Genomic DNA, 144179 nt, shown 5'->3' with positions numbered 1-144179 from the left:
AGATTTATGTCTCAAAATATAATGTATGCTAGAGAATGTTCCGTGCATACTAGAGAAGAATGTGTAGTCGTTAGCTGTTTGAGGATGAAAGGTTTTGTGTAAATCCATTAGTCCCAACTCTTCTAGTTTCTCATTTAGGGCTCTTTTGTCCTTACCTATGTTTTATCAATTGGATCTGTTCAGTGGTGAGAGTAGTTTGTTGAAATCTCCATCTACTATCATTTTCCATCCATGTGTTTCTCTAGGTTTGTGAGAAAAAGCCTTACACATTTTGCTGAACCAACATTTGGTTAAGTATATGTTGATTTGAACTAGTACTTCTTGGTCTATTATTTCCCTGATAAATACATAGTGTCCATCCTTGTCTCTAATTACCTTATTGAGATTGAATGCAATTTGGTCTAAGTATGGCTGTACGTGCTTTTTTTGTTTGTTTGTTTTTGGTATCTTGTGTAATTGTCTTCCTTCTTTTTACTCTGAGCCTGTGTTTATCCTGAGATTTTAGAAGTATTTCCTACTAGCAGCAAATAGATTTTCTCCCTAATATAATCCTACACTTTGTGCCTTTTGATGAAAGAATATGTCCATTGGCATTTAAGAAAACTATTGACAGACAGTGTAGTCAGGTAATTATACCATTGATAATATAAGGTTAATATAAGTTTGTTAATTCTGAAATTGGTTATTGGGTATGTATAAGAGACCTTTAATTCATTTGGACTTGGTTTGGTTTTGGCAAATGCTGCCAGGTTTTTTTGTGCCTGAGAATAATTTTATCTCTCCCTCCCACATAAATGAGAGGTTCGTTAGGTAGTGGACTCTAGGTTGAACTTCTTTCATTTAGTTATTTGAATATGTCTTGTCACTTTTCTCCTTTCCATTTTACAAAAGTCAACCAATATCAGCATCTGTATGTCCTCTTCAGATAAGTGTCTATTCAGACACTACATTTTAAAATATTTAGGTTGTTTGAGCTTTTGTTGTTGAGTGTCATGTACAGATATTAAAACCTACATGTGTGATGTGAAAAGACCTTGTCTGAAGCCAGGTAGGTTTGCTTAAATTAAGAACTGCTGATCATGATTGTGATAGTACAGTGAGTAGGCTGCTTGCCTTGCATGTGGCTGACCTATATGACACTGGTGCCCTATATTGTTTCCTGAGCACAGCCAGGAATAATTCCTGAGTGCAGACCCAGGAGTAACCTCTGAGTATCACCAGGTGTGGCTAAAAAAGAGGAAAAAAGAGCTGCTGGTCTGGATGGTATGGCTTCTGAAAATTATCTTGACCACATTTTAAGATCTGGATCTTCTCTCCTTTAAAAATGTTATTTTGGGGAACCAGAGAAATAATACAGTGGACAGAGTACTTAATTTGCAAGTATCTGATTCAAGTTCAATCCTGTGCTTGATCCCCAAAACCCTATTTACCCTCTCAGCACTACCAGGAGAGGCCCCTGAACACAGAACCAGAGCCAGGAGTAAGCCCTGAACACTACAATATGTACCCCCAAAACAATAACAAGTACAAGTTAGTTCTCTAGTCCTGACCCTGTTAATTTTTAAGAAAAATTCTGCTTATAAGGGGTTAAAGGATGAAGAGGAGATAGAGCTGCTAAAAGCTAAAAGCCTTCCTCAAACTTTCTATAACACTAGGTGACACAGAGATACCTGAAGATACCTCTAAATTTACATAATTAATCAAGCATAATGGGCATTTGCTATACATTATATTTATATGGACCAAATGATTATGTATTACTCTTAATAGCACTAGCAAACAGACCTCTTTTGGCTCTTGATGCCTGAACATTTTCTTCCTCCCCCTCTCCACTGGGAGTCCCAAACCTCCCATGTGTCAAAGGCCCATTAAAGAAATAATTTCCCACCCTTCCCCCTTCCCCCCAGCACCACACCTGATCATAAATAATATGATCATTGCCTAACAGGCACAGAAGAACCCTGTGATAAATAAAGAGACTTCTCATCTCTCCACAGGCTGCAGGGAGGACTGCAGAGGAGAGTTGCTATTAAGGAACTCACATAGCCATAGGCAAATTATCCTCCCATATCTCCTTGTGGAGACCTTTTCTTAAAAGCTGAGATTGCTCTGATGGTTCAAGGTGCTATTGAGCTCTAACCAGGAACAATTACAAGACTCCAATCACAGCATCTGAAGCAATGCTTGTGTCTGATTCTGTTGCTGGAGAATAATGCAGAGAAGAGAGGCCCAATAATAACTCGCTGAATGGCTGGGACAAACATCTTTATGCAGAGACTGAAGAACGAAGCTGCTTCTTTGCTGGACGGCCTCCCTCATCCAACCTCCAAATTCTTTTAATTTTTATTACACTTAAAAACTACTCTCTAAACAGGCACTTCAGAAATTATTTTTTTCCCTAGATCCCAGCTAATAATACTCTCCACCAACTGATTTTATATCTTTTATATAACTGATGTCAAGAGAGGTTTTGAAAATAATTCTGCTTTTCTCATTCAGATTCTTTCCTCCCCCCACACCCCAATGTTTGTACATAAAAGGTACAATTGTATTTTGTTCCTTCCCTTTCTGTTTCATTTCATAAGAGTTCTACCCTACTTTATTCTTTTATATTTAAGTTTGTTTTAGAAAAACAAAATAGTACCACAACCATTCTTGTATGGAATTTGCATACAATGCTCTATATTTACCTGCCAATAGTCAACTGTTTTTGGTCTCTCTCTATTTTGCTCTCTCTTCTGTCTCCCTCCTTAATTGTCTTTCTCAGCTAGAATATAATTAAAGTAAATATCCAAGAGTAAATAAAGTTTGAAAATCAAGTCAATTGAGCAAACACAATTTCAAAGAGAAAAGATGAGTTTAGTCCAAAGGTAGATCAACTTTCTTTTTGTGGAGGGATGTCAAAGTCAGGGAGATTCTGTAGCTATTATAAAAGCATTGCTTATTACTTTCTAATATTCTAAAATCCTGGCTTAATTTCTCAATGCTGCTACACTAATCCCTTTATGAGTGTGTCAATATCCTTCCACCATTGCCAAGTCCCTTCCCCATCCTCCACCCTACCTTAGCCTCCTTAGTTTCATGTTCCAATGATCATGTCTCAAGATGTAGTTCCACTGGAGATTGTCTAACTCCTTTCTTTGTTTGGCTCCACATATAAGCAAGCCCTGCCTATGTTTTTTTCTATTTTCTCTAAACTACTTTAATGTCAAGATCTTTAATACATAATTATAGGGGCTTAATATCACTTTCTTTGTATATGGATATCCAGTTTTTTTAGTATAAATTGTTAAAGAGGATCTCCTCACTTAATTTTATACACTTAGCCCCTTTGTCATAAATTCACTGTCCATACATTTAAGGACTAATCTGGACTATCAATTCTGTTCAATTGATGTTCTGTCCTTGTTTCAGTGCCATGCTATCTTAATTATTATAGCTTTATAAGCTACTTTAAAGTTTGAGAGTTCAATGCTTTACATATACTATTTTCTCAGGATTTCTTTGACTCTTCTAAGAGTTTTATGATTCCATGAAAATTTTAGAAGTATTTATTCTATGTTCTTGAATGCTATAGGAATTTTAATGGTGATTATATTACATCTGTAAATTAGAGAGGTAATATGGTCATTTTAATAATGTTTATTCTTCCAATACATGAACAACAAATACATTTTCATTTCTTTGCGTCTAATCTTTCTCAAAGTGATTTATAATTTTATTAAATAAATCTTTAACCTCCATTGCTAAATTTATTCCTTGATTCTTGTGCAGGATATGGAAACTATTTTGTGAGTTTACCTTCCTCATAATGGAGAGAAGCCTAAATTCCCACCTGGTCTGGGAAGAAACTGGGGGACAGGTATAGTGAAACATTTTGAGGATCTGCTACAACACAGGTATGATTATATTCTCTTTTCTCTCTCACATTTTTGACTCCAAGATAATTATATAATATAGGTAGACTATATTAACAGAGCAGATGGTATATTAAACACCTTGTTCATACTCCCATGTGCTTGTGTGTTTGAGTGGAGACAACATCAATCACACAAGGTTGTTTGGAGAACACATGAACCATTATTTGAAGCCCTCCCATGGGTGAATCAAATTCATAGGGATACTTTGTTAGATCTAGGAGATAAACTGACTCAAAAGAGTTGGGACAAACTAACATAGGTTGGTAATAATGAATTTAAAACATAGTAATGGGATCGGGCAAGTCTAGCCCATGTGTTACAGATACAAAGGTCTGATTTAGTATACCTTACCAGGAATATGGAAAGGACTTGGGTAGTTAGGGCCAGTAGGGGGACAAAATGTGATTATGCATTAAAGAATAAAAGAGATTTCTTCTTGATCACGAGCTTCCAGAGAGAAGTGTGACTCAGTCCTATCCCAGGGGCTAAGTCTGGTGATCTTACTGAGGAGAAAGAGGAACACAAATAGTTCTATAATCTAGGTTCCCAGTCAAATTTTTCATCTTCCTGAGTACTTGTTCAAAAGAGAGGCTTTGGGGGTTGGAGATGGTATAGTAGGTAGGGCTTTTGCCTTGCATTTAGCCAACTGGTGTTCTGTCCCTGGAATTTCACATGGTCTTTTGAGCCTGCCAGGAGTGATTTCTGAGTGAGAGCACTGCCAGTGTGGCTCCCAAAAACAAAGAAACAAAAAACCAAGAGACAGAGGCTCAAACATATCTTTCTTGCTGATTAGTCCAGCCCTGTCCCAGTGAATAGTGAAGCATGTCATACCAATAGATACAATTGCTTATTCAAGCAAGATGATTCCCAGGGAACTGGAAGAAAACTAGCAGCCAGGAAGTCCAATTCTAGTTTTCACTGTTTAAGAATCACAAAAATCAACCATGACCAAGTCCTTTTTAATCACTAAATTTATCTTTCTCATTTCTTCTGCAGATTTGATGAGATGGGACCAAGTTTTATTTGGGCTACTATACCCAGAATGCTGATGTCACATCCTAGATGTCAGTCTTAATGACTTTTTATCCTGAAACATCTTATGGAATGAAGTGGAGAACAATTGAATAACACTTTTTTTGGCCAGAGTGATAGCACAGCAGTAGGATATTTGCCTTGTATGCTGCTGATAATGGGTGGACCCTGGTTTGATTCCTAGCCTCCCATATGGTCCCCCAATCCTGCCAAGAGCAATTTCTGAGTGCACCTGGTTTGATTCCTAGCCTCCCATATGGTTCTTCCAATCCTGCCAAGAGCAATTTTTGAGTGCAGAGCCAAGAGTAAACCCCCAGTGCCTCCAGGTGTGGCTCCAAAAAAATAAACAAAACAACAACAAAATACCCACCACCTTTCTAAATTACACAAGGATCTAAAGACTTCTGGTGTGACCAGCATATAATGAACAAGCAGGCATATAAAATGAGCTATTTACATTTATGGAAAAAAAAACAAAATTTAGACAAAAAGGTTATAATGAGTTCTATGTGTCATGCACCATCTCTTTTGAAGGGAAAAGATGAGAATAGAGCAGGAAAATAAATCCTATTGTTTAAACTCAGTTGTCTGTGGTAATAGGGAAGAAATCCCATATGGATTAGGCCAAAAGAGAAATCAATTTACTTTAGAGCAATTAGTTTCTTAAGTATTGCATGATTAAGAGAGTCCAGTGCAAAAAGAAATTCTAGAGTCTCTTATAAAAATCATTGAGAATCCCAGTTGACAGTAGCAGAGCATTCACCAAACATGAGGCCCCAATAAATATGAGGTCTTTTCCTGATGATCAGGTCACAAGTCAGCCCTACCAGGCATATTCAGAGAGATGATTGTTCCCCATTGGCTTCAAGGGGCAGGAAAAAATGTAGGAAAAGCATTTTTTCAGCATAGTCTTTATTTGGCTGGATATGAACACATGGTCAAAGCAGGAGTGTTAAAAACTCTAAGAGGGGGGCCGGCGGAGGTGGCGCTAGAGGTAAGGTGTCTTCCTTGCAAGCTCTAGTCAATGAAGGACCATGGTTCGATCCCCCGGTGTCCCATATTGTCCCCCCAAGTCAGGGGCAATTTCTGAGACTTAACCAGGAGTAACCCCTGAGCATCAAACGGGTGTGGCTAAAAAAACAAAACAAAACAAAAAGTTCTAAGAGGTTCTGATTAAAAGCTATCTCTAGAGTATCGGATGCATGCTGGGAATAGGGGGGGAGGGAGTCAACTTCGGTGGTGGGAATTCCCATGATTCAATGTTAATATGTACCTGAAATATTACTATGAAAGATATGTAATCCACTTTGATCAAAAATAAAAAATAGATATTAAAAATATCTTTTATAAATTAATGAGAAAAAAAAACCTTAAAACCAAACCAAAACAAAAAAGCTATCTCTGGGGTTCGTAGCAATAGCACAGTTGTAGGGCATTTTCTTTGCATACGGCTGACTCCAGAGGACCCAGGTTCAATCCCAGGCATTCCATATGGTCCTCCGAGCCTGCCAGGAGCAATTTCTGAGTGTAGAGTCAGGAGTAAACCTCTAAACATGCCAGGGTGTGACCCAAAAACCAAATAAAAAAAGCTATCTCTGGAGCTATTGTCCACTAAAAACTATGTTTTACTATTGGTGGTGTTGTGTTTGTTGCTAAGAATACAAATACGTTATACATGTAATATGTACATATTTTCTCCTAATTTTAATATAAAAAGCATGTACTAGATGCTATTCAATGTTGTACAGGGGTGTGAGTATTGCTGATACTTGGCCTTTCATCAAAGCAAGTCCAAGGAAAATCTGTCAGTCATCAGAAGATGTGGGTTTCTATCTTTGGACTTACAAAAGAATGGACTTCCTGAATAAGAATGTATGGATCAAACCTGTGCCATTTGAGGGCTTGGTCTTCAGGAATCGGTCATTTAATGGTGATTCAAAAAATATGTAGTGCTTTAGTTAAACATTTACTGAAACACAAATATGAGTCAGGTATTACAAGTGGAGAAACCAGACACTTTCGGTATTTTCTGACATCTGCCTTTCACTGTGACTTTTTTTTTTTTTTTTTTTTTTTTTTTGGTTTTTGGGCCACACCCGGTAACGCTCAGGGGTTACTCCTAGCTATGCACTCAGAAATCGCTCCTGGCTCGGGGGACCATATGGGACGCCGGGGGATCGAACCGCGGTCCATCCAAGGCTAGCGCAGGCAAGGCAGGCACCTTACCTTTAGCGCCACCGCTGGGCCCCTTCACTGTGACTTTTAACTTTTTGTTTCCTACCAATTATGGAATAGGCTGAATCAGGATTTATGGGATATGGAATTCATGACAGACTTAGAAATAACTCCTCTATCTTATGCTAATGTGACTCAATTTGTTAATTGTTCAACTTGTCACATATAATTAGTCAGAAATTATGATTCTCTATTTTTATGCCCTTAGTGTTCTCAAGGGTCAGTTTATATTTTCTTTCTAATTCCAACATATCTAAGGAAACTGAATTACAGGGTCTGTGTTCTTTTCCTCTTTGATGACAACAACTCTGGTCTTTATATTCCTCAAAGAAAAACACAAATCAGCATGTTTAAAATAATAGGGCTTATGAATGTAGTATTTTAGATGAAAGGATTAAAAAATACTTAGCAATATATAAATATATAAATAAATAAAGAGGAACAGAAAAATAATTCAATACTCTGAGTGCATGCTTTGCATGCTAGCGGTCTGGGTTCAATACCTGATATTTCATGAACTCTCCAAGCACCACTGAAAGTAACACCACTCTCAACAGAGAATGGGAATAGTGGTCAAGCATCCTTAGTATACCAGAAAAAAACAAACAAACAATTTTTGAGAGACTTTTTTTTTACTTATAAATCATTTAAACATTTGGGTCTCTGTTAATATTAACATGTACAGATAAGTTATAAATCTAATAAAATTTAGGTTTTCAAAAATGATAGGAATTACTTTTTATCAGAGAACTTAAGAGCTGAATTTCCAAGTGCTAGAAAGCCCTTGGAATTCCATAAAGATGACATTAGAAAATCCCTCTTCATATCTTAAATAGATTGTGAGTTCCCTGTTTTGTTCCTCAAGGATCTTAAGATCTAGCCTTTAGCACAAAAGACAGGTCTACACTGGCCTGTGTCGAGGCATGTGTTATTCAAGGAGGAAGCAGTTTTTTCTTTGAGATGCTTGTGTCTACTCCTGATTTTTCAGTTTCAATATAACCTGCTCTCCATGCAACCTTTGAGTGAAAAGGGATTCTTGGAGTTCCACTGAGATCATCCAAAGAATCATAGTTCTTTTCAAAATATTCAGGTGTCCAAAGCTCACTTTCTTCATGAATTTAATGTTGAGTTCTCTCTCCTGTATTTAAGAAAAAAAGAAAGCAGGAAAAATATTAAATTTCTAAAGTTCTAAAACTTATTTTTCAAATTAAAAATTTGAAGCTGAGGATTTACAAGTCCGTGATTAACTTTTAAGAATTTCATTACAGTTTAAAAAAACCATAATGACTTGAGGTAGGGGAGAGGGGAAGGCTACTTTATTCCTAATGGAAATTATACATATAGATGAAGTGTCTATATAAAAAATGGGAGCCATGATTATATTAATACTGTCTAACTGATATTCAATAATTCACCCAGCTATTTCTTATTGTCCATATTTAAATACTTCAAAAAGAATTCTAATCAAATGAAAATTAATAGGGGAGGAAAGACAGGGGTTGGCAGGAGAAGGTTCTAATCCCACTATCTCTTAATATTTCAAAGTCTCTTTTATTTTCTTAATAAAAGGGCAAGAAAAAGAGAGGGAGAGAGAGAAAAGAGAATTAATCCAGTGCTCTGAACTGTTCTCTCATCTTAATGCTTTCAATAAATTCTAAAAGAATATTACACAGAAGAAGGCTATTTCTGGCCAATAATCAGGCTTAACTTTTGATACTCAGCTTTCCCCTGATTTTTCTTTTCCCTTCCCTTTATTCTACCTGTCTTCTCTCCCCTTCTTTTCGCCATTCCCCAAAATTTTAGAATCCAGAGAGACAGTTATTAAGGCCAAGTTCTCCTGACATACCTTCCCCTTTTGTCCCCTGCCTATTTTCTTTCTTATCTATAGGCACTACCCCTTCAACACAACCCATGTACCCTGTCTCAGTGTTTCTGGACTAGTCTATTCATTCTTCCCCTATCTCTATGGTCCCTGCTTCCTGAAAATACTACTTATTGTTTTCATTCTAAACTTACTCTTAAAAGTTTCTTTCATTGTATGTAGCTATATTATGTAGCATAATACAACTACTAATAAAACATTAACATTGTGAATATTTATTGCACTATTTCAGGTGTTATTTTATATTTTGTATTGTTTAGTTCTCTCAGTAATCTAGAGGTTACCCCAATATCATAGGTGATAACTGGGACAAGGAAAAGGATAAATCAACTAGCAAATATTGGATGATGCTTAAGTGTGAGAGAAGAAGGTCAAGGTGTTTCACTCATATCTGCTTTTCTTAATTACTAATGTACTTGAAGTAAAAATCCATATCATTTAGTAATTAAAAACCCCTGAATTAATTACCATAATGACATCAGTTTTCTGGATAAAATTGAAAAGCTTTGCAAAGAAAAGGACCATATTATATATTTTTGTAATATATTTCTGTAACACCCTAGTATCTATATTTTTTAATTTTATTACTTTATTTAAAACCATGGATTACATAGTTACCCATAATACATTTGATTTCTGTCATTTCACATTCAATACTAGTCTCTCCACCAGTGTAATAACACTATCCGAGATTCCCATCCACCTCAAGCCTAACTATAGATGATAAGCTGTACCTTTTAAATATGTATGTTTAGATGTATACATGTTTATGGAAACATGTGTAAGAATTGGATATCAAGCTACATGGTCAGACAGAGCCCAAAAGTTAGTACATAGATTTTAATGGAAGCATAGTAAATAGGTGTAAATATAGAAACATAAAAAGTAAGTTAAAATATGAAAAAAATGTTAGGGTTGAGATAGAGTGTAAGGTTAAAACATTCATCTTGCATGAAACCAAGCCAGGTTTGATCTCTGCACCTCACTAAGTATCATCAGTGAAGCCTAGAGAACCCTAAATAGCATCTGGCTACAAGATCCAAGCTGCACTGCATACTCAAGCTTTCACATTGAACTGCAAGAAATGCCGAGAAGGACCTCCAGCATTGCTTGGAAAGCCCTCACTTCAAAATCAATTGGTTATACAGCATTTAAGCCTTGGTTGCCTAGTTAATAAAATCAGAAACAAGGATTTATCTGGGATATAAAATACCAGGACAAGAACAAAACATAAGAGAGCACAAACCAAGCAACAAAAATAGCCCAAAGGGCCCATTGAACATAAAGTGAAAAACTTGACTTATATAGAAATATGTAGTGATAAAAATAAATCTATAGAATTTTATAGCAAAATCCAGAATATTGCTGTAGACTTACCAAGCAAGCTTAACAAGAAAGCTCATGTTCTCTCTTAAACAAACACAGATCTCACTTACCAAGTAAGAGTTAATAAGCAAGCTCATGTTTTCTCTTGAACACAAATCTCACTTGCTAGTCTCTTTGTCTTTTTGCCCTTTTCACTTTGTAGATGCCTGTTATTGTCTCTTGATCACATATTCCTCTCTTTCTCTTTGTTCACATCTTTCTAAATTGCATTCAATAAAACTGTTTCACTTCAGGGGCCAGAGAGATGTACTAGCATGCTTTGCACATAGCCAACTCTAGTTCAATCACCAGCATTCCATATAGTACTCCACGCCACCAGGAGTTGTTTCTGAGTACAGAAGTAATCCTTGAGCCTCACTGGGTGTGGCACCCAAAACAGGCAAAACAAAACAAAACAATCTTCCTTTAAAAAAAAATTGAGGGGCCAGAGAGGTGGCGCTAGAGGTAAGGTGTCTGCCTTGCAAGTGCTAGCCAAGGAAGGACCGCAGTTCGATCCCCCAGCGTCCCATATGGTACCCCCAAGCCAGGGGCAATTTCTGAGAGCTTAGCCAGGGGTAAACCCTGAGCATCAAATGGGTGTGGGCCCCCCAACAAAACAAAACAAAACAAAACAAAAAATTGAGCCTGTTCTCCTCCACATGCTTTTCATTGAGGCTGCTGCCACAAAACAGCACTGCCGGTTTTGGGACCAACTTTGCCAGAAGCACCTACAGAAGCCACATCAAGAGTGGTGAGCTGGCCCTGCCAAAAAGAATGAAGCCAGAGAAGCCCGGCCACTCTGCTTCACTCTGTGGTTCAGCACATCTTTTTTCAGTGAACCTTAAAACACAGAAAATACTACACTACAAGAATGATAATGGTAAAACAATTCAGGTCGAAAACAAGCATAGAAAATGAAGATGGCAGTACTGATGACCTGAAAAGTGCCAACTATCTATGTAGCCTCTTAGATAGGGACTTAGAAAGAAATATGGAGAATGCTCATAGAATTCGAAGAAAGCATGGGTTGCTCTAAAAGAACCACAAATAAGAATCAAGAGGATATAAAATAGAAATAAAAAAAACTCCAGGAGCCAGATTAGTGACATAGTGATAGGATGATTGCCTTGCACGCAGCTGACCCAGGATGGAACATGGTATGATTTTTCAGTGTCCCATATGGTCCCCAGGCCAGGAGTAATTTCTGAGGGTATAGCCAGGAGGAACCCCTGAGCATCACCAGGTGTGGCCCAAAACAAACAAACAAACAAACAAACAAAAACAAAAAAGAAAGAAAGACAGGAAGAAAAAAAGAAAGAACTCCAAACTGAAATAACAGGAGTGAAAAATTTGGAAGGTAAAATGAGAACTTCAATGGAAAGTTTTAACAGAGTAACATCTGTTAGCTGAGGACCTAATCCGTGAGCTGAAAGATGAGATTCATAACTCCATACAACAGAATAAATTGGAAAATAGCCTTAAAGCAAATGATTAGACAATGAAAAAATACTCAAAGAATGTGAACAAACAAAAATAGAAGTCTATGATAAATGCAACATATTCAACATGAAAATAATTGAAGTCCCAGAGACCCAGGAAGAAAATCACCAGAAGAAAAAGTCAAGAACATCATTGCAGAGAAATTCACAGAGCTAAATAGTGTATGCAACCAAATACTGCATGCCCCAAGTTTACCAGCTAAAAGAGGTCCAAAGATATGCAATTCAAGACATATTCTAGTCACAACGATGAATACTATAGATAGGGATAAAACACTAAAGCAACAAGATCAAAAAGGAAACTTACATCAATGAGTCATCCTTACTATAAGTCAGAGGGAGCGAGATAGGCACAGAGTAGTATCATTCATCTTTGTGATTTAAGATAAATAAAAGTATGTTAATAAAATAAAATACAGTATGTTAATAATCCCAAAGGCAATGGAGATAAGGGCTGGAAGGAATGGTGCACTATATGAAGCTTACCACAAAGAATGGTTAGTGCAGCTAGAGAAATAACTACACTAACAACCAGCATGACAATGTGAATGAGAGAAATCAAATGCTGTCTTGAATACAGGCAGGGGTGGGGAAGGAGGGAATGTGAGCATTGGTGGTGGGAATGTTGCACTGGTAAAGGGGTGTGTTCTTTTTATGACTGAAACCCAACTACAAACATATTTGTAATTGTGATGCTTATAAATAAAGTATTATTTTTAAAATGATAGATATATAAAAATATCTGAATCTAAAAAACAAACAAAAATTAATATTGTCATAAATTTGGATGTGGAATTTGGAGCTTCACAATATTTTCAGTTTATAATATAATAAAAATATTGTAATGGAAAATATGATAAAAGAAATTGAATAGACAGAAATAACATAATAGAAAATAAATACATAGCAACTGGGAGAGACAGATGGGACCTATCACCTTTGCGTGTTTCTCTTCTCTTTTGTCTCCTGAAACTCTCCTCAGAAGGCCAAGAAAGGCCCAGCAATAACTGTCTCCTAGAGGTGCCTAAGCAGAAAGGCCAAGAAAGACTGAATGAAAACTGGCTACCAGAGGCACCCCAGCAGAAAGGTAGCTCCTTTGTCTGTGTAGGCAGGAGGGGTCTGCCTCTGCTGTAAGCTTAGCAACTGGGAGAGACTGAGAGAACCTGTCGACTTTGTGTGCTTCTCTTCACTTCTGTCTCCTGAAGATCTCCTGAGAAGGCCAAGAAAGGCTCAACAAACTGTTTTCTAGAGGCACCCAAGTAGAAAGGCCAAGAAAGACTGAATGAAAACCGGCTATTAGAGACAACCTAGTAGAAAAGTATCACCTTTGTCTGTGAAGGTGGAAGAGGTCTGCCCCTGCTGCGAACTTAGCAACTGGGAGAGACTGAGGGGACCTCTTGCCTTTGGTTGTTTCTGTTATCTTCTATCTCCTGAAAATCTCCTGAGAAGGCCAAGAAAGGCCCAGCAAAAATTGTCTCCTAGAGGCTCCAGAAGAGTATGGCCATGAAGCAAAGTGGAGCTCTTTCTAAATAATGAACCACACCATAACACACAGGAAAAAAATCACACTACAAGCATGACAATGGGGAAACCTCACAGGCAAACACCATGCACAGATAATAAAGATGATAGCTCTGATGACCCAAAATATACCAACCATTTTATTAATCTTTCAGATAAGAATTTTAGAATATAAATATGGAGGATCCTAATGTAAATCAAAGAAAACAGCTCTACTGAACAGAACACAAAGGTAAAAATTAGAAAACTCCAAACTGAAATAACAGATCTAAAAAAAACCAGTAGCCGAATTAAAACTCAATGGAAAGCCTCTCCAACAGGGTAACAACAACCAAGGACAGAATCAGTAAATTGGAAGATGAAATGAAGAACAACTCCATATAGCAGAAAAGATTGAAAAAGAACCTTAAGGCAAATTATCAGACAATGGAAAAAGTACTACAGGAATATGAACAGATGGAAATAGAAGTCTTTGGTAAACACAACAGAAACAACATAAGAATTGTTGGAGTCCCAGAGGCCCAAGAAGATCCCCAGGAAGAATCAACAGTCAAAAATATAATCACAGAGAAATTCCTAGACCTAAGACTGCAGGAAATCATATCCTGCATGCCCAAAGAGTACCAGGTAAAAGAGAAGCAAAGAAAAACACCTGAAGACACATCTTAGTCACAATGATGAATCCCACAGATAGATATAGAATACTAAAAGCAGCAAGATCAAAAAGGAAAATTACATTCAAACGAACATCCTTAAGATTTACAGCAGTCATGTTGCAAAAAATCTCAAGGCCAGAAGACAGTGGTGGGATATTGTGACAAGACTGAATGAAATGGATGCTTCACCCAGAGTACTGAACCCAGCCTGACTCACATTCAGGTTTGAAGGAAGAATACATAGCTTCAAGCATAAGCAACAGCTCAGAAACTACAGATGCAAACCCAGCCTTAAAACAAAAACTGAAAGGTCTACTTTAAGACAAGATAGACCAACAAACACACCAAACTTATACACAAAGATGTCATTAAATCCCATGACAATCATCTCCCTCAATGTCAATGGATTAAATGCACCAATGAAGAGACAGGGTGGCTAAATGAATAAATAAAAAAAAAAAGATAAATCCAACCTTCTGGTGCCTACATGAAATACACTTGAATAGTCAGAACAAATATAGACTCAAATTCAAACGCTGGAGGAAAATCACCCAAGCAAACAACACACTTAAAAAAAGCTGTGGTGACCACACTAATATCAGGCAACACAAACTTTAGACTCAGAAAAGTTGTAAGGGACAAAGATGGACACTTCATACTAATCAAGGGATATGTGCATCAGGAAGAAATCACACTACTAAACATATATGCACCCAATGAGAGTCCAGCATAATATCTAATATAATTATTGACAAATTTGGAAAAGGATAGAGATAATAACAAAATAATTGTGGGAGACCTCAACATGGCCTTCTCAACACTTGATAGGTCAACCAGACTGAAACACACAAAAAATATATTAGTCCTGAAAAGAGAAATGGAAGAAAGAGGCCTAGTAGATATATATAGGAGACTCCATTCCCAGAAACCTGAATAGACATTCTTCTCCAATGTATGTGGACCATTCTTCAGGGTAGACCACATGCTGGCACATAAAACATACTTGCATAAAATCAAGAGGATAGAAATATTGCAGACTACCTTAGATGACCACAAGGCTCTGAAATAAGATGTGCAAGACAAAGGGACAAAGAAGAAAAGCTTTAACATCTGGAAATTAAACAGCATACTCCTGAACAACCAGTGAGTCCGAGAAGAAATCAAAGAGGAAATCAAAACTTTCCTGGACAATGAAATAAATGACAATAAAGACTCAAACTATCAGAACCTATAGGACACAGCAAAAGCGGTACTGAGAAGAAAATTTATAGCTTTACAAGCACACATCAGGAAGGAAGAAGGGGCATGCCCAAATAGCTTAATGACGCAGCTTATAAAATTAAAAAATGATCAAGAAGGAACCAAAAGTAGGGAGACAAAGGAAATAACAAAGCTTAGAGCAGAAATCAATGAAATGAAAACCCCCTCAAAAAAACAATCGGAAGATCAATGAATGTAGAAGTTGGTTTTTTTGAAAAAATAAACAAGATTTATAGACCATTAGCAAAACTCACAAAGAAAGAGAAGAAATTTGATAACCCATATTAAAAATGAAAAGGGGAGAAAACTACAGATATTGCAGAGATTCAAAGGGTAATCAGAGACTCTCTGATATGAGAAACTCTATGCCACTAAACGAGAAGCTGGAAGAAATGGATACATTCTTGGACTCTTTTAACCTTCCACGTTTGAGTAAGGAGGATGTAGCATATCTAAACACCCCATCACTATTGAGGAAATTAAAACGGTAACCAAATTTCTGCCCAAAAAGAAAAGCATAGGCCCAGATGAATTTACTAGTAAATTATTTCAAACCTTTCTTTCTTTTTTTTTTCTTTTTGGTTTTTCGGCCACACCCGTTTGATGCTCAGGGGTTACTCCTGGATAAGTGCTCAGAAATTGCCCCTGGCTTGGGGGGACCATATAGGACACCAGGGGATCGAACCTTCCTTGGTTAGCACTTGCAAGGCAGACACCTTACCTCCGGTGCCACCTCACCGGCCCCTCTTTTAAATCTTTTAAGAGGAACTACTACAATCCTAAACAGGCTCTTTCATAAAATTGAAAAAAAAAAAAAAACCCAACAACAACAGGAACACTTCCAAGTGGCTTTTATGAAGCCAACATCACCTTGATACCAAAACCAGATAGAGATGCTGCCAAAAAAGAAAGTAACAACACAATATTCCTGATGAACAAAGATCCTCAACAAAATCCTGGCAAATAGAATCCAATGCCTCATTAAGAAGATCATTCACTACGATCAAGTAGGTTTCATCCCAGGAATGCAAGGATGGTTTAACATTCGTAAATCTATCAACATAATACAAAACATCAACAAGAAAAATAAAAATAACATAATCATATCAATAGTGGCAGAGAAAGCATTTGATAAGGTCCAACATCCATTCTTGATAAAAACTCTCAGCAAGATGGGAATGAAAGGAACCTTTCTCAAAATAGTTAAGGCCATCTACAACAAACCAATGGCTAATATTATCCTCAATGGAGAAAAACAAAAAGCCTTCCCTCTAAATTCTGGTACAATATAAGGCTGTCTGCTCTCACCACTCCTCTTCAACATAGTACTGGAAGTACTTGCTATAGAGATTAGACAAGAAAAAAGATATCAAGGGCATCCAGATATGAAAGAAAGAAGTCAGGCTCTCAATGTTTGCAGATGACATGATACTCTACTTAGAAAATTCTAAAGACTCTACTAAAAAGCTTCTAGAAACAATATATTCATATAGCAATGTGGCAGGCTACAAAATTAACAGAAATCAATGGCCTTTTTGTATACCAATAATTATATGGAAAAAATGGACATTAAGAAAACAACCCTATTCACATTAGTGCCACACAAACTCAAATATCTTGGAGTCAACTTGACCAAAGACATGAAGGACCTATTCAAAGAAAACTATAAAACCCTGCTCCAAGGGAAAAAAAAAAGAGGACACATGGAAATAGAAACACATACCTTGCTCATGGATTGGCCAAACTAACATCATTAAAATAACAATACTCCCCCAAAGCATTATACAGATTTAATGCGATCCCTCTAAAAATACCCATGACATTCTTCAAAGAAATGGATCAAACATTTTTGAAATTCATTTGGAACAATAAACTCCCTCGAATACCTAACACAGTCCTAGGGAAAAGGAATATGTGAGGCATTACTTTTTCTAATTTTAAACTGTATTACAAAGCAATAGTTATCAAAACAAGGTATTGGAATAAAGACAGACCCTCAGATCAGTGGAATAGGTTTGAGTACTCAGATAATGTTCCCCAGACATACAATCATCTAATTTTTGATAAAGGAGAAATTAATCTTAAGTGGAGCAGGGAAAGCCTCTTCAACAAGTAGTGTTGGCACAATGGTTAGCCACTTGCAGAAAAGTGAATTTAGACCCCCAGCTAACATCATGTACAAAAGTAAAATCCAAATGGATTAAAGACCTTGATATCAGACCTGATATAAGGTATATAGAACAACAAGTTAGTAAAACACTCCATGACGTTGAGACTAAAGACATCTTCAAGAAGGAAACTGCACTTTCCAAATAAGTGGAAACAAAGATAAACAGATGGGAATATATTAAGCTGAGAAGCTTCTGCACCCTAAAGGAAACAATGCCCAGGATACAAGAGCCTCCCACTGAGTGGGAGAAACTATTCACCCAATACCCATCAGATATGGGGCTAATATCCAAAATATACAAGGCTTACAGTACTTTACAAAGAAAACCCATCTAATCTCATAAAAAATGGGGAGAAGAAATGGACAATTTGACAAAAAAGAAATACAAATGGCCAAAAGACACATAAAAAAATGCTCCACATCACTAATCATCAGGGAGATGTAAATCAAAACAACTATGAGATACCATCTCACTCCACAGAGTTTGGTGCACATCACAAAGAATAAGAACAAACAGTGCTGGCAGGGATGTGGAGAGAAAGGAACTCTTATCCACTGTTGGTGGGAATGCTGTCTAGTCCAACCTTTATGAAAAGCGATATGGAGATTTGCGACCCCCGGAGGGGGACCCCCGACCTGCGGGAGTGGTTGGTTAAGGGTCGCTAGTTATTCGCAGGTTTCCCGAGCAGATCCGGTCTTATGCTGTAATAGAACTTTGAGAGGTTAATAGAAACAGGCTTAAGACAACTGATGCTGTTCAAAAGCGAAATTTATTGGGATACACACTGTTTATATAGAAAATGCATAAAGGGAGGCGTGCTCAGCCTGTCAATCAGGCCTGAGGCAAAGGTAATGTCCAAATAAGGCATAGGGCTAGCAATACCTGTTACAAATTTCTATTGCTTTATCTTAACTACATATTTTCTATGTATCATAATAGCATAAAATGGGGAGGGGGGAAAACTAGCAGTAACTAGGTCAAGCTTTTCACCACAAAATGTTCCAACCTGCATGTAAACTGAGGGCCCACCAAGGTGTTAAAGAGGGCATACCAAGGTGTTAAAATTCAATAGGACGTGTCTTTAAAGCTAATTGGTTCTGGCTATAGTTGCCAGGGTCTTAGATGTTATCTCACTTCTCCAAGCTATCTGGTTGAAAACTTCTAAGTTTTTTCAAGTTTTTGTGGTGAGCTATTTCCTTTGAGCTCTGGCTTATGCTAAACCGCATAAAGACAGGAGAGAAAAATGTCTCAGAAACTTCAATTTGCTCTAGATCCATGCAGCTTCCCACAGTTTCCCCCTTCTCTGTATAGGAAAAGCAAAAGAAAGTTAGTGGGTGGAATGCCTGTCTTAGGTTACTTGATGTGCTTCCAATTCTGGGCATGGCATAGACAGTATCTAATTATTCTGGCCAGAGAAGTTTTGCAAGTGAGTAGCCATGCTGCCTCCAGAGATTGGCATCAGGCTATCCCCGTCTTAAGCATTTCCACAGCCGGGAGCATAGAGAGCGTGGGCGTTTAGCCATTGCTTCAAACTCCAAAAAACTCAAAGGTTGGAGCGGTGGTTGCTCCTGATGATCTTCAGGGTCATACTGGGAAAGAAACTGATATTGGATACTTACAGAGCGTTTTGAAGCTTCCTCAACTGAGCTTTTAACAAAGTTAATTATGCGCCTAAATGCCCAGGGGCCAAAGGAAATCACCAAAATAAAGCCAATAAAAGGCCCTAAAAGTGAGGGCAATAAGGTAGATAGCCAAGGAGAAGTGGAGAACCAGTTTTGATACCAAGACTCATCTTTTTCTCTTTTCTTTTGTCTATCTTCTAAACTTTCTTCTACTCTTCTAATGCTATCTTCTACAAGTCCTAACTTGTCTTTAAAAAAGCAACATTCTTCCTTTAAGGCGGCACAAACCCCTCCCTCTCTTAAAAGAGCAAGATCTAAACCACGACGGTTTTGAAGAACAACTTCTGCTAGGGAACTGACTGTCTCTTTAAGATGTTTAAGTCCTTGTTTGAGCTCCCGGATGTCAGCATCTACAGCACGAGACAGTTGGTTAAAATTATGCTGGGAGCTAACAAGAGAATATATGCCTGTTCCTGCACTTGCAGCACCTAGGCCAAGCAACACTGCAATAGTGACAGCTGTAATGGGTTCCCTTTTGTGCCTAAGAAGAGAACTGGTAGAAGAAAAGAGCAAATCTTCTTTGGGCCTTATGGAAAGGCGGGGCATAAGGAGGATCAAGACACAATAATCTTTGTGAGATAAAAACAGGTTAGTGGCAATAATGGGAGTTAAACCTGTAGCACAAGCAAAATATGTGGTATTTGGGGAAATAACATATTGGGTACGATTTGAGACAACATAGGTTTGATTACAAGTATCAAGTAGCTGAACTGGAGGGAGCATATTAGGGCTTAAAAGGCAGAGTCCAATGCCAACAATTTGGCCAAGAGTTATACTTTGGTTAGGGTCCAGATCCCAAAAGGCATAGCGTTCAGAGTTAGTGGGGATAGGGTTACCAAAAACTGCAACACCTTCATAAAAGGGAGGTTGGGGAGAATAGCAAATCCAGCATTGTTCATAAGCAGGATCAGATAAGGCGGCAGCAGTTGCATTTACCATATTGAAGATGAGCTGTGAAGAAGGGATGGGGCCAGACGGAATGGTTGGCTGAAACATGGGAGAGTCACGCTGGTTGGAGGGCTGATTAGAAGATTTTGAGGCTTGTTTTGACTTGTATGCTTTTGCTTTCTTTGGGCGGTTGGCTTTTGAAGCATCTGCAGCTGGAGCAGGGTTGTTGTGTGAAAGCAAAAGAGAATTAGGTCCTATAGCAAGAGGTACAAGGTGGGGAGGTTCCTTTAAAAGTTTGATGGAGAAAAAGAGTCCAGGGTAACCATACGTGTATAAGCGAAGTCCCCAAGTAACTGGGTTGGTCCAGGAGGATTGTCGTCCAGCAGAGGTAAAGGAAATGATGAGTGGGTTACACCAGCGATAGCAGTCGGGAGGTGATGGACGGGGACCACGCTTGATTGTAATGTAGTCCCAGGAGGAGGTTGGTTTCCAGTAGACATCTCCAGCAGTTTCACAGCCCCAAGAGGGACAGAAAAACTCTGACTTAGAATCACACCGGCGGCTGAGGACTCGATTTGGGTGCGAGCTTGGGCAAATGTAGATGGGATGGTCGCCTAACTCTGTGCGGCCAGAAGGGTTGTGGCAGCCTGCATAGCGGCCTCTACGTCGGCTCATGGTTCTGGTGTTAACTGGTTTTGGCTGTGGTGCAAAATGATTGGGTGTGCCCCAGCCTGGTATTCCCAAGGCAAGAACGCAGAAATCAACATGCAAATCAGGCCAGGGGATGGTGGGAGCAAGTTTGGAGGTGGCGTTGGCAATATCACCAGCTTGATTAATAATGAGCCATGTGTAATTAAAAATTTGATAAGGGGAGCCATGAAGAAATGCAGGCAGGGCACAAAAATTAAAAATCAAAAGGGGAAGGAAAAATGGTGTTCGCCAGGACATCATCGTCTTGCAAGGCAGAGGTTGTCAATTCAGGATTGGGCAATGTGGATGGGTTAGCAGCTTCTGTGGAAAAAGCAGAAAGATCCTCAGGGGCGCTTTCCCTGGGTGGGTTATATAGCTTAACCAGTCTTTCTGGAAGCCAGCGCGTTTCATTGTTGTCTGTATTGTGCACGCAGGCATGTCCTTTACCCCATATAAGAACAGGGTGAGGACCTAGCCATCGGCCAGTATAAACATCTTTCCAAAGAACTTGTTGAAAGTTTGTTTGTGTGGAGGGGTGCCATAACCGATCAGCTGCGGATCGGCCTGCAGCATCTAAGGAAAGAAAATTGAGCACAAAAAGTGCATGGTTTAAAAGGAGGCGATGTTTGCCTCTGCGAGCATACAAGGTTTCACTTTCAGATGACAATTTAAAGAGCATATTTTTAAGGGTTAAATGAGCACGCTCAATTATACCTTGGCCCTGGGGATTTAGAGGAATCCCAGTGATGTGAGTGATGCCAAGTTTTGCACAAAAATCTTTAAATTTGGTACTGCTATAGCCTGGACCATTATCTGTTTTGATAGATGATGGTGTAGGCAGGATGGTGAGACAGTGTAAAATGTGAGCGATAACATCACGGGTGGCTTCGCCAGTATGGAGGGAGGCACAAAGAAAGCCACTGTAAGTATCAATGGTGACATGAATGTATTTCAGATTGCTAAAAGGGGCAAAGTGAGTAACATCCATTTGCCAGAGCTCACCGGGCACTAGACCACGGGGGTTGACGCCTGTACAAGGCTCAGGCAAAAGTGAAAGGCAGGCTTTGCAAGACTTTACAATTTCTCTAGCCTGCTCTCTGGTGATGGAGAATTTTAGCCTGAGTGTTTGAGCATTTAAGTGATGGAGAGTGTGGGCTTGCTGGGCAAGTTGAAGTGCAGTGGGTTGATTGAACACAGGCAAAAGCCGTGTAGCTAGGTCTACTGCTGAATTGCCTTCAGATAGGGGCCCAGGAAGGTTGGAGTGGGCTCTAATGTGAGAAACAAAAAACGGCTGGGTGCGATGCAAAATAAGTTGTTGAATTTCTGAAAAAAGAGCAGCTGCAGGGGTGGAGGGTTTAATAAAGGGAACTGTTTCTAAAACAGGAAGAGAGGCAGCAATGTAACAACTATCAGTGTACAAGTTAAAAGCTTGTGAGATTTGCTGGAAAATATGAACAACAGCCGAAAGCTCTACGAGTTGGGCAGACTGATAGTCTGTAGGGAACTGATGCACAGTGCCATCGACAGTAAAGGCAGCCAAGCCAGTGGAGCTGCCGTCTGAAAACACGAGAGAGGCATTAGGGATGGGCTGAAGTTTGGTAATTTTTGGAAAAACTACTGGATGAATTTTTAAAAACTGTAACAATTTATCAGGTGGATAGTGGTTATCAAGCTCTCCTTGAAATGTGGAGGCAAAAATGGTCCATTCTTGCTGATGTTGTAGGAGCCACTGAAGTTCAGGTTTAGTATAAGGTATGATGGCTTTTGTTGGTTGGCAGCCAAAGAGTTTAACAGAAATTTCACAGCCTTGCTGTAATAATTGTACCACTAAGTGGGGATAAGTGGCTAAAACTTTAGAGGGTGTGGAGGATAAATGGATCCAATACAAGGGGGCAGATTGCCATAAAACACCAGTGGGTGTTAGAATGGTGGAACAAATAATGAGAAGAAGAGGTTGTTGGGGATTATAAGTGGTTATAAGTTGGGCTTGAATAGCAGTATTGACTAAGGACAGTGAATTTAAGGCTTGTGGAGTGAGCTGTCTTGCACTGTTAGGATCAGAGTCACCTTTTAAAATATCAAAAAGAGGTTTAAGGTCTCCTGTGGAGAGTTTGAGATAAGGTCTTAGCCAATTGATGTCACCTAGCAGGCGTTGAAAGTCATTTAGGGTTTTAAGATGTTGGGTACGAATTTGGACTTTTTGTGTTTTAACCTGATTAGGGAGCAACTCAAATCCTAAGAACAAGTGTGGGGGATGAATTTGAATTTTTTCTTGGGAAATAGAAAACCCTTTTTGTTGCAAGGTAGAAATAATGTGCTGTGCAGCATTTTGGAGAGGCATTTTCTCGGGACTTGCCAATAAAATATCGTCCATATAATGAATAATATAAAGGGAAGGGTATAACTTTCTAAAGGGGTCAATAATAGAGGCAACATACTTTTGACACAAGGTTGGGCTATTAGCCATGCCTTGGGGCAAGACTTTCCAATGGTAGCGAGGGTTAGGACCTACGCAGTTTGTAAGAGGGACAGAAAAAGCAAAACGTTTGCAATCATCTGGGTGCAAAGGGATGGAAAAGAAGCAATCTTTGAGATCTAAAACAATTTTAAAGGTGTCCTTAGGAATAGCAGAAGGGCAAGGGAGGCCAGGTTGGGTGGCTCCCATAGGAACCATAGTTTTGTTAATTTCTCTTAAATCATGCAAAAGTCTCCATTTTCCAGATTTCTTTTTAATAACAAAAATTGGCGTGTTCCAGGGAGAAGTGGAAGGTTCTATATGTCCAGCAGTGAGCTGCTCCTGCACAAGCTGCTGTGCTGCAGTTAATTTTTCTGTAGTTAAAGGCCACTGGCTTACCCAGACTGGGGTGTCATTGAGCCAAGTAATTTTGTCTGCTGGGTGTGCAGGGGAGGCAGTGACCTCTACTGAAAATTTTGGAGGGCATTGTTAAACCCAAGGCCTGCTTTATCAAATTTGGGAACAGGTTGGATAGGTTGAGAGATGCCTTGCAGGTTCTTTCCAAGGCCTTTAGTTGGAGTATAACCTTGATTAAGCATTTGTTGAATGACAGCAGGATTTTTACATTTCATAACATATATGCCCATTTGTTCCATGATATCACGGCCCCACAAATTGATTGGGAGATCTGGAATAATATAGGGACGAACAAGACCTGTGTCTCCATCCTCATCTTGCCACAAAAGTTTATTGGCACTGATAAGGACTTTTTTTAACTGATCCTGCAATGCCTGAAACATTGTCAAAAGAAGAAGTAGTAGGCCAATCAGGGGGCCAGTCAAGGGGAGAGAAGCAGGTGGTATCTGCCCCTGTATCCAACAATCCAACAAATGGTTTGCCTTGGATGGTTAGGGTTAAAGGGGGCCTGGCACGACACATGGCTTGAATCCAAAAAACTTCAGAGGAGCCAGGAGATGAAGCTCCACGGCTTTCTGCTAGTGCAGGAAATTGGGTGTCTAAAGGAAGGGGCAATGCTTGGGCAATTCTTTGACCGGGGACAATTTGCACAGGATAAAAAGGGGCTACAGCAAGGAGAATAATTTCCCCAGTGTAGTCATTGTCCACAAGGGAGGGTTGTACAATTAGGCCTTTAATGGTGGCTGAGGCTCTGCCAATTATCATAAAGAATGTATTTGGAGGAGGAGGGCCAAAAACACCGGTGGGAATTGGCTGGACACCATCCTCTGGAGTTAATATCCTTGGGGAGGAGGCGCCGAGGTCCAGTCCTGCGCTGCCTGGGGTGGCCCTGACAAGGGAGGTTGCTGAGGGGGCAACATACTGCGAGGGACCAGAGGTTGAGTGCATGGCACCTGTTGGGGCAGGGTTTGAGAGAGGGCTGCAAACTGGTTTGGCTGAGATTGCTGGGCAACTGACTGGTTGTTGGGCCGGCTGTTCCCCGAGGCCGGCTGGAAGTTGGTATAAGCTGGGGTCCGGGGCTGACCCCGCTGCCCGTTTCCCTGAACCGGAGGCAGGGGGTTGCCATCAATGTCAGTGTTGGAACGGCAAACAGCTGCCCAATGTCTGCCTCGACGGCATCGAGGGCAGAGGGATGGGCGAGGGTTAGTAGTGCCTGTTTGCATGGCTGGAGCTTGCTTTTGAGGGCAGTGGGAGGCAAAATGGCCAGGTTTCCCACATTGGAAGCAAGTTTTTCCTTTATTTTGGCCTTGAAAGGCTACTAGAGCCTTGGTGACTTTATGGACAAAAGGATCAGCATCTCGACATAATGAAATCATATCATGCAGGGACTTCCCCCTAAGGTTGCCACGAAGGATGCTTTTGCAAGCAGGGTTTGCATTTTCAAAGGCAAGTTGTTTTACTAGGGCATTATCAGTGTCTGTGGCAGATACTCCCAAAATTCTTTCTACTGCTTCTAGGAGCCGAGAAATAAAACTATGATAGGGCTCATCTGATTCTTGAGTAATTTTTGCCAGTGGAGCCGTGGAGGCACCGGCACGGGGCAGGGACTTCCATGCCTGAAGGGCAGCTAAGGCTGTGCTAGTTAAAGTAGAACGGGGAAGATCTCGTTGTTGAGCTAAAAGGTTATAGGGAGCAGAGCCAGATATTCTTGCATAAAAATCTTGATCACTGCCTGCAATTTCTTTGCAGCGATTAGTAAATTCTACTTCCCAAAGGAGGTATAATTCTTGTTTAAGGGCAGTTTTAACAATTTCTTTCCATTCAAATGGCAGGACAAGACCTCCACCACCCATAGCCTCTAAGCAAGAAAGGGTATAGGGGGCAGACGTGCCGTAGGTGTTTACAGCTTTAAATAGTTCATGCAAATCCTTTTTATTAAGGGCTTTATATTGTCTAAGCTGGTTTAAGAGATGAGTTTCATTTTCTTCAATTGAGGAACTGTTAGGGGCAGGTGCAGCTGCAGCTTCAGCAGCAGCAGGCTCTTCCTCAATAGCATCGGGGTCAGGGTTTTGTCTAGCTTGTTGCCTGGTTCGGGGGCGGGGGAGCTTACTAGGTTGAGGAGTGGGAGCTGGACGAGGGGGCTCCTCTTCTTCCCCTCTCCCATCCAGAACGGGAAATTGCAGAGCAAGGTTATTTTTAGTTAGAAGCTTAGAGAGGCGCTGTTCAAGGGTTACAATTTCTTTTAAATCTTGCAGGGGGTTATCTTTATGGAAAAGTTTTGAGTTTGGAAAGGGTGGATGAAGAGATTGAGGGGGGTCTGGCATAGAGGAATTGTAGGGAGATGGCTCAGAGAGAGGAGGGTAAGTAGCATGCTGATAAGTAGCAGCTGCATTTTCTAGATTTTGTGCATCAGCAGGGTCTAGGGGCTCTTCAGGAGGGGCAGTAGCCACTGCACGAGAGGATGGGTAAATACTTGAAGTAAGGGACCGGACTTCTGACCGGATTTTGTTCATTTTATCAGACAAAGATGGGGTTGACTCGGAGGATTTGTCAGGGTTGCTAACAGACAGATTGACAAAAGAACTGGACCTCGAGCAAGCCTGAGAACACTCGTGGGAGGCAATTTGCAGATGACTCTGTGCCTTTTGAAGGATGTCTCTGCTTTTGGAATCAACATCTGCCCTTACTATTATACTTTTTAAGAGATTCCAATATTGACTAATGGTTTTTTGGTCAGCTTTGCTTCCATGAGTAAGAAAGTGTTCATCTAATTCTTCACCAATTTGTTCCCAAGTGCTTAGGGCAATTTTAGGACAGGTAACTACAAACCACGGGCACACTTCATGAACAAAGAGCAAAAATTTTACAAGATCTCTTTTCTTAACTTTTATGTTTCTATTTAATAACTCCTCTTGAATATCTTTTATAAATCTAGCTTCTTTACTCACATTGGCTCCCATACTGGGAGATTAATGGGACGGCGGTTGCAGTTATAACTATTGAACTAACTTGACCCTGCGCCACCCAAGGGGCTTACCTGGCGTCTTAGGGGACAAGCTCCGGACTCGTTTCCTCTGCCGTCCGACCGGTGGTCTGTAACTCGAGCCCCACGTCTGGGCGCCACTTGCGACCCCCGGAGGGGGACCCCCGACCTGCGGGAGTGGTTGGTTAAGGGTCGCTAGTTATTCGCAGGTTTCCCGAGCAGATCCGGTCTTATGCTGTAATAGAACTTTGAGAGGTTAATAGAAACAGGCTTAAGACAACTGATGCTGTTCAAAAGCGAAATTTATTGGGATACACACTGTTTATATAGAAAATGCATAAAGGGAGGCGTGCTCAGCCTGTCAATCAGGCCTGAGGCAAAGGTAATGTCCAAATAAGGCATAGGGCTAGCAATACCTGTTACAAATTTCTATTGCTTTATCTTAACTACATATTTTCTATGTATCATAATAGCATAAAATGGGGAGGGGGGAAAACTAGCAGTAACTAGGTCAAGCTTTTCACCACAAAATGTTCCAACCTGCATGTAAACTGAGGGCCCACCAAGGTGTTAAAGAGGGCATACCAAGGTGTTAAAATTCAATAGGACGTGTCTTTAAAGCTAATTGGTTCTGGCTATAGTTGCCAGGGTCTTAGATGTTATCTCACTTCTCCAAGCTATCTGGTTGAAAACTTCTAAGTTTTTTCAAGTTTTTGTGGTGAGCTATTTCCTTTGAGCTTTGGCTTATGCTAAACCGCATAAAGACAGGAGAGAAAAATGTCTCAGAAACTTCAATTTGCTCTAGATCCATGCAGCTTCCCACAGTTTACTCCAAGAAAAACCTGAAAATTGAGCTTTCATATGATCCAGCTATACCACTTCTAAGAATATGCCCTAGGAACACAAAAATACAAAAAAAAATCTCTTTCTTACACCTATATTCATTGCAGCAATATTTATATTAGGCATACTCTGGAAACAACCAAGATGCCCTTCAACGGATAAATGGCTAAAGAAACTTGGGTATATATACACAATGCAATATTATGGAGCCATCAGAAGAGATGAAGTCATGAAATTTTCCTATACATGGATGTACATGGAATCTATTATGCTGAGTGAAATAATTCAGAGGGAGAGTGATAGATGCAGAATAGTCTCCTTCATCTATGGGTTTTAAGAAAAATAAAGATATTTTTGCAATAATTCACAGAAACTAAATAGAGGAGGCTCACCACAAAGAGTGATGGGGGCAGTTAGAGAAATCGCTGCATTGAGAACTATCCTAACAGTGTGAATGAATGAGGGAAGTAGAAAGCCTGTCTAGAGTACAGGCAGGGGTGGGCTGGGGAGGAGGGAGATTTGGGACATTGATCATGGGAATGTTGCACTGGTGATGGCAGGGGTTCTTTATATGATTGAAACTTAACTACAATCATATTTGTAATCAAGGTGTTTAAATAAAGATATTAATAAAAAGAATTGTAACTCACAGTACTTCAAACAAAATTTTTCAAGTAGAAAAGAAGTAAAAAAAAAAGAACTCTCTAGGGATTAAGATGAGAGGAAGGAGAGAGACAGACAATGAGATGGAGAGACAGATAGAGAGAGCTTCTATTGTATATTAGAAAGAGAATCAAGGAAAACGGGGAGTCACAATATGTAACTCACCACAAAGAGTGCTGATTGCAGTTAGAGAATAAACTACACTAACAACTACAGTGACAATGTTAATGAGTGGCAGAAGTAGAATGCCTGTCTCAAATACAGGCAGGAGTTGGGGAAAGAGGGTGATGGGAGTCATTGTTGGTGGGAATGTTGCACTGGTGAAGGGGGTGTCCTATTTATTACTGAAACACACAACTACAATCATGTTTGTAATCATGGTGCTTAAATAAAGATATTATAAAATAAATAAATATGAAACTTGATCTTTGTTCACTACTTTCTAGGGCTCCTGGAAAAGACAAGTAGATAACCTCTACAGAGCCATTTAGGGCAGTTTAAAAATATGTAGTTGTCTTGTTGTCCATCAGAGGAAGAATAAGGGATAGACATTTGTTGTGACTCACTGCCATCCCCAGTTTCATGTTCGTCAAATTTTATCCTATCTGTGGATAGCAACCACTTCCTACCACCCACTCCCCATCTGGGTTTTCCATGTTGCAAAGCCAGATACCCTGTTCCAATAACTATACCTTGGTGCTTAACAGTGACATAAGGAGGCAGAACTGAACTGTAGCTTGGCCACAGAGCAGGTGTCAAGAAGCAGATCCTTGCTTTTTTGGGAAAGCAATTGATTAGCTCCCAGGTTGTGAACAATGTAGGATCTGAGTAGAGTTGGTAGGCATTGACAGTGGCTGAGCAGAGCAAGTACCTTGTCTGGAGGAAGCAATGCCTTAGAAAATCTGATGAAACCTGTGTGATGTGAAACCAGTGAATTGCATTGTATATCAAGAACAAAAGTAAATGAAACAAACTGTTTCCATACAGTTTCCATTGTATATAAAATAGTATACATTGTGTGGGGGATTAAGATGTACAATTTTGTTATTATAAAATATAGATTGGGAGGATAAAAACCCAATCTTTATCTAAGAAAATACAATAGAAAATAAGGATGATCTGCTACTGTTTGGGAATACCAATTAGCTGCATTAAGTTACTCCTAACCAGGTTAATTTCTACTACAGAGTGTCCCATCGGGAAAATGGAAAAGTATGAAAACCTAGGTCAGGAGATTGAAAAAAGAAACAAGTCAATTGACTTGAAATGACTGAATATTCTATTTAAAAAAATTGGGCAAATGGGAAAAATTGATAGATTTAATCATGGTTAAAAATAACTATGAATATTATAGGTATCATACTAGATAACCTATTCTGCTATATACATTTTTTTTCCATTTTCAAATCATTTAGTTACTGGAGAGACATAGTCATAAAAGAAACTCCAAAAATTTAATTTAGTGAAATATAATATTATTTATAAAGCAAAACAAATCTAGAAGGAACAGAAACATATAAATATACAACCAGGTGTATCACTAAGGCAGAACTGCATGTAACACATTTTAGGTATATCATGTGAAGCCTCTTTATAAAGGTTTGAATTTAGAATGGCCATACTTTATTTCTCTGCACCAATGCCTGCACTCTGGCTCCAGTTCCTTGGCCTTGTCAAGTTTGTTTTTTTTCTATTAAAATAGTGTTATGAAAATGGAGTCAATGAATCTGGACTGCTGAACTTTAATTTGGCAGCATATTAAGATCATGGTTGTTTTTTTGAGCCAACTAGCTCATTCACTATGTTATGCATGGAAATAGCAGCCAAATGGGGCCTGGAGCAATTCATCTGACACCTAATAAGGCTAAGTCCAAGGAGTAAAGGGTCTCAACCAGTGCTTTGAATGAGAAGGAAAAATGCTTTCTGACTTCATTGACGATGCTTTAAGAAAGATCTGCTTTCTTGGATACTTGGGTTGTTTCTAGATTTTGGCTATTTGTGAACAGTTCTGCAATGAACATAAGAGTAAGTGTCTTTTATAAATAAAATTTTTGGGCCCTGGAATTAGATACCAAAAAGTAGAATTGCTAAGTCATATGGAAACTCAATTCCTATTTTTTAAAAAGTGTTCATATTGTTTTCCAAAAAAATTTAGACCACTCAGTATTCCCACCAGCAGCAAAAAAAAAAAGGGGGGGGTTCCCTTTTCCCCCCTCACACACCAAAATTGGTTGTTTTGGCTTTTTTTGTAATGTTTGCTAGCCCCAAAACAGATAAGTAGGAAAAGAAACTATAGTAATATACACAATGGAATATTACTCTGCTGTAAGAGAAGACAAAATCATGCCATTTTCTGTTACATGGCTGGATCTGGAGAGTATCAAGCTGAATGGAATTAGTCGGAAGGAGATGGGCAGAGAATAATCTTTTTCATATGGGAGATATAAAGAAAAATATAAGGGAAATAACACATATGTAAAGGCAATATAAACTGAGAACTGGTTTTCAAAAGGAAGTTTACCATGATAGGAAAGGGTAGGATAGAACTAGGGGAAATATTGGGGACACTTGTGGTGGAAGAAAGAGGACACTCTAGTGGAGGTTAGGGTGATGAAATGTTTTATTCATGAAACTTTACATTAACAGTGTTGTAAATCATAATGTCTAAAATAATTTTAATCTGTTTTTATTTCTCATTCAAACAGGGAACATGAATATATACATGAAGTATCTTTTATTGGGGCTGGCGAGGTGGTGCTAGAGGTAAGGTGTCTGCCTTGCAAGCATTAGCCAAGGATCAGGACCACGGTTCGATCCCCCGGCATCCCATAAGGTTCCCCCAAGCCAGGGGCAATTTCTGAGCGCTTAGCCAGGAGTAACCCCTGAGCATCAAACGGGTGTGGCCCGAAAAACCAAAAAAAAAAAAAAAAAGAAGAAGAAGTATCTTTTATTTGGTATCTTTTATTTGTTTATTGCAGTGTAAGGGTTACCCTAAAACTCAGAAGCTGAAAACAATAAATCTATTTTCATCTTCAATTTTTGTTGGCCAGAAATTCAAAAGAATCTTAGGTGGAAGATCCTGACACAGGGTATTTCATTTACATTTATATTTCATTTATAATGAACCCCACAGATAAGGATGGAGTACTAGAAGTAGCAAGATCAAAAAGGAGTACCCTAAGATTTATCGCAGGCTTGTCACAAGAAACTCTCAAGGCCCAAAGGCAGTGGTGGCAGAGCGACAAAACGCAATCAAATAAACGCATTGCCAAGAGTACTACACCCAGCTGCACCTATATTCAGGTTTGAAGGAAGGATACACAGTTTCATGGATAAACAACAGCTAGACTTAAAACCAGCCTTTAAAAAATTAAAGAAAAGGTCTACTTTAAGATAAGACAGACCAACAGATATATCAAACTCCTACTAAAAGATGAAATTAGATCCCATGACAATGATCTCACTCAACATAATGGACTAAATAGACCAGTTAAGAGACATAGAGTGTCAAAATGGATCAAAAAGCTGATTTAAACATTTTGCAGCTGAAACACATCTAAATAGTCCTTTATATATTTTTGGGGGGGTTTCTTTTTTGGGGGGCATACCCAGTGGTGCTCAGGGGTTACTCCTGGCTCTGTGCTCAGAAATCACTCCTGGCTTGGGAGACCATGGGATACTGGGAATATAACCCATGTTTATCCTGGGTCAGCCACATACATGCAAGGCAAATGCCCTACCACTATGCTACCACTCTAGCCCCAACATCTATATCTTTAAGTTACTTTTAATGGGGTGGGGTGGGGCACCTGCAACCCACAACCCACAGAGTTGTGCTTATGTTCTGTGCTCAGGAACTACTCAGGAATCACTCCTGGCAGTGCTTGGTCCATAGGGATTGAACTCAGGTTGGTTGTATACTAGGCAAATGACTTAACTGCTATATTATCTTTCCTGTCCCTTTTAGCTTTTATATCTCTGTGCATGTGATCCACTAATGTATTCTCAGGGAGAGTCAGGTCTCTCAGATTATATCCTGTAAAGAAGTTTGATTCATTTCTTTCCTTGTTTATATTCTGCTTTTAACTAACCACACTAAAATTTACTAAATAAAATTAATACAAACAGAACAATGTTTCCTATCAAAATATTAATACTTACAAAACATTTGATATTGTAGATAAATATTTCTACTGAAAACCATTTTCATTCCAGTTATTCCAGGCAAAATATGGCAAAAATAAATTAAACATCTGATAAATAAGAATAGCCAAAGATAGATCCTAAATACATATGAAATAATCATCTGATTTCTGCATATGACATAGATACTCAGTAGATAGTTGCTGAGCACCAACCAGGTATTACCAATACTATTAAGCATCAGGGATATTAGAGAAGCTGAGGGAGATGCATACTGAAATGCCATCAAATGAGTGTGTAGAGGGAAATATTAATATGGGCATAAACCAAATCGAGCATGTCAGGCACTCTTCTGACACCTGTATATCATGTTTGGCTCCAAATGATCCCTCAATATCCTTTTCCTTGAGTAAAATTAAGTCTCAATATAAAAACATTAGGAAGGAGTCTAAATAAATAGTCTCTAAGTAGCCAACAAAATTCCATACCTCCCCCCAGTTTTTTCCTTTTGATGAGATTGCTTTATTTCTGAAGAAAGAGAAATTTTTAACTTATGATCATTTAAAAAGGCCTGATTGACATATTTGTGTTTTTGAAAAATTCTGTTTAATGTAATGCACCAACCAATCTAATAGAAGTGAAATGTTATTAGGGATATGCCTTATTCTTAGATAAATCACTGATTTATGGCTCGCAGGGAATATATTTGATATTGTCCTAAAATGAAAAGACACCCCAAACTATCTTCAGTACCACAGCTACTTACTCTGAAAAGGATCTAAGTAAGGCAGCCAAGACCCCTGGGTGTTAAATGTAATCTGTGCCTGGGATAAAAGCATGGAGAGTCACTGATCTTTATAGAATGATCTGTCTTTTTTCACCACCCTTCTTTCTCTGTCTTATACTGTGTGCTGTTCATTGTGAGAAGGCTCAAAATGGAAAACTAAAGGGAAAGTTGGTTGTGTTTGTGTCAGTTAAAAATATATGCACTCAGACAGGAATCTTTTTAAATGTTTGCTAGAGGAAAGTTGATCACCAAAACAAATACAGCTTCTTGATGGTAATGGATAAATGGAATAATGGAAAACCAATAGCAAAACAGGAAATATGTTCCCCCAATCTTTCAGTTATCCTCAATTGAATAAAATGTTGTATTGGCTGCCAAAAATAACTACATAAAATACTCAGCTAGCACCAATTTCTGATTCTTAGAGTCAGGACTAATGTCTTTATTTGCTTTCTGAGAGTTCATTGATTGTTACTTGGATGGCTTTCATGCTTATGCCTTTTAGAGCAGCAGCTTCCATCTTGTCCCTCACCTTCTTACAGTAACCCCTTAAGGTCTTTTCAATCAAGGCTTGATTGCCATACTGAATGCAGTGGGTAAAACAACTGTATGCTCTCTCCAAGTGAATTCTCTTTCCCCTATGTCTTCTCATTCAAAAAATAATTTCACTGAAACTCTGTGGTTTCTCACTTGAGAAAGTTTGACTACCATGTTAGTCATGTTAGGGTCTAGAATCAGTACGTCACAAAGGTTCACCACCCCTGTTCTGAAATGCTTCTCAGGTTTACCCTATGTTCTCCTTCTCCTTTGCCAAGCCCCTACCGTCTAAGTTCCTTTTCAAAGGCCTCTGTACAGCCCCTGGCTCCAGTCTCTCCATTTATTCAGCCTACCTTTTCTTTGTCTTGTAGAAACACACTACAAGAACCACACTAGCAGGTTCTGCCTGCTTATTATGACATTACACCCCACTTCCTCTATCAACACACTAGTTCCAACCCTGCTTTCTTGCCCTTTTTTTTTCCTCCACTCCAGTATATGTTATCCAATATCTGCTATCTGTTACATCTCAAAAGTCATACCAAAATTTAATTTAAAAGAATAAGCTTCAAGTAGAGAAAAACTTCTGAAGTCAAAGCCCTAAACAGTGAAGTTTTAGTTATCATTGTCTTTTTTAAACGCAACAATTGACAGGATAAGCCAATCCAGTTTCTTTCATTTTCTCTACTCCACTAAGAAATTGTGAGGAACTACACATTTTGGTACTTATTTGTTTTTCTGTATCTTATTTTTATTTATTTTTATTTTATAATATATTTTATGTTTTATATATGTATAGGATTCTACTGTATCACCACCATATATTATTATATTATATTATATTTAGGTTTTTAATTCAGTTTGATTTGATTTATGTGCATGGCATTAGAAAATGATCTGAATTCAAATTTTTTTGCATGTGACCAACTAATTATCCCACACTATTTGTTAAAGAGTTTTGCTTGCTTTAGTTTATACTTTTTGCTCATTTGTCAAAGATTAAATGTCCTGTCTCTGGATTCACAAGTCTGTTCCATTGGTCTAAGATTTTGTTGTTATTCTGAGACTACACTATTTTGATTACTACATATGTATATATATATAAAACAATGGGAATTTACTTTGTTTATTGCAGTGAACTAAAATGAAGAGGATAATACCTGGAACACAGAGGGATCTCAAAACATGGCCTGTTTGATTAATGGAACAGATAATCTATTTCATTATATGATTACATTTTCACTTTCTTCGCTCTCTATCTCTGTCTCTTTCTCTTTCTTTCTCTCTGAGCCCTACTATAAGACTTGGTATTTATAAATTTAAACATATATATTTGTGGCTACAATTAAGTAAAACATAATATAAAGTAAAAGTCAAGTTTACTACTAAAAATCTAAACATTAGGAGCCCGAGTGGTAGCAAAGAGGTAGGGAGTTTGCCTTGCAAGTGGCTGACCCAGGAAAGATCCAGGTTCGATACCCACATCCCATATAGTCCTCTAAGCCAGGAGTTATTTCTGAGTGCAGAGCCAGGAGTGACCCTGAGCACCACCAAGAGTAACCCCCTGAGCACTGCTGGATGTGGTCTCCCCAAAACAGAACTGAACATTAAAATTTTATCTTTTAGCTGGAGATGTAGTATATTATAAGGTATTTATTTGCCTTGCATGTAGCTGACCCTGATTAGATCAGTTATAGAATATGGTCCTTTGAACACTACCATGAGTGATCCCTAAGCACAGAAACAGGAGAAAGCTCTGAACCTGGTGAGGTGTGTTCTCCCAAATAAATAAGTAAAAGTTCCCTTTCACTTCAAAAATCCAGAAGAGAATCACCCAGCTTCATCTTCAAAACTGGTTGTTTTGACACTACAAAATATACAATTTTATCAAAGAAATCAAAAGTAAAATCAACATCCAACCTCATGTACTAACTAGTTAGTTATCTTTAAAAAAATGTGTGATACTCTAATTAAGTGAATGTCCAGAGTATCACTAACAAAAAAATTAAGTGCCTGACTGAATTCCTTATTACTTGCAAAGCAATTGTATAAGAATGCTTAAATTGGGGACATCAGCCTAAAAACTTGGTGAGCTTGAACTTAAAAACCTTTCCTTACTTTGTCACATCTATGGTTCCCAGTGCCCCACCTGGCGTGATCCCTAGAGTGCAAAGCCATCAGTAAGTGCTGAACAAAACTGGGTGTAATCCTAAAGCAAACCCAAAAATAATCTATAAAAACAAAAATACAAAAAACACAAAACCTTGGTTACTTATATATATCTTTTTACCTTCATTTATTATTGTTATTATTATTTTTATTTACCTATCTATTTTGGTCGATTTCTCTGTTTGGGTGTGATTATTGAAATTGTTGTCCCCAATTATACTTATTTTTTCTCTTCCTTTCTTTTCTTTCATTATGTGCTATGCCATGTTTCTTATTTCAAGACCATGGTGTGTTTTTTGTTTGTTTGTTTTTGTTTGTTTTGTTTTTCGTCTGTTTTTTGTGGTGCTTATCGATATAGCTGGAGTCCTCACTGGATATTTGACACTTTTTTTGGTACTGGTGGAGTGTTTCACCTTCTTTTTCTCCTTCATCTCCCAAATCGATGATGAGAGCCTCTAGAAAGATTCCACCCATTTTTGGGGTATTAGACTCTTACCCCAGTCTATTTATCTTCTTTTTTTCAGGCAAAACCACGCAACTTGAACTAGCTAGTCCTGCCTACAGTTAGAGGGGGGAGATAAGGGAGGCATCAAGACCAAACTGGTGCAAGACTACTAAGTAGTGGGTTGGATACAGAGGGGACCACATATTCTAGCCGCCCTGGGAGTGAGGGAAGAGGAAATGGGAGGTAGGACAAAAACGGAGGTGTAGGGAGCACAATCTGGTGATGGGAATCCCCCCTGTTTTTATGTAAAAATGTACCTAAAATGTTATTGTCAACAATATGTAAGCCACTATGATCAAAATAAAAATTATATTAAAAAATTTAAAGAGAATTGAGCTTCAGTTACAATAAAAAATATTGCTTTGAATAACTCTAAAGTGTCTAACAAGCATTTACTGGAGTTTTCTATAAATGCTGTGACTTGTTTTCTGAACTTTTAGAACTGACACTCTCAGTAAGAGAGGTGTGCCTAAGTAGGCACATAAGTCAAACGTAAATCCTCAGGCTCCACTTCTGTTTCCAGGATTTCTGGCTTCAAGCTAAAGTTTCTGGTTTGTCAAGGATTAAATGCAAACAGCATTTCCCAGCCTCTCTTCATCTTTTTCGGGACAATGTAAGAGAATGTCTCATTTGTGCAGAAGGCTTAATTTAAATGACTCTTCATAAAGATTGACTTGAGCCAAAAGCAAGACTTCATTTTTCTCGCATCACATGACTAGGGACAGTCCTCATCACAGTGTCTCCAAGGCATGATATGTGCTCACCAATCAGGTAAATTTACACAAAATTGATTAACGCTGTGCATGTTATTCAACTTGATGTATGAGTTTTAAATCATACAATACATGGCATTTAGTCAACAAAACACTAAAATGCTTCCTTTTTTATTATTTGAATGATGTTGCTGAGGTTTCCTAAATTATTGAGACTATAAACCAATTCACTAAATTTAGTAAAAACTTTTCCATATTAAGTTTTTCTACGCAAAATCTTATTAAAGGTTAAATAACTTTCTCATCATTCTTTCAATACCTAAGACAAATTGTCTGGGCTATCATGCAAAATATATTTTACATGAATTTAATTACTGAATTTAAAAGCAACCTATAAGAAGAAGGCTACAGAGGTAGAGGAAGTATGGGAAACTGGGCAAAACAAATGGTACATTTAGATCTGTGTGCAAGTGTTTAGATTCATAGTGTGATTGTAAGCAATCCCAAAATTATTGTAAATTTTCATACTATCCAACTCGTCTAATGTATCATGGCTATGAAAGATGAATAAATATTGCCCAGCCTGAAGCAGGAGTGTTGACCTTTGGAAAAGTCACAAAGAGACAATGGTCTTCATTAGTCACAGTTTTCATCTACTTTCTTCATTATAGCCTTTCAAAATTCTAATATCTCCTTATCCTTGCAAACGTTAATGTTTATAAAAGTCTAGCTTTTAAAGATGGTCATAAAAACTAATCATATACAGGTATTGTGTAAGACATTAGAATTCCATGAAGAATATGTAAGAAGTATATTGCTAGAAGAAGGGTACTATATAAGATGCATCTTATGTAGAATATATGTACATATTATAAAAAGACATGAAAAAACAGGAACAGAAGTGATGTATTGCTATGATACTGACTGTCTCACTGTATAAAAATTAAAACTTACCTAAGATTAATGGTAATTAAACCAATATTTGGGACCTGATTATAAAAACAATGACAACAACAGTAAATACCAACAGTAATTAGATTATTCCATAAAGAATAATGGGAGAATGGTCAAGGTTTTGGTAACAAATGAAAACTGAGAGCTTCCAGAAATTCCATTTAGGAAGTTACTGTTACAAGGTAAATAACATAATTTACCATATTAATATGAAGATAGGAAAAATAAAAAATGTATTGCACAAATAGTTTTAATCTTAAAAGAAAAATGTGAATAAATTAGACTTTGTTCTCAGAGCTCTGTGCTCAGGGATTACTCTAACAGAGATCAAGATGGCCATATGGGGTTAAAACCCACATTGGCCACTTGCCTTGCTCTACCCACTGTACTATAGCTCCAACTCTCTTTTCAAAAATTCTTTTAAGCTCCTTCCACAAATCTTTGGGGGGCCATACCTGGAAAATTTCAAAGTCTATGGGTTTGGTGCTCAGATATCTATCAGTCACAATGGAGAACCCTGTGGTGCCAGGGATAGAACCTTGGTGTCCCTGATGCAAAGCATGTGATCCAGCTCATTGACCTGCTCATCACAATTCTTATTATTCTTTGGTCTTTGTGTAATATCAGATTTTGAATACATTTTGATTTGTTTACTAACCAAAAAAAATTAGACTTTGTTAAAGATTTATATCTTTGAGATAGATACAGAATTATCTCATTTATTTGTGGGACTGAATCAGAAAATTAGCAACAAAGGTCGAAAGACAGCATAATGGAAAAAAACCAACCCACACAACTGAATTCTGGGGTAGATTTGAAAAGTAGAGTTGGGTAAACTTGTGATAGATGTGGTGTTGGAATTCTGTGTGTGAGAAACCTTTATCAACAGAATTATAAACCACATCAACACAATTTATACAAATTGCTAGGAATTCAAAATGAAATACTTGGCAAAAATGCTTATGATAACTTTATTTATGACAGCAAAAAAACAGGAAACAATTCAAATGATCATTATAATAGAAAACAAATTGTGGTATAAACATTTTTTATTATTTTTATCTTTATTTAAACACCGTGATTACAAACATGATTATAGTTGTATGATTACAGTCATGCAAAGAACACCCCCCTTCACCAGTGCAACATGCCCACCACCAATATCCCAGATCTCCCTCCTCCCCACCCCCTTACACCTGTACTCGAGACAGGCTTTCTACTTCCCTCATTCATTCATTCACTAAACATTTAATGTAATATTCCTCAACAATAAAATAAAATGACTTGTAAATTTACAAAATTTACAAATATTATTATTGAGTAAAATATACACAAATAAACACATAGAATGAGTCCATTTATGTAACTTTTTAGAACTAATTATCATTCTAACCATTACAGATATAGTTATCTTTGGGAAGCAAAATTGACTTCAAAGAATAGAAGGGAAATTGTGGTGTCCTATATAGTAATAGAGAGTATATTAAAATTTACCAAATAATATACTTCAAACATGCATTTAAACATGCATTTAATTGTCTGTAAGTTTTACTTCAACTGGGACTGGAGAGATATACAGTGGTCAGAGCACTTGCTTTACATGTGGCCCTCTCTGAGTTCAATCCCCACACCTCGTGTGGCACTCTGTTTTCTCTGTAAGCTCTGAGCACAGTTTAATATGACCCCCTAAAGAGACTCCTATCTCCTCTTCTCTTCCTACCCCTAATAAATACTCTACTGAACAAAGCTTGTTCATCTCACAAGTATGTATTACTAGTTTTGGAATACTCTCTATTCTAGGCTTAAGAAAATTAGCAAATGTATCAATAGTAAAACTATACAATTACTTATTGAAGTTTTGTTGGAATTAAAGGTTTTAATTAATATATTTGATATATAGTTATAAAAATAGATATGTACATATAAAAATTAAAATTTACATAAATGGGTAATGGATGTACATATACTTGCCAGTATTCATCTTTGAGGGGTTCTGAAAAGTTTACATTTCAGAAGCAGTGGAGATCTTGGTTTCTAAATACCATTCTGCACCATAATTAAATTATTTTGCAAAAAGTATTCTAACACTATGGAATTGATGTGGAACAGTTTTATTGAATCAAAGAATGAAATTAAAAAAAATGATGATACAAATGTCCAGTCCAACCTCTATGAAAAGCAAGATGGGGATTCCTCAAATAAAATTAAGATTATAGTTTCCATACAAACCTGTGATAGCACTTTTTTGGCATCTACTTTCATAATGTATAGATATCATTTCAAAAGGATATATGAACACCTATTTTCATTGTAGCACTTAGCATAATAGACAAACTATGGGTACAAATGCCCAACTCAAATGCCTAAGTATAGATGAATGGTTCAAGAAGTTGTGGTACATTTATACAATGGAATATTATGTAACTATAATAAAACTTAAAATTATGCAATTTGTCACTACCTAGATTCAATTAGAGGCATCAATGCTGAGTAGTACAAATTTTAACAAGACTATATACAAAATAATGTCTCATATGTGTGATTTAAGGATATATAAAAAGGGAGAAATAAGTTGCCAAAGGCAACAGAACTGAGAAGTTTTCTTACAGAACTGAAATTGTGGGGTGAAGGTTTGAATTGGAGGAAACTTTGGACATTGGTAGAAGTAAGTAGGCACTCATTAACATGTATGGTATTGGAATTATAAATGATGAAGCCAAGATTAACAGTATTATATGTCAAGTATCTCATTACAGATCTTTTTTGCTAATATGCATATTTAATCATTTCCCATCCTCCCTTTGTTGTTGTCATTGTTGTCATGAGATGGCGCGGTGTCCTACACACACCTGACCCTGAAACTCACACATTTAGTTGTGGTGCTAGTCTGGGGTGGCATATCAGGTTGTGGAGTGCATACACAGTAAGGTTGTTGTGCTCACCCTGGATCATGCTATCAGAGCTTCCATATCTCTTTAGATGTGGTACTCACACCTAGAAGTGCTGCAGCCAAAAGGTCCTGGTGCTTTGGGCCCTGAGAATTTCAGACAATATTTCTGCCAGGATTATGTTACACAGAAGTCATTACTGGGACCAGAGTTCATACTTGCAAGGCACTTAAGACACTGGGGCCAAATTTGGATTTAAATATTATATTAAGATTGTGTTTAAATTCAAATATATCAATAAGTGCTTGAAGTACATGCCAATTAAATATTCCAGTTAAATGATAAAAATCAAACAAGACTAAGGAAGGTCTGTCACATACATTGAATGAATATAGCTTATCTCTTTGGTAAAATTTCTTTATTTTTATTTTTTATTATTTTTTTTATTTTTTATTTCTTATTTAAATCTCTTCCTCACACCTATATTCATCTTAGTATTTTTTACAATAGCCAGATTCTGGAAACAACCAAGATGCCTTTCAATAGATGAGTGGCTAAAGAAACTATAGTACATATACACAATGGAATATTATGCAACCCTCAGGAGAGATGAAGTCATGAAATTCTCCTATGCATGGATGTACATGGAATTTATTATGCTGAGTGAAATTAGTCTGAGGGAGAGAGAGACACAAAATAGTCTTGCTCATCCTTGTGTTCTCTCTTATTTCTTGAAGCAGACTTTTGTAGTTTTCTTTGCATAGGTCCTTTATCTCTTTATTTAAATTGACCCCAAGATATTTGAGTTTGTGTGGCATTAATGTGAATGGGATGTTTTTAATGTCCATTTCTTCTCTATAATTATTAGTGTATAAGAAGGCCATTGACTTTTGCATGTTTATTTTGTAGTCTGCCACATTGCTATCTGAATCTACTGTTTCTAGAAGCTTTTTGGCAGAGTCTTTAGTGTTCTCTAAATATAGTGTCATGTCATCTGCATACAGTGCGAGCTTGACTTCTTCCTTTCCTATCTGGATGCCCTTGATATCTTTTTCTTGCTTAATCGCTAGGGCAAGTACTTTCAGTACTATGCTGAATAGGTTTGGCGCCTCTCTTTTTTCTTAATTTTCTTTTTCCTATTTATATTTTTCTCGTTTTTTGGCATATGGCCATCCTGTTTTACCAGAACTATATATTGAAGAGATCCTTCTTGCTGTTTCTTGTTCCTAGCCCCTTTGTCATAAACTAGTTGCCCATACATTTGTTGGTTTTTCTCTGAGCTCTTCATTCCATTCTACCAACTGAGGGTCTGTCTCTGAAAACATGAAGGTTATTTTGGTTGGTTTTTTTTTTTTTGTTTATTTTTTTCATTGTTTGAGTTTGACTAATTTATTTAAGCAAAATGGGTACAAAAATGTTCATAATTAGGTTTCAGCCATTAAATGCACATGCTCAATAACCAGTGTAATTCCCAGTCACCATTGTCCCCATCTCATACCCCTCCCCACTGCCTATCTTCAAGACAGGCATTGTATTTCTATTTCTTTCATTGTCATGGTAGCTATTAGTGTAGTGATTTCTCTATCCACAATTACCACTCTTTGTGATAAGCTTGTTACCATGACTGGTCCTTCAAGTTGTCATCTCTATTGTCTCCAGGTGTTATTATTGTACTTTCTTTTATTTTTCTTAAATCTCACAGGTGAATGAGATTATTCTGTGTTTAAATCTCTCCCTCTGACTTATTTTACTCACTATAATAGTCTCTAAATCCATCCATGTATAAGCAAATCTTGTGACTTTATTTCTTCTAAAAGCTGCATAGTAATCCATTGTATAGATGTACAGTTTCTTTAGCCAATTATCTATTATTGAGCACTGGGTTGTTTCCAGATTGTGACTATTGTAAATAGTGCTGCTATCAATATTAGAGAGCAGAAGACATTATTGTATTGTATATCCTAGGGTATATTCTAGAAGGTATAGCTGAATCATATGAGAGCTAAATTTCCAGGTTTTTAAGGAATTTCTATATTGTTTTCCATAAAGGCTGGACTAAACAGCATTCTTGCCAGCAGTGAATCAGAGTACCTCTCTCCCCACATCCACACCAGCAGTGATTGTTCTTGTTCTTTGTAATGTGTGCCAGTCTTTGTGGCTTGAGATGGTACATTATTGTTGGTTTGATTTGCATCTTCCCGATGATTAGTGATGTAGAGCATTTTTTTCATGTGCCTTTTAGCCATCTGTATTTCTTCTTTGAGGATATGTCTGTTCATTTTTTCTCCCCGTTTTTTGATAGGGTTATATGTTTTTTTTTAATTAAGTTCTCTCAGTACCTTGTATATCTTAGATATTAGCCCTTTATGTGATGGGTGCTGTGTGAATAATTTTTCCCATTCCATTGATGACCTTTTTACCTTATTCACTGTTTCCTTTAAATTGCAAAATATTGAGACTGGAGCGGTGGCACAGCAGTCTGTCATTTGCCTTGTGTGCAGCTGACCTAGGACGGACTGTGGTTAAATCCCCCAGCATCCCATATGGTCTCTCAAGCCAGGAGTGATTTCTGAGTGGATAGACAGGAGTAACTCTTGAGCATCACCAGGTGTAGCCCCAAAACAAAAACAAATAAATAAAAAATAAATTGCAGGCGCTTTTTAGTTTAATGTAATACCATTAGTTTATCTCTGCTTTTACTTGTCTGGACAGTGACGGATCCTACTTGAAATGCCTTTAGTCTCAATGTCATGAAGTGTTTTGCCTACATTTTCTTCTATATACCTTATAGTTTTGGTCTGATATCAAGGTCTTTAATCCATTTTGATTTGACCTTTGTGGATTTTGTTAGATGAAAGTCCAAGTTAACCTTTTTACATGTGAGTGACTAATTGTCCTGACACGACTTATTGAAGAGACTTTCCTTGCTCCATTTTGAGTACCTTGACCCTCTATCAAAGATTAATGATTGTATCTCTGGGAGTACACTCTGTATACTCAAGTCTATTCCATTGGTCTGAGGGTCTTCTTTATTCCAGCAGCATGCTGTTTTAATGATTATTACTTTGTAGTAATATTTATATTTGGGACAGTGATGCCTCTCTTTTTTTTCTTCAAGATAGCTTTAGTTATTCAAGGAAGTTTATTTCTCCAATTGAATTTTAGGAGTTTTTGATTCACTTCTTTAAGGATGTTATTAAAATAACATTTTAATGTTATTAAAATGTACAGATTTTAATAAATCTGTACAATGCTTTGTGAGAGTATTACCATTTTAATGATGTTAATCCTCCCTAATTCATGAGCAGTGTATATATCTTTATTTCCTTGTGTCCTCTTTTATTTCTTGAAGCAATGTTTTGTAGTTTTGTTGTATAGGTTCTTCATTTCTTTAGTTAAATTGACTCAGGGGTATTTGAATTTCTATGACACTATTGTGAATGGGATTTTTTTTTTAAATCTCTGGCTTCCCCTATAGTTCCCCAAGTTCATTAGGAGTAACTTTTTGTTTAATTTTTAATTTTCATTTTTTAAAATAATTTATTTAAACACCATGATTACAAACATAATTGTAGTAGGGTTTCAGTCATCACAAGAACACCCCCCTTCACCGTGCAACCTTCCCATCACCAATGCCCCCATTTCTTCCATCTAACCCCTGCCTGTATTTGAGACAGGCTTTCTACATCCCTCACTCACAGATATTGTTATGATAGTTCTCAGCATAGTTATCTCTCTAACTGCACTCACCATTCTTTGTGTTGAGTTGTATATCTTGAGCCAGTCAGTCTGGCCCTCATCTCTGGGAATTATTTTAATGTCTTTAATTTTTCTTAAAACCCATAGATGAGTGAGACTATTCTGTGTGTCTCTCTCTCCCTCTGACTATTTTCACTCAGCATAATAGATTCCATGTACATCCATGTATAGGAAAATTTTATGACTTCATCTCTCCTGACGGTTGCATAATATTCCATTGTGCATATGTACCATAGTTTCTTTAGCCATTCATTTATTGAAAGACATCTTGGTTGTTTTCAGAATCTGGCTATTGTAAAAAATACTAAGATGAATATAGGTGTGAGGAAGGGATTTTTGTATTAGATTTTTGTGTTTCTAGGATATATCCCTAGAATTGGTATAGCTGGGTCAAATGAGGGCTGAATTTCCAGCTTTTTGAGGAATCTCCATGTTGTTTTCCATAAGAGCTGGACTAGAAGACATTCTCACCAGCAGTGAATGAAAGTTTCTTTCTCCCCACATTCCCACCAGCACTGATTTTTCTTGTACTTTGAGATTTGTGTCAGTCTCTGTGGTGTGAGATGGTACTTCATTGTTGTTTTAATTTGCATCTCCCTGATAATTAGTGATGTGCAGCATTTTTTCATGCGCCTTTTGGCCATTTGTATTTCTTCTTTGATAAAGTGTTTATTTCTTCTCCCCAATTTTTGATGGGATTATAAGTTATTTTCTTGTTAAGTCTGTCAGTGCCTTGTGTATCTTAGATATTAGCCCCTTATCTGATGGTATTGGGTGGTGAATAGCTTCTCCTATTCTATGATTGGCTTTTGTATTCTAGACATTATTTTCTTTGAGTTGCAGAAGCCTCTCAGCTTAATAGACTTCCATTTGTGTATCTCTGCTTCAACTTGTTTAGAGATTGCTGTTTCGTCCTTAAAGATACCTTTAGTTCCAATTTTCTGGAGTGTTTTACCTACTTCATGTTTTCTATATTCCTTATAGTTTTAGGTCTGATATCAAGGTCTTTAATCCATTTGCATTTGACCTTGGTGCACGGTGTTAGCTGGAACTCTGAGTTCTTTTTTTGCAACTTATAAAATTAATTAATTTCATATAGTTATGTCAACTATGTGATGTAGTCTTTAAAATAATTTAATAAAACAAAGAAAATAAAGCGAAAATAAAAATTTTACTTTTCTCAATAGAATTCCAACTGATGATTATGTAAAAGTAATGAGTTAGCTATTATCAATAGTAATAGTTTGATGATATGAGATACTTAAGTTTTGTTCCAACTGTCTTCATATAAGTTATATATTATTCATAAATAAAAACAGAGAAAAAGTACTGAAACTATAATTAAGGCTACTAACTAATATTGGCACCAATGAAAGCACATGTTTCTTCTATACATTGAACTGAGAGACAACTTTACTTTTGGTATTTTTATCTAAAATGAACAAGCTAAATCTGGCACAATAAAGCATTACATATATCCAAGTTGATAGACATAAAAATAATTTACTCTACTCTTAAAAAACAGTTAAGGCCAGGAAAACAAAGTGATTTTGAGAAACTTTCATTTGTAAAAAATGTAAAAAGATAATATATGCTTAGACAAGAAAAATATTTAGGAATATTTAAAAATCATTTTTGTTTGGTTCATTGATTTACAATATTGTTAAGAACAGTGTTTCAGATAAACAAATGTTCCCAACTTCATACTCACTACCAGTATTAAAATCCCTCCAGCAAGGTCCTTTTTTGTCCTTCCACTTTCTTTAAGAACTTAAAATTGTTATAGTTTGGGTCAGGTGTTTATAATAGTGTCAATGCTTATGATTTTGATATATACCTCACTTTATCCCAGCAAAGCATCTAAGACCCTCCACAAATGTTCCTTTGTTACCTTAGTCTATTTCATCATTTTACATCACTTATGCATTCTTTAGTTGGCATTTTTATTCTATAATCTATGTCTAAGAGTTTGCCATCATTTGAAACTTTGGAACATTTTTTTTACCCCAAGCCCCCAAATTTTTAGAATTAATTAAATTTGAATATTGACTTTGTAATATGTGTAGATTTTCAGATTTATTATCTTTAATATCTAAACTGTACTTTTCTATAAAATAAATTTCTTACATAGTGATTTGTTTAGATGTAAATGAAAAAAACTCTACCCTAATATTAAAGAACCATTATGTTGATGTTGTTATCAACAGCCATGATATGTTAAGTACAAGTATGTTAAATGCTCCCCAGTGATTCCAGGACACAGATTATGCTATTAATACCTTTAGAGAACAGTGGTACATAGACTTTAGGTTAATATAGGTGAAGCATAAAATTTGCAGATAATTTTTATACATGCTTAGGATAATAATAATCATGTAACAGATAAACAGAATTTATAGTCTAATTTTTCTGAACATTGATCTTGGCCAAATTTAAGATATCCTAAACTGCGAGAATTAGTTTAAATGAGCCATCAGAGGTTAGTTAGTATACAGATGAAAGAAAAGCTTTTTACAATTAAAGCAGCCCCAAATGTACTCCCATTTGGAATCAGGAAACAGAAGAGAAATGAATGGCACATTCCCTGTGTGCATTCTATGCACTCTCCATCAGCAGCACCAACTTCTAGTCCCATCCTGCTCAACTGACAAGTTTACCTTTATTCCTATATTCCTCCCATTATAAATTGGACAACAGTCATATTTTTATGTGTTTTTGTTTTTAAGCTGAACAGTGATTGAATATCATTATATGATTTTTTCAGCACTCAAACCTGGCAAGAGTTAACAAGAATTCTAGATACTATCAAATATATTTAAACATAATGCTTGAGTGGTCTTTGCAGCTGGTAAGTTATACATAAAATATGTTCAGCCAATGATAGTGTTCTTATCTAAAGACAGAAGCTAGCAAAATTTCATCCTGTGTGTTGTGTCAGATTGTTCCCTTGAACAGATGGCAGAAGACTCCCAATGACAAATGCAAGATGCTATCTGAGTGTCATGGCAGTGGTTTTTTCATTGCTCTAAACAGAGTTCCCTGGTTACTCTCTTCATTTGGAGAGTGCAAATGAGTTTGTGTGGGTAGCAGAATGAGTTGATCAACACTCGTATGTAATTACAATCTGCTGCAAGTATGTATCTGTATGAAAGAACTTCCATTAAGACTGATCTCCCTGTCTAGATGGGATCCTATACTGTCTCAGCTTCTAACATATTTTCTCAAGTGACAAAAATACAAATGACACAGATTACCACCTACAAGCGATGCCCACCTTATCAAGAATTAGCAATTTAATTTTCTGACTAATGGAGCCAGTTGTAAGCTCTCGAAAGTGTCCAGCTCGCTTCCTTCTTTAGTATACCAACTGCTTCCATAATAACTCATTTACTTGCTGCTAAAAGGTACAGTACTGCTATTCATTGCACATGAATTCATATACCCACCATAGAGAGGTCCCTCCATTACACTAGTCACACTATTCAAAAGCTTGTGTGCAAAAGTTCTCTCTTTAAACCACAGGTCAAAATTGTATACCTCTTTCAAAGTCATTCCTGTATAAATGTCCCATCCACCCTGACTAAACATTAAAAATATTTATTAATACAAGTTGGAAGACACATTAAAATTATAATGCTTATTTAAACAGATACACGCAGAGAAAAACATACATGGAATAAAATGTTTATTGTCCTAGCCACTTTACTTTTTATATAAATCTTTATTTAAGCACTATGATTAAAAGCATGTTTGTAGTTGGGTTTTAGTCATAAACAGAATACCCCCCTTCACCAGTGCAATATTCCCACCATCAATACCCCCTCCCCCACCCTTGCCTGTATTCACGACAGGCATTCTACTTCTCTCATTCTTTAACATTGTCATGCTAGTTGTTAGTGTATTTATTTCCCTAATAGCATTTACCACTCTTTGTGGTAAGCTTCAAATTGTGAGCAGGTCCTTCTGGTCCTTCCAGCTCTTCCTGTTGTACATATTCCTTGATTAGTACAAAATGTCCATCTTTGTCCCTGACAACTTTTCAGAGTCTAAAGTCTGTGTCATCTGATAGTAGTATGGCCACTCCAGCTTTTTTAAGGGTGTTGTTTGCTTGAGTGATTTTCCTCCAGCCTTTGATTTTGAATCTATGTTTCTTCTGACTATTCAGGTGTGTTTCTTATAGGCAGCAGAAGGTTGGATTCACTTTTTTGATTCATTTAGCCACTCTGTGTCTCTCAACTGATGCATTTAGTCCATTGTCATTGAGAGAGATAATTGACATGGGATTTAGTGCCATCTTCGTGTAGAAATTTGGTGTGTCTACTGGTCAGTCTTGTTTTAAAGTAGACCTTTCAGTTTTTCTTTTAAGTTTGGGTTTGAGTCTGCAAAGTTTCTGTGAGTGTTGTTTATTTATAAACCTACGTATACTTCCTTCAAACATGAAAGTGAGTCTTGCTGGGTGCAGTATGCTAGGTGACACATTTATTTCATTGACTTTTGTCACTATGTCCCACCACTGCCTTCTGGCCTTGAGGGTCTGCTGTAAATCCTAAGAATGCTCTTTTGAATTTAATTTCTCTTTATTATCTTGCTGCTTTCAGTATTCTATACCTAACTGTAGGATTCGTCATTGTGACTAGGATGTGTCTTGGGGTGCTTTCCTTGGGTCTCTTTTAGCTGGTACTCTTTGGGCATGCAGGATTTGGTTGCATGTAGTCTTTAGCTCTTGTAGTTTATCTGTAATGATGTCCTTGACTGTTGATTCTTCCTGGAGATTTTCTTCTTGATTTTTGGGACTCCAATGATTCTTAAGTTATTTCTGTTGAGCTTATAAAGACTTCTATTTTCATCTGTTCATATTCAAACACTTCCATTTTTATCTGTTCATATTCTTTGAGTAATTTTTCCATTGTCTGATCATTTGCTTTAAGGCTTTTTTCCAATCTCGTCTGCTGTATGAATTTATTATGCATCTCATCTTCCAGCTCACTGATTCTATCCTCAGCTGCTGTTACCCTGTTGGTGAGACTTTCTATTGAGATTTTCAATTTGTCTACAGAGTTTTTCAGACCTGTTATTTCAGTTTGGAGTTTTTAAATTTCTATCTCCATATCCTCTTGATTCTTATTAGTGTTCTGTTCAACTCGATCAATGCTTTCTTTGAATTCTGTGAACATCCTCTATATTTCTTTTCTAAACTCCATATCTGAGAGACTAACTAGGTGGTTGCCATTTTTGTGACATCAGAGTTGCCATCTTTATTCTCTATGCCTGTTGTTGACCTGTGTTGTTTTCTCATTGTCATGATTCAATTGTGGATTTTTCTATGTGTCAAGGTGGTATTCATCAGCTGGATGATGCACAAGGTCACGAAGTGGAGCAGCCACGCTCTTTTGGTTCCAACCTTTGTGGGCAGGACAACTCACCTGCAGAGAAGATGAACACTTAGGGAAGGATGCAGAAGAGGAACCAGATCCCATGCCAAAGAAGAGCAGATGTGTGCCCAAGATGTGTGCCCTGCTTCTGACACAAAGCAAAAATTTCTAAATCTTTAAAGTAAAAATTCAGTAGTGTTAAGGACATTTACATTTTTTGGCAAAACATCTGGCAAAACTGAAACTCTGTACCTTTAAATAACAACCCTACATTTTCTACCTCTGTCTCAGTAAATTTGATTGAAATTTTTCCTGGAAGTCAGGCAATTGAATAGTACTTGCTTTTTTGTGATTACTTTACTTCATTTAGTTTAACATCTTCAAGGCCATTTATGCTTTGTTTATCTTGATTTTTCTTTCCTTATAAATTATTAATAATTTATTATGTATAATCTAGTAATAGTATTCCATTTTTATTTTCAATTCCCTAAGAATTAGTAGTTTCGGATACTACTGAGCTCTAATACCATTAAAATTCATACTTTTATAAACACGTCTATGGCCTTAAAGACATCAATAGTGCCTTTGATATCTTTCCCCATCTGTCAAAAAGAAAAAATAGTTTAAAAATTGTATTTGCTCCATAAAAAGGGAAAAATATGAGATTATTCACAAAATTATTTCTAAGCAGCAACATGCTTGGCTAAATGAAATGTTGAAGAGCTATATGAAAGAAAATCCACCTCTAATACGGGACCTTGCCATTCCTCTGAAAGCATTGTAAAATTGTTTATATCAAAATTTTTAAATCTTTTTTAGAAGACTGAAAATTATCTAATGGCTTGCAGAGATAAAGATATGTTCAGTCAATAAAAATAGTAAATCTCTGCAAGAATAGTAATTCACTTGATGTTTTAATTTACTTCATGTCCTCTTATTAACTCTGTAATAGCTCTGAAATACAGCAGCCTCATAAATAGGGTAGGTATAAAAACCAGCATCATATCAGTCTCTGGAGAAGGGAAAACAATTGAGTTAAAGCTATTTAAAGCCCCATCCCTGTAGAACAGGGGTCCTCAAACTTTTTAAACAGGGGGCCAGTTCACTGTCCCTCAGACCATTGGAGGGTCTGACTATAGTAAAAACAAAACTTATGAATGAATTCTTATGCAAACTGCATATAACTTATTTTGCAATGGAGAAACAAAACAGATACAAATATAATATGTGGCCCACGGGCCATAGTTTGAGGACCAATGCATAGAACTATTACTATTTTAATATTATTATTATATTATATTATATATTATTATTTAATGTTATTACTATTATAATAGTTCTATTATATAGAACTATTACTAACAGTTGTTAAAAATTATCAGGACATGTCTTTACTTTTCTTGAGTCAACTCACAATGTGTGAACAACTTTACCTATAGAACATTTGTCCAATAGAAATAGCTTTATCTTGTTAGCATTCCAGCTACCTGAGGTTGTGAGGTATATGAACAGGGTTGTGTAAAAGTCTGAGGCCCTAAATACTCACCATCAAAGGATGTTGAGGCTATGTATAAATTCTAGCTCACAAAATCAGTCAAAGCACTTTCCAGTACATATACAGATCTCCTTAACAAAGTCTAAGAGATTAGCAAGTCCAGATATTGATGATAGCTCTATACAATCATCTGAAAGTGGGCACATTTATGGCCATAAACAAAAAATACAGACTATCTGTGTTTTCAGAATCCAGAAAACTCATAAAACAAATAAACACAATAAACAGTAAAAATAACTGTTAACCAGTTTACCACAAAAGATGTAGAAGATGTGTAATAAAATAACATGATGATGACTATACTGAGATAGAGTATTGGAGTGAGGAAGTAGTCAAAATAAGAAATTTCTAAGAAACATTCAAAGTTGGATATCTTAAATAAAGATTTTAACTTACCTATTATAAATGCATGCAAAGGCAACCATGTCTATTGAATTATGTTTAAGTAATTAAAGTAATTATTGTTTATAAATAATAACCCCTTGTCAAAGAGAAAATCAACAGATAGCAATTATAAATACATTGAATTTTAAACATTTCCATCTATTTTCCCTTTGTAGTTATTGTGAAAACCAGGGGCCATATGTGCTTGATTATAATGCTTGTTGGATCATATTTTGTTGTAGTAATTGTGACATGTTTATTGAGGGTTGCATGCATTTAGTTGTGACTCTAGGGGCCCCAATCAGAAGAGCCAATGAGACTACACTGAGCATATGTGGGTGATTGGAGATTGTATATATGGCCATACTACTTATGATAAGTTCTACAACTTACAAGATTAATTGCTTATTCAAGTGAATCATAAGTAGAACCATTCTTACCAAATTCACTGTCATTTCTGCATGGCCATCATACATTGTGAAACACACAAGGAAGCTAAGTGTTGACTAACACATGTTACATTATTAAAAAATATTATGTAGGCTGTTCTCAGAACTAAGAAGAAACAGTTACTGGAATCAATGGAGAATTTTTAGTACCTTTCCAAACAACTGGCTTTATTCTGTTTCAAGATACTCCACACAATTGATTCTAATTCCTTTTTCATCTTGGACAGAAAGAAACTACAAAGTAGTACTACTTTAGCATACTCTATTACCCTGAATATATCACCTGAGTTCATTCTTCCAACATCTTATTTGTCTACCCTTATTTTACCTTGTCACCATTTTCTTACTGACTAGTGTTTGGAGTTTTGAATAATACTTATGTTTACATACATTTTTAAGCTGCTTCAAATACATCTTGCAAGAAGACAGATATAAACACATTTTTGTAACAGTGTTATGTAAAGGATGGTTCTACAAAGCAAAAGGATAAAAACTTACCAGAAATAATATTATAGAATCTCTGTGGGTAGAAATTCTATTCTCACATAATTAGAAAGTCATAATAGGGATGTGTTACAGCCCACCTGACCAGAACTGAGATAGAAATGTTAATTGAGATTGCAAAAGCTGTGAAATTAAAGAGGTAGTAGTAACAGAAGATTTTAATTACTTAATCATAGATTGGCAAAATACATCGCTGAGACAGAATTGAAAGATTTTTAGATTAAAAAAAGACTACTTTCCAGCACAGGTAGTTAAATAAAAGGTTGAACAACAAAGAATATACCCAGAATGGGCTCTGGGATTGAATAGAAGCTGGTCTGCAGGGTGGTGTAAAATCACTTACCAGTAGTCATAAACAACTAATAGCCTTGTCAGCAAATTAAAGTTCACCACATTTCATTTAGTATCAGAAAATGTCTTATGAACAAAAGTTAAAAATTTGAAATTCAATGGTGAGTAAGAAAGTAAGCAAGAGAACATTTTCAAAGCAATTTATCAGCAATAAAGAAAACCATCCAAGAGGTTATAATAATCTTCAGTGGCTAGTTGACAGAATCAAAATTGTGACTGGTAAAAGCAGGAGTGGGTGAATGTTTACATAAAGCAAAATAAAGAGGAAAAAAATACAAATAATACAAAATAGCAATAACTCCAAATTAGATAAATCCTCAAATCAAAACCTGTGTAATGCACCTTACAGAGGTTTCTAGAAGGATTAGAAAGAAATTCTTTAATCTATCAAAGAAGGGAAGAAAACAAGCTACAAGGAATCTCTAAAATGATGACACCAAAGCTAAATTTATTTTAAAAAAATTAAAGAGAGAAGGATTGCAAGCACTTAAAATTTTTATTTTTATTTTTCCTCCGGAAATTTTTCTCTTCTAAAATATTGCCTGTAATACAGGCAATAATTAAAACAGGTTTGTAGACAGGTTTGTGAAGTAGACCAAAATCTTTGTCATCAAAATAAATAAAGGAATTGGGTAGGTGGAGCGAATATTCAAAGTAATGGAGCAAATTTTAATTAGATAATGTGATGCTGTTATTTTCTGTTCGATATGTTGGTATCCATTTGTTGGTGACATGGCAGGGGAACTATAATTAGAGTTTAAATAGATGTCAATTGTATGGCATTTTAAAAGAAAATATGACCTTGCTGTATGATGGTAAAATAAACTGTACACTGTCATTTTTGTTTCAGATATCAAGCTTAAAAAGTAATTCATTTAAATGGCTAACCAACAAAATGTTTTTTAATTAAAATTACAAACCAGGGAAGAAACTACAAGATAATTTTAGGCAGAGGAAGTATAAATACATTGTATCAGTGTGATTGTTTCTCTGCCAAATGGGGAGGGAAGGAAGAGAGGGAAGGAAACAGAGGGAGGGAAAAGGAGGGAGGGGAGGGAAGGGAAGGAGGGGAAGGGAGGGTGGGAAGGAAGAGAAGGGAGGGAAGGGAAGGAAGGGAGGGAAAGGGGAAGGAGGGAAGAAAGGGAAGAGAGGGAAGGGAGAGAAGAGAAGGGAGGGAAGGAAGGGAAGGGAGGGAAGAGAGCCATCAAAGTAACTCATTTCAATAAAGTATATTAAATAAAGACATCACAACTTTTTACTAACCTGGAGGAGAACCTGAAAACCAATTCATAGTCTATAGCTCTAATTGCATCTCTATAAGAGACTCTTTGCAGATGCATAGGCCAAGTATAGAAGCCTATTATAAAGACAGACTATAAAGTATCGACACTACTTTATTTCTTCAGATATTAAAGTATATATAGCATACACAAAACTTTTGTTCTGTTTTTTTTTTTTTCACCCACTTGTAATAAAGACACTGATTGTGGGATAGCAAGGTGGGGTATTAAGAGGCAGTAAAGAAGGCATTTTTGTATTGTGCTTTTGTGTTCCTAGAGTTAATTCCTAGGAGTGGTATAGTTGGGTCATATGGAATTTCAATTTCCAGTTTTTTGAGGCACACCTATAATTATTGCAGCGCTATTTACAATATCCATAATCTGGAAACAATTCATATGTCCAACAAAGGATGAGTGGCTAAAGAAACTATGGAATATATACATAATGGAATACTATGCAGCCATCAGAAAAGTGAAGTCATAAAATTTTCCTATACATGGTTGAACATGGAAACTATTATGCTGAGTGAAATAAGTTAGAGAGATAAAGATAGGTACAGAATAGTCTCACTTACCTATATGGTATTTAAGAAAAATAAAAGACACTTTTGTAATAACACCCAGAGGCAATAGAGATGAAGCCTGGAAGGACTGGCCCTTATGAAGCTTACCACAAAGAGATGTGAGTAAAGTTAGATAAATAACTACACTAACAACTATCATGACAATGGTAGTGAGTGAGAAAAATAGAAAGCCTGTCATGAATACAGGTAGGGGATTAGGAGGAGGAAGATGAGGGCATTGATTCTGGAAAGGTTGCACTGGTATAGGGGGCTGTTCTTTTTTATAACTGAAACCTACCTTCAAACATGTTTGCAATCATGGTGGTTAAATAAAAATATTATTTAAAAAATTAAAAATTAAAAATGTTATATTACAACAACTCTCATGAAAAATAAAATAAAGTTTATGTTTGCAATGCTAAAAAAAGAAGAGGCAGTAAAAAGTAAATGAATACTTCTACTGCATATTATGAGGAAACGGGAAGAGCACTTTAATTTACAAGGGCTAGAGAGTTGTAAAGTATTTAAGCACAAGCCTTGCCTGCTGCTGTCCCCTGTGCAATCCCTGACTCTGCCTTTTGTGTCCTGAGTAGTGTTGTAAGTCAGCCCCTGAAAAGGTTGACTGATGGAGGGATGGAGGATGAGTCTTTCCCCTCCAGCTCGGAGCACGCAACTGCCACCCTGTCTAGCCGAGGGTTCTGAGGTGAAATGGCGAGTAAACAGCTCGCAAACAGTCAGGCTTGTGGAAATATTAGCTTTATTCGGTGGACAAGACTGAAGTCCAAAGACTCAGCATAAATTCCATCCAAAAGCCTCTCGCCTTCCACAGACCCTTATTTTTATCCCCCAGAATCAGGTACTACCCAGTGGTGGGATCAGATACAACCCAATGTGGAAGCAGAATCAGGTACTACCTTACGGTGGGGGCAGAATGCCAGGTCACACCCTAGGGAAGGGCACAATCACTGATCGAGGTAGGGTCAGTAACATAATAATCCCCTAAAATATTTACATACACAACAAGTAGCACCAAAAGTGATCTCTGAGGATTGACGCACATCACAAAGAATGAGAACAAGCAGTGCTGGCGGGGATATGGAATAAAAGAAACTCTTATTCACTGCTGGTGGGAATGCCATCCAGTTCAACCATTATCGAAAGGGATATGGAGATTCCTCTAAAAGCTGAAAATTGAGCTCCCATATGATCCAGCTATACCACTCCTAGGGATATACTCTAAGAACACAAAAATACAATACAAAAATCCCTTCCTCACACCTATATTCATTGCAGCGCTATTTACAATAGCCAGACTCTGGAAACAACCAAGATGCCCTTCAACATATGAATGGCTAAAGAAACTGTAGTATATATACACAATGGAATATTATGCAGCCGTCAGGGGAGATGAAGGCATGAAATTTTTCTATACATGGATGTACATGGAATCTATTATGTTGAGTGAAATAAGTCAGAGGGAATGAAGCTCACCACAGAGTGATGAGTGCAGTTAGAGAAATAACTACATTGAGGACCATCGTAACAAAGTGAATGAATGAGGGAAGTAGGAAGCCGGTCTAGAGTACAGGCGGGGGTGGGATGGGGAGGAGGGAGATTCGGGACATTGGTGATGGGAATGTTGCACTGGTGAAGGGGGGTGTTCTTTACATGACTGAGATCATATTTGTAATCAAGGTGTTTAAATAAAGATATTAATAAAAAAGTGATTTTTGAGGACAAAGCCAAGATATGACCCTGAACACCAGAAGATGTGTCCAACCTTGTCCCCTAAAAAAGGTATATATGAGACCCTAAATTTATAGTACACAAAGTTGTGTACTTAACTTCATCTACAAAGATCTGCAAATTGAAACCTTTTTTTTTGTCTTGTTTTGGGGACCACACACAGTGTCTCTTGGGGTTACTCCTGGCTATGTGCTCAGAAATTGCTCCTGGCTTGGGGGTTCATATGGATGCCAGGGATTAAACTAAGGTCGGTCATGGGTCAGTAACATGCAAGGCAAATGCCCTACCACTGTGCTATAGCTCCAGCTCTGAAACATTACTTTATTAGGAGGGCCCATGCCTGAAAGTTTTCAGATATACATGATTAATTGTCACCAATTATTTTTTCATATGTTCTTAGTTTCCCCCAATAAACCTTTATCTTTTTTATAAATTCCATCTAAGATACCACATTAGCAGCATGGCTCCCTAGTAAGAAAGCAATTTCTTAAATATAAAACATAGTAGGTTTGATTGAATGGGTTGTGTGCCTAATACTTGAGTAACAGGGAACCTAACTTTAAGAGTGTTGTGAAGAGACCACAATGTTAGGGCCTGCTTCTATCTTCCCAGGACAGTATATCGTATAGATAAGGACAGGAACTCTTAGCCAAGTGGTCTGAGTTCAAGGTTACATCTGACAGTGTCCTCCTTTGGCAAGAGTCTCCAATTCGGTTTCTCATCTACTTAAAGGAGACAACAATCCCAAACTTTCACAGTTAAATGAGTAATACTGAAAGTATTCATAAACTAAATAAAAAGCAAAAAATTACTAGCTAGTAAGACAACTCGATTCCCTTCTCTGCCCTACATTCACTTTCTTTATTGGCCAAGATTGACAATATCAATATTCACTTTCCCACATAACCAACATTTAAATATTAAAAAGACAATATATTTCTCAAAATATCATCCACACTGACTGACATGCTTCTTCAAAAGTATCATATGTAGGAATACTCTGATAGTTTCAATTGTATATAAATATAGACAGTGTCAGGTTCTGGCCAAAGAGATGTAAAAAATTCACTTGGGAATGTTTGTTAACTTGATAAAAGAGATGACCCCATCTACAGAGTATATTCTTTTGATTTTACTACTCATTTAACTCACATGTGATGCCTGAAGCTATGGAGTTATCTTACAATTATAACCATTCAAATGCAAATACAAAACTTTGAAAAGTGGACATATGCAAAGTGAATGGGTCATACGCTGCAGGATTTTATTGCTGCATGTGTGCTGGTAGCTATCCTCAATGAACTTCCTGTGAGGTAAAAAAGAGTAGTCTCCTTTATGTTTAGGCAAAAGTTAGTTTAAAAGCATCCTTTTATTTTGTTTGCCAAGGTTCCTCTTTTCTACTTCATATGTAGATTATTTTGACATAATCATTTATTTTATTTTATTTTTTTAGGAAGCCACACCCAGGTGTGTTCTTGGGCTACTTCCAGCTCAAATCTTGGACATCATTCCCAGAGTTCATTATGCTAGAGATCAAACTCAATTTTAGTTATTTAAGCCATATTCTGATAGATAACATTTAAGGTAAGATTATAATCTTTTGTTTGACTTTTAAAAATTTTTTTATTTAAACAAATTTATTACATACATGATTGTGTTTGGGTTTCAGTCATGTAAGAACACCACCCATCATCAGTGCAACATTCTCATCACCAATGTCCCAAATCTCCCTCCCCCCCTCCCAACCCCCGCCTGTACTCTAGACAGGCTTTCTATTTCCCTCATACATTCTCATTATTAGAATAGTTAGAAACTTAGTTATTTCTCTAACAAAACTCATCCCTGTTTGTGGTGAGCTTCATGAGGTGAGCTATAACTTCCAGCTCTTTTCTCTTTTGTGTCTAAAAGTTATTATTGCAAGAATGTCTTTCATTTTTCTTAAAACCCATTCTGCGTCTCTCTCTCTCTCTCTCTCTCTCTCTCTCTCTCTCTCTCTCTCTGACTTATTTCACTCAGCATAATAGATTCCATGTACATCCATGTATAGGAAAATTTCATGACTTCATCTCTCCTGATGACTGCATAATATTCCATTGTGTATATGTACCACGTTTCTTTAGACATTCATTTTTTGAAGAGTATCTTGGCTGTTTCCAGAGTCTTGCTATGGTAAATAGTGCTGCAATGAATATAGGTGTAAGGAAGGGATTTTTGTATTGTACTTTTGTGTTCCTAGGGTATTTTCCCAGGAGTGGTATAGCTGGGTCATATGGGAGCTCGAATTCCAGTTTTTAGAGGAATCTCCATATTGCTTTCCATAAAGGTTGAACTAGATGGCATTCCCACCAGCAGTAGATAAGAGTTCCTATCTCTCCACATCCCCACCAACACTGCTTGTTCTCATTCTTTGTGATGTGTGCCAATCTCTGGGGTGTGAGGTGGTACCTCATAGTTGTTTTGATTTGCATCTCCCTGATGATTAGTGCTGTGGAGCATTTTTTTGTCATGTGTCTTTTGGCCATTTGTATTTCTTCTTTGTCAAAGTGTCTGTCCATTTCTTCTCCCCATTTTTTTTTATGGGATTAGATGTTTTTGTTTTTTTTTCTGTAAAGTTCTGTCAGTGCCTTGAATATTTTGGAGATTAGCCTGTTGTCTGATGGGTATTGGGTGAATAGTTTCTCCCACTCAGTGGGAGGCTCTTGTATCCTGGGCGCTATTTCTTTTGAGGTGCAGAAACTTCTCAGTTTAATATATTCCCATCTGTTAATCTCTGCTTTCACTTGCGTGGAGAGTGCAGTTTCCTCCTTGAAGATACCTGTAGTCTCAATGTCTTGGAGTGTTTTACCTGCTTGTTGTTCTATATATCTTATGGTTTCGGGTCTGATATTGAGGTCTTTCATCCATTTGGATTTTACCTTCATACATGATGTTAGCTGGGGGTCAGTTCAATTTTTTACAAGTGGCTAGCCAGTTGTGCCAACACCACTTGTTGAAGAGGCTTTCTTTGCTCCATTTAGGATTTCTTGCTTCTTTATCAACAATTAGGTGATTGTATGTCCGGGAAACATTCTCTGAGTATTCAAGCCTATTCTACTGATCTGAGGGCCTGTCTTTATTCCAATACCATGCTGTTTTGATAACTATTGCTTTTTAGTACAGTTTATAGTTGGGGAAAGTAATTCCTCCCATATTCTTTTTCCCAATGATTGCTTAAACTCTTCTAGGGTGTTTATTGTTCCAAATAAATTTCAAAAGTGCCCGATCGACTTCTTTGAAGTTTGTCATGGGTATCTTTAGAGCAGTGGTCCTCAAACTATGGCCCATGGGCCACATATTATATTTGTATCTGTTTTGTTTCTTCATTGCAAAATAAGATATATGCAGTGTGCATAAGAATTCATTCATAAGTTTTGTTTTTACTATAGTCAGACCCTCCAATGGTCTGAGGGACAGTGAACTGGCCCCCTGTTTAAAAAGTTTGAGGACCCCTGCTTTAAAGGGATCGCATTAAAACTGTACAATGCTTTGGGGAGTATTGCCATTTTAATGATGTTAATCCTGCCAATCCATGAGCAGGGTATGTGCTTCCATTTCCGCGTGTCCTCTCTTATTTATTAGAGCAGAGTTTTATAGTTTTCTTTGTATAGGTCTTTCACATTTTTAGTCAAGTTGATTCCAAGATATTTGAGTTTGTGTGGCACTATTGTGAATGGGGTTGTTTTCTTAATGTCCATTTCTTCCTTATTACTATAGGTGTATAGAAAGGCCATTAATTTTTGTGTGTTAATTTTGTAGCCTGCTACCTAGCTATATGAGTCTATTGTATCTAGAAGCTTTTTTGTAGAGACTTTAGGGTTTTCTATGTAGAGTATCATGTTGTCTGCAAAAAGCAAGAGCTTGACTTCTTCCTTTCCTATCTGGATTTCCTTGATACATTTTTCTTGTCTAATCACTGTAGCGAGTACTTCCAGAGTGGTGAGATAGGAGAGCCTTGTCTTGTGCCAGAATTTAGAGGAAAGGCTTTCAGTTTTTCTTCATTGAAAACAATATTTGCCTCTGGCTTGTGGTAGATGGCCTTAACTATATTGATAAAGGTTCCTTCCATTCCCATCTTGCTGAGAGTTTTGATCAAGAATGGGTGTTGGACCTTATCAAATGCTTTCTCTGCATCTATTGATATGATCACGTTATTTCTATTTTTCTTGTTGTTGATGTTGTATATTATGTTGATAGATTTACGGATGTTAAACCACCCTTGCATTCCTGGGATGAAACCTACTTGATCGTAGTATATGATTTTCTTAATGAGGCATTGAATCCTATTTGCCAGAATTTTGTTGAGGATCTTTGCATCTGTATTCATCAGCGATATTGGTCTGTAATTTACTTTTTTTGTAGCATCTCTGTCTGCTTTAGGTATCAAGGTGATGTTGGCTTCATAAAAGCTATTTGGAAATGTTCCTGTTTTTTCGATTTCATGAAAGAGTCTTGCCAGGATTTGTAGAATTTTCTCTTGAAAGGTTTGAAATAATTCATTAGTAAATTCATCTGCACTTGGACTTTTGTTTCTGGGCAGACATTTGATTACTGTCTTAATTTCCTTGATAGTGATGGGTGTGTTTAGATATGCTACATCCTCTTCATTCAACCGTGGAAGATTATAAGAGTCCAAAAATTTATCCATTTCTTTCTGGTTTTCATTTTTAGTGGCATAGAGTTTCTCAAAGTAGTTTCTGACTACCCTTTGGATCTCTACCATATCAGTAGTGATCTCTCCTTTTTCATTCCTAATACGAGTTATCAATTTTCTCTCTCTCTCTCTCTCTTTCATTGTTAATTTTGCCAGTGGTCTATCAATCTTGTTTATTTTTTCAAAGAACCAACTTCTGCTTTCGTTGATCTTTGGATTGTTTTTCGGATTTCTACTTCATTGATTTCTGCTCTCAGCTTTGTTATTTTCTTTTGTCTCCCAATTTTTGCGTCCTTTTGTTGAGTACTTTCTAATTCTATGAGCTGCGTCATTAAGCTATTCAGTTATGCCCCTTCTTTCCTGATGTGTGCTTGCAAAGCTATAAATTTTCCTTCAGTACCACTTTTGCTGTGTCCCGTAAGTTCTGATAGTTTGTGTCTCCATTGTCATTTGTTTCTAGGAAGGTTTTGATTTCCTCTTTGATTTTATCTCGGACCCATTGGTTATTCAGTATTAGGCTGTTTAATTTTCAGGTATTAAAGTTTTTCTCCTGTGTCCCTTTGTGCTTCATATATAATTTCAGGGCCTTGTGGTCAGCGAAGGTAGCCTGCCAAATTTCTATCCTCTTGATATTATGGAGGTATGTTTTATGTGCTAGCTTGTAGTCTATCCTGGAGGATGTCCCATGTACATTAGAGAAGAATGTGTATTCGGGCTTCTGGGGGTGGAGAGTCCTGTATATATCTACTAGGCCTCTTTCTTCCATTTCTCTTTTCAGGTCTAGTATATTCTTGTTGGGTTTCAGTCTGGTTGACCTGTCAAGTGTTGACTATGTCATGTTGAGGTCTCCCACAATTATTTTGTTGTTATTGATATTATTTTTCAGATTTGTCAACAATTTTATTAAATATTTTGCTGGCCCCTCATTTGGTGCATATATGTTTAGGAGAGTGATTTTTTCCTGCTGTACGCATCCCTTGATTAATACAAAATATCCATGTTTGTCCCTTACAACTTTCCTGAGTATAAAGTTTGCATCATCTAATATTAGTATAGCTACTCCAGCTTTTTTCTGGGTGTTGTTTTCTTGGATGATTTTCCTCCAGCCTTTTGTTTTGAGTCTATGTTTGTTCTGACTATTCAGGTGCGTTTCTTGTAGGCAGCAGAAGGTTGGATTGAGTTTTTTGATCCATTTAGCCACTCTGTGTCTCTTAACTGGTGCATTTAGTCCATTGACATTGAGAGAAAGAATTGTCCTGGGAGTTAGTGCCATCTTTATATCGAAGTATGGTGTGTCTGTTGGTCAGTCTTGTCTTAAACTAGGCAGTTCAGTTTTTCTTTTAAGAATGGTTTTGAGTCTGTAAAGTTTCTGAGCTGTTGTTTGTCTGTGAAACCATGTATTCTTCCATCAAACCTGAAAGTAAGTTTTGCTGGGTGCAGTATTCTAGGCAAAGCATTTATTTCATTGAGTTTTGTCACTATGTCCCACCACTGCCTTCTGGCCTTGAGTGTTTCCGGTTACAGGTCTGCAGTAAATCTCAAGGATGTTCCCTTGAATGTAATTTCTCTTTTCGATCTTGCTGCTTTCAGAATTCTTCTCTATATGTGGGATTCGTCATTGTGACTAGGATATGTCTTGGGGTGTATTTTCTGGGGTCTCTTTTAGTTGGTACTCTTCGGGCATGCAGGATTTGATCACATGTATTCATTAGCTCTAGTAATTTCTCTTTAATGATGTTCTTGACTTTTCATTCTTCCTGGATATTTTTTTCTTGGGTCTCTTGGGCTCCAATGATTCTTAATTTGTTTCTGTTGAGCTTATCCTAGACTTCTATTTTCATCTGTTTTCATTCTTTGAGTAATTTTTTCATTGTTTGATTGTTTGCTTTAAGGCTTTTTTTCCAATTTCTTCTGCTGTATGGAATTGTTATTCATCTCATCTTCCAGTGTACTAAATCTATTCTCAGCTGGTGTTAACCCATGGGAAAACTCAACCGTGTTTTACCTCAATTCATCTACTTAGTTTTTGAGACCTGTTATTTGACCTGAAATTTCAGTTTGGAGTTTTCTGATTTCTATCTTTATATTCTCTTGATTTTTATTAGTATTCTGTTCTATACTTTCTTTGAGTTCTTTGAACATCTTCCATATTGAGACTCTAAACTCCTTATCTGAGAGACTGACTAGTTGGTTGGTCATGTTCAAGTCATCAGAGTTGCCATCATCATTCTCTATGTCTGGCGCTGGCCTGTGTTGTTTCCCCATTGTCACACTTGTATTGTGGGTTTTTCTACATGTTGTGGTTGTATTCATTGGGTAAATGATGTGCATGATCGGGAAGTGAAGCAGAACGGCTGTGCTCCTCTGGCTCCACCCTTTCTGGGCTTGTAAACTCACCTCCTGGGAAGGCTCCAGGGAAGGTGAGCGGTCTGCAGATGGGCCACACACAGGATGAAATCAGGCCGAAGATGGAGCACAGCACAGAAGACAGGCAGATAGGGGTGCTGGCATCTGAGTTCCAGCAGAGTTCAGCTGCTTCTCCTTTCTGGGCTTGTAAAGTCAGCCATTTCTTACTCACTCACTTACTCACTCACTTGCTCACTGGGTAGCTTCAGAATGCAATTTTTTGGAGGTTCACTTCCCAGGGCTCTGAGGAGAGCTTCAAGGATTCAGAAAAGACAGAGAAGCATAGGACAGGGTTCTCTTTAGGTCCTCAGTTTCCTCAGAAGAAGCACAGCAGGGTGGAGACTCCGCAGATGAAGCAATCAGCACTTTACCTGGTAGTCCCCACAGTCAGCCATTTCTTACTCACTTGCTTGCTGGGTTGCTTTAGAGTGCAGTTTTTTGGGGTGTTCACTTCCTTAGGGCTCTGAGGAGAGCTTGAAGAATTCAGAAAAGACAGAGGAGCACGGGACAGGGTTCTCTTTAGGTTCTCAGTTTCCTCAGAAGAAGCACAGCAGGGCAGAGACTCCGCAGGTGAAGCAATCAGCACTTTACCTGGCAGTCCCCACAGTCATCGGGCCAAAAATTTTGTACAGCGGGTCGCAAATGGCCTACAGGCCACGAGTTTGAGACCCCTGCTTTAAATATTATATACAAAGGAACCAGTGGTAGGCTTATAATATAATTTTGTTTCTTGGGCCACATCTGGTGATGCTCAGGGTTATTGCTTGTTATGTGCTCAGAAATCACTCCTGGCTTGGGGGACCATATGGGCTGCTGGGGGATCCATCTGGAGTCTGATTCCTAGGTTAGCGAGTGCAAATGCCCTACCGCTTGCACCACCACTCTGGCCCCTAATAATATAATTTTAAGTAATAAAAGATCAATGAAAAAATATAGAGACATTTGACTCCTAGTATATAAAATGCTTGCTTATCAAGAGCACTTCAGAGGCCTAAAGGAAAAATAAAAATATTTGACCATTTAAAAATGAAGCTTCTATATGTAAAATGGTAAAATATAAGAGAATAGCAGAGATAACTGACCAAAGCTTAATGTTTATTGAACATTAAAAATTCCTAAAAGTAGGGGCCAGAGAGATAGCATAGAGGTAGTGTTTGCCTTGCATGTAGAAGGTCAGTGGTTCGAATCCTGGCATCCCATATGTCCCGAGCCTGCCAGGAGCCAGGAGTAACCCCTAAGCACAGACAGATGTGGCCCCAAAAATATTTCTAAAAGTAAATAATAAGAATATAGCCAATCTAATAAAATGATTATACAACTCACACAAAAGAAACATAATCTCTATAGACTATGAATTTGAATAGACATTTAACCTAAGAAGATTCAGGGATGATTAAAAAGGATGTACATGAAAGGTACTCATTAGTCATTAGGGAAATAAAGATTGCAACTAAAATGAGCCAATGTTTCATGTTAATCAAGATGTCTAAAATTAGAAAGACAAATCGTATGAAGTATTGACAATGACAAAGAGCTTCTGGAATTTTACTGCTGGTAGAGATATAAAATAAACAATCATTCCTAAGAAGTTAAACATGTAGCTATCACAAAAGTGTATCATAGAAATAGGATTTTTACATTTGCTTTTTGATCTTAAAATTTGTTCTGGTTTTTGGGTTTTGGGCCACACCTGGCAATGTTCAAGGTTATTGCTGGTTCTGTGCTCAGGATTATACCTGGCAAGCTCAGGGAACATAAAAGGTGCAGCAGATCAATCCTGAGATGGCATGTACAAAGCAAACACCCAACCCACTGTACTATATTACTCTAGCCACTGATACTCAAAATTTAAATTGAATGTAAATATTTTATATAGGAAAATATACAATTGACTGCTTTGCCAGATTTATCGAATCTCCTTCTCTTCTCATAATTACTAAATATGGAAATTACTAAATCAAAAAGTTCACTTTTGGATTATAAAAATAAAATTAAGGGGCAGAGTGATAGTACTGAGAATAGAGTGCTTGCTTTTCTTGCATATGATCCTGGTTTGATCGCCAATACCACATTTGGTTCACCTAGACAGGGGTCCTCAAACTTTTTAAACAGGGGGCCAGTTCACTGTCCCTCAGACCATTGAAGGATCTGACTATAGTAAAAACAAAACTTATGAACGAATTCTTATGCACACTGCATATATCTTATTTTGAAATGAAGAAACAAAACAGATACAAATACAATATGTGGCCCGTGGGCCATAGTTTGAGGACCACTGATAGCACTTCTAGGAGTGTTAAAGCCAGGAGTAAGCCCTGAGCACTGCCAAGTATGTCCCCCTAACTCCCATCCAAATTAATTAATGATATAGTATTATTTATGAATTAGTATTTTATCATGTAAAATACATGTAAAGGACAATTATTGTAGCTTTGTAAGGCTAGACCAAATATCCTTAGAAAATGCACAATAAAAATTTTGGAAAGCTTGGGACCGAAACATAGCATGGAGGTAGGGTTTTTGCCTTGCATGCAGGACAGTGGTTCTAATCCCTGTATTCTATAGGGTTCCCCCGAGCCTGCCAGGGGCGATTTTTGAGCGTAGAGCCAGGAGGAACCTGAGACCTGAGACCTGCCAGGTGTGGCCCCCCCAAAATTTTGGAAAGCAAATAGTATTATCCTCAAATGGCTCCTAAAAACAATAGCATAATAATAACAAGCAAGCATAATATGTATGGGAAGAAGTGTACTAAATTGTTCATGTTTTATAAAATAGAAGGATCTCTTTTTTATCATTTGTACACTTTCATATATGTTGAAAATTATTTCAAAATAAAAATGTAAAAATTTCTCTGAATGGGTAAAATCTGCTATATCTATTTGCCAGCACAAATACTTATTAAATAATATTGTCATATTTGATGAGTAGAATTTCACAGTAACTAAAAGGACAGTATGAATAATATATAATTTATTTAAAATATCTTTAAGGAGGGGCTGGAGAGATAGCATGGAGGTAGAGCGTTTGTCTTTCATGCAGAAGGCCATTGGTTTGAATCTCAGCATCCCATATGGTCTCCTGAGCCTTCCAGGAGTGATTTCTGAGCCTGGAGCCAAGAGTAGCCCCTGAGTGCTAGCAGGTGTGACCCAAAAACCCAAAAACAAAAACAAAAACAAAATATCTTTAAGGAATATTGTACCTAATTTATTTTATTTTTTAAATTATTGTACATAATTTATATATACTGACATTAAGGCTCACAGCCTTTGAGAATAGTATGTCTATCTTATTCTTTTCTGACATAAAAAATCAAGGTCTATTATAAAAAAACACATTATATTTATATTCCAAGTGTGACCCAAATATGTGAGAATAGAAAAAGTATCCTATCTGAGTGCATATAATAAATTTCTAGAAAATCATTTTAAAGGCATATGTAGATGGCTTAACTGTTTTTATCCAGGAAAAGATGTTATACTGGGAGTAAAAGTGAGAGATTTAGTGAAATCAAAGGTTTATACAGCGGTAGGATATCTGCCTTGCAAGTAAGTGGCCAACCCAGGACCAATAGTGATTTGAATCCCGGCATCCCATATGATCCCCCATGCCTACCAGGAATGATTTCTGAGCACAGCGCCAGGAATAACCCCTGAGCGCCACAGGGTGTGGCCCAAAAACCAAAAACAAAACAAAACAAAACAAAAACAGAAAAACAAAACAAAAAATTGCTTATGCTATTATACTTACTTTGAATTACTTTAAGTAGTATTCATATATATAATTAGAAAATAAATTTTCTTCTCTTTTATATGTGAACATAGCACTAGAAATTTTAAGAGATAACGTATTGTTAAAAATGTATTAGGAAATAAAGGGTAGAGCTCTGTCTCTAATTCATCCTTATTGAAACGTTTTAATAGTTATATGTGTGTATGTATATATATATATATATATATATATATATATATATATATATATATTAGGATATGAGACCATCAAAGATCTTTAGGTATATCCGGCACAATTTTTCTCTATTTTCCCCTGGAATTATATGGAATATCAGAAAGTGATATTCAGGTCCTATAGATTCCAGTCCAAGTTATAAGACTACCGTATTTATTCGAGTATAACACGCACAATTTTCTATCAAAAAGAAATCAAAGTTTGGGTGTGCGTTCTAAAAGAGGGCTGGGGTGGGGTGGCAGTGGCTACCGGTCCAATGAGGGCGCAGGTGAATTGTGAGTTCGCACTGCACCTTTTCCAGGCTGCAGCTGTGCACTTTACGTGAGAGAGAAGAAAAAAAACCCTCAAGAAACCTGGCCTATCTCTCGTGACATCCTGGGTTAAAGCATCATGGGAAGACATACCAAAAGAAATGATCATCAAGAGTTTTTGGAAGACAGGCATCAGCAATAAGATGGACTGCACAGAAGATGACCTGCTGTGGAATTCAGACTGAGAAGAGAGCGAAGAAACCGGAGAAACAGATGTTGCTGCCAACTGGGACACTGATGAAAAATTAACTCGAGACGAATTGGAACAACTCTTTAGTGTATCTGATGATGAATCTGACTTGGCAGCATTTTAAATAAATATTGTTACCGGTAATTTTATTTCGGTATTGTGTTTATACCAATTTACGTTGTCAATAAATGATTTTTATCATGGCCGCACATGTTCAACAAATTTTTTTTTTGGTCAATTACAATGGTTGGTGTAAAACAAAATTTTATACCGATTTTTAATCGAAAATTAGGGGTGCGGGTTACACACGAATAAATACGGTATATTCTGATGTAGAGATGTAGATATCACACTCAAATTCAAATGAAAATATCTTTCATAAAAATAGTTGAACACAGCTGCACACAATTCACATTTTACCACCAAAGACTACATTTTTGCTTTAATTGTTTATGCTTTCACAAGGGCACACCAATTTTTTTCTCTTATTCTTCATATTTTTATGTTTTCTGATACAAATGAAAAAAATCTCACACCATAATAATGTTGGCTAAAAACAGATGTAGAGCATTTGATTGAATCTCTATTATTCTTCTATGAACCCCTGAAATGGGGAGGTGGGCATTCATGACAATGTTGAGAACTGTGGAATTTCTTTTCTCGTAAGCGATGTGAGATTTGATTATTAATTTTGTTTTTAAAACTGCCCGTTGCCTTATCTATATTTGTGAACATTTTTCCCTGAGCAACTACATTGCTTATTTCATTTTCTGTTTTGAAGAACACAGATATCGTTACCATCACCTTGCCTAATTGGGTAGAAGTCAAATTAGTTATTCCTAGAAATAATTCCCAATTTTTGGAATATCTATAACATTCAACTGCCACCAGTGAAAGAAGCAAGAGGAATAAAGAAGGAATTAAACTTTTTCCATTTTTTACTCCTTGAAGTTAATGAAAGACTGGGTTGCAAGAACTATAGAAATAAATATATGCAATCAAGTGCACAAAGGATACACAATTAATTCTTCCTCTTTTTTCTCTCCCCTCCTATTTTCCCCTTCTATCTCCCTCCCTCAATCCTCCTTGCTGTCCCCTACCTTAGAAAGTAATCTCTTCCTTTCGTCACATATTATTGAAATCCTAGTTCTTTAAAAAACTCTCATTTTTGCCCAGACTGAGAGCATGTCATTTGGAAGTGATGTGCAAGGCAAGAGATAACCAGGTAGAACTCAGCGATTCGCCACAGAAAATGGTTCCATGTTTGGCCGTAATACTATCAGAGTCTGTCCCTCAATAGCTCTTTAGCACTTGGAGCTCAAAATCTGCTGATTCAAGTCTTTGCCTGCATGAGGAGGTGTGAGGATGGGAGAGAAAGGAAAGCCTAGCAGTGCCAGAAGAGTTAAGAAGAAATATTAATAGTCCTTCCAGAACACATAAGAAGTCACAGGATTTTTAATAGAAGCGGTGCCCCCCTCCCCTTCTCTTACTCATTCTTTCTACCTCATTCCCTGTCTTCATTTCATGCTATGGTTGTGTTGATTGGGAGCAAAGAATCTTCTCAGCTAGCTGCTTAGTACCAAGTAGATGCACTTCAGTTGAAAATGGTTAGCGGTTAGGGGTTAGGCAAACACAGGCAGCAGACATGATAAAGGTAAGCACGGATGTTTGGATGGAGCGGTAATGGGAATTCAAAAAAAATGAAATACTTCAAATCACCCAAAAGCACACTGGGGCACACAGACATTTCCATTTGTATAGGTTCCAGAGAGAATCAACACACACCTCAAATGGGCTGACAGAACAGAAACATCAAGGAAGGAGTGAGATATGCTTCCATCACTTAATAACTTTTATTTCAGTTCCAGTAATTTCACAATTCAGGACATAGTCTTTGAGCCTAAAGGATTTTTAATAGATATACTTTCATATATAAAAGCTTTGTTTTCCTAGTGACTCTTCAACTTCCCTTTAATTTGAATTCAAAAGTATTTTGACACATAGAATAAATAAGTTGCCATTTTTCATAAATGCTTTGTTCCAATCATGGCTTTCTATTTTTCTTATACTTGAATCATAGACTTTAGAGCCAACGACACATTTAAGTTCTCACTTATCAGTACTGTCCTTGAGAGTATACTTCTAGCTCCATCATAATGAAGTAATAAATTCAAAAGTATATTTATGTTTCCACATATTTTACATATCTCATTTCATATTGCAAAGTTAGATTCTTCAGACACTTTTCTGTGATGATGTCTTCAATCAAATGAAGTGATCAATTAAGGAAACCAATATGGAGCTTTGTGGACCAAAGTGAAAATGCAGCATAATCCATTGTGTTTATAGTTTTATTCATTTCTATAGGCATGATTTTATCTTAGATATTTTGTTATTCAAATAATTTCTCTAATACATTGGAAAGTGAGAAAAGAAAGGAAGTAGAATATTCCTATCTAACAAATAAGACCCATCTAATTTTGAGCAACTTTTCCATCAAATTTGTATCTTCATTTCCTAATTGGTCATCCGTCCAGCTATATACAATACACCTATATCCAATACACCTATATCCAGCCATTTAGATAGGGGCAATGTTTATGAATGAGGAAAACTAGACAATTTTATTTAACATCTTTATACTTTAACTTTTGAAAATGCTCAAGTATTTTGAGATGTAATCTCCTTTAGTTATTATGACCAGATAGTAATGTTTATTAGAATTAAGGTGCATGAGCATGTATTTATTTGATGAATGATTCATAATTTATATTTATCACTTACTTGAGTTGCTACTGCAGGTAGTTTTTATGAAATATGATAAATATGGATGATTTTACTCAAGCTAATAAATTAAGGAGTAATACTAGAATCAGAGTCTAATTTATGAACACACCAGCACAACACTTTTATCTATAATTATTAAGTGATTTTCAAAATTATTGAATTCCAATGTTATAACCAAATAAATTATTTTATTACAACTGTCAGACTAAAAACTGTCTCTACTACCCCTTATTTTTCTAACAATGTAAAGTAAAAATAAAAACTTTAAAAGTTACGATTCTTATTGTCATTAATAATTAGTAATTCCTATAACTAAATATTAATTATTTTTCACTTAAAATATAAATAGAATTATTTTCAAAAATTTTCAAGAATTATGACCAAATAAAAAACAGTAATTTACAAACAAAATCAGAGAGAGAAAATCAGATGAGATCAATTTTATAGATATATCGATACAGAAACTGAATATTCAAGTTAAGTTTAGTTTAAGTTTAGTTAAGTTAAGTTAAGTTTAGTTGACTAGAAAGCAATGAGAAATAGGATAGAGAATAACTAGAGCATGGAAAGAGTTCAAACTATAATTTTCTCAGGACAGGGGCAGCTCCTAACCTACTCCATTTCTGGAATTAATCATTCTTGTCTATCCTCAGATCAACATTTTCTTAAGTGATTAGGGAATAAACTCATAATACCTACAATGTAAAAACTCTAAAAGACTAACTTGTCATCAAAAGATTTGCATCATCATCATTATTGTTTACATTTTCTTACATTATCATCTTCACAACTGCAAGAGCAAATTGGTAGTATCGCTTTGTAGATGAAGACACTAAGGTTTGTAATAACCAACAGGTTATATATGAGATATTATAGAAGAAAGAAAGCTCATAATATGGGTTAATAGTGATATTTATTTATTTTTTATTTTTAATATATCTTTATGTAAATGCCATGGACACAAGGTTACTTATAATACAATTCTTTTTTCACAGATAAAGTTGTTCATGATTGAATTACATTATAACAACCTTCACCAGAGTGCATTTTCCCCCAACTATGCCAAAAGTTTCCCTTTCACTGTCCCTGTTGCCTTCTCGTTCCACCCACCCTCTCCCCCCTGCATTTTATATTTCTCTTTTTTTAATTTTTTTATTTAAACAAATTTATTACATACATGATTGTGTTTGGGTTTCAGTCATGTAAAGAACACCACCCATCACCAGTGCAACATTCCCATCATCAATGTCCCAAATCTTTCTCCTCCCCACCAAACCCCCGCCTGTACTCTAGACAGGCTTTCCATTTCCCTCGTACATTCTCATTATTAGGATAGTTCGAAACTTAGTTATTTCTCTAACTAAACTCATCCCTGTTTGTGGTGAGCTACATGAGGTGAGCTGTAACTTCCAGCTCTTTTCTCTTTTGTGTCTGAAACTTATTATTGCAAGAATGTCTTTCATTTTTCTTAAAACCCATAGGTGAGTGAGACCATTCTGCATCTTTCTATTTCTCTCTGACTTATTTCACTCAGCATAATAGATTCCATGTGCATCCATGTATAGGAAAATTTCATGACTTCATCTCTCCTGACAGCTGCATAATATTCCATTGTGCATATGTACCACAGTTTCTTTAGCCATTCATCTGTTGAAGGGTATCTTGGCTGTTTCCAGAGTATTGCTATGGTAAATAGTGCTGCAATGAATATAGGTGTAAGGAAGGGATTTTTGTATTGTATTTTTGTGTTTCTAGGGCATATTCCTAGGAGTGGTATAGCTGGGTCATATGGGAGCTTGATTTCCAGTTTTTGGAGGAATCTCCATATTGCTTTCCATAAAGGTTGAACTAGATGACATTCCCACCAGCAGTGAGTAAGAGTTCCTTTCTCTCCACATCCCTGCCAACACTGCTTGTTCTCATTCTTTGTGATGTGTGCCAATCTCTGTGATGTGAGCTGGTACCTCATAGTTGTTTTGATTTGCATCTCCCTGATGATTAGTAATGTGGAGCATTTTTTCATGTGTCTTTTGGCCATTTGTATTTCTTCTTTGTCAAAGTGTCTGTCCATTTCTTCTTCCCATTTTTTGATGGTACTAGATGTTTTTTTCTTGTAAATTTCTGTCAGTGCCTTGTATATTTTGGAGATTAGTCCCTTATCTGATGGGTATTGGGTGAATAGTTTCTCCCACTCAGTGGGGGGCTCTTGTATCCTGGGCGCTATTTCTTTTGAGGTGCAGAAGCTTCTCAGTTTAATATATTCCCATGTTACTCTCTGCTTTCACTTGCTTGGAGAGTGGAGTTTCCTCATTGAAGATGCCTTTAGTGTCAATGTCCTGGATTGTTTTACCTACATGTTGTTCTATATATCTTATGGCTTCGGGTCTGATATTGAGGCCTTTCATCCATTTGGATTTTACCTTCGTACATGATGTTAGCTGGGGGTCAGTTCAAATTTTTGCAAGTGGCTAGCCAGTTGTGCCAACACCACTTGTTGAAGAGGCTTTCTTTGCTCCATTTAGGACCTATACAAAGAAAACTATAAAACTCTGCTCCAAGAAATAAGAGAGGACACGTGGAAATGGAAATGCATACCCTGCTCATGGATTGGCAGAATTAACATCATCAAAATGGCAATACTCCCCAAGGCATCATACAGATTTAATGCTATCTCTCTAAAGATACCCATGACATTCTTCAAAGAAGTGGATCAGGCACTTTTGAAATTCGTTTGGAACAATAAACACCCTAGAATAGCTAAAGCAATCATTGGGAAAAGAATATGAGAGGAATTACTTTCCCCAACTTTAAACTTTGCTACAAAGCAATAGTTATCAAAACAGCATGGTATTGGAATAAGGACAGGCCCTCAGATTAGTGGAATAGGCTTGAATACTCAGAAAATGTTCCCCAGACATACATTCTCTTGATTCTTATTAATGTTCTCTTCTAAACTTTCTTTGAGTTCTTTGAACATCTTCCATATTACGACTCTAAACTCCTTATCTGAGAGACTGACTAGTTGGTTGGTCATGTTCAAGTCATCAGAGTTGCCATCATCATTCTCTATGTCTGGTGCTGCCCTGCACTGTTTCCCCATTGTCACATTTGTATTGTGGGCTTTTCTACGTGTTGTGGTTGTATTCATTTGCTAAATGATGTGCATGGCCAGGAAGCGAAGTGGAGCAGCCATGCTCCTCTGTCTCCACCCTTTCTGAGCTTGTAAACTCACCTCCTGGGAAGGCTCCAGGGAAGGTGAGCCATCTGAAGGTGAGCCACACACAGGATGAAATCAGGCTGAAAATGGAGCACAGCACAGAAGACAGGCAGATAGGGGTGCTGGCATCTGAGTTCCAGCAGAGTTCAGCAGCTTCCCCATTTTGGGCGTGTAAGCTCACCTCCAGGGAAGGCTCCAGGGAAGGCAAGCCGTCTGCAGAGGAGCCACACACAGGATGAAATCAGGCCAAAAATGGAGCACAGCACAGAAGACAGGCAGATAGGGGTGCTGGCATCTGAGTTCCAGCAGAGTTCAGTGACTTCCCCTTTCTGGGCTTGTAAAGTCAGCCCTTTCTTCGCTCGCTCGCTCGCTGGGCAGCTTCAGAATGTAGTTTTTGGGGGGTTCGCTTCCCAGGGCTCTGAGGAGATCTTCAAGGATTCAGAAAAGACAGAGAAGCACAGGACAGAGCTCCCTTGAGGTCCTCAGTTTCCTCAGAAGAAGCACAGCAGGGTGGAGACTCTGCAGGTGAAGCAATCAGCACTTCACCTGGTAGTCCCCACAGTCAGCCATTTCTTACTCACTCGCTCCAATATTTATTTTTTTATTAATCGATTGACTGATTGTTGGGCCACACCCAGGAACACTCAGGGGACAGACAGTCTGGCTCTGCACTCAGAAATCATCCTGTCAGGCTGGGGGACCCCATGGGATGTAGGGAATCCCTCCCGGGTCAGCTGCACTTAAGGCAAATGTCCCACCACTGTGCTATCTTTCTGGACAATAATGATCTTCAAGTTATCCCACTTAGTCCTATAGATATAGACCTCTAGGTAGGAAGTTTTGTACTCATGATTCTATATGATTCTAATAATTCCAAAGTGTCCCAACATTAGCATTTAAGTCGATGTTCACAATCACATTTAAGAACTTTCAGTTCCTTTACCATTCATTTTTCATATCTACCTTCTCAATGAGCCTTTTCCATCTTTCCGCACCTATGTCCCCAACTATAGAGATGCATCTCTTTCCATCCTCCAGTTATTAAATTAGTCTAGCTTTAACCACAACTTTCTCACCTTACTTTCCCATCCCCACCTACCATCTCTCTTCCTCTCCTTTCTCTTTTTCTTTCCGTGACCTCTACTTATTTGTTTTACCATCAGTTCATCTTATTCTATCAACTTTATGAGCTACTTTTGACACTTCCACTTTTCATTGAAAGTCAGGCCCATGAGTAAGGACATAAGCATAGTCAGAGTAAAATAGACATTCAATGATAAAAAGAATGTAAGATAGAAGGGATACCTTTAGAAACTGTCCAGAAAAAGCTACTTCTAGGGAATATAGCATCTCTGAAGATGCTGTGAAGATTGGAGATATTTAGCAACTTTGCAAACAATGTATCTTTTGGTAGGGCATGACTCAAGGGATTCACGTGGTGATTCGTTGTATTTTAATATTTGTAGGCGCTAAAAGATTACTTGGAGTCTCACAATAAAGAGAAATCAAATCACCAAAGATGATATCTGAAAGATCCTAATGGCTTCTTATAAAAATAGGACATCCTCCTTATACCCTATATTTCAATTTGTTCCTTATTTATACTTTAATAAAAGTATTAAAAAGACTTTTAAGCCATCACATGCATGAAATAATACATCTCTCTCTCTTTTTTTCTAACTGGCATACTTTGGGAATAATTAATTCTCGATAGTTTGATTTCTTTTTTCATCAATGTCCGCAGGTTAATTATTTCTCTTTTGGTGACTTTAATATCAGTCTTTTCTCATGCTTAATAGCCTTTTCTAAGTCATTTCTCTCTAATGTTTGTCAGAAAAATGTTCCATAAGATTGTTTTTCTTTATATTTCTCTAACTACTCCTCTATTTTCTTCACTGATCCTTCTTCATCTCCATGTTTAACAATCTCCCTATATAAAAGCATTGATAATCACAATTTTTCCTCTAATTAATTATTACCATTGTAGCTTTACTCATATAATAAATCTTTCTCCTTTACTTTCCAGGAAGTGCACCACACACCAGTTCAATTCTTTACTATTTTTAAGACATTGTCTCAGATGTTCAAAACCAGTTCAAGTAGGTATACCAAACTTATTTCTTACAATAACACATTCATATAAATGCACAGTACCATAAAATTATCATTTCTACCAGACTTTTCTATCAAATTGTTTACTCTTGTTTTAAAAAAATCTCTCACATGCTCCTTCCTCCTGTTTCCAGATAACTTCAAATCATCATCAAGCTAATTTTTAATGTAATTTTATATGCTGCCTTCTCTGATATAACCTATATTCTTATCAATCTCAATTTTTCTTTAAACAATTTACATACCCAATTAATTTATTTTATTTTAGAAATTTAGAAAATATATAGCACAAATGCAGTCACTACATCTACAGGCAGCCAGGTACGCTCCATAGGCTCACTCTTTTCTCAAAAGAGGTGTAAACCAAGCTGTAAAAATTATAGGTGCGCTAACAATGCAGCTGAAAGCTGGCAAACTTGGGAGGAGAAGGCAGGCCAAGTTCCTTCCCTGCTGAAGTCATACCTACTGCACCTATCAATCATAGTTGCTGCTTCTCTAATGACTCTACTTCACCACTCTTCTACAGCTCTCTGCAGACACCAATCTCACCAAAACTCCAGAAATGTCCATAGTTGATATCACTAAAACTTTTTATAAAGCAAGTGCAGGCACCCATCCCCACCTTCTCATACTTCAGGATTCACTGGTAGCTGAAATCATGCCATGCAAAAATTGCAGTATCAGCAACAGTGCTTGGAATTCCTGGACATCTCCATTTTTGTTTATTATTGTCATCCCCATATGAACACAACTATTTAGACTCCAATGTGCATATAAAACCACCTAATGATTATAAAGTAACAGCAACAAAAGCTACTAAAACTTCTGACAATAACTTAATTCTTAATTATATCATTGTAGATATAGTATTTTTCAGACATTTTCTTGTTGCTGTATGCTTTTATTCTCTATTTCTAGCTTTTTCAGTATCTTCCTTTCTTTTTTCTTTCCAGACATCTATTATATTCTCAGGGATGTATGGAGCTTTCCCCCAATGTTGACTTTTGATCAAGTGGCCTTTTCTTCAGTTCAATTACTTGCAAAAGGGCCCAAGAAATTAATGCTACTAGTAAGCTGCAGTGAGGGAATACACAAAAACATTGGTGGTGCTGCGGGTCTCTAAGGCTGTACCCAGAGATTATTGGGGGACTATGTGATGAATAGAACTCAGGTCAGGTATTTCCTGCCTCCCTTTATTCCTTCTTATATGAAATGCAATCAGTACATCATTGTACTCCCTCTTTTATATTTTTATAGTTGATTTAACCACATGTGACATAGAAATTCAATTTCATTTACCATTTCACTAGCAGATTGCATAGATTTTTAAAACGGTTCTTGCTAACAATGAAGTACATAAAAGTTGGCACTTTATCATGTCAAGTGCAATAGAATTCCAAATTGTTAAAACCTTTCTTCTATTAAAATTTTTAGGATATTCATACATTTTGATTCAGGGATGTATTTAAATAAAAGTAAATATGTGAAGAAAGATTTAACTTGAAAGATTTAGATTAAGCATTTTTATAAAATTTAAGCACTTGAAAGCAAAACAAATGTTCAACAAAAAATGATTAAATTAAAATACAATCTCCATAAAAGAAAATGTTCTTCTGTCATTAAATAATATAATAAAGAAAGATTATTATTGGTAGTGAAAATAATATTTCTTAAATTGTATTGAAACAGTTGTTATCTACAGATCTACTGAGTTCTTCATAGTTGAAATTCAGGGCCCTTCCCACAACCAGTGTCAACCTCCCTCCACCAATGGACCCAGACTGCAGCCTATACCACCGCCCTTTTCCCCCCAGCCTGCCAATATAACAGGCCCATTTTAGTTTAGATTGTTAAAGTTTTGTCCTTTGATTTCATTATCATTAACTTTGGCTTGGATATTTAGTTATGTCCTGAAAATAATAATGTTTTACAACTAAAATATCCATCAATAGATGAATAGGGCAAGAAGTTGTAGTACATTACACAAAGGAACATCACTCAGAGATAAGAAAGGATGAAAACATGCAATTCTCCCCATCATGGATATATCTAGAGATCATCATGCTATGTGGTCAGAAGAAAAGGAACATACCAGAATGACCTCTCATCTGTATAACAGAAAGATAAATACTAAGACATAAGTTTCTCCTTGGAGGTCCTGGAGGTAGTTGGAGAAAGGTATTAGGGGATGGTACTGGTAGGTGTAGGAGGGACTTTGGGAAACTGGTGGGGGAAGTAGGTACTTTGATAGTATGATGTGGGAACAATGTATGCAGTAAACTCACATTCACAGTACAGCAAATCACAGGAACTAATACAATATAGAATAAAAAGCAAATCAAAATTCCAAAATATTGCCTCCATATAGCTGAGTCCCTGAATATTCTAATCACTCTAATTTTCTTAACATGTACAATATTTAAATCTCTTTCATTGAATCTATCTTTCTCACACATTATTAACCCATATTTATAAGAATAAATAACATGCAGTTGTAAGGTAGCATGTGTGTGCTGTGTGTGCTGTTTATTTGTTTTAGTCTACAAGCTTCAAAGCACACCTTAAAACATGCCATTTCAATGAAACTTATACAGTTGTCAGTTCACCAACTTCTCCAGATTTTCTACAAGAGTGATATCTTCAGCAATATACTTATCATAGACTATTCCAATTAAACTACCTGGATACACTAGAAGAGTCAGTAAGTAGGATTTGATTAGGATGAAAAAGTCCTGCCTTTGATGCTAGCAACATGTTTACTGAACCTGTGAGATCTGTAAGAAAGGGAGATAGATATAAATGGAGATGAGCTCTAATGGAAAAATATAACTGAGAAAACACGGAATGATTATCAGTATGAAAATATGAAAGATGCCCTACAACTCTGGAATGAAAGAAAAATAATCATTATCACCTAGACCACACAATTTCACATGTTTTCAAAGTACATGTTACTTTATAACCACCACCACCAAAGTACCAATATCTCAGGGCCGGCAAGGTGGCGCTAGAGGTAAGGTGTCTGCCTTGCAAGTGCTAGCCAAGGAAAGGACCGCGGTTCGATCCCCCGGCGTCCCATATGGTCCCCCCCCCCAAACCAGGGGCAATTTCTGAGCGCTTAGCCAGGAGTAACCCTTGAGCATCAAATGGGTGTGGCCCGAAAAAAAAATAAAGTGCCAATATCTCAACACCGACACTTCATATACAGCATACCATCTCTCTACATAGTCACTTTAGATAGGTTTTCTAATTAGCTATAGGTTTAAATTTACCTTCTTTGGTGTTAGATTAAAGAATTTTTATGTGATCTCTTTGGAGTTGCTAAAAATGATCTGGGATTTGAAATATGACTCAGCACTTGGTCAGAACTGTTGAAGAGTTGAGATTTTTTTTCTAAAATCCTGAAGACTGACTTCTTTCATTTATTTCATTTTAACTAAAAGAACTATTTTGATATTATAAATCCCCTAAAATGCTTAGGTGTGCTTTCATTTGATAATCCTAGGATTTCCAGTTCCAGAAACTCAAGTCTAAAAGGACTATCACATGGCTGCGTCTTCTCATTTCATGTTTAAGGTAATGTAAATCTCCAAAAGTTCAATGCTTTCAGATGCCCTCTCCCACCATGAGAAGCAAGATCTAGTTCCAGTTCCTTTCTCTGTTCAATGATCACAGAACTCAGCCAGTTTTCAATATATTCCTTCAAAACAGCTCTGTCTATCATGGCAGGTAAGCTGAAAGTGAAGCAGAATAAACTCCATCAATCCAAGGAACAGATTCTTGAGAACTTCCTATACACAGATTCTAATGTACATGTAGATTCTTGTGTAAAAAGATTCCATAAAGGTCCTACTCTGCTTTGAGGACTTCTCCCTAAGCTCAGCATTCTTTTCATGATTGCCTTCAGATGACTGAACTTGCGAATCTGTTCAGTTTATAAACTCAAAATTGGGAGTTGGGTGTCATCTTTTCTTGATTATTTTCACAACTTTATATTGCTCAAATTTTCTTTAGAAATGTTGACTCATATACTTAATCATTAATGATAATTTGACAGCTTAACTGACATGTTTCTTAAGGATCAGCACTTAATTTTAATGCATAGCTCATTTTTTCTAATTATATGGACATTTATCTGATGAATATTAGATTAAGATATTAATGTTCAGGGGCCGGAGAGATAGCATGGAGGTAAGGCGTTTGCCTCTCATGCAAAAGGTCATCGGTTCGAATCCCGGCATCCCATATGGTCCCCCGTGCTCGCCAGGAGCGACTTCTGAGCATGGAGCCAGGAGTAACTCCTGAGCACTGCCGGGTGAGACCCAAAAACCAAAAAAAAAAAAAAAAAAGATATTAATGTTCCATCAGAGGAAAGTATATGTCTTAAGTCTCACTTTTCTGATATATGCAGAGACTTTGACTACAAATTATTACAGATTTTAAAATTTCTGAGTATAAAATAACCTTCATCTTCCAGTATATTTATTATACTCAGTTCAAAACAAAGATCAAAACTCAGCATCTAAAAAAATTTTAATGCAATCTTGAGACGAAGAATTAAATCTTGCAATTTTCAGCCCAATCACCCTCCTCAGTGTCACACATTTCTTCTCTTTGTCCTCATCGCACTGCAGCTTCCCTAAAAACTAGCACGTAGGAAAGTACATTCAATTAGGGTATGTATTGAGGAGTATAGAGTAAGTTCCCACACACAAAATAGCATCAGAATTTTGATCATAAGCTTTGAAAAAACAAGATTTATTAAACATCAAGAACTGACTTAGGATCCAAGGGCAAGATACCAGAAAAAAGAGAGAGGTTGATGTTTTTACTAAAATATCACACTCAGACTCTGAGGAGAATGAAAATCACTGGGAAAAACATTTTTTCTGGAACCACTTTGTTCTCAATTCAGGAGTTGACCTCCCTATAATTCCACTCCCATCTTTTGCAGTCGTTTTTTAAAATATTATCTCAGAGGCCCTGCATATTTAAAAAACAATCTTTGTGAGAAGTGATTGTGAGGGAAGCACACCCTGATGGAAGGTGTGGTGGTGTTGAAACATTGTACACAAGAGCAGATATCATTTACAGTCACAGTGCCTAAAGAAAGATTTAAGCAAAAAAAAAAATTACTTTGAACAACTTTATGTCACTAAACTGAAGAAATTCTTAGAATCACACAAGCACCCAAACTGAAGGAGGAAATAAAAAGCCTGAACCTGACAATTACATACAAAGAAATTGAAGCAGTAATCCAAAAATGTTCTCCAAACAAAAGTCCACATATGGATAGGTTTGCTAATGAGTTTTACCAAACCATCAAAAAGGATAGATTGATTGTCCATCTTTCTAAAGCTCTTCCAGAAAATTGAAAAAAAAACTGGAATTTTTTTGCATTCATACCAATTATAGACTACAGACCAATATTTCTGATTACTATAGATTCAAAGTAAAGAACCAAATTCAGCAGTACATCAAAAGTATAATTCACCATCATAATGTGGGTTATATTCCAGCAGTGCAATTATGAATATAGCACACCAATAAAAGAAAACAAAATATATGATTATATCAATACATGCAGGAAAAGATTTTGGTAAGAATTATTATCCATTTATAATAATAATTCAGAAAAATAGGAATAGAGGAAATTTGTTTCAATATATGCATAAAGGCATAAAAGCAAACCCACAACTACAAATTTAGAGGCCTGTAAGTCTTTTAAGGCTTGAAAAATTATAAGCTAAGACAAACGCCTTTGCTTCTAGACTTCCCACTGCCTGTACTGAATTGTCTGTGAGCTGTCTTATAACTTTCAAAATGGGATCAGAGCAATAGTATAGTGGGTAGAGTATTGCCTTGCACTCAGCTGACTCAAATTCAATCCTCAGCATCCCATTTAGTCCCCTGAGCACACCAGGAGTAACTCCTGAGTGCAAAGGTATAAATAAGTCCTAAGCACCACTGGGTGTCTTCTTAAAACCAAAATAAATAAATAAATAAATAAATAAATAAATAAATAAATAAATAAAAATGTTAGGACACCTTTTCATTAACAATAGTACAAACCACAGTGTCAAAAGGAAAAGAGAGACAGAGGAGAAGAAAGAGCGAGAGGTAGGTATATGCCTATCCCAGAGGCAGGCAGGGGTGAGGTGAGTTGGGAGAGACACTGTGAACACTGGAGGCTGAAAACGTGCACTAGTGAAGGGCTGTGTACATTCTATGACTGAAACTCAATCATGAACAATTTTCTAACCATGGTGTTTAAAGTAATTTTAAAAATTTCAAAATGGCCGTTGGTAGAAAAAAGCTTTATTCTTGCTTTAATATCAGACACAAGCAAGGATATTCTCTTTTACAAATGTATGCATCAATAATTTAAATCTCTATTAACATAAACACTAGAGGAAGCAGAAAATGGAAGAGCATTTCATGTTCATGAATCAGAAGAATTAATATTATGGAAGTGACCCTAATACCCAAAGCATAATACTGCTTTCATACTATGCCAGTAAAAATCCCCACATCATTCTTAAAAGTCTACTAAAATTTGTACAGAACTAAAAACCTGTCCAAATAACCAAGGAGAAAAAAAAGCTGAAAGGTATTGTATTCCCCTACTATATTAAAACTGTATTATAAAAATAACTATTAATAATAATACATAATATAATATATTATAAAATAAAATAACTATTATAAAACCCATACTATAAATCCATAAAATCAAAGTATGTGATACTATTTTAAATATACTCTCAGAACAATGGAATAGAATTGAGAGCCCAAAAGTAGTTCAGGATATAAAGAAATTTAATTTTGACAAAGGAGTTAAATTCATTTAGAGGAAGAAGCAAAGCATACTCAGAAAATGATGTTTGGAAAATTAGTTAATCACATGCAAAAACAAATAAATTGGGGAGCCTGAAATATAGCACAGTGGCTAAGGTGCATACCTTGCATGTAGTACATCCTGATTCTAACCCATTGAACTACATACTGCCCCAGTCATTGCTGGGTGCAGCTCTGGAGGCCTTGAGCATTGCCAGGTGCAGTCCTACAGGCTTCTGAGCACTTTTGTGGTGGCCCACAAAACTCTAAACCTCAAGAAGCAAGCCTTGGCATTGAACTGCTATTCTGGGTGACCAATAATTGCCTTTTCATATTTATGGAACTAAAAACATGAATGTTAAATAAATATTGCCTCCTTGTTTTACTTCTGTACATTTGATTATTGGTTTATGTCTCATATGTGTTTCTATCATTAAAAAATTATCTAGATATTATGAAAATTCTGAGTTAAAAGAATGGGCTAGGATTAATTTTTAAAGACACATATACATTTGTATCCATCGCAGAGTATCCATAGCCAGAATATGAAAACAGCCCAAATATTAATAAGACAAATAGATAAAGAAATCTTGGTATATATACATCGTGGAATATTATACAGCTTTAGAAAAAGACTGAATCATGTAGTTTGCTGCAGTTTGAATAGTACTGTTAAGTAAAGTTAAGTTAGAGGGAAATGGCATGTACTGAATCATATGAAGTATCTAAGGAACCAAAGCAAGGGAATGAGTAATATAAAATATTCATAAACATATGTTTTTAATTATAAAACTGAGAGATTCCAGTAGTGTGGTAGGTCAAGTGGGGAAGGAGCACGGAAGAGGTAAAGTAACATAAGGTCAGTGGAGAAGAGTTTGGATACTTTGTTGATGGCAAAAGTGCAATAATTTTGTACACCGGGACCATAAATGTGTTAACTCTTTGTAACCATATTATCTAAACTACAATAAAAGTTTTAATCTTCAAACATCTAAAGAAAATACTTTGAACACAGAATGCTAAACCTAATCACATTACCCTTCAAGTGTGAGATGAAAGGAAATGCAACTAAAGATATTTAAAGATTCCCGCAACATATGATTCCAAAATTCTGAGGGGAAGTTTCTTGCAGAAAGGATTTACTTTAATTTTACAGGAGGCAGAGCAAATTTTATATTTCCAAGTCTTTATTATCTAGGCAAGAAATCAAGACCCTCAAAGGTCAAAAATTGTATTATAAGTATGTAGTTATTAAGTCTGAGTCAGTGTTGAACCAGTCTAATAATTTTTCTCACCTTTCCATAATATAAAGTCACAGATAATTAAATGTGCCTTGAATTTTAAATTTATTCTGTGATAACACAATCTTAGTGCTCTAGGATGGCAAACATATAACCAAGTCCACATGGGTTTGAATATTTTTGTGTTCTCAATGTTTCTAGTGGACATTTCATCAAGAGAATGTTCAATCTTACTGACATCAGTATTTTCACTTCCCTATGGGTAAAGGAATATGTAAATGTATAATCTTTTTACGATCGAAGTATTTGTTGAGTAACATGATTTAAATTGTTCATCTAATCTCTTAACTAGTAATAAAGGAGGTAGTTGTTGTTATTGCTATTTGCATGAAAATGTTATTACTATTTCAATTACTATCAACAATTAACTTAAAATATCTAGGCTCAGTTTGCTAGTACACAGTTTGGATGTACCTCCTTTTTAGGTCTCTTGTGTAGATTTAATGATTAAATTATCTTTCAGTTCCATGAAAAGAAGAGTGCATGTCCCTAAGTGTGATCAGTCAATTATTGATTCTCTTCTCATTCTCTGCTCCCCAGGACAGTCTCTTCCCCCATTTCTTTTATGCTTTTGTATTCTTTACTTTTTCCTATTCAAATATGAAATTTTGTTTACAGATTTCAAAGAAACTAGTTAATAACATGTTGATTCTTAAAGATAGAAACACGTATGAGCTAAAAATCCAATATGCAGAAAAAAGTAAAACAAGGTGGTGATATCTATTTAACATTCATATTTTGAGTTCCAGAAAATGTGAAAATGGTAGTAGCTATAAATATTCTGCTGCTCTCATATTATAAACTGTTTCAAAATTGTTCTGAATAAAGAACCTCTATCCCCAAAATTCATACAAGACTACTATTCAATATTAATATGAGAAATTCATGTGGGACACCCTTGGCTTTGGCATCCATACTAGAAAGTCACAGGAAAGTATCTGCCTGAGGGAGATTGTCTCCCAAGTGGCACAAATGCAATTCTATTAATGAACAGTACTTGCTTTAGAACTAGAGGAATCCCAGCTCGGAATCATGTTATGAAAGGGAAAAGCTATTATTTCTTCCATGCCTGTATGAAAGTGATGCATTTTACTTTAAGGAGGTCCCTTTAATATTTCAAGAATTTAACACTCTTAAAACAAGCTATATTAGGCATGTAAATTGACAATTTTTCTTAAAAAATAAGTTTGCATGCCTATCTATATTATTTTTACGAATCAAAATAAACATTTATATATTGTAGTTAATTGTACACTGCAGAGCCCATACTAATCTGGAATACAATTTCCTCTAAATTTGAGGCATTAGGGAAAAAAACTGAGGCATTAGAAAAAACAATAAAATCCCGGAGAGATAGCACAGTGACATTTGCCTTGCAAGCAGCCGATCCAGGACCAAAGGTGGTTGGTTCGAATCCCGGTGTCCCATATGGTCCCCCGTGCCTGCCAGGAGCTATTTCTGAGCAGACAGCCAGGAATAACCCCCAAGCAACGCCGGGTGTGGCCCAAACCCCCCCCCCCAAAAAAAAAGAAAAGAAAAGAAAAAAATGAGAAAGAAGAGATAGGTTTTGTACAACACTAAATACATATTTTCACTCTGCTTAGGATGTCAACATAGAGCTTGCCCCTGTTGTTTCTTTTTTTACCCTATACATGCTTGTCTTCTATTAATCTCAGGAAAATACAAGAGAATGCAATTACTGTTGTAGCCTTGAAGTTTATTTTGATAGCATATTTCTTATCTTTAAAATTAAGATTAAGCGGTTGGAGATGTGGCTCAGTGATAAAGCCTATGCTTTACATATGTGAGAACTGAGTTTAGTTCTCAGTAACACACACACACACACACAAATAATAAAGTGAATAGAGAGCTAAGTCTAATTACTTGCTAAGACTAATAAGTGAGAAGAACTCTAATGCAACTAAAAAATAACAGGAAAGCTCTCTTAAGTATGATGTATTTCAAATGATGGGGTGAGAAGTAACTAACAAATGAGAGATAGTTTTTAAAATACTAGAATGTTAATCTTTCTCAAGATAGTTACAGCCATCTATGAAAAGCCCACAGCCAACATTATCCTTAATGGCGAAAAATTGATAGAATTTCAACTAAGGTCAGAAACTAGGCAAGGCTGTCCACTCTCTCCACTCTTATTCAATATAATCTTAGAAGTCCTAGCAATAGCAATCCGACAAGAGAAGGGAATCAAAGGAATCCAAATTAGGAAAGAGAAACTCAAACTATCCCTCTTTGCAGATGATATGATAATATACATAGAAAACCCTAAAGAGTCCACGGTAAAACTTCTAGAAATAATTAACCAATACAGCAAAGTGGCTGGCTACAAAGTGAATACACAAAAGACAGTAGCATTTCTCTACACAAATAATGAAGTAGAGGAGAGAGATATTAAGGATTCAATTCCATTTAAAATAGTAACAAAAAATATTAAATACCCAGGGATCAACCTTACAAGTAAAGTAAAGGACTTATACCAGGGAAACTTCAAAACATTTCAGAAAGAAATTGAAGAGTATCTAAGGAAATGGAAGAATATCCCATGCTCATGGGTAGGTAGAATCAACATAGTCAAAATGACTATCCTACCCAATACTACCTACTCCTATATAGATTTAATGCAATCCCCATCCAAATGCAGACATCATTCTTTAAAGACTTAGAACAATCAATCATAAAATTCATCTGGAACCACAAAAGACCCAGGATAGCCAAACACAAACTAAAAAACAAGAAGCTGGGTGGCATCTCGCTACCTAACCTGAAGCTATACTATAAAGCCATAGTGATTAAAACGGCATGGTACTGGTACAAAGACAGAGCCTCAGACCAGTGGATTAGAACAGAATTTCCAGACATAAGCTCCCAGACATATAGTCAACTAATATTTGACAAAAGAGCCAAGAACTTGAAATGGGACAAAGAAAGTCTTTTCAACAAATGGTGTTGGTATAAATGGAAAATCACCTGTAAGAAATTGAAAATTGACCCTTACCTCACTCCATATACAAAAGTCAACTCAAAATGGATCAAAGATCTCAAAATCAGACCCGAATCTATAAAGTTTATTGAGAAAAAAATAGGCAGAACACTCGAAGACTTATATATCAAAAAAGTCTTTGATGATAGATTGCCAATGGCAAGAACTTTAGCATCAAACATAAACAAATGGGACTACACCAAACTAAAAAGCTTCTGCACGACAAAAGAAACCATACTTACCACAAGAAGACAGTTAACTGAATGGGAAAAAATCTTTGCACTCTACATGTCCAATAAAGGGCTGATATCCAGAATATACAAAGCACTCAGAAAGATGAGCTCCACAAAACCAAATAGAGCCATAGAAAAATGGGGAGATGAAATGAAAAGACACTTCACCGAAGAAGATCGAAAGATGGCCAACAAACACATGAAAACATGCTCACCTTCACTCATCATTAGGGAAATCCAAATCAAGACAACAATGAGGCACCACCTTACACCAGTGAGGATGGCTCACATCAAAAATAATGGGAACAATCTGTGTTGGCAGGGATGAGGTATGAAAGGCACTCTCATCCACTGCTGGTGGGAATGCCCCCTAGTCCAACCCCTATGGAGAACAGTCTGGAGAGTGCTCAAGGAACTCAGAATCGAGCTGCCATTTGACCAGCAATTGCTCTCCTGGGTATCTACCCCCAAGCCGGAAGGACATTCATCCTAAAATATGTGTGCACCCCACTATTTATCGCAGCACTCAGTATAATAGCCAAATCTTGGAACCAACCTTGATGCCCAACAACAGATGAGTGGATCATTAAGATGTGGTATCTATACACAATGGAATAACATGCCAGTAAGAAATGATTCAGTCACAGACTTTGCAGCAACATAAATGGACCTAGAACATATTATGTTAAACGAAGTAAGCCAGAAGATGAAAGATAAACACAGAATGATAGCACTATTCTGAAGCACCTAGAAACTACACCTTATATACAACTAATATTCAAAGATCAAATAACAGAACTTAACAGGGTAGAAACTCCAAACACTGTAATATATCACATATACTGTGCAGAAGTGCCCAAAACACATGAAAGAGGAACATCATAAACTCTCAACCACACATTAAATCATAAAGAAACCAGCAACTGTAGAAACAGCAGCATAGAGAGAACAGGTATGTAATCAGCCTGTTACTGCAAAGGCTCATAATACTCTCTTAGGGATCTTATACATGGTTACAGGTAAAGAATACCATGGGAAATCACTGACTCCAACGAAAGTATTTCAAAATAATAGATGTTAATGCCTTAAGATTAATATATTTAAAGTAACCTCTCAGCTTTTCTGTCCATAGGCATTCTTGGATACAAAGGATGGACAACCTAAGATGGCATCTTGGAGCTAAGCCACACAAGATACCATACCCAGGTTGCATTACAAAATTGTCTCGATAAAACTTTTTAACACACCCTTTATCTCTAGGGTATACCTTCTTTTAGGACCTGAAGCATGTGACCAGCCAGACCACCGAAGCAGCAACTGTGATCTGCAGACTTATATTATGGTGCCTACTCATCGAACATATTCAAGCAAAATAACATGCCCCCGCTCTTTTCACCTCTCTTCTCACTACTCCTTCTTCCTTTTTTTTTCCCTATTTAATCTTATTTCCCCCTTTCTTCCTTTCTGCCCCTTCCAAATACTCTCCCCCATCTCCTTTCCAGGAATCTGACTACCCCTTCACCCCTCAATCCCATCCAGATTTTCCAATTTATTAAAACTCTTCACCCTCAGTTCTTAATCTATTAGGCATCAAGACTGACCTCCCACCCCAATGAACCAGTGCCCAGCACCGAAGCGAAGGGACATCCACTCAAACCCACACCTCGTCCCCAGCAGGAAAAGACAACCAACACCCCTACTGACTCATGCTGTATGGCCCTCCCTACCAACTTATCCTAACGTGGATTGTTGCTGGATACCAGTCTTTGCCCTAAAAGGACTCCCAATGCAAGAACTTTACACAAGACCCCCCCTCCCTCAAATCTTTTACCAATCTCAGGAAGGGCAGGGTGTGCGATGAAAAGGCACCTGGGAACCCACCCCCCACAAGAAAATTTCAAAAGGAAATGGGGAAACCTATACTTCCATCATAAGTATACGACCTGTATAACACTACCTCTTTATTTTTTATTTCATTTTACTTAAAATCATTTTTCACTATACATATGTGAGCAAATATATATTTTTTATTTCTATTTTTTATGTTTTTTGGGTGTGTTACTTGTTTCTCTGTTTTTTTCACCCCCAAATGCACCGGCAATATAATGAAGCACCATTTCTTCCTGCAAAGGCACACTAAAAAAGGGAAAAATCTCACGTATATAAACAAGCTCTTATCTACTAGGGATAAGAACTCATACTTATTTACAATACAGGGGAATCTCCCACCTTGAAAATATGTCATGTTGATCCATCTTAGAGTCCAGAAGATTAGACACCGACCATCCAGACTTGAATCCTAAACCCCAGACATAGAATCGACACAGTTCTTCACAACAGTTACAGGAACCAAAGCCCATCTGGACATCCTGAATACTACTCGAACTCCAACATGTGCCAGCTCTATTATGATATCCTGATAACGAGGAAATTGGGAACAAATGGACATAAAACAAGTATCCTACCTTACCAACTAATGATATAACAAAATCAGAAGACTTATCACACTATGGGCTGTGCAAAAGCCAAGAACGTGATCTACAGATGACTGGCTGATAGAACCATGACTGGGCAGTATGTATTTTGGGACCAACAAGAAAGCCCTAGTCTAGGGTTTGGTGTACGTCCTGTACAACAATCATGACCTCTAATTCCAGAGTCCTGACTGAGGCAATTGCAACTGAATGAGTCTTCTGGAAACATAACGAAAGATGATATCCCAGGCTCCATCTGAGTTTCAGTGCAAGGGCCAAGACCACTAACCACAGAAGACAGATTCAAATGACATAGAGGAAACAGAACTTCTAAAATCAAAAAGAAAGTCTTCATCATAAGTTCCACTCCTTGACCTGTGCACAGACTGAGACCTCTAGATTTAGAGGTCTGTTTTTATCATCCAGATCGGAGCAGAAGTCTTCTATACCTCATAAAAACACCAAGGGGAGAGTAAATGAACATGAAAGGAGTCAATAGATAATCCCATGACAATATATTCCAAGGGTAGAGAAGCCCTGTATCTCTTTGGCCAAGGGGATTCCAGTTTCGGATGACCCCAATATTTACTGTGCCTATGCGGGAGTGGGGGGAGAGACAAAAAACACTAAATACTTCTTTTTTTAATTAATTTTTTATCTAATTTTTGTCGATTTCTTTGTTTTGGGGTAGATATTGAAGTAGTTGTCCACTTTTTAAATTATATATTTACTTTTTCTTTCTTCTTTTCTCTTCTTCATTTTTGCACCTTGTCATATTTCCTATCCCACGACCATGGCAATTATGTGCCTATTTTTATTGCTGCAGTGCTCACTGTATATCTTATTTGATTACTCTTTTTGAACTGTTGTGATGTTTCACCTTTTTTTCCCCTTTTTCCCTCAAACCAAGGATAAGAGCCTCTAGAATAATAAGAGCCTCTAGAATAATAAGAGCCTCTGCTCATAGTCGGTGTAGACGATTTTTACCCCATTATATTACTTTTCTCTTCCTCAAACAAAACCACATAAATTGAACTTTCTAGTCCCACCTCCCAATTAGAGGGGGCAGTAATGGAGGCACCAAGACCAAACAGTTATAAGACCACTAAGTAATAAACTAGACACAGAAGGGACCATGCATTCTAGCAGCCCCTGTCGGGAGAATGGAGGATATGGGAGGCAGGATGAGAGCGGATGTGGGAGGACAATTCGGTGGTGGGAATTCCCCTGATTCAATGTAAATATGTACCTGTAATATTACTGTGAACGATATGTAAGTCACTATAATTAAAATAAAAATTATATTAAAAATACTAGAATGTTTTAATTTTAATTTTTACTTTTGTTGTTTGTTTTTGTTTTGGGGTCACACCCAGTGGCACTCAGGGGTCACTTCTGGCACTGTGCTCAGAAGTCTTTCCTGGCAGGCTCGAGGGACCATATGGGACACCGGGGGTGGGGGTGGGGAGGAGAACTGAACCGAAGTTCTACATCCCCTAAATTAACAAATCCTGAGTTCTAGAAGGTAACAAGTTTATAAAGGTTCTAATTACCACAGTGAGGGTTTTTTAAAAGCTGTCTGCTGTTACAGGAACTTTTGAAAAACAGTCTGTACTCATAGAAAGTACATTTGGAAAAACTAGCACCTGTAAGAAAAGACGCTTCACCCAATACCCATCAGATAAGGGACTAATCTCCAAAATATACAAGGCACTGACAAAACTTTACAAGAAAAAAACATCTAATCCCATCAAAAAATGGGGAGAAGAAATGAACAGACACTTTGACAAAGAAGAAATACAAATGACCAAAAGACACATGAAAAAATGCTCCACATTACTAATCATCAGGGAGATGCAAATCAAAACAACTATGAGGTACCACCTCACACCCCAGAGATTGGCACACATCACAAAGAATGAGAACAAGCAGTGTTTGCGGGGATGTGGAGAGAAAGGAACTCTTATCCACTGCTAGTGGGAATGCCATCTAGTTCAACCTTTATGGAAAGCAATATGGACATTCCTCCAAAAACTGGAAATCGAGCTCCCATATGACCCAGCTATACCACTCCTAGGAATATACCCTAGGAACACAAAAATACAATACAAAAATCCCTTCCTTACACCTATATTCATTGCAGCACTATTTACCATAGCAAGACTCTGGAAACAGCCAAGATACCCTTCAACAGATGAATGGCTAAAGAAACTGTGGTACATATACACAATGGAATATTATGCAGCTGTCAGGAGAGATGAAGTCATGAAATTTTCCTATACATGGATGTACATGGAATCTATTATGCTGAGTGAAATAAGTCAGGGAGAGAAAAAGATGCAGAATGGTCTCACTCATCTATGTGTTTTAAGAAAAATGAAAGCCATTCTTGCAATAATAACTTTCAGACACAGAAAAGAAAAGAGCTGGAAGTTACAGCTCACCTCATGAAGCTCACCACAAACAGGAATGAGTTTAGTTAGAGAAATAACTATGTTTTTAACTATCCTAATAATGAGAATGTACAAGGGAAATAGAAAGCCTGTCTAGAGTACAGGCGGGGTTTGGGTGGGGAGGAGGGAGATTTGGGATATTGGTGATGGGAATGTTGTACTGGTGATGGATGGTGTTCTTTACATGACTGACACCCAAATACAATCATGTATGTAATAAAGTTTTTTAAATAAAATAAAAAAAGACATAAAAGAAAAGACGCTTCAAAAAATAACCTGTACTCATAGGCATTAGGGCCCTGTAAAAATCTTGAATGCCTGTTCATAAGGCATTCAGAAATAAAGGGATGTAGCATAAATATTAGTTGAGACATACCTTCAGCTGACATTCTAAGATTACTCAGATTTAAAATTTACATGATTCAAATATTCTTTATCTAATTATTAATCACTTTTTATTATTGTTACTCACTTTTCTTAGAGCCTCTCTTAAAAATCACTCATATATATATATATATATATATATATATACACACACCTTATAAGGAACATTTGCATAGATTTAAGTATTTGTATTTAGTTTAGTCTTACAGAATAATTACTCACCTTCAAATCTAACTTTGCTCTTAGACTATGTGCAGCCATAGTAAGAGTTAACATTCCAGGCCAGTTCAGTATGCATAAAACCAAAACAATGCTCAATTGACCTTGCTACTGAGAAACTACTGATAGCAAGAAGCAGCCTCAAAAGAAACTATCCTGAGTCAGAAATATACCTTAAACAATTAGCCCTATGCCTTTTTTTTTTTTTTTTTTTTTTTTGTAAATTAGCCTTATGATTGTCAAGAAATTGAGGGGCCGGAGCAGTGGTGCAAGCCATAAGGTGTCTGGCTTGGGCATGCTATCTTATGACTGACTGCGGTTTGATTCCCCAGGCCTCTCCTATGGTCCCCCAAACCAGGAGGATTTCTGATCGCATAGTCAGGAGTAACCCGAGTGGCACAGGTTGTGGCCCAAAAACCAAAAAAAGAAAAGAAAGAATTTGAGTATAAGTATTCCACCTTGTGCCTTCAAAAAAGGGAACAGAGCTTGAAACCAACTTGTTTCCTTGGCCTCTGTTACCCATTGGCCAACCCAGTACACACCTCTCAAGGGACCCCAGAAGATTTTTTTTTTTTGCGGTCTGTGATACTATTGTCTGTCCAGGGATGGCTACGTGCAAGCCAAACACCCTACTGCTATGTTTCACTTTGACCCACCTCCCAAATATTACTAGAATGTTTTTTAAATTAAAACATCATGAGGGTGTTTTCTTGCTTGTTTTGTTTTTTAGCTCAGGGCTTACTCATAGTCCTGCACTCAGTGTTAACTCCTAACATGGCTCAAGTGATGCTGAATATCAAATCCTGGACCAGCCACATGGAAGGCAAATGTATTATCCACTCCCTGTGCTATCTCCCAGGCCCTACAAATAATTATTTTATTCATTGAAATAATCTAAACAGTTTCCCAAAGAATAAAATATAGCTTCTACAAGGTATTTTATCATTAAATTCAGAAACATAGGGAGAATACCAAATAAATTGCAAAGGGAAAAAAAGGTCGATTACCTACAAGAATTGAGTTAAAGAAGTCTGGCCCTATAATACAACAGCTGAGTAAATAGAGTTTCAACAAAGAATTATGTACCCAGTCCAAGAAGCAAACATGAAGATAAAGTATTTTGTGCATTCCATGAAATATTTTTAATCATAAAATAAAGTGAAAATGCATTTGTATACCACAATATTCTATGAAGCATTGCCTAAAACTGTCAATTTGGGTTAATACAGATTTTATGAACACTCCAAAGAACACCTAATTTCTGTAGCAAAAGGCCTCACAAAATAAATAATAGTAGTTATGGTTTACTTGAAAAGTTCACTTTATTTGCACTATCTAATTAAACCCACATAGCCACCTTATAAACTAAAAATTGTTCCCCTTTTTGCAAGGAGAAAACTGATGATCAGGGAAGCTAACTTGCCCAAACCCAGGCAGTGAGCATTATTCATATGACACAGCTAGCTCAGAATTCTTGGCGAAGAGGGAAAAAGCAAAAAGTCATGTGCCCCTGCACTTTCTTATGAGAAGTTTCTAGCACCCCAATAGTCTTGAATATGTATGAATATACATATACCCCAATATGCCCCAATAGTTAAATATACCCCAATAGTATGAATATGAATCTATATGTTTCAAACTGTCTTTAAAATAAAAATTCTACCAAGAAACATAGTCCCAATAGAGTATAGGTAGGGACATTCTGAGTAGGAGAAGAAATTCAAGGAGAAGTGATGTCAAAAGAGGATTTGTCTCATGATGCTTGTGAAGACAATCTGAAGTAAGAGGGATGCTGTAGGCAAGAAAAATTCAGTTCTATATGTTTCAACTAATATCTAATTACATTTTAAATTTTAAAGCTTTATATGATTAAAATTATTATTAACTAAAACTTTTCAACACTGAGGAAATCTCTCCTCTGAAGTAGTGAATAAAATTTAATTTCTGATAATTCTTTAGAGTAAGTTTTTGGGGCTGAATGAGAAGCAATGCAATTAGAGAGTGTAGAATGAGTAACTTGGCTCATTTTAGCCTCTAGAATAACTTAGCCTCCACCATGAAAGTCTAGTAATGTATTTATTATAAGCTATAACACATTGGAATTAGAGGTTTCTATGAACTTAACTCAGTTTTCCTCACTCCCTAAAGTTAAATGAAATTCTGAATTTGGTACTAACCACTTCCTTCTATGTTTGTAAACAAAAATTTATCTATTATTTCTGTGGGCTTTAACTGAATGTCATAGACTTGCTGGCTTAAACTTGGCAATATGTGTTCTTAAATTTCTGCAAGCTTAAAATCCAAAATAAAGTTGTTGGTAGAGCTAAGTTCTTTTCAAACATCTAGAGCAGGAGACTGCCTTGCTTTGTCATTGTCTCCCCTGTTAACATCTCACATAGAATTCTGATAGATTTATTACGGGGTGATTAAGATATTATGCTGTTGCTATAAATGATGAAGTGCAAAGTATTAGTACTGATTGTTCAGCAATCAAAATGTAGTCTCCAAAAATGAAAACAAATAAAACAGAAAGAGGGAAACTATCAATAAAATTACTGAGAAATGAAGAGACAATATCTTTGCACAGAAAGAGCCCACTCAGTGCTCAACACGGTGAATATAAAGCATTGTCCCACCTCAGGTCTTCCTTATGAAATTTCAAGATGCCAAGAAAAAGATCCTTAAAAACGCATAAAATTGTTTGCTGTACAATATGTTATCCTGGAGAGCAATATACCCAGAACCTCTGTGTTGAGATTTTCTTCTGAAACATCATCTTCTTTGATGCCCTCAGAGCTCTAAAATGTACCCGTGTGAGTTTGCATATTTCCTGTTGTTTATCCTCAGATGGCTTATGTTTTTTGTTGCTATTATAATTTTTCCTTGTATTTCTTTGATACTTTTGATATAGAAAAGCTTCAAATTTTTGTTTCTATTTATTTCTATTTATTAATTTATAGTACTTAATAAGTTTAGATAATTTTAATAGACTTATAGTTGAATCTGAGGTGTTTTCCTGTTAGACAAATTTATAATCTGCAAGACAAACACTTTTCATGTATTTTTTTACTCTCATTTTTTCTTTTACTCTGGCTAGAATTGCCCAGATTGAAAAATGGTACTAGTAGTACTTGTCCCAGTCACTAATTTTCTTCTGTAAAACTACACTGATTTAAAGGTGCATTTATTTTTAGAATGTGTTTCTATCATCTTATAGAATAAGTAAATGAAGAAATAGAAGAGATTTTTCTTTTAGATAAAATTCATATGTTGAAGCTCAATGTCTTTTTACTTGTTGAAATGATTTATGGTTTCAATTTGATTAATTAAAATGTTCCAACTATTGACTCGTCTTTATTTTCTTGATTTAAAACCTATTTAGCTATGTTGGAATAAAACATGAACCTTTTTAATTTTATCTACCAAATTTCCAATGCAATAGAAATGTCTCCTTGCCTGGTGAGTGCATAGTAGAAGGTACTTTCTATAAGATAGGACAAGAATACCTACTAGAATCCAACTATGACCTTGGGATTCAGACACCCAGAATAAATTTTCTTTGTTTAAACATCTAGTCTATGATGCTTTGCTATGGCAAATGAAGCTGAGAACTGTCTTTAGTAGGGACATAAGTCTTTTCTTACCATTAAACTTTTATCAAAATATTTATGCTAGGGGCTGAAACCTAAAACATGTCAGCGGAGACCATGTCCTTAAAAGTCATGGTATCAGTAATAGTGCTTTGAATTTCTGGACAACTTCACTTCCTTGATGCTGTCATTCCTATAGGAACACACCTTTTTAATACAATGACAGCTAATAATAAGAGCTTACTAAACCTTCTGCCATTGTATTAACGACTTCATTGGAAATACAATAATTTTAATGAATGTGGATGCTTTATCTTTCTTTTTTCTCCTTTCTTCTTTCTTTCTTCTTTCTTCTTCTTTTCTTTCTTTCTTCTTTCTTTCTTTCTTTTTTCTTTCTTCTTTCTTTCTTTCTTTCTTTCTCTTTCTTTTCTTTCTTCTTCTTTCTTTCTTTCTTTTCTTCTTTTCTTCTTCTTTTCCTTCTTTCTTTTCTTTTCTTTCCTTTCTTCTTCCTTCCTTTCTTCCTTCCTTCTTTCTTCCTTCCCTTCCTTCTTCTTCCTTCCTTCCTTCCTCTCCTTCCTTCTTCTTCCTTCCTTCCCCTTCCTTCCTTCCTTCCTTCCTTCCCTTCCTTCCCTTCCTTCCTTCCCTTCCTTCCCTTCCTTCCTTCCTTCCTTCCCTTCCTTCCCTTCCTTCCCTTCCTTCCCTTCCTTCCCTTCTTCCTTCCTTCCTTCCTTCCTTCCTTCCTTCCTTCCTTCCTTCCTTCCTTCCTTCCTTCTTTCCTTCCTTTTTCTTCCTTCCTTTCTTCTTTTTTCTTTCTCCTTTCTTTTTTAAACTTTCTTCTTTTCTTTATATTCTCTCTTGTTGTTGTTGTTGTTGATTTGGGTCACACTCTGCAGTGCTCAGGGGTTACTCCTGGCTCTATGCTCAGAAATTGCTTCTGGCAGGCTCAGGGGACCATATTGGATGTTGGGATTCAAACCACAGACCTTCTGCATGCAAGGCAAACACCTTACCTCCATGCTATCTCTCTGAGCCCACATTTTCTCTTTTTAAAAAGTTTATTGATTGGTTAATTGGTTGGTTTGGGGGCCACACTCAGCGGTGCCCAAGGGTTACTTCTGTCTCTGCACTCAGAAATCACTCCTGGCAGGCTGGGAAACAATATAGGATGCTGGAAATCAAACTGGGTCCCTCCTGGGTTGGCCACATGCAAAACAAATACCCTACAACTGTGCTTTCTCTCCAGCCCCTATATTCTTTTTCTTTTCTTTTCTTTTCTTTTTTTTTTGTTTTTGGGCCACACCCATTTGACGCTCAGGGGTTACTCCTGGCTATACGCTCAGAAATTGCTCCTGGCTTAGGGGGACCATATGGGATACTGGGGGATCGAACCATGGTCCGTCCTACACTAGCGCTTCCAAGGCAGACACCTTACCTCTAGTGCCACCTTCCCGGCTCCCCTATATTCTTTTTTTAAATAAATTTGTTCTCATTTAACTGAAAATAAATGTATTTTGTATTATGTCAATTATGTGATGTATTTTCTTTAAATAAAGTAAAAAAATGTAAAATATGACCTTATAAAGTGGAAGAGTATTTCATATTCATGAATAAAAGAATCAATATTGTCAAAATGACTATTCTTCCTAAGTTATCATGTAGATTCAATACAATTCTCATACAAATTCATTATCATTCTTCAATTACTTAGAACAGTCAGTGAATCCATCTGAGCCTGGGCATTTGTTTTGGGAAGTCTTGGCTACCTATGTTTGGTTCCTTTTGTTGATCATTTTCTAATTTTACAGGGCTCATCATTCAGTTATTTATTTAGGCCCCTTCTTCCATCCTGATTTGTGCTTGCCAAACTACAAATTTTCCTCTTAGTGTGACTTTTGCTGTGTCCCACAAAGGATAATTTATGTCCTCATTTGTATTTGTTTACAGAAATCTTTTTATTTCCTCTTTGATTTCATCTCTGACCCACTGGTTCTTCAGTAATGAGCTGTTTAATTTCTAGGTATTAACATTTTTCTTCAGTGTTCCTTTGTAGTTCACTTCTTCTTCCGGTGCTTTGTGATCTGAGAAGGTAGTCTGTACAATTTTTATCCCCTTGATGTTATGGAGGATTGTTTTATAGGCAGCATGTAGTCTATCCTGGAGAATAACCCATGTGCATTGGGAAAGAATGCATATCCTGTTTTCTGGGGATAGGGTACCCTATATATATACATCTACTAGGCCTCTTTCTTTCATTTATCTTTTCAGTAATAGTATATAATTATTAGGTTTCAGCCTGTTTGACCTATCATGGAGTAATAGGAAAGTGTTGAGGTCTCCCAGTATTATTTTGTTGCTATTGTTGTCTTCTTTCAGATTTGTCAACAGTTGTATTAAGTATTTTTCTGGTCTTTATTGGGTCCATGTATGTTCAGGAATGAGTTTTCTTCCCGTTGTACGTACCCATGATTACTATAAAATGTCCATCTTAGTCCCTTATAAGTATTATTAGACTAAAGTTTGTGTCATATGAATTAGTATGGCCACTCCAGGGGCCGGGAAGGTGGCGCTACAGGTTAGGTGTCTGCCTTGCAAGCAGATGGACCGTGGTTCGATCCCCGGTGTCCCATATGGTCCCCCAAGCCAGGGGTGATTTCTGAGCGCATAGCCAGGAATAACCCCTGAGCGTCAAACGGGTGTGGCCCAAAAACCAAAAAAAAAAAAAAAAAAAAGAATTAGTATGGCCACTCCAGCTTTTTGAAGGGAGTTGTTTGCTTAGATGTTTATCCTCCAATCTTTGATTTTTAGTCTCTATTTTTTTGATGTGTTTCTTGGAAGCAGCAGAATGTTGGATTCAGCCTTTTGATCCATTTTGTCACTCTGTCTTCTACCTAATGCATTTAGTCTATTGCCATTAAGAGAGATAATTTTCATAAGATTTAGTGTCTTCTTTATTTAGAAGTTTGGTCTGTCTGTTTGTCTTGTCTTTATGTAGACATTTTAGTTTTTCTTTTAATGCTGATTTGAGTCCGTAAAGTTTCTGAGCTGTTGTTTATCTGTGAAGCTATGTATACTTCCTTCAAACCTTAACATGAGTTTGGCTAGGTGCATGTTATATGTGAAGCATTCATTTCATTAAATTTGTCACTATATCCCTCCTCTTCCTCCTAGTCTTTAGGGATTTTGTGACAGGTTGCTGATCTTAAGGATGCTCCTTTGAATGTAACTTTCTTTTTTGATCTTGTTGCTCTCAGTAGTTGATCCCTATCTGTTGGTTTCATCATTGTGACTAGGATGTGTCTTGGGGTGCTTTTTTTCAGGTCTTTTTTAGATGGTATTCTTCAAGCATGCAGAATTTGTTTGCATGTAGTCTTTACCTCTGGAAGTTTCTCTGAAATAATGTCCTTTATTGTTGATTCTTCATGGGTTTTGGGGACTCCAATGATTTTTATATTGTTTCTGTTTAGTTTATCAATGACTTCTATTTTCTTCAATTGATGAGTGGAGATAAATTCCAAATAGGGCACAAACATGCATGGTTGCATGTTGTGTAAGTAAACCCATTCTAGAGGCACAGTCAGTTGAACAATATCAACCATAGGAGAGTGAGGGTTTGCAAAAATTAAAAGCACCACCTTTTCTCCAGATATGGACCTGGAAAAATAAGACTTTTGAAGCTGGTCTATGAAAAATTTAATTGCTGTTGGGCCTTTGTGTTAAATAGCTTTGGCTATTTAAATCCATATTTAAAATAGTTAAATAATAATTAAATCCAGATTTCCTTCTAAAGTACTAAATAAGTTGCTGAGTTCTGAGTTTGGAATCTCAAGGGAGGGACAGATCCAATTTATATCACCAATGAGTTCTATTAAATGAAATATCTGGGCACACATTGAAGTATGCTCCAATACAAAGCCCCATTATTGAAATGGAGTTAAAGTCTGGATTTTTTCTGTGGCTATTGGTAAACCAACACCCTGCAAGCAGCTAGTGACAAATTCATAAACACATTGCAATTTCTTGCGAGTTTGAGTAAGATATCATCAATGTAGTCTAACAAATATACCTGAGAAATCATTTTACAAGCTGAATTTAAAACCACATAAACAAAATATTGACACATGGTGGATGAATTGCCATGCCCTGAGGCACAACTGTACATTAAAATTGCTGCATAGGGGCCCTGTTATTAAGAGAAAGAACTAAAAAAGCAAATATTTTTCTGTCTTTTGGAGGTTTATAAGTGTTACAAAAATAGTCCTTTAAGTCAATTGCTATCAAAGGCCAATCTCTTCGAATGGCTACTGGTGATGGTAAGCCATTTTGCATCTTGCCCATCGATACCATGTGAGAATTTACAGGCCTCAAATTGTTATAACTTTCTAGATAAATGATGGTTTCTTAATAATAAATACTCAAGAATTCTAATTAGAATAAAAGGTTTCAATGTATCCCAGCCTTAACCATTTATCAACAAAGTTTCTAAGTACCTCAAATATTAGGCTGGACCACTGGAAAATCCAGATTGGAACACCAGATTTCCATTCAATGGAAATGGGTTCTGACTGCTTTAACCCAGTGGCCCAAATTAAAAAGGAAAACGTTCTGATATAACAATGGGAGGTGTTTTGGTGAGGGATGTGTTATTCTGCTCCCCATAGCTTATTCAAACCATGTCCCCATAGGTTCAAAGAAACTAGAAGGCATGAATATTACCTGCTAATTTTCTGGTCCCAATGCACTTCAAATAGCGCTCTGGGGAACAGAATTTGGAGGCAAGGCTCTTCCTATTCCTTCCCAAATGTTTTAATATCTTGTAGGGCCCAATTTCTATTAAAGAAATGACAGATACTTCTGCTCCTGAATCAAACATCCTTTCAAATTTTCTGCCCTGAATTTCAAGAGTTGAATTGGAATGTTCTCTTTAAGCTTAGTAATAAAAGCTGTAAGTGCAGATGCTTCAGAGTTAGTACTTCTGAAGCCTCCTTCCCTCATGTGTTCTGATTTTCCAGGCATACCATAAAGAGGTAATAATATTTGAGCTTTCAGCTTCCTTGAAGGTCCAGACTGTGGGTACTAAAACAAGCACTATTATTTCCCCTACCTGGTCAGAATCCATACTCTCCAGGTTAATTACTATTCTTTTGAGCATTAAACTGATTCTTCTAAAATCATTCCCACAGACCCTTGAGAGAATGCCCCTGTTATACCAGACCTAATCTTATAAAGGCATTGAGCTGGAAGGACAGTCAAGTTCTCTGGGCAGTTTCCTGAAGTGGCAGGCTTTAATAGTTTTGAACTGCTGAGTTCTCGTGGTCTGGGATGAGAAGCTGAAGTATTGATGAAAAGGTTCCTGATTTTGACCAGTTTTCCAAGACAGGTTTATTAAGTCTTGATCTGAGGGCCTGATCCCTGAGCTAGTACAAAAAGATGTTGTGACCTGCATTGTTTTTTGTAAATGCCCTATATTGCCACACTTAAAGCATATAATCTGACCTTATAGATGTGTTTTGAACCCTCCCCTTTTGCTGTAGAAAGAGTTAGGTACTGAATGACAGTCACTTGCCCAATGAAATTCCTTGCCATATCTTGGGCAAGGACAGGTGTTTTCCTTGGGAAAAAGCCATTGATCTGATTTCCTGGTGTTTGCCTCTGAACAGCATATGTTGTTAAAGGTGTGGGGGGAGGAGTATAATTTTAAGTTCTTTCTTACATTTCTACAAGAATTTTATAAGCATTTCTACAAGCAAGTATAAATTCATGACATCTCTCTAATGGGTGTAAGATAGTGTGATAATATCACTGGCATTGTCAAAGGCTAATATTTTGTCAAAATGTTTTGAATTTTTATACTTTTACCTGCATTTTAATTGCCTCTGTCATTTCCTCAGAAATTCTGCATATGGCTCCATAGCTCCCTGAATAATCTTTATACAGCTACCCTTGAAAAAAATAAAAAGTTTCAATTCAATCACCTATGTCCTTACCTCAAGTGATTAGAGAAAAATTTAAAAAAGTACCCCATCTCAATATAGTTAAGGTCATCTACCACAAGCCAATGGCAAATATCATCCTCAATGGAAAAAAACTAAAAGTCTTTCCTCTAAATTCTGGCACAAGACAAGGCTGATCTTCCTCACCACTCCTATTCAACATAGTACTGGAAGTACTTGCTATAGCAATTAAGCAAGAAAAAAGATATCAAGGGAATCCATATAGGAAAGGAAGAAGTCAAACTCTCACTGTTTGCAGATGACATGATATTCTATTTAGAAAACCCCAAAGACTCTACCAAAAAGCTTCTAGAAACAATAGATTCATATAGCAATGTGGCAGGCTACAAAATTAACACAAAGAAATCAATGGTCTTTTTATACACCAATAATGATAGGGAAGAAATGGACATTAAGAAAACAGCCCCATTCACATCAGTGCCACACAAACTCAAATATCTCAGAGTCAACTTGACTAAAGACAAGAAAGACATATATTAAAATAACAATAAAACACTGCTTCAAGAAATAAAAGAGGACACACAGAAATGGAAATACATACCCTGCTCACGGATTGGCAGGATTAACATCATTAAAATGGCAATACTTCCAAAAGCATTTTTACAGATTTAATTTGATTCCTCTAAAGATATCCATGACATTCTTCAAAGAAGTAAATCAAACACTTCTGAAATTCATTTGGAACAATAAACACCCTTGAATAGCTATAGCACTCCTCGGGAAAAGAAATATGGGAGGCATTACTTTCCCCAACATTAAACTGTATTACAAAGCAATAGTTATCAAAGCAGCATTGAATTGGAATAAAGACAGACCTTCAGATCAGTGGAATAGACTTGAGTACTCAGAGAATGTTCCCCAGATATACAATCACTTAATTTTTGATAAAGAAGCAAGAAATTCTAAATGGAGCAAGGAAAACCTTGTCAACAGGTGTTGTGGGGCACAACTGGTTAGTCACTTGTAAAAAAAAGTGAACTCAGACCCCCAGCTAATACCATGTACTAAGGATTTTTCTAAGGCAAAATCCAAATAGATTAAAGACCTTGATATCAGACCTGATACCATAAGGTATATAAAACAACATGTAGGTAAAACACTCCATGACATTGAGACTAAAGGCATCTTTAAGGAGGAAATGGCACTCTCCAAACAAATGGAAGCAGAAACAAACAGATGGGACTATATTAAGCTGAGAAGCTTCTGCACCTCACAGGAAATAGTGCCCAGATACAAGAGCCACCCACTGAGTGGGAGAACCTATTTACCCAATACCTGTCAGACAAGGGGCTAATATCAAAAATATACAAGGTGCTGACAGAACTTAATAAGAAAAAAAACATATAACCCCATAAAAATGGGGAGAAGATATGAACAGACATTTCCTCAAAAAAGAAATAAAATGGCCAAAAGACACATGAAAAAAACACTCCACATCACTAATCATCAGAGAGCTGCAAATCAAAACTACAATGAGGTAACCATCTCACATCACAGAGAGAAAGGAACTCTCATTCACTGCTGGTGGGAATGTTGTCTAGTCCAATCTTTATGAAAAGCCATATGGTGATTCTTCCAAAAACTAGAAATTTATCTCCCATATGATCTAGCTATACCAATCCTAGGAATATACCCTAGGAACACAAAAGTACAATTAAAAATTTCTTCCTCATACCTATATTCATTGCAGTGCTGTGTACAATAGCCAGACTCTGGAAACAACCAAGATGCCCTTCAACAGATGAATGGCTGAAGCAACTGCAGTACATATACACAATGGAATATTATGCAGCTGTCAAGAGATATGAATTCATAAACTTTTCCTATACATGGATGTACATGGAATCTATCATGCTGAGTGAAATAAGTCAGAGGGAGAGAGAATAGTCTCACTCATCTATGGGTTTTAAGAAAAATAAAATACATTTTTGCAATAATCCTCAGAGACAAAGAGAAGAGGGCTGGAAGGTCCAGCTCACGACATGAAGCTCACCACAAGAGTTTTAAAATTGGTCTTCATTTTTATCATAATAGTAGGTTAAAATGAATTTATAAACTATTCAGAAAAAAAAAACATTTGTCAAAGTTTGCCAATGCCCCTAATAAAGCTTTTCAGAAAAGTAGTAATAAAGTGTATTTTCTCAGCTTATAATTAGTACCTTTAAAACATCTACAACTAACACTAGACTTGAGTAAGCTTTCCCAAATCTCAAAGACAAGGCAAAGATACCTGTTATTAAACTTGAACATTTATGTAGGATACTAAAGTAAGAATAGAAAAAGAAGAAGACTGCCTATATTCAGAAGGTATGAAATATCTATGTAGAAAATCATAATAAATCTATATGAACTGGAAATATAGCTCAGTGATAGAGCCCTTGTCTGTGTGTATAAATCCCTAGGTTCAATTCCCATACTGAAAATAATCTTATGAAAATAAGTCTATACAAAACAAAAATCTAGATCTGCTAATGTGAACTTGGGAAGATTTCTGAGTATAAATAACTATATTTTATTTATCAGTAATAAATGTGTAGAAAAAGTATATAATAAGCAGTAACCAAAATATAATATTGATTTTATGTAAAAATATAAATAATTAGAAAGACAAATTCTATACTGTGACATTCAACATAATAGAGATGTTAATTTTTCCAAGCTAATAGTTTTATTACAATTCTCATCAAAATAAAAAGATTTATTTTTAGATGTAAGAAAAATTATTATAAAATGTATATGAGAGTAAAAGTAAGTAGAATAGCTAAAACAAATTTGAAAACAGAAATGAGGAAAACCACTCCGCAATATTAGGACTTCCTACACTGTCAAAATTGGTAAAACAGAGGTATTTAGATCCAGAATAAATGATCCCTCTCACCTTGAAATATTGGCAAACTTTGTACCACTAGCTAGGGGTTCTTTTTCTTTTCTTCTTTATAGGTGAGAATTTCTTGCAATTGCTTCTTGCAATGCTTTGGTTTTTGCCCTTTCCTTTATACTCTATCCTCAAAGATGCACTACAGAATCTTCAAATCTACCTCTGGACTCTGACATTGAGTATCCAATAAGTTTCTATTATTTATAGACAGTTTTTATTACATAGGACCCATCCTATGCAATCCTAGATAATCATAAGTAATCCTCCCATCTTAAGGGCTTCTGAATAGATTAGATGCTTCCATTTGTAATCTCAGTTCTCTCTAGTCATTCACAGGTTCTAGAAAGTTAGATGTGACAATACTGGGAAAATTATTATTCTGTCTTATTATTATCTGTCTTAATTATTATTACTTCTGATGAGACAATAAAATTGTTTGACTGTTATAGAAAATTCGATTGTCATGACCTCCATTAAATTTATGCATTCTTTAGTTTCCTTGGGAACTTATGTTTCTTATTTTCTTTAATCATATTTCCTAATACCAAAAACAATGGTCCTCAAAGTACTGTATTAAAACCAGTATATTCATCAGCTAGAAATATGTTATCACTGTGAATTATCAGGTCTTTTCTACTGCAGAACTCAAGATTCAGAAACTTTGGTAGTAAGGCCTGATATTGTGTGATTTTATCAAGATTTTGATGTACACATATTTGGGAACCACTGGGTTAAGTACTATTAAGTCTAAAAGCTACTTACACATGTCTGAAATATATTACACATATCTAAATATAATTCTAAAATATAATGCTTTCAGACTATATTTATCTTTAATATCTACTTGCAAACAAGTCTTTGCAAGGTTGGCTCCATTTTATTATACAGTAAAATATAGTTCAAAATAAAGTATATGCACTACTGAGAAAAATCCACCAAAATAGGAACAATTTGTTCTAATCTGGATAATAGAATAACTTTTATTTAGACTGGACTTTTAAAAATATTTTATAATAGATGTATATTTTGTTACTGACATATCATGATTTTAATAGTGTTACTATTTGTAACTTAGGCACATATTGTACTTTATCAGACCTACTACCACCAAAGTACCAATACCTACATCCACCATTGCCCCCTTTTAGTATTCTCCTTCTAAAACCTTGATAACGTCAGTTCTGTAGATGTAAGGATTAAATTTTGCTGGCTCTGTTTTCTTGGTTTGTGTCTTTATATTTAACAGAAGAGTGAGATCATCTATATTTGTCTATCTCCTTGTTTATTTTGCTTAACATGTTAGTATCTAGTTTTGTTACTACTATTCAGAATACAAAACTTCTTTTCTCACTGTGAAGTAGTATTTCCTTGAGTAGTTATACTATAATTTTGTCATCCATTAATTTATCTTTAGACGCTTTAATTGTTTCTAGATCTTGGTAATTTAAAAATAGTGGTGCAAAGAACATAGTTGTGTCTCTTTTCAAGTTAGTGTTCTTGTGTTCTTTGAAGACTAGGCTATTTTCTAGTTTTATTTTCAACTTTTTGAAAAAAGAAAAAAACTGTTTTCTGCAGAAGCTGAATCAGGTAATTTTTCAACGTTTTCTCCTCAGTGAATGAGGGCTCCTTTCTTACCACGTCCCCATCTACATTGGTTAAAGATAAGTTGTTTTTTTAGTGTGGATAAGAAATAGATTGCAAAAATAAAAAAAGGAAAGAACACTTTCTGGTCTAGTAAGCACAAACATTCAAGATGTACACCAAAGATCCTTGTTAGCCATTTCAACAGTCAAGCTAATCAAATAATAATATTTATTTAACTATGTTTATTTGAAACTTTTATCTTTTTTTCTAGTCCTAGAGAGACTCAACTCTTTCTTTACAAGCCCATTACAGCAGCCTGGTCTTAATGATTCTATATGAGCAGGACAAGTTCTTTTTAAAAAAGTAGAATCCTCAGAGATTAAGTCTAAATCTCCTTGATAAATCCAATTGTTTGGTCGCAAGTCACTCCAAAAAGAAGGACCGACAAACTGCCCCAGGTCCCAGTTCTAGCCTAGAATATACTGTACCCCTCACCCCAATTTTTTTTTCCGGAGCAGACAATGTGGTATTGTGATTAGATATAAACTGAAAGTGTATTTTCTGCCCTTCAGTAATTACACTGCCTTATGGTAGTATTATTCAGTGTGAAGCCTTATTATATTGCAGAATGAAATTCTGTATAATTTTCTTCTCCTCCAATGCACAAATGGAAATCATATTTTGGTCTGAGTTGGGAAGAAAGGCTCAGTTATCACTTGTGAGCGTGGTGTTATTTTCCCCAGAATTAAAAAATCCATCTGGGTGTCCGACCTCGCTCACCCCGCTGCCTCTCCATTCAGCCTTTTGTATGCAGATGAACCTTATCAATTTCCACCGCCTCAAAAACCCCTGCCCAGCTTGGTGCCTCCCCCTGGTCCACGCGACTTTAATGGAAATGCATGAGGCTTTTTTTTTAGTTCTTTGATGTTTGTGCAATATACGCATGTGGATAAAAAACTGTGCTTTATTTAGGGGGAGGGGAGGGGAGGGTTCAAATCAAAGTTAAAGTCTCTAGCCTATCGCTCCTAGCTGGCGATTAGCAGAGGAGAGAAAGGAACAACAAATCCAATACAGAAACTGTGAAACTGGGGTTATTCAGATTATTGACTAACAAATAAAGAAGCATGGAATGTCACATTTGTATTCTGAACGTTTTCGTCCCACCACAAGCCTCATCAACAACTTAGTGGAGTGCTACTAAATCCCCTCTGTTAACACGATGGACAACGGGGAGCTACGTGTGATTAATGAATTAATTGCGACTCTCTCAGGCCTAGCGCTGGCTATGTCTGTAATTCACTTAAGGCCTATTGACCTTTATGTTTATTTGACAGTCTAATGTAAACAATTCACAAAAATCACTCCAGTCAACCATCTTCTTCAATCTAACCACTGTTTCCCAGTATTTCATTTTCCAATGAAAGATGCATCCACTGTCGACCAAACCAAGTCTGGGGACTGTTGGCAATAGTCAGGACTGTACAGGAAAATTAACAGTTTGGCTGCCACCAGAATGGACATGAATATGCCTCTGAAGATGTAGCATTGCCATGCTTAACCTACTCAGTACAAAGAAAATGTTTGAAAAAATGACTACAAAATTTGACTATCAGTGCTATTCACAACATAAATCGTTCAGAGTAATTCTCAAACACTGTCAGGTATGGCCCCAAAACAGAAAAACAAAACAAAATAGAGATATGTGATATTATCCAATTCTTTGTTTACACATAATTGCAAAGTTGAAAGTTGAACTTGAATTTCTGGAAGTTTACTGAAGAAAAATGAACAAATTTCACTTCTCTGTAATAAAAATTGAATATTGAATTCAGTTGGATGAACTGAATGGGATATTCTGGTTGAACATTTTTCCCTTTATAACAATCTCCTGTTTGCTTTTTGATAAATGCTGTCTTAGAGGCTATTAGAAAAGCATTCATAATAGAATTTTAATATAAATTTGGATGTGATGTTGACCAATAATTTTTTTCAGGTTTTATTATTGAATTTTTAGTCTCTTAAGAGTCTAAAATAATTGGGTAATCTCTTTCTATTTCTTTCTTACCTATGTTTTGGAATACTGTATATTGAGATAATAAAGTAGCCAATGTTGGGGCCAGATCAATAGCACACAGCAGACAGGTCATTTGTCTTGCATGTGGCAGACCTAGGTTCAATCCTCAGTATCCCATATTGTCTCTTTTCTTTTTATTAATATCTTTATTTAAACACCTTGGTTACAAATATGATTGTAGTTGGGTTTCAGTCATGTAAAGAACACCCAACTTCACCAGTGCAACATTCCCATCACCAATATCCCAAATTTCCCTCCTCCCCACCCCTTCCTCACCTGTACTCTAGACAGGCTTTCTACTTCCCTCATTCATTCACATTGTTACGGTAGTTCTCGATATAGTTATTTCTCTCGCTGCACCAGAATGATTCCTGAGGGCAGAGCCAGGAGTAACCTCTGAGCACTGCTGGGTGTGACTTCCTCCCCCCTCAAAAAAAGACCTGTTCTCAGTGTAATAATGTATAATTAAGTGGTAAGGCATTAAAAATCACCGTTTTAAAGCATAAGTATTTCTTCTTGTAAATGCCACAAAATTTAACATCTGAATACTGCTACTCATAGTTCATTGTACTAATGGCAAAATGGCAATTGTTACATGCAAAATTGATCATCTTTTCTATATTTAATCAATCTTTAATCATGTCTTTTTTATATATTTATATATAGTCATCTGTAAAATTATAAATACCTGTAAAATAAATTTTCCTTTTCACTTTACATCATTTTCCTTTCACCTTTTCTCAGTTAATTAACACTTTACCTTTCACATAATTTTCCTTTCACCTTTCTGAGTTGATTAGCACAATTAGTACATGAGACAGACAAGACGCTTGGCTAGCTCAGTAAGATCCAAGAGGCTGCTATGCAGCCTGGCCTTTATGCAACTTCTCCCCTGACTCCATCTATTTTCTTGTGCCACATCCCAGCTGCCTGACCTGTTCATTTCATGTTGGGCATAACATGATGAATTGGACTGTAGACTGCAGGCAGCATCCCCAGAAAACGGGCCAGGAGGTCGTTTCCCCACACCCATGTTTTTGCCAATAGGATTAATGTATTATGAGGTGGATAAAACGGGGCCGGAGAGATAGCACAGTGGTAGGGCATTTGCCTTGCATGCAGCTGATCCAGGACTGACAGTGGTTCAAATTCCTGCATCCCATATGGGCCCCCGTGCCTGCCAGGAGTGACTTCTGAGCACAGAGTCAGGAGTAACCCCTGAGCGCCACTGGGTTTAACCAAAAAACCAAAAAAAAAAAAAATTGGGGGCCAGAGCAGTGGCGCAAGCCATAAGGTCCCATGAAGGACCACAGTTCGATCCACCAGAATCCCATATGGTCCCTCAAGCCAGGAGCAATTTCTGAGGGCATAGCCAGTAGTAACCCCTGAGCATCACAAGGTGTGGCCCAAAAACCAAAAAAAAAAAAAAAAAGGATAAGACAAGGTGAAGTCAGTTGGAACCAATAAAATCAAGATGAAGGAACTGATGGATGTCACCAATTCTTATATGTTCAATTTAATAAATGTGCATGATAAAATTATCACATCCACACATGACAGTTTATAAATGCCATGACAACCACTTGAAGCAATAAAATATGGTTAGAATATGTTGGAACTTTGACTTGAGAAATTCACCTGCCAATATTCTCCTCTTTTGGGGGGGGTCACACCTGGCAGCACTCAGGGGTTACTTCTCACTTTGCACTCAGAAATTGCTTCTGGCAGGCTCGGGGGGACCATATGGGATGCTGGTATTAGAACCACGCTCCTTCTGCATGCAAGGCAAATATCCTATCTCCATGCTATCTCTCCGGCCCCATCTCTTCCTCTTTTTTTGAAATTTATGCATATAACCCTTCATTCATTCCTATTCCAATATCAATAACAACCAATTTTTTCTTTTCTTTTTTATTGTTTTTGTTTTTGGGTCACACCTGGCAACGCTCAGGGGTTACCCCTGACTCTAGGCTTAGAAATTGTTCCTGGCGGGCTCGGGGGACCATATGGGATGTCGGGATTTGAACCACCGTTCTTCAGCATCTAAGGCAAACGCCCTACCGCTTCACTATCTCTCCGGCCCCTCCTTTTTTTTTTTTAAATATATAAAATATTTAAGCACCATGATTACAAGCATGATTGTAGTTGAGTTTCAGTCATAAACAGAATACACTCCCTTCACCAGTGCAACATTTCCACTACCAAAGCCCCCCTCCTCCCCCACACTACCTGTATTTCAGACAGGCATTCTACTTCTCTCATTCTTTAACATTGTCATGCTAGTTGTTAGTGTAGCAAAATTTTTCTTAAAGGCCACGTTACTTTGGCTTGCTTGGACTTACCAATACCCAACCTGAGTCTGATCCCAGGCACCTCATATTGATTCTCTGAGTCTGCCTGATTAACACCTGAGTTCAGAATCAGGAATAAGTCCTAGGCACCACTGGGGATGTGTGATCTAAAATAAAAATTATTTCATTAATTAATCTAGAAATGATAGGAGCTAGTTTTCAAATACTGAAAACTTAAACAAAACATAGTTATCTGATGGCAGCTTCTGAAGAACCAACATCTCTTTTTTACTCTTTCATTAAGAAATACTTAGAGCCAGTGGAGTTTGCTTACCTCTTTACTCTCAGTATTTTCCTAGCAAGCTTCTGTCTCTCAATATTCATAGAACTTATCATAAATAATCTATATAGAGCAATTTAGGAGTTATGGGTTTGTGAGTTATTTCAATGTTTCTCCTTCATACTCTATTTCCTGCCAGAAATTTGTATCAGTGACCTCTACCACATGTCTTTGCCCAAGACTCTATTGTACTGTACTAGCCCTTGGGATTCCCAGATTCTAGGAACATTTATTAGGGAACTTCTTGGGTAACCAGGTCTGATATATCTCCATCCATCAGCTGAAGAGTCCTAGTCTGATTAATGGGTTCTACCTGTATTATTAATTGCTTGTTTAAGACAAAAAATTTTCCCAACAGAATCTTTTTACCCCTGAACACCACTGGGTGTGGCCCCTCAAAATAAATAAATATATACATTTAAAAAATGTATTAATTTGCAAAGTAGTACTTGCAACTATGTTCATTGAATCACTTAATACAGCTGTATGGATAGAGTTGTGGGATATATACAAACAAACTGAAATACACTGCTGTAAGAAAAGATAAAATTGTTTAGTTTACTGCAGTATGAATGGAACAGGAGGAAAAATTGTTAATAAAATATAAAGTAGGTCAGAGATAAAAGAAAAATACCAGATGATATAATTTATCTATAGTACATGAGAAATAAAAAATTAAGGGAACAAACAGTATAAAATGAGGACAAATATTTGGTTTTTGATTGAAATATTGAAATTACCAAGCAGTGGAGGGACAATGAGAAATAAGAGACAGACTAAAAGTGACAATGACAATGGTAGAGTTTTAGGTGTACTTGATGGTGGTGAAGGTACAACAACTTTGTACATCAAAACTATGAGCTAACACTATTGTTATGTTACCTAATCTTTCAAAACGAAATTTTTTCACTTTTTTTTATTTTAATCAAAGTGGATTACAAATCTTTCACAATAATTTTTAGGTACATAGTGATATTGAATCAGGGGTGTTCCCACCATTTAAATATGATTTAATTTTTCTAAAATAAACCTCTTACACCATCTTTATATTCTATACATTTGTTTACTAATAAAATTGATAGTTTAAGGATTTTACCCTGTATGGTTTCAGAAATAGTCAGACTTCACAAGATTGCCTTTGGGAGTGTTAGAAGTAGTTATTTAAGAATGACCTCTGTTCTTCTATGTCTTTAAGATTTAGGGCAGAATTGATATAGGAAGGACAACAGTTAGGGCATTTGCTTTGTTTGTGACTGACAAATTTGTCAAATATATTTGCCAAATATATTTGCTCATGGTTTTGATCCCTCATCCCATCAGGCTGAGATCTCTGGAGATTTCTTGGGATGGGGAAGGGCTAACTCACCAACTTGCTGGACCCTACCAACACCAAGTTCCTCGAATATATAACTAGTTCATCTCTGAAACTAATTTCAAAGAGACAGTAAGCTACTGAATTATCCCAGTTTCATAACTTGTGAAGTGACAATCTACAAATCTCACAGTACTGACAGGACGACCAAGCAAATTATATGGAAAAGTTGTGTAGGATCCCACTAAGCATCTTAAACAAATGTATTATAAATAACTTTGTAAATCATGATGTTTAAATGAAGTTTCAAACATTAAAAAATAAGTTAGAATGCTGGAACTAAAGTACAACAGTTTGGTAGTTTGCCTTGTATGTAGCTGACTTAAGTTTGATCCCTGTCATCCCATATATTTGTCTGAACCTGCCAGGTGCTGAGAGTACAGCAAGGAGTAAACCCTAGGCAAGGCCAAGTGTGGCCCCCAAAACAAAACAAAATCCTTAATCTGATTCACATCAAGACATTTATAATTGGGGCCGGAGAGATAGCATGGAGGTAAGGCGTTTGCCTCTCATGCAGGAGGTCATCGGTTCAAATCCCGGCGTCCCATATATGGTCCTCCCGTGCCTGCCAGGAGCAATTTCTGAGCCTGGAGCCAGGAATAACCCCTGAGCACTGCCGGGTGTGACCCAAAAACCACAAAAAAAAAAAAAAAAAAAAGACATTTATAATTACTGTTACAAATACTGGAAGCAAGTAAATATGGTGGAATTTGAGAGGTGACTTGACTCTGAGAAACCACCCCTAAAATAAAGAGAAAGTGGTAGCACACCTCTTTTTTGTTTCATATAATAACCAAATGCCTGGCACATAGTCAGAATTTAGCAGATATTAATAGCTATTATTAGTATCATTAAATAAATATAACCCTTTCAAGTATATTTATTTTCTATTTTAATAATATCTATATTTAAGCACCATGATTACAACCATGATTGTATTTGGGTTTCAGTTATAAAAAGGAAAAACCCCTTTCAACAGTGCAACCTTCCACCACCAATGCCACCATCTCCCTTTTACCCCACCCCTTCCTGTATTTGAGACATTCTATTTTCTCAGTCACTACCATTGCCATGATAGTTGTTAGTGTAGTTATTTCTCTAACTGCACTCACACTCTTTGTGGCAAGCTTCATATTATGATCTATCCTTCCATCCCTCGTTTCTCTTGTCTCTGTGTATTATTACAATAATGTTTTTTATTTTCTTAAAACCCATAGATGAGTTAGACCAGTGGTGGGCAAACTTTTTTTTTTTCAACTGAGCCAAATCTCGCCAAAACCACGATTGAAATTTATTTTGAGAGCCACACAGGGCGCGCACTGACAGAGGCTAGGACAGAGTCCTGACTCCTGGGGCTGCTGCCCGGCACACAGAAGAGCCGCATTAAAAAGTGTAATAAGCCACATGTGGATAGCGAGTCACAAGTCGCAGCTTGCCAACCATTGAGTTAGACTATTCTGTGTCTGTTGCTCTCCCTCTGATTTATTTCACTCAGCATAATAGTTTCCATATCCATATGTGTATAGGAAAATTTTATGACTTCATATTTCCTGATGGTTACATGGTATTCCATTGTGCATATGTACCAGTTTCCTTAGCCATGAATTTATTGTCAGACAAATGGGTTGTTTACAGTTTCTAGCTATTGTAAATAGCACTGCAATGAATATACATGTGAAGAAGGCAATTTTGTATTGTGTTTTCCTAGAGTATATCCCTAGGTGTGATATAGCTGGATTATAGGGGAGCTCAACTTTCAGCAGTAAATGAGACTTCCTTTCTCACCACATCCTTCCCAGAATTGATTATTGTTCTTCTTCTTTTTTATTTTTTTGTGATGTGTGCCAGTCTCTGTGGTTTGAGATGATACTTCATTGATGATTTAAGCTGTGGCTTGAGATGATACCTCGTTGATGTTTTGTTTTGCATATCCCTGATGATTAGTGATGTGGAGCATTTTTTCATATGTCTTTCGGCAATTTGTATTTCTCTTTGAGAAAGTGTCTGTTCATTTCTTCTTCCCACTTCTTGATGGTGATATATTATTTTATCTTGTTAAGTTCTGACAGTAACTTCTATATCTTAGATATTAGCCCCTTAGCTGGTGAGCATTGGGTGAATAGTTTTTCCCATTCTGTGGGTGGCCTTTGTATTATAGTCACTATTTCATTGGAAGTGCAGAAGATTCTCAGCTTAATATAGTTCCATTTGTTCATCTCTGCTTCCACTTGTTTGGACAGTGCTGTTTCCTCTTTGAAGATACCTTTAGTCTAAATGTCATAAAGTGTTTTTACCTATGTGTTCTTCTATATACTATATGGTTCCAGATCTGATATCAAAGTTTTTAATCCATTCAGATTTGACTTCTGTGCATGGTGTTAGATGGAGATCCAAGTTTGATTTTTTTTGCATGTAGCTGACCAATGGTCCCAGCAACACTTGTTGAAGAGGCTTCCCTTGCTCCATTTTGCATTTTTTGCCCCTTTATCAAAGATTAGTTGCTTTTTTGTCTGAGGAACATTCTCTAGACACTCAAGTCTATTCCATTGATCTGAGGGTCTGTTTTTATTCCAATACCATGTTGTTTTAATAGCTATTGCATTGTAGTACAATTTAAAGCTAGAAAAGTGATGCCCCTATATTTTTTCCCTACAGGTTGCTCTAGCTATTCATGGGTGTTTATTATTCCAAATGAATTTAGGAGAGTTTGACCCACTTCTTTGAAGAATGTTATGCATATCTATAGAGGTATTGCATTAAATCTGTACAATGCCTTGGGAGTATTTTTATGTATTTTAATGATGTGAGTCCTGTCAATCCATGAGCAGAGTATGTGTATCCATTTCCTTGTGTCCTTTTTATTTCTTGATGCAGGGTTTTGTAGTTTTCTTTGTATAGCTCCTTCACCTCTTTAAGTTGATTTTAAGGTATTTGAGTTCATGTGGCACTAATGTGAATGCGATTCTTTTTTAATGTCAATTTCTTCTCTATCATTATTTATGTATAAAAAGGCTATCTATTTTTTGTGTTAATTTTGTAGCCTGCCACTTTGCTGTATGAAGATATTGTTTCTAGAAGCTTTATGATAGAGTCTGTAGAGTTTTATAAATACAGAAATATGTCATCTACAAACAGTAAGGGTTTGACTTCTTCATTTCTTAACTGGATGCCCTTGATATATATTTCTTGCCTAAAGGCTACAGCAAGTACTTCCAGCACTATGTTGGACAGGAGTGGTGAGGAGGGCAGCTTTGTATTGTATCAGATTTTATAGGAAAGGATTTTAGTTTATCTCCACTGAGAATATTTGCCATTGGCTTGTGGTAGATTGCCTTGACTATATTAAGAAAAGTTCCTTATATTCCATGTTGTTGAGAGTTTTCATCATGAATGGGGTTTGGACCTTATTAAATGCTTTATTTGCATCTGTTGATATGATTTTATGATTTTTATATTTACTTTTGTTGAAATGGTGTATTAAGTTCATTGATTTATGTATGTTAAATCATCCTTGCATTCCTGGAATTAAACCTATTGGCCATGGTGTTTGACCTTCTTGATGAGGCGTTGGATCCTATTTGCTCAGATTTTGTAGATTTTCCTCTGTGATCATCAGGGATAATTGGACTCTAGTTTTCTTTTTGTACAGCATCTCTGTCTACTTTTGGTATTGTGATGATGTTAGCTTCATAAAACCTATTTGGGAGTGTTTCTGTTTCTCCAATTTCCTGAAAGAACCTGAAAAGGATTGGTAGTAGTTACTCTAGAAAAGTTCAAAAGAATTCGTTAGTGAATGCATCTGGGTCTGGGATTTTGCTTTAGGGAAGACTTTAGATTACCATGTTTATTTCCTCAATAATGATGGGTCTGTTTAGATATGCTAGGTCATCATGGTTCAACCAGGGAAGATTGTAAGAGTCCAGAATTCATCCATTTCTTCTGGGGTTCTCATGTTTTGTGGTTAGAGTTTCTAAAAGTAGTCTCTGATTGCCCTTTGGTGTGTAGTAGTCTCCCTCTTTTAATTTCCAATCTGGTTATTAAGCTTCTCTCTCTTCCTTTCTTTGTGAGTTTTATAGTGGTTTATCAATCTTGTTTATTTTTTTAAAGAACCAACTTTTGCTTTTGTTGATCTTTTGCATTTTTTGTATTTCCACTTTATTAATTTCTGTTCTAACCTTTGTTATTTCCTTCTGCTCAGTAATTTTTTGTTTTGATCATTTTCTAATGTTATAAGCTATGTCATGAAGACATTTATATAGGTCCATTCTTCCTTCCTGATGTGTGCCTGCAAAACTCTTCTTAGTACTACTTTTTCTGTGTCCTCAAAATTCTGATAACTTGTGTCTTGATTTGCATTTGTTTCCAGGCATCTTTTGATTTCCTCTTAGATTTCATCTTTGACCCACTGGTTGTTCAGTAGTGAGCCGTTTAATTTTCAGGTGTTAAAGTTTTCTCCTGTGTCCCATGTCACTTCTAACTTCAGTGCATTTTGAACTGAGAAGATATCTGTATAATTTCTATTCCTCTTGAATTTATGAAGATAGATTTTATGGGCCAGCATGTGGTCTATCCTGAAGAATGATCCATGTGCTTTGGAGAGGAATGCATATCTAGTTTTCTGGGGATAGAGTTCCCTATATATATACTAGTCAACTTTCTTACATTTCTTTTTTCAGGGCTAATATGTTCTTGTTAGGTCAGCCTGGTTAATCTATCAAGGGGTGATAAGTTGGTGTTGAGGTCTCCTACTATTATTGTGTTTCTATTGATGTCTTTTTTTCATAAACAGGTGTTGGACCTTGTCAAATGCTGTCTCAGCATATATTGATATGATTATATTTTCTTTTATTAATATTATACATAATATTAATTGACTTGGACATGTTAAACCATCCTTGAATCTTTGGAATGAATTCTACTTACTGATGATGGATAACCTTCTAGATAAGATTTTGGTTTCTATATGCTAGACTTTTGTTGAGGATCTTTGCATTTGTATTTATCAGGGATATTGACCTAAAGTTCTCTTTTTGCAGGTGTCTGTCTGCTTTTGGTCTCAGAATAATATTAGTTTCATAGTTATGCTCTGCAGCCATGCTTATCTCTGAGTCAATGAACCATAACACAATACACAGAAAACATCACACAACAATAGGGTGCAACAATAGGGGAGCAATGCAGGAAAATGAAGACGGCAGCTCTGATAACCTGAAACATGCCAACCACCTATTTACCCCCTCAGATAAGAAATTTAGAGAAGAAATGTGGAAAATGTTTATAAAACTTAAAAAAATCATAGATCAAATTATTTGAGCAGACCACAAATAAGAATCAAAAGGATGTCGAAATAGAAATCAAAAATTCCAAAGTGAAATAACAGGATTGAAAATGTAGACAAAATGATAAAAATCACATAAAAGCCTTTACAACAGAGAAGCAGCAACTGAGGACAGAATCAGTGAGCTGGAAGATAAGATGTATAACAAATCCATACAACAAAAGAGAATGGAAAAGACCCTTAAAACAAATGATCAGACAATGGAAAAGGCCCTCAAAGACATGAACAGATGAAATAGAAGTAATTGATAAACTCAACAGAAAGAACATAAAAATCATTGAAGTCCCAGAGACCCAGGAAGATAATCCCCAGAAAGAATCAACAGTCAGGGAAATCATTGCAGAGAAACTCTCAGAGTTACCACTGCATACAAATTGTGCATGCCAGAAGACTACCAGTTAAAAGAGATCCGAAAAAAAGCACCCAAAAGCACATCCTAGTCACAATGATGAATCCCATAGATGGGGATAAAATACTGAAAGCAGCAAGATCAAGAAATGAAATTATAATCAAAAGAGCATCCTTAAAATTTACAGCATACCTGTCACAAGAAAACCTCAGACCAGAAGGCAAAGGTGAGATATAGTGAAAAAAAAATCAATGAAATGAATGCTTCTCCTAGAATACTGCACCCAGCAGACTCACTTTCAGGTTTGAAGGAAGTATATATAGTTTCTTGGATAAACAATAACTCAGAAACTTTACAGACTAAAATCAGCATTAAAAGAAAAACTTAAAACGTCTACTTTAAAACAAGACATATCAAAAGACACACAAAACTTCTACTCAAAGATGACACTAAATACCATGATTATTATCGCTCTCAAAGTCATTGAACTAAATGCTGGTGCAGTTAAAAGACACAAAGTGGCAAATTGGATAAAAAGCTGAATCCACTCCGCGCATAAAGGCTGAGGAGAGGAGAGGGGACCTACTCTTCACACAGGTAATAGGAAGGAGGAAACATGAGGGTGGGGCCAAACATTGGCAACTGCTGCCATCATACCCGTTTAGGACCACACTCCAGAAAATGGACCCAGAACCACACCACAGGTGACAAAGGAGGGCTAAGACCTGAGGGCAGAGCACTTTAAGCCACAAAATGCAAAGAAATATGGGTAAACTAAGAAAGACACTAGCAGCCAGGGATAGTGAGAGGAATCCTAGCAAATTTCCAAGTCCACCAAACTCAGGAGCCCAATAGATGAGAACCTAAAAGTGGCAATGAAAGCCATGACAATAGAAATTAAGGAATCACGAGTCAGCAAGATTAAGAAATCCATAGATGAACAATTCAACCAACTCAAAGAAGAAATTTTACAGAAGATGAGAGAATACATACAAATGGAATTAAGGAAGATAAAAAACATCTTAGCAAATCATAATAGAAGGAAATAACAAAGCTTAGAGCAGAAATCAGTAAAGTGGAAACCCAAAAAACTATCCAAAAGATCAACGAAAGCAGAAGTTGGTATTTTGAAAAAATAAACAAGATTGATAGACCATTAGCAAAACTCACAAAGAGAGAAACTTAATAACCTGTATTAGAAATGAAAAGAGGGAGATCACTACAGATATTGCAGAGATTCAAAGGCTAATTAGAGACTACTTTGGTAGCATTGGCCAATGACCCACAGTACTTTGAACTCCCCATGAGTATGTGGGAACAAAGTAGGTCTTTCCATAATTCCCATAACCCTGTCACCAACTGAGAATTATGGGTGGTATAAGATATATGCTGAGGTAAATTTGTTGAATGCAGCTAACTGATACCAGGGTTGGGTGGCACTGGCCAATATGCCACAGCACTTGGAACTCACCAGAACTATGTAAAACCAAAATAGGTCTTGCCATAAGTGTAATACCCATGTCAGCATGGGACAATATAATTAATGTATGAGTTGGCATAAGATACGTGATAAATTGGGGCCGAAGAGATAGCATGGAGGTAAGGCATTTGCCTTTCATGCAGGAGGTCATCGGTTCAAATCCTGGCATCCCATATGGTCCCTCGTGCCTGCCAGGAGCAATTTCTGAGCCTGGAGCCAGGAATAACCCCTGAGCGCTGCCGGTGTGACCCAAAAACCACACACACACACACACACACACACACAAAAGATACGTGATAATTTTGCTTAGCCCAACACATTGGTCCAGGTTAGTCAGCACTAGACAAAGCTCCTTAGCACCTTAAGCCCACCAGGACAATGTGGGACCAGAGTAGATCTTGCCATAAGTTTTATACTCATGTTAGTATCTGAGAATGTATTAAATGTTTCTTGAGGTCATATAAAACACATGCTAAGGTAAGTTTGCCTATCCCAGAGTTAGGTGGTATTTGCCTCTGGCAAAAAGCCAATAGAGACCTCTGAAACTAAATTTGGTCCCAATGTCAGGGTCAGACATATGTCAGCATGTAAGATAGTGCACACGTTTGTGGGTGTGATTACAGAAGTCGGTTGGTGGTAGAACCTGGTGGGAAGGTAGCCCTTGCAATTGTGGGCATTCTGGAAAAAGATGGTGACAAAGAATTAAAGGGCTCACAGTGTAAAAGAGTCACATTAAGAGGGGAGAAAGAAAACAGGGCAAGAGGTGGTAATGGGAAAAGTAGGGGAGGTGTTACCTTCAACCAGGTATTGGAGACTACTGAAATAGGAGCAGGAGTGGTGGGGGCATGAAGAAGGGCAGCAATAGATGGAGAGGGGGTTCTTCTACTGGTGGGAGGACCAAAAAAGCAGCTGAACCTTAAAGATAGGATGTCGTTGTTCTGCAGGAGGAGGCTCCTAGGGCAGCACAGGCATGTAAGACACAACAGGAGGTGACACTTGGCTGTTCATTCTCATAAATTTGCTTATCTATAGCAACTGTTACCAGAATACATAGGTCCAGTTTATATAGACTCAGTGACATCATCACTGGCCACTGATATCACAAAGGGTCACGAGGTGGGGGAACGGATGTCATGGTTCTGGAACCACCAGGCTCTGTCCCTATCCAGGGGCCCAGGTGGTCTCTCAGCTTTCCTAGACCCCCAAGGTTCCTCTTTCCTACCTGACTTCCTGTTTTCAGCCCTTTGTTCTAGCTCCCTGGTTCCATGCCTTGTTCTCTCAGGAACACAAAGATCACCTGAGCACGCTGGACTCTGAAGCCTGGTGTCTCTCCTTTGCTGCCTTGTCAACCTGAAAGAGTCCCTTCATTTCAGCAGGATCCTATTTGCATTTGATCCTTTTTCCCGTCGATCTTTATTGACTCACACATGAACCCAGCACTTGGATGTCTCTATTTTCTTCTATTTCTTCTTAGAACTAAGCAAGCATGAGACATAAGGATAACAAAGAATAAATATTTAATGATAACAAGTAAATGTAAGTATATATATATGTATATATATCACAGCCTGAACATTCAAATGTCCCTGAAAAAAACTGGATAACCTTACATAAAGATTCCTTTGATTTAAGTTTTTTTTTCCAATCTCTTCTACTGTGTAAACTTGTTATGCATCTCGTCTTCTAAAGCACTAATTCTATCCTCAGCTGCTTTTAACCTGTTGGAAAGCTCATCCATTATGTTCTTCAATTCGTCTACTGAGTTTTTCAGACCTGTTATCTGACCTGATATTTCAGTTTGGAGTTTTCTGATTTCTATCTTCATATTCTCTTGATTTTTAGTAGTGTTCTGATTTATACTTTCTTTGATTTCTGTGAGCAACCTCCATATTCTCTAAACTCCATTTCTGAAAGACTTCTTAGGTAGTTGGCCATTGTTGGGTCATCAGAGTTTCCATCTTCATTCTCTATTGTTGAAGTTGGTCTGCATAGTCTCCCCATTGTCACTGTTGGGTCATCAGAGTTTCCATCTTCATTCTCTATTGTTGAAGTTGGTCTGCATAGTCTCCCCATTGTCACACTTACGCTGTGGGTTTTTCTACATGTTGTTGTGGTACTCATTGGCTAGGTGGAGTGCGTGGCAGTGAAGCGGAGCGGCTGCGCTCCTCTGTTTCTACCCCTGATAGGTGGGCTGAAGGGGGCCAGCAGAGTCAGCTTTATCCTCAACTCCGGCCCCCAAACACTCACCTCAGCCAAGGCAAGCTGTCAGGGGATGAATGCCAGAGGAGATCAAATTTCCCAGGTTGATGCAAGCCCAAGGAAGCCCCAAAATGTCTGCCAAGCTTAAAGGGCCCAGAAGAGTCTCCAGAATATTTCTTTGATGATGTCTTTGACAGTTCATTCTTCTTGGAGATCTCCTTCCTGAGTTCCTGGGACTCCAATGATTCTTATGTTGTTTCTGTTGAGTTTATCAAAGACTTCTATTTTCATCTGTTCACATTCCTTGAGTACTTTTTCCATTGCCTGTTCGTTTATCTTAAGGTTGTTTTTCCAATTTCTGTTGTGTTGAGTTTTTCTGCATCACATCTTCCAGTACGTCGATTCTCTCCTCTGCTGCTGATATCCTGTTGGCGAGGCTATCCATTGTGGTTTTCAGTTGAGCAACCATATTTTTCAGATCTGTTATTTCAGTTTGGAGTTTTCTGATTTCTGTCTTTGTGTTCTCTTCAGATCAATCTATGCTCTTTTTGAGTTCTATGAACATATTCCATATTTCTATTCTAAACTCCTTATCTGAAAGGTTAATTAGGTGGTTGGAATTTATTAAGTCAACCGAGCTTTCATCTTCATTCTCTATGGATGGTGTTTGCCTGCGAGGTTTCCCCATTGTCACGCTTGTAGTGTGGTTTTTCCTGTGTGTTGTAGTGGGGTTCATTGATTAGGAAGAGTGTGGGGCTGCACTCTTCTGCTGCCTCTAGTTGACAGTCCTCAAAGTGAACAAAGGCACAGCAGGGCAGAGCGATCCCGCAGTCCCAGAATGTAGGCACTCACCAGCTTCCAAATGCAGTTTTGGGGGTGTGCTCCTTAGGCCTCTGAGGAAACCTTCGAGGATTCAGAAGCACAGTTTCAGGCAGACAGAGATAGGAGTTTCTCCTGAAGTCCTCAGAGTGACAGAAATGAACTTTCTCAAAGAAGAAATACAAATGGCCAAAAGGTATATGAAAAAATGCTCCACATCACTAATCACCAGGGTAATGCAAATCAAAACAACAAAGAGGTAGCATCCCATGTCACAGAGTCTAGTACACATCACAAAGGACAAGAACAATAAGTGCTGGCAGGAATGTGGGGAGAAAGGAACTCTCTTTCACTGCTGGAGGGAATGCCATCTAGTCCAGCCTTTATGAAAAACAATTTGGCGATTCCTCAAGAAATTGTAAGTTGATTTTCCATAGGATCCAGCTATACCACTGCTAGGAATATTCCCTAGGAACACAAAAACGCAATACAAAAATGTCTTCCTCAAACCTATGTTCATTGCAGTTCTATTTACAATAGTCAGAATCTGGAAACAAATCAGATGCCCTTCAACAGATGAATGGCTAGAGAAACTGTGGTACATATACACAATGGAATATTATGCAGCATCAGGAGCAATGAAGTCATGAAATATTTTTATACATGAATGGACATGGAAACTATCATGCTGAGTGAAATAAGTTCAGAAGGAGGGAGAGAGACACACAGAATAATCTCACTCATCTATGGGATTTAAGAAAAATAAAAGACATTCTTGCAATAATGTCCAGAGACAATAAAGATGAGGGCTAGAAGGACAGAAGGACTGGCTCACCTTATGAAGCTCACCATTAAGAGTGGTGAGTACAGTTAGAGAAATAACTACACTAACAACGACCATGAAAATCTTAATAAGTGAGAGAAGTAAAATACCTGTCTCAAATACAAGCAAGAGATAGGGGAGGAGGTAGATGAGGCATTGGTGGTGGGAATGTTGCACTGGTGAAGGCATGTGTTCTTTTTATGACTAAAACTCAACTACAATCATGTTTGTAATTTTGGTGCTTAAAGATATTATAAAAATGGCCAGACGCCATTTTCAGGGAGGGACTTCAGAGCATAAAAGCCGGCTATCCTTTGCAAAAGCTGGCTCCCTGTGTGTGACACCAGGCGGGGAAAATCCGCGAAAGTACACCGGCCCAGTGGGGCTCAGCTGTGAAAGACTGTGAGTGTGACCTGTCTATGTCTGTCTACTGTCCTCTTGCGTGAAACTCTTGCGAGTGGGGCAAAAAGAGCCTCCAGAACCTCGCTCGCCCAGACGCCATTTTCAGGGAGGGACTTCAGAGCATAAAAACCGGCTATCCTTTGCAAAAGCTGGCTCCCTGTGTGTGACACCAGGCGGGGAAAATCCGCGAAAGTACACCGGCCCAGTGGGGCTCAGCTGTGAAAGACTGTGAGTGTGACCTGTCTATGTCTGTCTACTGTCCTCTTGCGTGAAACTCTTGCGAGTGGGGCAAAAAGAGCCTCCAGAAACCTCGCTCGCCCAGACGCCATTTTCAGGGAGGGACTTCAGAGCATAAAAGCCGGCTATCCTTTGCAAAAGCTGGCTCCCTGTGTGTGACACCAGGCGGGGAAAATCCGCGAAAGTACACCGGCCCAGTGGGGCTCAGCTGTGAAAGACTGTGAGTGTGACCTGTCTATGTCTGTCTACTGTCCTCTTGCGTGAAACTCTTGCGAGTGGGGCAAAAAGAGCCTCCAGAAACCTCACTCGCCCAGACGCCATTTTCAGGGAGGGACTTCAGAGCATAAAAACCGGCTATCCTTTGCAAAAGCTGGCTCCCTGTGTGTGACACCAGGTGGGGAAAATCCGCGAAAGTACACCGGCCCAGTGGGGCTCAGCTGTGAAAGACTGTGAGTGTGACCTGTCTATGTCTGTCTACTGTCCTCTTGCGTGAAACTCTTGCGAGTGGGGCAAAAAGAGGCTCAGAGGAGCACGGCCGCCCCGCTTCGCTACGCGGCCGTGCACTCTTTCTAAGGAAAGAACTCCATTGCAACAAGAAGGAAAAATCACACTAAGAACGGCGCTATATCACAGAAGCAAACATTTCTCTCTGGACTGTCTTCTCTGTTACATGCTCGGGCCTAAGATTTGACCCAGTGTGAGGCTTCATCCACGGAGGACTCCCCTCCCTTAGAGGCAAGTCAGCCCATCCAGAAAGGGAGGAGCCAGAGGAGTGTGCTGCCTACATCATATAGACAATGAATACCACTACAACACGTAGAAAAACCCACAATACAAATGTGACAATGGGGAAACAGCGCAGGGCAGCATCAGACATAGAGAATGAAGATGACAATTCTGAGGACCAGATAATGACTGAACAACTAATCAACCTCTCAGATAAGGACTTTAGACTAGCAATATGGAAGGTGCTCAACAGACTCCAAGAAACCATGGATCGAGTTGAACAGAACACTAATAAGAACCAAGAAAATATGAAGGCAGAAATGACAAAACTCCAAACTGAAATAACATGTCAACTAACAGGCCTGAAAAACTCAGTAAACGAAGTGAATGACAAAATGGATAAGCTCTGGGACAGGGTATCAGAAGCTGAGAATAGACTTGGTGCTGTGGAAGATGAGATACATAACAATTCCATACAGCAGGAGAGATTGGACAAAAAACTTAAAGCAAATGAGCAGACAATGGAAAAATTAGTCAAAGAATGGGAACAGACGAAAATAGAAGTCTATGATAAGATCAACAGAAACAACTTAAGAATCATTGGAGTCCCAGAGACCCAGGAAGAAAATTTCCAGGAAGAATCAATGGTCAAGAACATCATTAAAGAGAAACTCCCAGAGCTAAAGAATATATGTGATCAAATCCTGCATGCCCGAAGAGTACCAACCAAAAGAGACCCCAGAAAAACCACCCCAAGACACATCCTAGTCACAATGACAAATCCCACAGATAGAGACAGAATTCTGAAAACAGCAAGATCAAAAGGGGAAATCATGTTCAAGCAAGCTTCCCTGAGATTTACAGCAGACCTGTCACCAGAAACGCTCAATGCCAGAAAGCAGTGGTGGGATATTGTGACAAGACTGAATGAAATGAATGCTTCACCCAGAATACTATACCCAGCAAAACTCACTTTCCGGTTTGATGGAAGAATACATGGTTTCACAGACAAAAAACAGCTCAGAAACTTCACAGACACAAAACCAGTCTTAAGAGAAAAACTGAAAAACCTAATCTAAGATAAGACTACCCAAAAGACACACCAAATTTTGAAATAAAGATGGCGTTAAATCCCAGGACAATTCTTTCTCTCAACGTCAATGGACTAAATGCACCAGTTAAGAGACACAGAGTGGCTAAATGGATCAAAAAACTCAATTCAACCTTCTGCTGCCTACAAGAAACGCACCTGAATAGTCAGAACAAACATAGACTCAAAATAAAAGGCTGGAGAAAAGTTATCCAAGCAAACAACACCCATAAAAAAGCTGGAGTGGCCATACTAATATCAGATAATGCAAACTTTATACTCAGGAAGGTTGTAAGGGACAAAGACGGACATTTTATATTAATCAAGGGGTACGTAGAGCAGGAAGAATTCACTCTCCTAAACATATATGCACCGAATGAGGGGCCAGCAAAATATTTAATACAACTGCTGACAAATCTGAAAAATAATATCAACAACAACACAATAATTGTGGGGGACCTAAACACGGCTTTGTCAACACTGGACAGGTCAACCAGACTGAAACCCAACAAGAATATACTAGACCTGAGGAGAGAAATGGAAGAAAGAGGCCTAGTGGATATATATAGGACACTCCATCCCCAGAAACCTGGATACACATTCTTCTCCAATGTACATGGGACATTCTCCAGGATAGACTACATGCTGGCACATAAAACATACCTCCATAAGATCAAGAGGATAGAAATTTTGCAGACTACCTTCGCTGACCACAAGGCTCTGAAATTATTTGTGAACTCCAAAGGGACTCAGAAGAAACACTTTAACACCTGGAAGTTAAACAGCCTCATGCTCAATAACCAGTGGGTCCGAGATGAAATCAAGGAGGAAATAAAAAGGTTCCTGGAAACAAATGACAATAAAGACACAAACTCTCAGAACTTATGGGACACAGCAAAAGCAGTACTGAGAGGAAAATTTATAGCTTTGCAAGCACACATCAGGAAGGAAGAAGGAGCTTACCTGAGTAACTTAATGACACAGCTAATAGAACTAGAAAATGCTCAACAAAAGGACCCAAGAACAGGAAGACAGAAGGAAATAACAAAGCTGAGAGCAGAAATCAACGAAGTGGAAACTCAAAAAACAATCCGAAAGATCAACGAAAGCAGAAGTTGGTTCTTTGAAAAAATAAACAAGATTGATAGACCACTGGCAAACCTAACAAAGAAAGAGAGAGAGAGAAACTTGATAACTCGTATCAGGAATGAAAAAGGAGAGATCACTACTGATATGACAGAGATTCAAAGGGTAATCAGAAACTACTTTGAAAAACTCTACGCCACTAAAAATGAGAACCTGGAAGAAATGGATAAATTCTTGGACTCTTATAATCTTCCACGGTTGAAGGAAGAGGATGTAGCATATCTAAACACCCCCATCACCATTGATGAAATTAAAACAGTAATCAAATGTCTGCCGAAAAACAAAAGCCCAGGTCCAGATGGATTCACTAATGAATTCTATCAAACTATCCAAGAGGAACTACTGCCAATCTTGGCAAGACTCTTTCATGAAATTGAACAAACAGAAACACTTCCAAATAGCTTTTATGAAGCCAACATCACCTTGATACCTAAACCAGACAGAGACGCTACCAAAAAAGAAAATTACAGACCAATATCACTGATGAATGCAGATGCAAAGATCCTCAACAAAATCCTGGCAAATAGGATTCAATGCCTCATTAAGAAGATCATCCACTACGATCAAGTAGGTTTCATCCCAGGAATGCAAGGCTGGTTTAACATCCGTAAATCTATCAACATAATACACAACATCAATAACAAGAAAAATAAAAACCACATGATCATATCAATAGATGCAGAGAAAGCATTTGATAAGGTCCAACACCCATTCTTGATCAAAACTCTCAGCAAGATGGGAATGGAGGGAACCTTTCTCAATATAGTGAAGGCCATCTACCACAAGCCAGTGGCAAATATTATCCTCAATGGAGAAAAACTGAAAGCCTTCCCTCTAAATTCTGGCACAAGACAAGGCTGTCCTCTCTCACCACTCCTATTCAACATAGCACTGGAAGTACTTGCTATAGCGATTAGGCAAGAAAAGGATATCAAGGGAATCCAGATAGGAAAGGAAGAAGTCAAGCTCTCACTGTTTGCAGATGACATGATACTCTACTTAGAAAACCCTAAAGACTCTATCAAAAAGCTTCTAGAAACAATAGACTCATATAGCAAGGTGGCAGGCTACAAAATTAACACACAAAAATCAATGGCCTTTCTATACACCAACAGTAATAAAGAAGAAATGGACATTAAGAAAACAACCCCATTCACAATTGTACCACACAAACTCAAATATCTTGGAATCAACTTGACTAAATATGTGAAGGACCTATACAAAGAAAACTATAAAACTCTGCTCCAAGAAATAAGAGAGGACACACGGAAATGGAAACACATACCCTGCTCATGGATTGGCAGGATTAACATCATCAAAATGTCAATACTCCCCAAGGCATTATACAGATTTAATGCCATCCCTCTAAAGATACCCATGACATTCTTCAAAGAAGTGGATCAGACACTTTTGAAATTCATTTGGAACAATAAACACCCTCGAATAGCTAAAGCAATCATTGGGAAAAAGAATATGGGAGGAATTACTTTTCCCAACTTTAAACTGTACTACAAAGCAACAGTTATCAAAACAGCATGGTATTGGAATAAGGATAGGTCCTCAGATCAGTGGAATAGGCTTGAATACTCAGAAAATGTTCCCCAGAGATACAACCATCTAATTTTTGATAAAGGAGCAGGAAATCCTAAATGGAGCAGGGAAAGCCTCTTCAACAAGTGGTGTTGGCACAATTGGATAGCCACTTGCAAAAAATTAAACTTAGACCCCCAGCTAACATCATGTACAAAGGTAAAATCCAAATGGATTAAAGACCTCGATATCAGCCCCAAAACCATAAGATATATAGAACTGCACATAGGCAAAACACTACAGGACATTACAGGCATCTTCAAGGAGGAAACTGCACTCTCCAAGCAAGTGAAAGCAGAGATTAACAGATGGGAATATATTAAGCTGAGAAGCTTCTGCACCTCAAAGGAAATAGTGCCCAGGATACAAGAGCCACCCACTGAGTGGGAGAAACTATTCACCCAATACCCATCAGATAAGGGGCTAATCTCCAAAATATACAAGGCACTGACAGAACTTTACAAGAAAAAAACATCTAACCCCATCAAAAAATGGGGAGAAGAAATGAACAGACACTTTGACAAAGAAGAAATACGCATGGCCAAAAGACACATGAAAAAATGTTCCACATCACTAATCATCAGGGAGATGCAAATCAAAACAACGATGAGATACCACCTCACACCCCAGAGAATGGCACACATCACAAAGAATGAGAATAAACAGTGTTGGCGGGGATGTGGAGAGAAAGGAACTCTTATCCACTGCTGGTGGGAATGCTGTCTAGTTCAACCTTTATGGAAAACGATATGGAGATTCCTCCAAAAACTGGAAATCGAGCTCCCATACGATCCAGCTATACCACTCCTAGGAATATACCCTAGGAACACAAAAATACAATACAAAAACCCCTTCCTTACACCTATATTCATTGCAGCTCTATTTACCATAGCAAGACTCTGGAAACAACCAAGATGCCCTTCAACAGATGAATGGCTAAAGAAACTGTGGTACATATACACAATGGAATATTATGCAGCTGTCAGGAGAGATGAAGTCATGAAATTTTCTTATACATGGATGTACATGGAATCTATTATGCTGAGTGAAATAAGTCAGAGAGAGAGAGAAAAACGCAGAATGGTCTCACTCATCTATGGGTTTTAAGAAAAATGAAAGACACCCTTGTAATAATAATTTTCAGACACAAAAGAGAAAAGAGCTGGAAGTTCCAGCTCACCTCAGGAAGCTCACCACAAAGAGTGATGAGTTTAGTTAGAGAAATAACTACATTTTGAACTGTCCTAATATTGAGAATGTATGAGGGAAATGTAGAGCCTGTTTAGGGTACAGGCGGGGGTTGGGTGGGGAGGAGGGTGATTTGGGACTTGGGTGATGGGAATGTTGCACTGGTGATGGGTGGTGTTCCTTTTATGACTGAAACCCAAACACAATCATGTATGTAATCAAGGTGTTTAAATAAAAAAAAAATTAAATAAAAAAAAAAATAAAGCAGAAAAAAAAAAAAAAAAAAAAAATATATTATAAAAATAAATTACTTTTCTCTGAGAAAGTTAAATCTTTTCTATTTTTCTCATTTTATCCTTTTTAATACATTTTTAATTTACTTATCAATAAGTTAAATTAATCACAGTGATTATGTATTTATAAATTGATCTTTGTATTTTGCTTTTCTTGCTTTTCTCTGAAGTAACTATTGTGTCTAATGACTTATCACAATTCTTATTATATTTGGAAACATGGTACATGTGACTCATGTCTTAATTTCTCTGTATATTTTGCATTCTAAAATGTATTAGGTTGGTCTTCTGACTTATTCACTTGTTCTAGATGTTTTCAGTTTGTGATTTTATCTTTGCATTAAATTGTTTTTCAAAAATCACAACATTAAATTTCAAACATCTAATTGATTATTGTGGTGCAACATACTATTACTAGTCATTTAATTATGTGTGCTCTAATGTCTTAATATTTTAACTTTTAATTTCCTGGTATCAGCTCATCCAACTGTTGAGTTGGATGCCTTACTTCTATGATTTGGTTTTTCTCAAATATTAGATGAATCTTGGTTGTACATATTTATCTGGATTTGTAATTATCTGTATCTGTAAGTAAATGCCTGCCTCTGAAAGTTATTGAAGAGGTTAGATAGCAGTGTGATTCAGTGTTTGGATGCCTAAATATTCGAGTTTCTATAGCAGCACTTAACACTTGCTACTATCTTATTCTCTTAGCAAAATCCTCCTCCTGCAAATATTCCTCCAGTTTGAGATGCTCTTCCCTAGAGAATTATTGCTCTCTGGCATCCTTTGAAGTAATACTCTTCTATGCCATCTTCTGTTTTTGTTTGACTCCATCTACCTTTCATTTTAGATTTCCCCAGTTTGAGATATAACTCTCTTGCTCTGATTCTAGATTTACTTCAAAAATACATATGCCTTCTATTTCTATTTTCTACATATTTGCCAAGAGGAAATTTTTCACATTCTGTGCACAGTTCCCCTTTTGATCCAGTCTTTGGCTATTCATTTTAAGTTATTCTTGGACTATTAACCATGAAATGGACATCATCTCTATGCAGAACTTTCCTTTATGCAAGAGTAGTGAAAAGATAGGATTGATGATGGATGAAGCATGGGGATGATCATCTCTTATAGTTTTTGAACAAGTTTAGGAGAGTACTTGTATTTATGGGAATACTGGTATATAAAACAAAAATATGGACACTGAGTGATTGGTATCCCCTTCTATTTCCTGAAGCCTGAAATAGGAGGAGCTTCTAAACCGAGAAGTTTGGGCTTCTTGGGCTCTTGAAGGAAAGAGCTGTGTCTATTTGAATAAGAGAGGCAAAGGGAGGTCTGTCTATTTGTAGATCACAGCAGTCTTACTATCTGATGCCTTGTAGAATTAATTCCTAATTGGGGCAGTGTTTGTCAACAGTGACAGGTCCCTAATACACTCTGTAATCGCAGCAGCCACAAACTCAGATAGAGATCTAAATCTCCACACTGTCCCCTTCATAGGCAGCAGATTGCTGCCCACCCGCTCCACCCCCATGTTGGCTTCTCTCCCTCTAAATCTCTTTTCATCTCCCCACTTTGTACTTCTTTGTACTTCTCTATTTCTTGTACCCTGTTTCTCTGTCACAGCCTGTTCTCTCCATTCACTCTTTGTAGACTCCTATGTAGTCTTTGTGGGCTCCTTCTCCATAATTCTTTGTCTCTTGTTTATTTATCTACCTCATATGCACAAATCACATATAATCTGCAACAATCCCCAAAGAGCTTAGGCCATGTTTAATTTTGATATATGGATAGTTCTTAGTTCAATTTTAGTTGTCTTCGCTGAAATAATTAATAAAGTAAAATTAGTATTCAGTTATACTCATGCTTGCTTTGCAGGCATGGGTACAAATATAAGCACATAACAAGTACAAAGTAGTACTTCTGTTATAATACATATTGCAAAAAAAAATAGTGAGTTTTAGCACACAATCAAGGTGCACAAACACTTCAACAATAGTGTATTACCTTGTCAAGTCAACTGCATAGAAAGGGAAGAGGAAATAAAAGTGAAATTACTTTTTGCGTATTGCAAACAGAAAAGCACAGGATTAAAATAAATTAATAAAGAATGGCTTATCTACTTTGATGTCTATATTTTGCTAATTTGGCAAAACAATAGTCTCATTTGAAGGAGGGAATGGATAATAGAGCTGAGTGACTCACACAAGTAAAACACACACACACACACACACACACACACACTACCACAGAACCACATTTCCAGTCCTGCATCAAGTTAATTTGTGTTCTGGTTGGTAGTGTCTACTGAGTCAGGCCTGGAGTAAGATAAATAGCTGGCACCCAATGAGACAGGACAAAACCCCCATCTGTTAGATACTTATGCTAGGGACCACTTGGAAAACAACCCAGTTGCAATACCTAAAGATACCCAGATGGACTGCAGTAACCCACTGACTGAATGCTCTCAAAGCAGACACAACCCAGGAAAGAAGCATCCTTCAATTTTATCCTATTTTCAATATTGCCTCTAAAATAATCCATTGACACTTAAGTCATAATTTTGATCCTAAGTCAAAAGCTTCTTCAATGACTTTATATTATTGCTATACAATTTTACCTTTTTTTCCTTGGTGGTGTTTTTCTTTGGGGGAGAATATTTTTATATTAAATATAAGATATAATAAATAATATGTGATTATAAATAATAATAAATATATTAAATGTTACAATATACTAAATAATGTTATTATATTGTATTAAATAACATTACATCACATATAACAAAAATAAATATATAAATTATTATAAATAATAATAAATATTATTATTTGGGTAAGATTATGCTTACCCAAAGATCTCCATTCAAATATGTTGACTTTTCATAAATATGGTACCATCACTCTAACCAGTTGCTCCCTATGGCCCATTTTCTTCTTCCATATTATGTACTACAGACTGCAATGACCTCATTTGTTTTATCTCACTGCAGGAGCAAAACTTCATAAATACAAAGGTTGTTGTTTTTATCCTCTACAGTGCCTGAAACATTGCAGGTCTTCTCTAATTGCTTGATAGGTGATGAAGTAAATAGTGAAACAAAGAATGAGTAGATCACCTCTCTCCTTCCTAATCATAATGTAATATTTCTATTTCTTTAACAGCTTTTCTTGATGATTCTCAGTGACAATCTAAGTAATTAAATCCAAACATCTAGAATTTTTTGAGTCTTCCTAAAATTATGCCCCCATCTCTTTTGCCAATATTGTTTATAATTATGTTTAATTGTTTATAATTCACTAAATTTCACAAGATGAACATAACTAGTACTTTCTTCCATTTGCTTTGCATATTCTCACCTTTGTTCAAACTTCTCCCAGATGTCAAGATCCTAATAGCAAAATATGCTCTATCATTTTCTGAACCCTTCTTAGTCCTTAGACTTTCTCAAGTCTCTCTGTTTTGGTACCACTACTTGCTGATATAAAGCAGCCTTTTTTCATCTGATTATCATATACTTCAGACAAGAATGCCCTTTGCTCCTGAAGATTGTAGGTATCATGGAATTGAACATCCAATCAAATCAATCTCAAAGCTAGTTCCATCAAGAGCTTCTAGGGTTACTTGTGTCTCATTGTAGGAGAGAATTTATCTCTGAAATCTAAAAACGTGCATCAGAGCAGGAAAAATGTATGAGGAGGTGGAAGGCTGAGGAAGTTCAGGAAGGGGAATCACTGAATAAAACATAAGTGACCCTAAAAGTGAATGAGACTTAAGCACATTCCTAAAGTCTAAGCCTGATAAAAGTCAATATGAAGTGAACATGAAGTGAAAGAAAGGGCTGGGATAGTGGTTTCTGGCATATGCCCACGGGTCCATATTGCATGATGCAAAGGTGAGGCAGCCCTGGAAAGTATGCTCTCTCCACCAGTCCCTCTTCCTCTGCAAGCCTCCAACTTCCTCTCCCTCCCATTTCTTCTCTGGCTGCTTCTCTTTTTTCTCCTTCCACTTGCTGACTGTTGTTCCCCTCCTTACACAGACCAAAACCTGCTTTGCTTTTATGCACTGCTCCTCAGAGAGGCAAAACTCTATCTCCAAACTTTGTGGGGAATGGGAAAGAAGACACTTGGTCAGCCCCGTAGAGGGTCCCCTGAAGTCTCTGAACCGGTTTGAGTAAGACTCTGCCTCTGAAATATACCCACCAGACCCCCACAAAGAATGTCCTAAAATTCCAGCACCCTTGGAAGCACCAGCTATCAGCTGCTTTGCTTGTTTCCCTTTCCCAGGAGCTCGTCAAGGCTTTCTACATCAGTCCCAGACACGGACACGCTTACCTGTGATTTATTAATGATAATCATAAGAAAGCCATTTGTAATCAAACGTTAAACAAAGACATTCTCTCGCTGAGAGGGAGTGATAACGCACCATTTAGTAATTTTTGTGCGGTGGGTAATTTGGAGAATGAATGATAATTTCTTAGCTCTGAAAAGCTACATTGACAATGCCTGCTGTTATTTGCCTAGTGAATAAAGACACCTTCCTCTCCATGTCTTGTGATAAATTTCTTTTATTAGGGCCACTTACGAGGAACTTTATCTTAATGGTCTCCCAGATGGGGCAGTTGTGCTTGGGCCGTTAGGTTGTTTTTCATCATGCCTTAAACACTAGACTCAGAAAAAATAAATGGCAAGAGAGCTTCGAGGCAGCTCAGCTGCTACAGAAATCAGGCCCTGAAACTAGAGGTTCATCCACTTCCAACCAATAAGGAAGAAACTGTACCAAGAAGGTGGGTCTCTCCTTTCTTCAGGATGGTTATGCTTTCACCCTTTTACTCCTGCTAGCCAGTCTCTGTACCCTTTGTCACTTTCTTCACTCCTATTCAGCTCTCTAGATCACATTTCCCTCTCTCTGAATTCGGTATGGAAAAAAAAGCTTAGTATTTTTTCTCCTCAAAGTTTCTCCCCGAAATAAATCCTTTCAGTAATAAACTACATTAAAAAGTCAAGGGGGTGGAGCCGGCGAGGTGGAGCTAGAGGTAAGGTGCCTGCCTTGCAAGCGCTAGCCAAGGAAGGACCGCGATTCGATCCCCCAGCGTCCCATATGGTCCCCCCAAGCCAGGGGCAATTTCTGAGCGCTTAGCCAGGAGTAACCCCTGAGCATCAAACGGGTGTAGCCCGAAAAACAAAACAAAAAAAAAAACAAAACCAAAAAAGTCAAGGGGAAATCCCAACAGATATGGACATTATCTTAATTGGAAAGCCATTTAAAATTTCTATGTATAAAATATAAAATATAAATATAAAATATAAAATTCCTATCTATGTATATCTACATATATACAAATGTTTTATTAAATTACCTTGCCTTAGGACAGGATTTTATACAGAAATTCTTATATATCTTTTTTTTCTACATGAACAAACTGGAAAGCACAAGGAGCCTATGGGAGTAGACATGATGTCTTCTTCATCACTTTATTCTGAGTTTAGCACTATATCCAGGTGCCAGGTTTCTGGTAAATTAATACATCAAAATTTAATACATGGAAAATAAACCAAAAGGTAAGCCAAAGTCAAGGCAAGATAAATGGTTCATATTTCTTTCTCTTCACTCATAGATTTTTCTACCTGTGCTATCTCTAATGACCAGGAGACAGAAAAACTTTTGTGTTTTTGCTTAGAGCTCTGGAAGTGTACCATTAATAATTTACTCTTTTAGATATTTTTTAAATCTTTTACAGTTTTTTTTCTAAACTTCTTCTAAATAGTAAAATACTTCCTACAATTTACTCCCTCCCCCTTCTCTTAATTTAAATTCTTCTATATCCTTGCTTTCTAGGACAAAGTTCTGAATAATGTCATCTTTTTATTCCACTTGTATTTTCTGATCAGGAAATGTTATCAAGAATATATTATAATAAGAAACCAAGGATCCCCAAAAAATAAGTAATGAAAAAACTTAGCCCTCTTTTAATATAGAGAGCACTTAACTTTATCTGTTAGGCACTTAGCAATAGGAAGATTGTAGAAGGGATTATTATTCTATTAATTTTGTCTTGGGTCCCCCAAAAGCCCACAGAAATGAAAGATCTTAAATGTAGTTCTACGAAACTGAGTGAAAGGAAATTGATAGAAACCTACTCTTACTAAGATAGCACTTGCCCAAAATCAATATAAGGGCAGCAGGAATTAAACAACTAAGCTGATAAAGGACAAATTACTAAGGAGTCTGGGTTTTGAAAAATTCTCCAGGGACTGTAACATATTGAAAGATACTGTGGATCTGTGTTTTCCTAAAAGTGAGTAATTCCCTGTATCTAGTAAACAGCTCTCCATAGCCCACATTTACTAACCCCCTCCCCAGTCCCAGCAGCAAGGACTTAGCCAACAAAGTACTTTTTAAGATATTTCTCAATCAGTTATTATATAATGTTTCTGGATAAGCACAATGATTATTTTTTCAACTAAATGTCAGTGTCATTTACTCTGAGACCCAAACATTGTCTATAAGGAAAGGGATGTGGCACATAAAAATATGACTGACACTTGTATATGAGATACCGGAGCAATAACAGAGCTGTAGGGCATTTGCCTTGCATGCAGCTGACCCAGGATAGACCTGGGTTCGATCCCTAGCGTCCCATATGGTTCCCAAGCCAAGAGCAATTTCTGAGTTCATAGCCAGAAGTAACCCCTGAGCATCACTGGATGTGGCCCCAAAACCAAAAACAAACAAACAAACAAAAAAAAAACCACATACTTAAAGGCCAGAGTGTTAGTACAGGTTTAAGGTGCTTAACTACTGTTGACCTTGATCATATTCTGGCACCAAAAGTGGTCCTCAGAGCACTGCCAGAAATCATGCCTGAGCACCACTAGGTGCACCCCAAGCCCTCACCTCCACAATGTATTTATTCTTTGACTTTACCATATGACTTCTTATAGTTCAAACTGAAGTGTCCTGACTTCTACACCCTGTTCTATAAAATATTTGAATCTACCTCAGAGGATAGTGATCATAATGAAGTTAGTGAATACATTTAATTATATTTAAAAGAAATAATTGCAATTTTATTTTGTGGATGGTTTTTGTTCTGTTTTGGGATTTTTGTTTGTTTGTTCTGTTTTTATTTGGGTGGGGCACACCCAGTGATACTCAGGGATTACTAGTAGCTCTGTACTCAGTTATCACTCCTGGTGGTGCTTAAGGGTTGCCAGGGATCATATCCAAGTCAGCTCTGTGCAAGACAAGTGTCCATCCACTCACTGTATTATTGCTCCAGCCCCAGGTTTTGGACTTTTTTAATTGAATCACTGAAATACAAAGATACAGAGCTGTTCATAGTTGATTTATTCATACAATGTTCCAACAAATTTAATTAAGTAAGTAAATAATTAATAATTCCTTTGGGAATTATTTTTGAGCCCTTAGATTATTGAGTGTTATCTCTTCTTCATTCCAAGTCCTTATGGAACTACTAACCTGAAGAAGGTATTTGAGTCACCCAAAAATGAAGGCAAAAGTTCTACAGAAATGGGGAATCTCAACCCAAATTTTATGGGAAATAATGCTTTCTGTGAAAATGATGATCCAAATTTCTTCTACCCTGATGCCTATTCAAAATAAGGATTGTTATTGCTTTTTGTTTGTTTGTTTTGGGCCACATCCAGTGATACTTAGGGGTTACTCCTGTCTATGCTCTCAGAAATTGCTCCAGGCTTGGGGGACCATATGGGGCTCTGGGGGATTGAACCCAGGTCCAACCTAGGTTAACATGAGCAAGGCAAATGCCCTAATGCTTGTGCCACTGCTCCAGCCCCTTGTTATTGCTTTCTGATAAGATAGAAATCCTTTTGTTTTTATAATGTAAATAATGCTAGTCTGTCATGTATGGTTGAAGTTAAAGTCCAGATCTATCTGAATTTCCAAGTACTCTTGCAACGTATGCTTTCATTTATCTCAACATTCTGAATCTGAATTCTTTCTTTCTGGCAACACCACAGTCTATTTGCTAATAAGGTTTACATGTTAAAATTATTGTATTCTGGTATTAAAAACTATAATTTAAGATACACGACTTTCCTCATGAACATATGCAACAATTGTAATACAATGCTTCTTTGAAAAGAAAATCAAGCTTGAATGTAATTAAGCCTCTAGTTCTTACTAATCTTGCTGAGAAAAGTACTAAAAATTCAGGGAATTCATGGGAACTTTAGAATGTGAGTTCTATAGAACATGAAACTAGGCTTCTTTAACATAAATCTCAAGGTACTTATAAGTTCTCCCCATAACAAACGTAGAAGACTACTAGAAAGTGAACTTTATATTTTACAAGAGATGTAATAAAGTTCTAAGCCCTAGTGCCTGGGCCCTACCTTATCTAGAAAGGCTCCTCACATATGTAACCAAGTGAAGATGATGTCATTATGGTGGGCCCTTGCCCAAAAATGACTGTTACATGAAGACAAGGACAGAGACATACAGAAAAAGAGTGATATGAAGACATAGTAGAGATTAAATTAGGTTGCTGAAGATATGGGGACTAAAAGAAGCTGGAATAATCAAGGAAGGGTCCTCCCATAAAACCTTCAGAGAAAGTCCAGTCTTACTAGCTTGAATTTGTATTTCTAGCCTCTGTACTAAAGAATACATTTCTGTTACTTAAGTCACAGAACAACAATTTGCTGGTTTAGTATTAAGTCAGCAAATTTTGGAAACTTATATAAAGATCTATAAACCAAAAGTCAATATGTTTATTGACTTTGAGTCCTAACCCAAACTCACAAAATTATTATGAGATGAAAATGCATTGCTACCCAGCTATTATTTTTATTTTTATTGTGATCAGAACCCCAAACTACTTTTTAAAAGAAGAAATCCTGTGTAAACAACATATAGAGTATTAACTTAGAAAAATAAGCCATAAAGATGGATAAAGTCAAACATCATGATTTCTTTGTGTATGATAAAAAAGAAACTCAAAAAATGAGTGAACGATTTTCAGGGAGGGACTTCAGAGCATAAAAACCGGCTAACCTTTGCAAAAGCTGGCTCCCTGTGTGTGACACCAGGCGGGGAAAATCCGCGAAAGTACACCGGCCCAGTGGGGCTCAGCTGTGAAAGACTGTGAGTGTGACCTGTCTATGTCTGTCTACTGTCCTCTTGCGTGAAACTCTTGCGAGTGGGGCAAAAAGAGCCTCCAGAAACCTCGCTCGCCCAGACGCCATTTTCAGGGAGGGACTTCAGAGCATAAAAACCGGCTAACCTTTGCAAAAGCTGGCTCCCTGTGTGTGACACCAGGCAGGGAAAATCCGCAAAAGTACACCGGCCCAGTGGGGCTCAGCTGTGAAAGACTGTGAGTGTGACCTGTCTATGTCTGTCTACTGTCCTCTTGTGTGAAACTCTTGCGAGTGGGGCAAAAAGAGGCTCAGAGGAGCACGGCCGCTCCGCTTCGCTACGCGGCTGTGCACTCTAAGGAAAGAACTCCATTGCAACAAGAAGGAAAAATCACACTAAGAACGGCGCTATATCACAGAAGCAAACATTTCTCTCTGGACTGTCTTCTCTGTTGCATGCTCGGGCCTAAGATTTGTCCCAGTGTGAGGCTTCATCCACGGAGGACTCCCCTCCCTTAGAGGCAAGTCAGCCCATCCAGAAAGGGAGGAGCCAGAGGAGTGTGCTGCCTACATCATATAGACAATGAATACCACTACAACACGTAGAAAAACCCACAATACAAGTGTGACAATGGGGAAACAACGCAGGCCAGCATCAGACATAGAGAATGAAGATGACAATTCTGAGGACCAGATAATGACTGAACAACTAATCAACCTCTCAGATAAGGACTTTAGACTAGCAATATGGAAGGTGCTCAACAGACTCCAAGAAACCATGGATCGAGTTGAACAGAACACTAATAAGAACCAAGAAAATATGAAGGCAGAAATGACAAAACTCCAAACTGAAATAACATGTCAACTAACAGGACTGAAAATGTCAGTAAACGAAGTGAATGACAAAATGGATAAGCTCTGGGACAGGGTATCAGAAGCTGAGAATAGACTTGGTGCTGTGGAAGATGAGATACATAACAATTCCATACAGCAGGAGAGATTGGACAAAAAACTTAAAGCAAATGAGCAGACAATGGAAAAATTAGTCAAAGAATGGGAACAGACGAAAATAGAAGTCTATGATAAGATCAACAGAAACAACTTAAGAATCATTGGAGTCCCAGAGACCCAGGAAGAAAATTTCCAGGAAGAATCAATGGTCAAGAACATCATTAAAGAGAAACTTCCAGAGCTAAAGAATATATGTGATCAAATCCTGCATGCCCGAAGAGTACCAACCAAAAGAGACCCCAGAAAAACCACCCCAAGACACATCCTAGTCACAATGACAAATCCCACAGATAGAGACAGAATTCTGAAAACAGCAAGATCAAAAGGGGAAATCATGTTCAAGCAAGCTTCCCTGAGATTTACAGCAGACCTGTCACCAGAAACGCTCAATGCCAGAAAGCAGTGGTGGGATATTGTGAGAAGACTGAATGAAATGAATGCTTCACCCAGAATACTATACCCAGCAAAACTCACTTTCCGGTTTGATGGAAGAATACATGGTTTCACAGACAAAAAACAGCTCAGAAACTTCACAGACACAAAACCAGTCTTAAGAGAAAAACTGAAAGACCTAATCTAAGACAAGACTACCCAAAAGACACACCAAATTTTGAAATAAAGATGGCGTTAAATCCCAGGACAATTCTTTCTCTCAACATCAATGGACTAAATGCACCAGTTAAGAGACACAAAGTGGCTAAATGGATCAAAAAACTCAATCCAACCTTCTGCTGCCTACAAGAAACGCACCTGAATAGTCAGAACAAACATAGACTCAAAATAAAAGGCTGGAGAAAAGTTATCCAAGCAAACAACACCCATAAAAAAGCTGGAGTGGCCATACTAATATCAGATAATGCAAACTTTATACTCAGGAAGGTTGTAAGGGACAAAGACGGACATTTTATATTAATCAAGGGGTACGTAGAGCAGGAAGAATTCACTCTCCTAAACATATATGCACCGAATGAGGGGCCAGCAAAATATTTAATACAACTGTTGACAAATCTGAAAAATAATATCAACAACAACACAATAATTGTGGGGGACCTTAACACGGCTTTGTCAACACTGGACAGGTCAACCAGACTGAAACCCAACAAGAATATACTAGACCTGAGGAGAGAAATGGAAGAAAGAGGCCTAGTGGATATATATAGGACACTCCATCCCCAGAAACCTGGATACACATTCTTCTCCAATGTACATGGGACATTCTCCAGGATAGACTACATGCTGGCACATAAAACATACCTCCATAAGATCAAGAGGATAGAAATTTTGCAGACTACCTTCGCTGACCACAAGGCTCTGAAATTATTTGTGAACTCCAAAGGGACTCAGAAGAAACACTTTAACACCTGGAAGTTAAACAGCCTAATGCTCAATAACCAGTGGGTCCGAGATGAAATCAAGGAGGAAATAAAAAGGTTCCTGGAAACAAATGACAATAAAGACACAAACTCTCAGAACTTATGGGACACAGCAAAAGCAGTACTGAGAGGAAAATTTATAGCTTTGCAAGCACACATCAGGAAGGAAGAAGGAGCTTACCTGAGTAGCTTAATGACACAGCTAATAGAACTAGAAAATGCTCAACAAAAGGACCCAAGAATAGGAAGACAGAAGGAAATAACAAAGCTGAGAGCAGAAATCAACGAAGTGGAAACTCAAAAAACAATCCGAAAGATCAACGAAAGCAGAAGTTGGTTCTTTGAAAAAATAAACAAGATTGATAGACCACTGGCAAACCTAACAAAGAAAGAGAGAGAGAGAAACTTGATAACTCATATCAGGAATGAAAAAGGAGAGATCACTACTGATATGACAGAGATTCAAAGGGTAATCAGAAACTACTTTGAAAAACTCTACGCCACTAAAAATGAGAACCTGGAAGAAATGGATAAATTCTTGGACTCTTATAATCTTCCACGGTTGAAGGAAGAGGATGTAGCATATCTAAACACCCCCATCACCATTGATGAAATTAAAACAGTAATCAAATGTCTGCCGAAAAACAAAAGCCCAGGTCCAGATGGATTCACTAATGAATTCTATCAAACTTTCCAAGAGGAACTACTGCCAATCTTGGCAAGACTCTTTCATGAAATTGAACAAACAGAAACACTTCCAAATAGCTTTTATGAAGCCAACATCACCTTGATACCTAAACCAGACAGAGACGCTACCAAAAAAGAAAATTACAGACCAATATCACTGATGAATGCAGATGCAAAGATCCTCAACAAAATCCTGGCAAATAGGATTCAATGCCTCGTTAAGAAGATCATCCACTACGATCAAGTAGGTTTCATCCCAGGAATGCAAGGCTGGTTTAACATCCGTAAATCTATCAACATAATACACAACATCAATAACAAGAAAAATAAAAACCACATGATCATATCAATAGATGTAGAGAAAGCATTTGATAAGGTCCAACACCCATTCTTGATCAAAACTCTCAGCAAGATGGGAATGGAGGGAACCTTTCTCAATATAGTGAAGGCCATCTACCACAAGCCAGTGGCAAATATTATCCTCAATGGAGAAAAACTGAAAGCCTTCCCTCTAAATTCTGGCACAAGACAAGGCTGTCCTCTCTCACCACTCCTATTCAACATAGCACTGGAAGTACTTGCTATAGCGATTAGGCAAGAAAAGGATATCAAGGGAATCCAGATAGGAAAGGAAGAAGTCAAGCTCTCACTGTTTGCAGATGACATGATACTCTACTTAGAAAACCCTAAAGACTCTATCAAAAAGCTTCTAGAAACAATAGACTCATATAGCAAGGTGGCAGGCTACAAAATTAACACACAAAAATCAA

At 37.1% G+C, this 144179-nt stretch overlaps 1 protein-coding gene across 1 annotated transcript; it reads right to left on the bottom strand.

Annotated features, from left to right (window-relative positions):
* Window positions 1-24506: 24506 nt before the first annotated feature.
* On the bottom strand, window positions 24507-101321 carry LOC126011839 (endogenous retrovirus group K member 113 Gag polyprotein-like). The gene is made up of 3 exons (XM_049775612.1): window positions 101234-101321; window positions 26711-26851; window positions 24507-26512 (listed from the first exon to the last, which is right to left on the bottom strand). The coding sequence occupies exons 1-3, from the start codon at window positions 101319-101321 to the stop codon at window positions 24507-24509; spliced, it is 2235 nt and encodes a 744-aa protein (XP_049631569.1).
* Window positions 101322-144179: the final 42858 nt, after the last annotated feature.

This window comes from Suncus etruscus, chromosome 6 (genome assembly GCF_024139225.1).
Source record: "Suncus etruscus isolate mSunEtr1 chromosome 6, mSunEtr1.pri.cur, whole genome shotgun sequence".
NCBI classification, from domain to species: domain Eukaryota; kingdom Metazoa; phylum Chordata; class Mammalia; order Eulipotyphla; family Soricidae; genus Suncus; species Suncus etruscus.
This window is presented reverse-complemented; position numbering and strand designations above follow the sequence as displayed.

What these genes read in the sequence shown, in the direction of transcription:
- LOC126011839 (XM_049775612.1), bottom strand. Translation starts at nt 101,321, where the DNA reads ATGGGCAAGATGCAAAATGGCTTACCATCACCAGTAGCCATTCGAAGA. An exon ending in TGACTTAAAGGACTATTTTT is followed by an intron (nt 26,852 to 101,233) that starts GTAACACTTATA and finishes GCGAATAACTAG; the next exon opens with CGACCCTTAACCAACCACTC. An exon ending in CTTGTCCCCTAAGACGCCAG is followed by an intron (nt 26,513 to 26,710) that starts GTAAGCCCCTTG and finishes TTGTTCATGAAG; the next exon opens with TGTGCCCGTGGTTTGTAGTT.